General features: G+C 33.4%; 2 protein-coding genes and 1 long non-coding RNA gene across 3 annotated transcripts; 2 read left to right on the forward strand and 1 right to left on the reverse strand.

The window, feature by feature from the left end:
• The first annotated feature begins 1791 nt into the window (after positions 1-1791).
• LOC126886266 (protein FAM200A-like) lies at positions 1792-73011 on the forward strand. Its single transcript, XM_050653135.1, has 2 exons — positions 1792-2110; positions 72785-73011. The coding sequence occupies exons 1-2, from the start codon at positions 1792-1794 to the stop codon at positions 73009-73011; spliced, it is 546 nt and encodes a 181-aa protein (XP_050509092.1).
• Positions 73012-108963: 35952 nt separating this feature from the next.
• LOC126886608 (uncharacterized) lies at positions 108964-110595 on the reverse strand. Its single transcript, XR_007698716.1, has 2 exons — positions 110394-110595; positions 108964-109890 (listed from the first exon to the last, which is right to left on the reverse strand). It is a non-coding gene; the product is annotated as an uncharacterized LOC126886608 (long non-coding RNA).
• Positions 110596-117380: 6785 nt separating this feature from the next.
• LOC126886609 (piggyBac transposable element-derived protein 4-like) lies at positions 117381-120231 on the forward strand. Its single transcript, XM_050653562.1, has 2 exons — positions 117381-117942; positions 118268-120231. Exons 1-2 carry the CDS (start codon positions 117744-117746, stop codon positions 119806-119808), a joined length of 1740 nt encoding a protein of 579 aa, XP_050509519.1. The 5' UTR covers positions 117381-117743; the 3' UTR covers positions 119809-120231.
• The last annotated feature ends 23948 nt before the right edge of the window (positions 120232-144179 follow it).

Genomic DNA, 144179 nt, shown 5'->3' on the forward strand with positions numbered 1-144179 from the left:
ATTGTCACTGAAAATTATACAATTTTATGGACAAAGCTTAACATAGAGTCACAAAAAAGATATACATAACAATAACAAATACAATTTTATAAAATTTGATAAATCGTCAATAAAAAAAATATAAACAAGTTAAAAAAGTGAAGTAAAAAAACAAAAACCAATATATTGCAAAATTACTATAAATTGCGAAATTGAACATACAACATAATAAAATAAAACACAAACAAAGGAACTAATAAGTTTAAGCTGCTGTATGTGACACGCAAATATAGATAAATACACTTTAGTTACTTGTACATTACTGTGACTTCTTAGTTAGTCATTAAGAAACTCTTCTACTGAATAATATGGTCTTTTAGATAAATGAGCTTTTGTCATTTTACGGAACTTGAGAAAGGATGCTGCAGATTTGAGTTGCAAAGGGAGATGGTTGTGTAGTTTTTTTGCGGAATATGGAATATAGTATAGATTTCTTTACTAACTCAGAAGACGGGATCGGTAAATAGACATCAAAAGTTGAATTTCTGGTGAAGTAGTCATGATGAGGCCTTGCTGGAAAGTCATGATGTGTTTACGAATTAAGCAAACAGTTTCTAAAATATACAAAGATGAAAGGGTTAAAATTTCGTGATCTTTAAAGTCACTTCTGCAATGGGTTGTTCTTCTGAGGCCAAACAGATATCTTATTGCTCTTTTTTGTAATTTGAAAATAACTTCAAATTGGGCAGCTGTACTAGACCCCCAAAAAGGAGGACCATATCGAAGATGAGACTCGAATAAAGAAAAATATGTTATTTTAGAAGATGTTAAATTGACAGATCTTATGGCATAGCAGGCTGAGGCGAGTTTCTTACTTAACAAATCGATATGAAGGGACCATTTGAGGTTGCTGTCTAAAAGAATACCAAGAAATTTTACAGAATCAACGGTAGAGATCTGGCTGCTATTCACAAGCAGGGGTTGAAGAGCACCTTTATATGATAGGGCTACCGTTTTATCCACGTTAAAAGAGAGTAAATTAGAGTCAGACCAGGTTTTTATCGTAAGAAGATCAGAAGTTATAGTTGCATGAAGAGTTGCAATAGTTGAGTTGCTCCAAGTGATACTGGTATCATCAGCAAAAAGAAAAATTTTTCCATCGATTTTTAAATTAGTGATGTCATTTATAAAGATAACGAAAAGTGGAGGACCCAATACTGAACCTTGTGGTACTCAACATACAATGTTTTTGAGACTAGAGTCAGTATCATTTGCTCTAACCAGTTGTTTCCTATTATCTAAGTAAGATTTTAACCAATTCAAAGAAATTTGAAGACTTCAAAAATAAAACAGATATTATGTCTGCTAACAAAGAAGTCCAGTTGTCACGCCCAACGGTCACCAGACGTATCGAAATCATGTGCAAATATTTGGAAAGCCAAGTGAAAAGTGATATTAGGAAGTGTGTATACTTTTCTTTGCAATTTGACGAGTCAACCGATATGACTGATACTGCCCAGTTGTGTATTTTCATTCGAATGGTATTTTCTGATATGTCATGTTAAGAAGATTTGTTAACAATGCTGCCTCTGAAAGAGAAAACTCGCGGAGAAGATATATTCAACGTTTTTATAAATTTTGTGGAGCAATACGAGTTACCGATTTACAAATTAGTGTGTATTATAACAGGTGGTGCACCATCCATGACAGGCGTTAACAATGGATTTGTTGCATTATGCCGAGCTAACGAGGACTTTTTTTTCATTTCATTGCATTATTCACCAGCAAGTTTTGTGTTCCAAAATTTTAAATATGGACGACATTATGAAGATTACAACAAAAATTTTGAATTCAATAAGAGCGCGAAGCTTGCAGCGACGATTTTTTAAATCGCAATTGGAAGCTAGCGACTCTGCGGAACACACTGCTTTACTTCTGCATACAGATGTGAGGTGGTTGAGCCGTGGAAAATTTTTAGATAGGTTCCAGGAGTTACTTCCCGAAATAATTTCTTTTCTAGAGGAACTAGGGGACGACACTCATCTACTTCAGAACGAAAAATGGCTCAGTGACCTAGCTTTCTTATCAGATTTAACAAATCATTTGAACGTCCTTAATTTGGAACTACAAGGTAAAAATAAAACAATTATCGATATGATGAGCGCAGTGCATTTTTTGTCAACAAATTGAAATTATTGATTAAACAAATTAACAGAAAGAATTTAAACAACTTTCCATTGCTGAAAAAGGGTAACCGCTCATTTGAATTATGTCTATTACGAGACGGAGCTGCAAATGAGTCACTTCATAGTGAGTTTGAAAGACGCTTCGCTGATTTTAAAAAACTGACAGATATTGGAACATTTATGCCATTTTCTTGCGAAGATGTCGAAAAAATTGCAACTGAAATATCCGTTACTTTCAATATGGAAATCGTTTCCGTCCAAAATGAGGTACTAAAAAGAATTTCGGATATACACCTTAAATCCAGAGCGACTGATACGAAATTTTGGTCTTTCATATCGTCTGAGAAATATCCATCTTTGAGGCACGTAGCTCTGCAGCTCACAGCATTCTTTGGATCAACGTACTTGTGTGAGTCTGTATTTTCCCAAATGAAGGTAGTGAAATCAAAGTATCGTAATCGTCTAACTGACGAACATCTCTCATCATGCTTGCGTATGGCCCTCGGTAATTACGTACCATCATATGAAAAATTTGTGGATGATATGCAGTGCCATGCATCAACATCCAAATAAAATTAAGATTAAAAATATGACTTTAATTCCAACTCTCTATAGTTACAACTTTTTATCACATAGAAATGTGCAATAAAGTTTTATTTCCATAATGGGTTTTTTTACTCGCAGTCGATCGCTGAACGCTTGTAGTTTATGCGGTAGATCCCACGTAGTATAAGTCTGAGCACCACTGCCCAAAAGTGATGATCTTACCGATCTAAAGAAATGTCCCTAGGATCTATCGAGTTTAAAAAAATATCCAAATGACATATTTTACTTAAAAATAAATTCGATAAACCAATTCATCATTTATTGCCATCAAAAAATTTAAGTAGGTAGTATTTTTTAACACGTTTGTATAATACCTTTCACTTCCTAAGAATTATGTATTATTTAAAAATTACATAATGGAGATTCCTAATCGTATTTCGGTAGGTATACACTTTTCATAACAAGAGTCTCAAAGTACTCAAGTATAAACAATTTTTAGATGATTTTGGGAATATCGATTTCAAGCAGATCACTTACCTTTTTATGTAAATCTTATATCATCCCAAACTAATAAAATTTGTTTTATAAATTTTATTGTTTCATAAAAGCTGATGTGACACTTTCGTCCAGTTCTTTATTAGTAAATAAAAGTTGAATTATGGTTGTTTGGGTTAATAATTACTTCGCATATTATTTATAATACATATAGTAGGGGAGCAAAGTATGCTAAATGTGCAGTCACTCGAGCGCTTTGGGGACCTATTGGGTTGTGATTATTAGGTTCTAAAACCAAAAAAGTTAAGTAAAATTTTCCATTTTAGTGGGGACTTTCCATTTTTTAATTTAATTTTCCATTTCCAACACCGGTTTTCTCCGATTATAGCGCCACCTATCCATAATTAGAAAAAATGTTTCGAATAAAAGTTGCTTATTTTTACGCAAAGAATCAAAATTTGCAATAAAAAAATAGGTGTTCCTATTTAAGATTTTAAAGGAACCCCCCACCCCACCTCCGTGGGGGGTCGCATTTGGTACCATTCGATAGATTTTTCAAAAATATTGAATAAGTGTATTTTGCAGTTTATCGATCTGATGCTTATTTTGCGAAATATCACGGGATTTGTATTTAAAATTTTAAATTTACCCCCCACCCCTCTCAGTGAGGGGGGGGGGGTATTATTGTATTGTATTTATTGTATTTATGTATATAATATGCGTAAAAGCACCTAAATTATTTAATTTTGAACTCTTGACAAAACCGCATCCATAGAAATAGTACAGTGTACAACACATGAGAAAATGACATATTTCTCCCTCGCTTGGTTTGCGGCCCTCGCCTCGTTCGTCAGCTCGTGACAATGAACTTTGCGCTCGTAAGAAATATGTCTTTTTTCTCACTTATTGTACAATATACTATTTTCTACGATCGTGCGTACCGTAGCTATGATTTTCTACAACCGTAGCTATGATTTTGACATTAATTAGGTACCTACTTACCTACAGTTGAGTCCGGGAATCTTTACCCGTGCGTCATCATTTAAAGCTTACGAAATAAGTCGATGATAAGTCGGAAATTGAAATTTATTAAACGCAACAGCAAGTCACTTAATGTCACTTGATGTTGCGTTTAGTAAATTTAAATTTCCGACTAATCATCGACTTATTTCGATTTAAATTTCCGACTAATCATCGACTTATTTCGTATGCTTGAAATGATGACGCACGGGTAAAGATTCGTGGACTCCAATGTAAATTACTTCTTGACATTGTCAAAATTAATATTGCATAAGTTTACAGTAAACTACATTGTATTGTCTAAAATATATTTTAAATATGATATTATTGTAGTTTGAGTTCTAAATACTAGATTGGTGTAAAGTAAAGCAAATTAAAAATATTCAGAAACTAGTGTATTACCTATAAGAAGTTACCGTTAAGCCGGGTCCAGACTATGTAACAAAACATGTTAAATAACAAAGTTTTGTAACTTGTTACAAAATTTTAAATAAAAAAGTTTTCAAACACAATGTTGCATAACATTTTTCTGGTTATATAGCATGTTTTATGTTATCCAACAGATGTCGGTAAACATCAAAGAAAGTTATAAAACATTATTGTAAAACCGCACCACGACTGATCTACACCTAAAAACATGTTATTGAAGCATTTCTCTGGCATAGTACGCGAGCAGCAACCGTTGGAGTTATATCACCTTGTTCATTCTTAAGTGATTTTGCTAGATTTTTCTTTGCTCTGTTCACGTAGGGTTATTTACGCGATGAAATTGTCGAAAGAACTAACTACTCATTTAATTGAGCTATTACGTAAGTAACGAGTATTATGGGATTGCTATGGGATGAGCTACATTTATTGATTTAAAAAACTAATCAAAAACACGATGAATTGACTGAAATAGCCGTAGAAGTGAAAATAGATACAGAAACTGTAGCTAAAACTAATGCACATGCGCCTATAACTCAAGCCAACAAAAGAAAAGTAGTACGCGGAACCTTAACAGCAAATCGGTGCAAATCAACTCCAAATTTGACATAAATAATAATCTCTACAGAGCAAAGTGTTCAGACATAAAACCTGTAACATTCACTTCATTCGCTACACAGATGCAGACTGCTTCATCAGGTACTCAAACAGGCACTCAATCATACAATACATCTGAGCCTTTCTATTCCGTCCACTACACCTACATCCGCTACTTCTCCAGCTACACCAATTCAAACAGACAGTGACACTCAATTATGAACAGGTGCAGAAGGTAATAGTGAGGAATTAAATTTTACAGAAATGTTATACTTCCTCTCTGAAACAATGAGTAAAAAGTTTAAAAAGTATACTTTGCTAATAATATAACTGCTAATCTTTCTCTTACTGGAGTTGCATCTCGAAATGTCTTTCCTGACTATTTTATGGCCGATTTCATTTATAAGAAATTCAAAATCAGAACTTTCTATTCTTAAGAAGTTTAAAACTGCCATCACATTTAATGTCTCCTGTCGATGGGTATATGTTATCTCTTTCCAGATCAGCTAAAAGAGCTGTACCACTACCTATATTTTGCTCGAGCTGCTAATAAAGGACACACCCAAAATATTAATTTAACACGCCGGTGTCGCCTCCACAATATTACACAAGCTGCTGCTGCTATGAAGAGATCCTCCATACTTATATGACGCAATTTTATATACTAACTAACCTACCAGCTATCAATCTAAAATGCTGCAAAATTTATGCGCATGTTGTTGTTTTGTTTTTTGTTATATAGTCTGGATACTCATGCTATATTATCACAAGTTACATAACAAAGTTGTACAACAAATTTGTTGTACAACTTTGTTATTAGCATGTTTTGTTAAATAGTCTAGACCCGGCTTTAAAAGTTCCCCGTTTCAGGAAAAAATATTGTCTAAGAGCGATAGCCTAGTGACCTAGTGGGTAGACCTCGGATTCGTAAAGCCCAGGTTTCGATTTCAAATCCGGGGTGTGGATCTCCGATTTTTTTTTATTTATTGTTACTGCATTCATGTCTATAGACAATGTTGCAATCTATTATCAGCACAATACAAAAATATAGTAATAAAATAAAAAATAAATATTAAAAAAAACAAGAAAAAAAAATACAATCACTGGAAGCGAAACTCAACAATACGGGAGAAATATAACCACTGGATTCGGAACTGGATATGGAACTGGATAATATTAGAAAACTGTGCACGAACATTAATAATATTATGTGATTTGCAAGTGTGCCAATTGTAGAATGTAGAAATTTTTTTATCATACTGATATTGTTTAAAAACATTAATAATATTGATATAAAATGTTAATAAATTTTATTTATTGTTATAAGAATCAAAGATAAATATGATTAGGCGAATGAAGCCTATGGTTTCGCAGTCAATATCCCAATCACACACACACACACACACACACACACACACACACACACACACACACACACACACACAAACACACACACACACACACACACACACACACACACACACACACACACACACACACACACACACACACACACACACACACACACACACACACACACACACACACACACACACACACACACACACACACACACACACACACACACACACACACACACACACACACACACACACACACACACACACACACACACACACACACACACACACACACACACACACACACACACACACACACACACACACACACACACACACACACACACACACACACACACACACACACACACACACACACACACACACACACACACACACACACACACACACACACACACACACACACACACACACACACACACACACACACACACACACACACACACACACACACACACACACACACACACACACACACACACACACACACACACACACACACACACACACACACACACACACACACACACACACACACACACACACACACACACACACACACACACACACACACACACACACACACACACACACACACACACACACACACACACACACACACACACACACACACACACACACACACACACACACACACACACACACACACACACACACACACACACACACACACACACACACACACACACACACACACACACACACACACACACACACACACACACACACACACACACACACACACACACACACACACACACACACACACACACACACACACACACACACACACACACACACACACACACACACACACACACACACACACACACACACACACACACACACACACACACACACACACACACACACACACACACACACACACACACACACACACACACACACACACACACACACACACACACACACACACACACACACACACACACACACACACACACACACACACACACACACACACACACACACACACACACACACACACACACACACACACACACACACACACACACACACACACACACACACACACACACACACACACACACACACACACACACACACACACACACACACACACACACACACACACACACACACACACACACACACACACACACACACACACACACACACACACACACACACACACACACACACACACACACACACACACACACACACACACACACACACACACACACACACACACACACACACACACACACACACACACACACACACACACACACACACACACACACACACACACACACACACACACACACACGTTGCAATCTATTTCAATGCGGTTTATAGTACAAACTATACATTTAATATCAAAATAGTGGGATATATTTTTTTAGTTGAGGACACTTGGTCACGTTGCATTGTTTCAGGATAAGGTGAAAATATCTTCAGTAAATGGAAAAAAGCATGTAAGTCATATTATATTATAATACTTTCTATACTCCTAATATGTAGTCTCGTATAAATTTGTAGTGATGTGATTTTAAGTATAAGAACAAGAAGCTTGCAACAATTTTCAGAGAAAATAGAAAATTAAAACTATTTTAAAATGATTATTCGAAATAAAACATATGCACATATTCACTGTATTTGCCATCTATTGGAATAACTGTAAAATTAAGTCAGTAAAAAAGGTGCATTAAGTTTAATTAAATTAAGTAAATCATCTTGTATAAGGTTGCTTAAAATTAAGGTTGGAAAATTGTCGTTTCAAAATGAAAATCGACGGGGGCAACAGTACCTATACTAAAATACACTGTATAGACAATTATGTCAATGTTAATATTACTGGATAGAGAATTGAATATCCTTTCAAATGAGCTAGCACACGCCCCTATTCCCTATTTAAAAATAAGGGGTGCGGGAAATGGAAGGGAGGGGTTGACAAATGACAGATATGTATGTACCGTAAAAATGTGTTCCTCTTAGATCAAAAGTCGGGCTTTTATATTTATATGTTAAGTTTAATATAAATTTCACATAACTGAACTATCACTGTACCCTCCATTTTAATTATTATTGTTCTCAACTAACGCCATTTTCAAAATTCTTGCTTTTCTATCCATCTTTATTGTAAATTATTGAAAAATATAAAACTATTTCTTTATTAACGCTAGTCTCCGATAAGGCTACCGTGATTTAATGCTTAGGTACTAAAATGTTATAAAAGTAACAAACAGTACGATCAAGAACAAAGAGTCCACATCCTTCTTATAACTACAAGTGACTGAAACATAGAAACAATAATAATTATTACTGTGTTATACAGAAAAAGGCGGTAGAAACGACTAATCTCATATTTATCGACAACACTGTATGGTCTTCACTTGATGAGCTGTAAGAAAATATACACGTAAAGTTGTCCTCACTTTGTGCGTATAACGAAAAAGCATATACAGTCTCACTTTGATAGCTACGTATAATGGCCTCACTTGGGTGGCAATATACTTAAACAATACGGGACACATATACGTAATTATTTTTTTTGTGTATACTGGTCATTTTTTAATTGCTATTTACCTATGAAGAGTTGAAACGATTATGTCTACGTTTTCTACCGGTCCTCACTAAGTGCGCGTAATGTCAGGACCTCACTTTGATATCTGTGCATAAATATATATATATATATATATATATATATATATATATATATATATATATATATATATATATATATATATATATATATATATATATATATATATATATATATATATTGTTATATTTCTATTTGATATGAAAATTAAATTTTGATAATTATAAACAGAATTCAATTTAATATAAAATATTTTCAATTTTCTCAACCACGGGCATACAAATTTAGAACAACCTGTATACAACAGATTGTTATATGTAATTTTAAGAAGTGATTAGAAGAAGCTTACGAAACTCGGGACAATGCGCCGAGAATAAACAAAGTGAATGGCGCGTACCATTATCGTTGTTCGCGGAAGGTTCGATCATTAGCCTATGCTAAATAAGACTCAGTTGAAATACATAATAGGTCATTATCGTTGTTCGCGGAAGGTTCGATCATTAGCCTATGCTAAATAAGACTCAGTTGAAATAGATAATAGTTCATTATCGTTGTTCGCGGAAGGTTCGATCATTAGCCTTTGCTAAATAAGACTCAGTTGAAGTAGATAATAGGTCATTAAATTTTGTAAATAGTAGAAAGTAATTTTAGAATGGGAATTAACTATTTTTTTTGGAAATCCATTAAGCATATTTAGAAAGATTAAAAATTGGTTTTGAGGAATACTGCGAATGAGAGTTGGTGGTGGAAGGTTGATTTGTGAATCTGGAAGGGATATTTAGAAAGTAGGGGAATGAATGAAAAAGATAGATCAGAATGTTTTGAGCTATCGAGAAGTGAAGTCCAGTAGTAGACGGTAGTGTACGGAGAGTGAGAAAGCCGGTGTAGTTCCGTGAGTGTGGAGTGTTGAGAGTAAAGAACCTCCTTGAGCCAAGAGTTCCCGGTAGCTGATTGCAGTTTCGAAAAAGGTAGAACACAGCATCACGACAGAAGCAGGAACGAGAGCTATACGAGCTAGTTTCAAAGGAGAACATTACTGGAAGCCAGGACGAGGTTTTGATCGCAGCCAAGGATAGCAGGAAACGGGTCTTGTGTGAAGACATTCTCAGTTCACCAGAAAAAGGTCAGTCTCATTTGTTTGGACATGAATGTATGGGTTTTTCGTATTAAATACCACATTTAAAATTGAAGAACATAATCAATAATATCAGAAAAGCTTCATCAAACTTAAATAGAATTGTTGCTAATAAATCATAATAGTTAAATGTTAATAAAAACTTTCAATTGGAAACCAAAAGGAAATAAGATTCCCATGTGTAAATGTTATGTTTAAGAATAATAAGATATAGCAAATATTAAGCAGTGATTGCCATTTAAATAAAATAAACAATATTTTGATTATAATTGTAACCCATATGTGTGTATTATTTTACTCTTTTCTTTCCTATCCCGATTAGGAACCATTGAGAAATACTTAGAAGCCACGTAAGTAAGTAATTAATTTTATAAAAAGCCCTGAGATTGAAAACATATTGATATGTGATCTGGTAAATTAATTAGATTATTATTAATGCATTGATTAAATTAAATGACATATAAGAATATTATCTCATATCAATAATCAAGATCACATCAACTGTCGTCCAACGTGGAAAGCATGGAAAAGTATTTCTAGTGGCAAATTTGAAGGATAGAAAGAGTAAAGCCGGTATTTGAAAATTTATATGCCTGTGGTAAAAAGTGAGATACTTACATTTGATAACATAAAATTTTAGATCTCTTTAGGTACAAATTTTACATAACTGATTTAATATTTTATTTTTACGATATTTACATTTGATATATTTATTGACAATTTATAATATTTGGGTGAGAAAAAGTCGTCTTGGTAACATACTAGTAAAATTTAATATTTGGCGGGGATAGTACTTCTTGAAAACAAATGTCTGTGACAAGAAGCCAAAGCAAGGACAACAAAAAACAAAAAGAACATACAAATCAAGAGAATAATTCAAACCAAGAAGATATTTTAGACACGACAATCATGGCATCAGAACAGCAAGAATTATCAGGAAAAGATAAATTATTACAAATGATGCAACTCCAGTCACAAAGAATGGAACAAAAACTGGATGACAATCAAAGAGAAACAAAACAAGCAATGGATGAAGCAAAAAGGACGATGGATAAAAATCAGGAGGAAACAAAACTAACAATGGATAAAAATCAAGAAGAAACATCAAAGAAAATGGATAAAGTGGATCAAAAATGGATGAAACACAACAAAAAATGGTTGAAACACAACAAAAATTGGATCAAAAAATGGATGAAACACAACAAAAAATGAAACAAGCAATAGAAGAGAACAACAAGAAAATGGAGGAACGCATAGGAAAGTATGAAAAGGAAGTAAAAGGATGTTTGACAATGATCAAGAACGATATGGGACAACAAGAGACAGAGATTAAAGAAATCAAAAGCAAAATAAAGGAAATAACGAATTGCCAGAAAAAGGAAATAGAAAATTTGGAAAATAAGTTGGAAAATGCTATTCAAGTAGACAGAGAAGAAGTGGAAAAAAGAATCACAGAAATAGAAAAACAAGTCACCGAAAACCGGACGCAACAAAATGTAGGAGAAAGAAGAGAAATGGTTATACATAGCACAGATGACGTGAAGATAAGGTTTGGCGGGGATGTAAGAAGATTACACCCAGTGCCGTTCATAAATAGCCTGAAAAAGAAAATACAACACATCGGAAATTTCGAAACAGCAAAAGAAACTATCAGAAACCATCTCAAATATGAAGCAAGCCTATGGTTCGATAGTAAAGAAGAAGAATTCGGCAATTGGCAACAATTTGAACAAAAATTTTTGAATTATTTCTGGGGAAAAGTCCAACAATTGGAAATTAACAAGGAATTGCAAAATGGGAAATACAATGATAGGATCGGGGTATCAGAAAGGACATATGCTTTACAAATTTACAATAATGCAAAACATTTACAATATAATTACTCATCGGAACAATTAGTCGAACTGATTGCAAGACATTTCGAAGAAACGCTGGAAGACCATATCACATTGCAAAACTACAAAGACATAGATAGTCTATGCCAATTCTTACAAATAAGAGAATCACGTCTAAGAGAAAGAAAATCAAGAAGGTCGCGAGAAGATTACAGGCCCCGAGAAACACAAGATTACAGAGATAGAAATCAAAATAGGAGGGACTATACAAGACGAGATTTTAATCCCAGAAGGGAAAACGAAAATAGAGACAACGGAAGAGGAAATTATGAACAAAGAAATAGGCAATGGAATAAGGACAGAAATCGAGAATACCAGAATAGAAACACCACACGCTCAAATCAAGAAAACAGAAATAATGGTAGACAAAATGAACAGGGATATCGAGAAAACCGAAACAGATCCGACAGACCAAGAGAAAATAGAAGAGAAGTAAATAATACCCAGACAGATGAATATGACGGAGAGAGACATTATGACGAAAATATAAACAACGATGAGCAACCGGCGTCTTTTCACGACGGCGCTCACTAAAAACCAAAAATCAAACAGGAATCTTTTGTCACCCCAAGGAGTTTATTAAATTGGCAGGAAACAACGAAAAGAAAAATGGAGTTAATTTAAAATTTGTGGATGGATTTATCAACGAGAAACCAATTAAAATTATGATAGACACTGGATCTGAAATAACATTGGTCAACAGAAAACTAATAGAAGAAGTTAACTTAACAAATTTAATTAACAAAATACCTAGGGTAAATTTAGTGGGCGCAAACAAACGGACATTGGCAACTATAAATGAAGGCATACGAGTAATGGTACGACTGGGTAAGAATATGTATGCACTACAATGTGTAATAATGCCAAACATGTCACATGACATGATAGTAGGAGTTGACGAATTGGCAGAAAAACATGTAGTGATAGATTTTAAAAATAATACGATGAAACTAACAGAAGAAAAAGAAAAAGAACAGGACAAGGAACATGAGAAACAAAATACGGACGAATCAGGTAAAGAACAAACAGTGGAAATGAATTTGGCAGCGAAGCAAGGACAAAGAAAAAAAGGAGAAAAGGTCAGAAAAAGATAAAAGAAAATGAAACCTGTGGCTCCTCAAAAGAAGAGTTGAGCCCAGAAGAAGAAAATTTGAGAGTATCAGAAACAAAGGAAACCTGGGATTCCTCAAAAGAAGAGACGAGCTCAGGAGAAGAAGAAATAAAGCTAAAAAATGAAAGTGAAAAGAATATGATTGAAACAGTGGTATTTGAAGAGGAGGTATATGCAAACGAGGATGCAGAATGCACGGTAAACATGTGTGAAGAATCTGAGAAAGAAGATAGAAAATTAATATGTGGAGAAGGGAAAGAAAAAGAATTGCGGTTGATGTTAAGAAACTACGAAAATTTGATCAATGAGGAAAACAGAGTGGCTAAAAAGTACGAACATTCATTTGAGGTGAAAAACTTGGGAAATTTTCGATCAAAGACTTACCCGATTCCATACAAGTATCGACAAGAGGTGAAAGAAGAAATAAATAAAATGTTGGAAGATCAAATCATCGAAAGATGTGATTCACCGTATGTTAACCCGATTGTGATAGTAAAGAAAAGCAATGGAGAATTGAGATTATGTTTAGATGCCAGGAATATCAACCAGCACACTGTATCACAATATGAATCACCTCTAAACATCGAGGCCATTTTTGGAAGAATCACCGGGTCACACATATTTTCGAAAATTGACTTAAAACACAGTTTTTGGTTGATACCGTTAGCTGAAAAGTGTAGAAACTACACCGCTTTTTCTATTGATGGTATTGTCTACCGGTTTAAGGTAGTGCCATTTGGATTGCAGAGGGCTTGTGCTGCACTCGTCCGAGCTCTACATACCATTTTGAATCGCCATGAAGATTTCATAGTTCATTATATCGATGATTTATTAATTTTTTCACAAGATACTCAGAGTCATCTGGAACACATAGAAATAATTCTGAAAGAATTGGACACAGCGGGATTGAAATTAAACATTGAAAAATGTCAATTTTTTCAAAAAGAAGTCATTTATTTGGGTTTTCAATTGGACACCAAAACAGTAAGATTAGCCGAAGACAGAGTCAAGCTCATAGATGAATACCCAAGACCAACGAATTTGAAAACATTGAGAGGTTTTCTTGGCACGATAAATTATTTTAAAAAGCTGATTCCCGATTTGAGCCAAAAGGAAATCCAATTTTAACTATTTAGAATGGAAAATAAGCCACAATATTATTAAAAAATGATTTTTATTAACGTTTCGGTAATTTATAATATATCATAATTTATCAAAATTCATATCAGAAACAAAGAAATATACATTTAAATAAATTTAATATTCTTTTAGAACAAAATAGTATACATACTTTTGATAACCTAAATAGAAATAATGACATATTAGCGACAGTTGTCAATCTATCAAATAGACATTTAAATGCGACGGAGAATTTGATATTGTCAAAGGGTTTAAACTATGCTGTTACTCATCCATCTATTCCAAAATTAGACATATAGGTCTGAATCCCGCGTATGAAAAAAAAGTTGATTAATAGCAAGCTGAAAATTTGTTAATAGCTTAAGGGTGTCTAGTCGGATAAACTTTGATATATGGGAACACTGGAACAGGGGCAGTTTTAATTGTGGAACAGGTTAAAAATTTGGAACGGTCAGACCACAAAAACGGCACATTTAATTTGTCCGACAGAATAGACTTAAACTCTCCGAACAGAGATTAAACTCTCATGCAAAAATCAGACTGCTATTTATCACCTGTCATAATTCCTGTCATTTGACATATTCTACATGTTCCACTCATTAAAACGCCCATTTGGTGATAAATAGCAGTCTGATTTTTGCATGAGAGTTTAATCTCTGTTCGGAGAGTTTAAGTCTGTTCTGTCGGACAAAATACATGTGCAGTTTTCGTTGTCTGACGGTTCCAAATTTTTAACCTGTTCCACAATTAAAACCTCCCCTGTTCCAGTGTTCCCATATATCAAAGTTTGTCCGACTAGACACCCTTAAGCTATTAACAAATTTTCAGCTTGCTATTAATCAACTTTTTTTTCATACGCGGGATCCAGACCTAATAATTAGTTCAGTGGAAAAAATATCACAGTGTTTACCAACTCATGAAAAAGAACAGTATAGGGTACTATGTAAACTTGAATTGGAAAAGACAAATCAAATTGAACAGAACATCAGTAAAGAGGAAATTAAAGCTTTAAAAACTTTAAAAAATGATGACTCTATAACGATCCTACCAGCGGATAAAGGAAATGCAACTGTAATAATGGATAAAATACAATACGAGGACAAAATTACAGATCTAATTACAAATGGACCTTATACCAAATTAACAAAGGATCCAACGAAAACACTGGAAAACAAAATCTATAGAACTTTATTCAAATTTAAAAATGATCTAACATACTATCAAAGAAAATTAATTACACCTCATTACAGTAAGTCACCACATTTTTATGGAGTACCGAAAATTCATAAAGCGAACATACCACTTAGACCCATTTGTAGTACCATCAGTTCTCCTTGTAGTGAACTATCAAAATTTTTATTAAACATTATAAAACCATTTGCTAATAATGATGACACATTTATAAAAAATACAAAACATTTTGTAAACAAATTATCAACTATTGAATTTAATCCAAATAATATTTTAGTAAGTTTTGACATAAACAGTTTATTTACAAATGTGCCATTAGATAAAACTTTAAACATAATCAAAACGAAATTAGAGAATGATGATACATTGACAACTAGGACAAAACTAAATGTATCAGCTATAATGGAGTTATTGACATTATGTACTAATAATACCTATTTTCAACTAAATAATGAATTTTATAAACAAAATTTTGGTCTAGCAATGGGCTCCTCTTTATCTCCATTATTGGCTAATATATTTATGGAGGATTTCGAAACTAATATCATTTCTAAACAAAATTTAAAACCCACTGTATGGTGGAGATATGTAGATGATGTGTTTTCAATATGGCCTCATAGATCAGAATTGTTGGATACATTCCTGAATATTATAAACGATCAAGAAGAGACAATAAAATTTACAATGGAAAAGGAATATAATAACACCCTGCCTTTCCTCGATGTTTTAGTCTTAAAGAAGGAGACTGGATATGAGACTCAAGTGTATAGAAAACCAACACATACCAACAGATATCTCAATTACAAATCAAATCACAACATCAACGTTAAAAAGGGAATCATAAAATCCTTATATGATAGAGCCAAAATTACTTGTTCTAACGAAAATTCCTTTTTAGAAGAAAAACAATTCTTAACATCTGTTTTATTAAAAAATGATTATCCTTTATCGTTTATAAATAAGGAATTGTCAAGATTGGATCGAATGGAACAGAACAACATAGAACGGGATCCTACAACATTCACAAGAAATAATACGAGGAAAATATCAATACCATACATAAAAGGACTATCCGAGAAACTTAAAACAATAGGAAATAAATTCAACATTTCAACAACATTCAAAACAACCAACACATTGAGATCTATTCTATCTAAAACTAAACCTAACAATGAACAAGAAAGGACAAAGAATTGTATTTATAAAATACCTTGTGAATGCGAACAGTTTTATATAGGTGAAACATCAAGACCATTAAACGTTAGAATAAGTGAACATCAATCTTATATTAAAAATAGAGAATTTGATAGATCTCAAATATGTCAACACGCATGGGATAATGAACATAGAGTTCAGTGGAGAGATTCAAGTATAGTCCTGAAAGAAACAGATAGTAAAAAGAGAAAAATCAAAGAAGCGGCTCTAATTATGCTAAACGAAACCAATTGTGTCGCAAATTCCTCGGTGGAATGCAGTAGGATGTGGATACCCATACTGAAAGAGGAAGTCAATAGAAAGAAAATACCACAATTAGTAAGTCAATAGTCGAGTTAGTACATATTTTATATTTTAGTATTACTTATATACCCATGTATTATTGACATTATTTATAATTTAAACAAAATTATAGTAAAATCAGAATTTGGTATTAATTTTGAGAGTAAATTAAATGTAAGACCAAATACTTACGATGTCGGGATAGTATCACGAGGTTTTTCCTGGTTTTCCCTCGTGATTTACTATGAGATCTCTAACGCGAGAATTTTAATGTCACCGTTGCATGTGGTTGTCTTTTTAAAGACAGATCACATGCTATGATTTTTTTGTGACGGATATTCTTGAGTTGGGGTTGATTTCATGTAATCGAATGAACTATCTTTCAGTAAAGTCGTCCCTGGAACGCAACTCATAAATATTGGCAATATCATTTTAAAGTCTTCTACTTTAAAATATATCATATGTATCTGAATTGCCGATATAAATGAGTCAAATTAAATAAATTATTAGAAGAATTTTTTTACTAAGCAACAACATTTTTGTTTATATTAATAGTATTTTGTATTTTGACAACGGCACCCGATTTGGGCGTCGAAACGTTAATAAAAATCATTTTTTAATAATATTGTGGCTTATTTCCCATTCTAAATAGTTAAAATTGTAAAAATGCCACAAGAAAATAGCTTCAGAACAACAAAAAGGAAATCCCTCTGATAAAATTGCTTAAAAAAGGAATAAAATGGAATTGGAAAGAAGAACAGGAGGAAGCTTTCGAAACATTAAAACGAGAATTCGCAAAAGGAACGAAAATATACCACCCCATTTACAATTTACCTTTTATACTCCGAACTGATGCCTCCATACAAAAATTTGCAGGAGTTCTGTCTCAAATACAAAACGACCAAGAAGTGCCGATATGTTTTATATCTCGAGTGACTAAAACACATGAGAGAAAATATAGTGTTACAGAATTGGAGTTTGCCAGTGTACTATATTGCGTAAACAAATTGAGGTTTTACTTATTGGGAGCAAAATTCACAATCGAAACAGACCATGCAGCTTTAGTACATATCATGAAGAATAGATTAGTAAATAATAGAATACATAGAGGCATTCTATTATTACAGGAGTATGATTTTGAGTTCCGATATATAAAAGGAAAAGACAACATAATAGCCGACGCTCTAACACGGGATGAGGACACGGGAAAAAAGGAAACAATTACTCTACAGGTGGGACTAAATAGATTAATACAAGAAGAAGGGATATATTCGTTAAATGAGATAAGGACAAACCAAGAAGACAAGTCTGGACACACAATAAAAACAGAGTTGGAGCTAATCAAAAGTTGGTTCTTATTCGTCAAATTCCAAATCGACTAGTTCAACGTAAAATGTCCAAAAAATAACGCACTTTTCGGGGAAAACCCGCCACAAATTTTTTAAAGAGTTTAAAAAAAGTTTTATTTTTGTTATATAAAAAGTATCTATTCTATCACCATCAGCATCAAAAGTAGACCGGGCAGTATCGTCGCCCCCGCTAGCGAAATTATTCCGATTCGATTTTTTTGCACAAACTTACTCAAAAAGAGGTCCTTATAACATATCCAAAGGGTGCCGGGCGGTGCATTGGTCGAAAAATTGTTTAAAAAATTTTTTTGAAACAAATTCACAAAAACAATTTTTTCATTTCGAACAATTTTTTTTAGATAACTTGTGTCATTCTGGGCAAAAAAGGTGTCTTGCCATTTTTGTTTAAAATTGATTGTTGTCGAGTTATATGCGATTAAAAATTTGAAAAATGCGAAAATGGCCATTTTTAAGTCTTAAATAACTCGATTAAAAGTTATTATTATGAAATTAAAAAGTGAGCAGATCAAGTTTCAAACCCTTGCTTCAAGGTCCTTAAGAGATTTTTGTCATTATTTTATTACAAAGCTGTTATTTTTAATTATTAATAATTAGCGCTATAGTCCCGGATTTATCGTCGCCCCTGTTAGTGAAATTATTCCGATTCGATTTTTTTGCACAAACTTACTCAAAAAGAGGTCCTTATAACATATTCACAAGGTGCCGTGGTCGAAAAATTGTTTAAACAATTTTTTAAACAAATCCACAAAAATAATTTTTTCACTTTGAACAATTTTTTTTTAGATAATTTTGGACATTCTGAACAAAAAAGGTCTCTTGTCAATTTTCTCTAAAATTGATTGTTGTCGAGTTATACGCGATTTAAAACCTGAAAAATGCGAAAATGGCCATATAACTCGACAAAAATCAATTTTAGAGAAAAATCTCAAGATACCTTTTTTGCTCAGAATAACCCAACTTATCTAAAAAATCGTTCGTAATGAAAAAATTATTTTTGTGAATTTGTTTAAAAAATTGTTTAAGGTGATACAGTAGCGATCAACAGGTAGCCAAAACGCGTTCCAAGATTGCGGCTGTAATTTTGAATATTTTTTCAAGATATTTGGCACACGTATCCGTAATATAATAAAGAATGGCGGTACAGAGCCCAATTTGAAAAATATATTAGGTAATATTTGAAAATTATTCTGTAATTAAATGCAATATTAAAAAAACGAGCCTGTACCGCCATTAAGAAGAACAAAAAAATACACTTTCTTCAAATAAACTTTTTTATCCGATGCCTAGATTTTGTGTCATTTTGGAACTACTAAAATGTTTTATTTCATTAGTCCAAAACAAAATTTAAATTTTTTAATTCGACAAAATATTTCCACGCACCGGCTGTGGTCTGTATTAATTCGAGAACCAAGAGAGACAGCTCATTAACCGCCTTTCATTTTTTCTTAGAAAATAAACGATCTCTACACAAAGTACTTATAGGATAATACGCCGCCGTTATGAAATGATTGTAGGATGTTAAAATGACGAAGGATGTTTTACCCGGAAATCCGAATTTTATATACTTTTGTTATATTTAATACCCTAATAGCACACGACGTCCTTTGGACGTCCAAAATAGGTCAATTTTTGGTCCTAACGTCCATGGACCATAAACGGACGTCCTTTGGACGTCCGACGCTGGACGTACTTCGGGTGTACTAAATATGTACGTCCTTTGGACGTCCGGCGTTGGACGTCCTTCAGGTGGACTAAATATGTACGTCCTTTGGACGTCCGGCGTTGGACGTCCTTCGGGTGGACTAAATATGTACGTCCTTCGGACGTCCGGTGTTGGACGTCCTTCGGGTGGAATAAATATGAACGTCCTTTGGACGTCCGTACTCGGACGAAATATGGACCTTTTCCAATCGTCCATATTGGACATATTCTACCAATAAGGGGATTAAACAGCAAAATTATTTAATAAAATATTAACTTAATTATGTTAATAAAATAGTTTAAATGGAAAAGATTATAAATCATATTTAATTCAAAACTGTATATGTAGTTTAATATCTAATACATGTTTTTGTTTTTATGTAAAGTGTGAAAATCTGATCGGTAAATTATTCGTTATGTCCACTCTACATCAACAATAAATTGAACAAGAAATTGACTAAGTTATTCAAGGCCAAATTTGACGAGTACAAAATGTATGATTTGTAAAAGAAAATGAAGGAATTTGATGAAATAGAACAATTGGATATGTTTTATTTTGTCAAATTTCTTTATTTTCTGTTTATTCACGGCAAAATTGGAAGTAGAATTGTGTTTTGTATAAGCCAAATTTGACCTTGAATAACTTGTCGTCAATTTCTTGTTCAATTATTGTTGATGTAAAGTGGACTTTATAATGTTTTATTATTCCCGTTACCAAGATGATAGAAGTTTGGTGGTTAATTCTAATAAGCAAAAATATAATTTTTATCAATGTATCCTTACTACAGATGAATATCGAGAGCATCTTTTTGAAGTTGAGCGTACGTGTGCCCAAAATAGGTCCAGTTTTAGTCCTAATGCGGATGGACTATAAATGAACGTCCTTCGGACGTCCGACGTTGGACGTACTTACGTGTTGAATAAATATGAACGTCCTTTGGACGTCCATTGGACGTCCGTGCTCGGACGTCCGTTGGACATTGACATCGATCCGTGAGCGTCATCTGCAAAGAAGAAAATCACAAGCCAGGACAACCAATCCAAATAGTGAGTGTTTCAAACTTTTGTGTTGTGTTGTCAAAAGTTTATTTAATTATTTATGTTTTTCCTTACATACTTACATATTTTTTCAAGCTTTTTGGTATATTTTTCATATTTTTTACTATATTCCGATAAAAAAATTCTTCGCAGTTTTATCCTAATCAACATCATCATCATTCTATCCAAAAAGGCAAATCGCCAAAATCGCAATTTTATCATAATATGATATGTATATTTGCATTTTACCACATTTTTTCGATGTTTTGAAACATTTTTGTATATCTTTTGTGTATCTATCTATATTTTGTATATCACCCCTCCTCAGGGTGAAACTCACCCCCCAAATTCACATACTAATTTGTAAGTACACATACTTTGTAAGTATGGAATAAAGGTTGCTTAATATTAATCAGTTTATCGAAGTCCGGACTTATTTTGAACGTTTTTCACCCCAGAGAAAGAGTGAAACTCACCCCAGGGCAATAGCACACATTGGCACAATATCACTTTTTTTCTTTGGCATGTTAGCTATGCGTATGCCAAATTTCATGTCAATCCTTTAAAATTTACAGCAAAAACCATCAAAGAATGTAGTAATACTTGTTTTCATGAAGTCGGTGATAGAGTTTGACAAATCTTTATGGTTGTTAAATATCTTTTAATTTGTGTATTCGATTTTTAAAGGTAGGTACTATATACGTCCATTTGGCACAATAAAAAATAACCTTCGACCGGTACATATTGCTTGTATCGATGCTCGGTGCATTGTTCAGTCATAAATTTTACCTGTCCCTATAGCGTCGGCCGTCGGGTCCTATTGTAAATTATTATAATAATAGTCCGTCTCGGTATTTTATTATTTCTGTCATAAGTATCTCTGTGGAAATGCAAATGCTGCTTGTAACATCCCAAAAACCAGCTCTACTATTAATTGTACTCGTATAAATAAGTGTATAATATGTACCTACCTACTTATTTATTGTATTCATTTATAGACCTGGATCCCGCGTAATAAAAAAAGTTGATTAACAGCAAGCTGAAAATTTGTTAATAGCTTCACGGTGTCTAGTCGGACAAACTTTGATGTACGGGAATACTGGAACCGGGGAAGTTTTAATTGTGGAACAGGTTAAAAACTTGGAACATCAGACTACCGAAAACGTTCCATGTATTTTGTCGGACAGAACTTCCAATTGATTTGTTACCATTTCATTAAACTCTTATGCAAAAATCAGACTGCGTACCAGTCTACTTTTATTCTCTTAATATTTTTACTTAAAAAAAGTGTACTACAATCATCTCGCTAAACTTAATATAACTGTTTTCGAGATAAACCCATTTTAAATCTGCGATATAACATAATTTTTTGCATAATATTGTAGTTAAATCCGAAAAATCAACTTAAAACCATAATAATAATTGTGCCAATTCTCATTTATGTCATTTATATTTTTGGAGATTTTTATGGTTTATAAGTTATTTTTCGAGTTTAGCGAGACGAATGTAGTATTTATTTTTTAAGTAATAATATTAAGAGAATAAAAGTTTTGATTCGAAAAGTATATATAATGTAGAGTTCCCTCAGCGATGTGATATAATATTATTACAGTATAGCTCCCCGTGCATGACAAGCTTATGGAGGTAGCCCATATAGCCTAGGCTATAATATTATTTAAAAAATCACTTAGATGGGACAATGACTTTAGGAAATTCGAGACATCAAAAATGGCCCATTTTTAAGGTAATGCGTTAATTTCTTGGAGAAATGTAATTATAATTTAATGTAAATAATCTAATATCCAATAATTGTAAATTAATATAAGATGTAATATAAGTTCCTTAAAAAATATATTTTTTATTTCCCACAATACATTCTCCACAGGTATAAATATCGTCTCTAGACGTCCACCGAACGTCCTCCCAGGACGTTAGATGGATGATCGGCAGCAATACATTGGACCAAACTGGGACTTCCTATGAAGGCCCAATTGACGTCCACCGAACGTCCCTTCGGACGTTAGGTGGACCTCCATTGGGCGTTTGGCAACGTGGAATTTGGATCAAAATTGGACGTCCTGTTAAGGTCCAATTCACGTCCCCTAAGACGTCCGATTAAGATCCAATTTACTCCGATTAAGGTCCAATTTACGTCCAATTAAGGTCCCATTTACGTCCAATTAAGGTCCAATTTACGTCCGATTAAAGTCCAATTTACGTCCGATTAAGGTTCAATTTACGTCTCGAAAAAATTAGCTATGAAAATGAGCATAATTTTCTATATCCCTAACTTTTGACGAGCAGTTTAGCTTAAATGGGGAAAAGCGGTAAGCTTAGACCAAACACCAGTAGGAGGCATTCAATTAATTGAGGAAAAAAATTAAATGGATAACAATATTCATTTCAGTTATAGAAAAGGCATTGCCCCGCTAGAATGGTTGAAATCACAAGTAACAATTAATAGTCCTACAAAAAAGACAGGCGCTTGAAAGTGATAAGCCCATTGAACAATAAGCCTGCGAACTGCCTTTTAAACACATTCTTAAAAATAATCCATAACACAATTAAAAAAAGGTTTGTTAAGAAATTCTTTTATAGACTTCAGAAATTCAACAACTTCTCCTGATTATGTTTAAAAAACGTACGGAATGCACTAAATGAAAAAAAGAAGAAAAAGATTTATCATACCGTTATACTCTAATATATTCTTACGTTGAATATTTGATGCTTCCCTGTAGAGTATAAAACGGACAGTTGTGTTTTTCCCGTGAGCTGCCTTGTTTAGTCTTCTTTGTCGTTCTATTCGTTAAATCCTATCCTCTCAAGTCACAGCGTCAGAAAGCAGTGGGTATATGCAGTGAACGGGAGGCCTATGTCGAGCAGTGAACGTTGGGGCCCTTTCGCGTTTATCATATGTAGAGAAGTCGCTTGTCAAAAACTGGACGTATGTAATCGTATTCTATTTGTTAAATACTCTCACCTAATATGTCATACCATGTGTGTTAATCCATTTTATTTCTACAATTTTAAAGTGTTATTACATGCCGTCATTTTCATTTGTCTACACCATCTTATTCTGCCAGTTAAATCCCATCATTTCAGACGCTGTACGTCACGATTGAACCAATAGAACCGTAGATACAAGACTAAGGCCCTTTTGACATGATGCTGTAATTGATTTTCATACGTCATTGTATTATATTAGTCAAATCCAGTTATTTTAGGTGCTGTACGCCACGATTGGACCAATAGGAGCGAAGATACGTAAATAAGGCCCTTTTGACATATTGCTGTATTTGATTTTTCTGTGTCATTGTATTCTGTTCATTAAACCCTACCATTTGAGCTGCTGTACGTCACAATTGGACCAATAGGACTAGATATACATAACTAGGGCCCTTTTGACTTGTTGCTGTATTTGATTTTTCTGTGTCATTGTATTTTATTTGTCAAGTCCTATTATTTGAGATGCCGTACGTCACGATTGGTCTTATAGGACCGAAGATACGCGACTAAGGCCCTTTTGACATGAGGTTGTATTTGATTTTTCTCTCATTGTATTCTGTTTGTCAAATCCTATCATTTGAGGTGCTATACATCACGATTGGACCAACAGGACCGAAGATACATAACTAAGGCCCTTTTGACATATTGCTTGTTTGATTTTTCTGTGTCATTGTCTTCTATGATGTCTAAGGCATATCTCTGATATGCCCTATTTTTAAATTGGACTTCGTAAGTCCTAGGTTTTCACCCACAAGCTTTTATTTGACACCTCATTTGTCATTCTACCCGGTATAATGGCGGAGGAGTTATATTGGCGGTCGTACGGACCGACAGAAAGAGTACCCAGCTCAAATATCTCACCTTTAGTACCATCCTTGGATTATAAGCTTTCATTTGACACCTCATTTATTATTATAGCTGGTATAATGATTGAGGAGTTACATTCGCGGTCGGACGGACCCACCGACAGACCGCCTAGGTCAAATATCTCACCTTTAGTACCATCCTTGTATTACCAGCTTACATTTGACACCTTATTTGTCGTTCTACCTGGTATAATGACGGAGAAGTTATATTCGCGGTCGTACGGACCGACAGAAAGATTGTCTAGGCCAAATATCTCACTTTTAGTACCATCCTTGGATTATAAGCTTTCATTTGACACCTTATTTATCATTCTACTTGGTATAAAGACGCAGAAGTTATAGTCGCGGTCGTACGGACCGGCGGAAAGACAGCTTAGGTCAAATCGCTCACCTGTAGTACCATCATTGGATTATCAGCTTTCATTTGACACCTCATTTGTCATTCTACTTGGTATAAAGACGCAGAAGTTATAGTCGCGGTCGTACGGACCGGCGGAAAGACAGCCTAGGTCAAATCGCTCACCTGTAGTACTATCATTGGATTATCAGCTTTCATTTGACACCTCATTTGTCATTCTACCTGGTATAACGACGGAGGGGTGATATGCGCGGTCGTACGGACCGACGGAAAGACAGCCTGGGTCAAATATCTCACCTTTAGTACCATCCTTGGAATATAAGCTTTCATTTGACACCTCATTTGTCATTCTACCTGGTATAATGACGGAGAAGTTATATTCGCGGTCGTACGGACCGACAGAAAGATTGCCTAGGCCAAATATCTCACCTTTAGTACCATACTTGGATTATAAGCTTTCATTTGACACCTCATTTATCATTCTACCTGGTATAATGATTGAGGAGTTATACTCGCGGTCGGACGGACCGACGGACAGACCATGTAGGTCAAATATCTCACCTTTAGTACCATCCTTGGAATATCAGCCTTCATTTGACACCTCATTTCTCATTCTACATGGTATAATGACGGAGGAGTTATATTCCCGGTCGTACGGACCGTCGGAAAGACAGCCTAGGTCAAATATCTCACCTTTATTACCATCCTTGGAATATAAGCTTTCATTTGACACCTCATTTGTCATTCTACCTGGTATAATGATGGAGGAGTTATATTGGCGGTCGGAGGGACCGACGGAAAGACAGCCTAGGTCAAATATCTCACCTTTAGTACCATCCTAGGATTATCAGCTTTCATTTGACACCTCATTTGTCATTCTACCTGGTATAATGACGGATAAGTTATATTCGCTGTCGGAGGGACCGAGTCACAGACCGCCTAAGTCAAATATCTCACCTTTAGTACCATCCTTGTATTATAAGCTTTCTTTTGACACCTCATTTGTCATTCTACCTGGTATAATGACGGAGGAGTTATATTTGCGGTCGGAGGGACCGACGGAAAGACAGCCTAGGTCAAATATCTCACCGTTAGTACCATCCTTGGATTATATGCTTTCATTTGACACCTCATTTGTCATTCTACCTGGTATAATGATGGAGGAGTTATATTCGCGGTCGTAAAGACCGACGGACAGACCGCCAAGGTCAAATATCTCACCTTTAGTACCATCCTTGGATTATCAGCTTTCATTTGATACCTCATTTGTCATTCTAGCTGGTATATTGACGGAGGAGTTGTGGTTACAGACAGACGGACAGACGGACGTGGATAATACAAAGTTTTCACATTTTTTCAAAATTGGGTGAAAACAATAAAACATGATGCCAGACTGATTTCTTTATGAAAATAATATATACATTCTCAAATTTTTATATTTTTCGTTGTGAATAATATTGTATTCAACAGTGATGCCAAATTTCTGATGCCAAAATGATTGATAATGAAAGTGGGATATACGTTTTCATGTATATAACGGCAGCGACAAAACGGTAAAACACTGAACTAAATGTATATAATATTTTCACTGTACGATCATTTTGGACTCAAACATTTTATGGAATAAACTTATATAACTTAGTAAGAGGTAAACAAGGAAAGCTGATATATTAAAGTAACATCAAGGAATCAAATCTCTAACTACCGAGCTGATTAGACTTCTGGTAGCAAGTACAGGAATAAAGTTATTAAGGTAGTGTAAAGTGGCATCGATATACAGATGCCACTTTGGAAGACGATGCCAAATCGATGGTAAATGCATAATGTATCGATGCCAAATTGATAGTAGGATGTATATATATATATATATATATATATATATATATATATATATATATATATATATATATATATATATATATATATATATATATATGGCTCACAAATGATAGGAAGCCCGCTACAACCTGCCGATGAATGGAAGCCCGCGGTTTACGGGGTAAGGGGATTGTAGCACTGTCTTATTCCTACGGTCTTACGAAGCCCACTCGTATAAACGCGTTCACAGTGTAAATGGATTACGCATTATACGAAGCCCGACGATGTTGCCATGTTTTAATTTACGTTTAAATAATACGACTGTTCTACGAGATCCTTATATGTGTATATAAGTCGTCATATTGCCTGTTATAAGAAGACCAATTCTATTCAGCAATCTATACGAAGCATTTTAGAAGAGTCAAGATAGAACGAAAAGATGCATTGTTTCGGAGCAATTCAAACAAGATTATCTTTTTCTAAAACTTTTTTTGTTAGTTTATATACATGTTAAAGTAAAAAGTTCTACTCACAGATTTTGCCGCTAATTGTTTATTATTTGTTTAAACAATAACAATAATTGTTTTGTACAGTGTGTCCAATTAACACGTTGACGGACACTGCGTCAAATGTATAAGCAAGTGTTGTGACACTATATGTATTTTGCAAAGTAGAATAGGGAAAAATTCAACGTATATAGACGTTGTGTCACATTACATCAATGGAAATTAGACGACTATAGACGTTCTGTTCGTCAACGTGAAAAGTTGTGCATGGTCTAAATTAAAAATAGAACCATCAGTTCAATTTTTTTAAGCCGTATACGAGATATTATGTCAAAAAATATGAATTTTACTCAAGAGTAAAGTAGCTTTATTATTCAAAATATTAAAAATTGTTTTAATGAAAAGTTGTTTGGAATTAAGAACTATATTCTAATATGCCATTTCATCTTTCTAATTAAAAAAAAGTTGAATTTTTTTAAATTATGGATATACAACATTATTTTCAGTTATTTCAATTATGATAACTCTTTTATTATAGACCAGTAAGGATCTGTGAAAAAACGTCTATTTTTGGATGTGAAAGGTGGCATTCGAATTTTTGCAGATAAAGTAAGGTGATAACTTCGTTAATAATAATTTACTTATGCTCCTTCTCAAATATGCCCGGAACATTAATAAAAAAAATAAAATATTTAAAAATTCGAAAAACGTCGATTTTTTTCTGTTTCTTTGCTTATAACTTTAAAACGATTCGTTTTGGAACAAAGTCGTATAGAAATAAAATAAAGATAATTGAATTTTGTATGATATCCGACTGGTCAAAAATGTCTTAACTTATTACCTTTTCTGCAATATAGCAATAAATACAAAATAAGGGGGCAAAATATGCCTGTTGTTATTCAATGTTTTTAACCACTTCGGTGGTACTTAGAACCTTAGTAATTCGCTTAGGAAATTATTTGTAACATACTTAAACCGTGTACCAAATTTCATTAAAATCGACCTAATAGATTTTGCATAATAAATTTGCAATTTAAATGTTTTTAAAAAAGTTCAAATTTTTTAAAATCTTTCTGAACAAAAAGTAGACCATTTAGAAGGTGTCTAATTTGTTTACATATAAAGAGGTGCTTTACCTATCTAATACACTTTACAGAATTAAAATCGGATTATTTAAGGGGCCTCAGCAATGTTTTAAACTTATAAATAATTTTTTGGCTTATAAACAAATAGCTTTGTTTAATAATAAAAAATTAATTTTTAGCAATGCAAATAATTAAAACCGGTATAATTTGATTTAAACTTTCAAATTCTGTCAGCAGAATTGCTATTTTATTTTTTAATCAAAAGTTATTCGCGTTCAAAAATTTCACTTTTTCGATTTTTTGAAAGTTCCACTGCGTTTATCTCGAAAACTATACATCCTACGAAAAAACTTGTAAGAACATTTTTTGCTTAGACTTACCCAAGAAATATAAAAAAATGTTTTATTTTGCGAAAAATCGATGTTATGTAATTCCTCAAGTTCTTTGTTTATAAAAATTTTATTGACACCCGGATCAACTGTTACCCAAAAAAATCGTGTTCCACGGGTCAAAAAATACATATAAATTTTGGGTAAGTCCATCTAAATAAAGGAGCCCGCAGCATCCCCTCCTGGCCACAGGACTAATTTGTTTATAAGCCAAAAAATTGTTTATAACTTTAAAACATTGCTGAAGCTGCTTAAACAATCCGATTTTAATTCTGTAAAGTGCATTAGATAGGTGGAGTGCTTCTTTATATGTAAAAAAATTGACAAATCTTTGTATATACTAGTTTTTGTTGTGCAAGATTTTAAAAAATATTAATTTTTAAAAAAAAGTTTAGATTGCAAAATTATTATTCAAAATCTAGTAAGTCAATTTTAATGAAATTTGGTGTACGGTTTTAGCACATTACAAAAATTTTCTAAGCGAATTAGGAAGGTTCCAAGTGTAACCTAAGTGATGGAAAATAATTGAATAAGAACAGGCTTGTTTTGCCCCCTTATTTTATATTTATTGCTATTTTGCAGCAAGGGTGATTAATTAAGAGATTTTTAACCAATCGCATCTGATAGAAAATTTAATTACCTTTGTTTTATTCCTATACGACTTTGTTCCAAAATGAATCGTTTTAAAGTTATAAGCAAAAAAAGTAGAAAAAAAAAACGAAATTTCTTGAAATTTTTAAATATTTTATTTTTTTTATTAATGTTCCGGGCATATTTGAGACGGAGCATTAATCAATTATTATTAACGAAGTTATCACCTAACTTTATCCGCAAAAATCTGAATGCCACCTCTCACATCCATCTAAAAACAGATCCTTACTGGTCTATTATTAATTATACGAAAAAAAGTTATCCTTTGTAAAAAGTTCTGCATGGCCAAAGACCTTAAATACAACCATCTTATATCAATTTTGATTAATTTTATACGAGGTATGTCAAAAAAGATAAATTTCGATCAAGAATAAAGTACCTTTATAGTTCAGAATATTTCAATGAGAAGGATGGAATATTGGAAGGTGGTTTTTAGTGTTGTTCTGAAGCTATTTCCTTGTGGCATTTTTATAATTATTTTGATTGGGAAATAAGCCACAATTAAATTGAAAAAATAATTTTATTAACGTTTCGACGCCCAAATCGGATGTCCTTGTCAAAATACAAAATATTACCGAGTAAATATTAGTAATATTTTATATTTTGACAACGACATCCGATTTGGGCGTCGAAACGCGAATAAAATTATTTTTTCAATTTAATTGTGGCTCATTTCCCAACCAAAGATAGATTCCCAACCTAGCGACCCGGCATTGGTCGCTAGGTAGATTGTTACGCGAGTGGTCGCGCGTGAGATTTTCTCTCACATATCCAAATTTTACCTTTTTTTACAAAATAAAGTTTTTAAAACAGTTTTTAAACTTTTTTTATTAACTAATAATAAGAAAAAAAGAATGTAACATAATATAGATAATAATATAATAAAATAAAAAGAAATAATCGGAATTAAACCAATATTAATCAATCTCCGTATCTTGATAATTTACGGCACAGCACACAAATATAACAAGAATGCTCTGGAAAAATTGATTGATGACAATTACAATTTTTTTTTACATTATTTTAGGTTTTAAGTGCCAAAATAAAATTAATTTTTATGTACAGTTCGTAACGCGGGTGGTCGCTTGATGAGAGAATATTGGGTGATATTAGGTCAACTGAGTCACTATCTAAGCGGACGATTCTATTAGATTGTCGAGGGAGGATAGTTAGGAGACTAGAAGGAACTACAGATCTTATAATTTCCCAGAAAAAAAATTCTGTGCAATTTTCTGAAACCGTGAGAGAAAATCTCATATAGCGACCACTGGCGGGTTAATTATGGTTTTTAGTTCTAAACAACTTTACATAAGCACAATTTTCAATATTGTGAATAATAAGGGAATATTATTTAAGTACTCTTGGGAAAATTCATATTTTTTTTATATACCTCGTATAAAATTGACAAAATTTGATATTAGACGGTTGTATTTTAGGTTTTAGACCCTGTAGAACATTTTATAAAGAATAACTGTTTTTCGTAAAATGAATAATAAAAGAGTTTTCCACCTACTTCTACCGAAAGTATACTTTTCCGGACCTGATTGTAGGGAGCAAAGTTGTACTTTTCCTCCCTAGGGAAGAAAAGTAAAAGTGACATCATGGTATTTCATTCATAAAAATATAACTTATTGACGCCCTGTACAATATCTATTTTCTATTACGTAAGTTTGTATACATTTTAACGTTTATTTATAAAACACTCTGTATTTCACAGAATGGTAAAAAACTGTAAATTGTTATTTTGATTTAACAATGTTTACATTTTTATTTTGACTTATATTTGACAGTTGACAGTTATATTGTACGTACTTATTAGTTTTAGTTCTAATAAATTTTGTTGGTTAGTTACATAAATAAATTAAGTAAAAATGAAAAAATGACTTGTTATTTGAGGAAGGTGGAAAAACCATATGTATAACATGGGAGTAAAGTGCCGTTTCCTCCCTTGAATGATTACTGCCCTCCGCTACGCGTCGGGCAGTAAACTTCATTCTCGGGAGGAAAAGAAGCACTTTCCTCCCTTGTTATACAAATATCTATATGTATCATAATTGAAATAAACAACTAAAAGTAATGTTGATTAGAAAAATTTTCAATTTTTTTTTCCATTAGAAGGATGAAATTGCATATCAGAATATAGTTCTTAATTCCAAACAATCATGTTAAATTATATAATTTAAAATAATTTTAAAAATATCGTTGAATTTTGTTTCTATTTTGTTTTTGATTATGCTGAATCCGAATATGGCATTACAATTTGAAAATGCTTATAAAGAAGCTCTTCTACACTATGTCTGCGCAGCAAGGAACCATATTTGAAACATTTTTTTACAAATTTTACGAAAAAAAGTTTATTCTTCATAAATTGCTCTGCATAGTCTAAAATCTAAAACCCAATCATCAGATATCAAGTTTTATCAATTTTATATGAGGTATGTCAAAAATACGAATTTTGTTAAAGAGTAAAGTACCTTTATATTCCAGAATATCAAAATATGGGTATTATAAAAAGTTGTTGGGAATTAAAAACTATGTTTTATTATAATTATATCATTATAATTGAAAAAAAAATTCAATGTTTTCTCAAATTACGGATACCCATCATCATTATTTTATTTCAATTATTTCAACTATTTTATTATTAATTTTACGAAAAAAAGTTATTCTTCATAAAATACTCTATTCTGGTCTAAAGTCCAAAAAACAACCATCAGATATCAAACTTTTTCAATTTTATACGAGGTATGTAAAAAATATGACTTTTGCTTAACAGTTCAGTATGGTTTGTTCAACAGTAAATGGTTGAGTTCAATTAGTGCGGTCGTAAATATTATTAAATTTATCTGACCTGGCCCATTGTTAAGACCCACCCGGAGCGATAAGCAACCGAGGTAGACAGAGTTGGTCTTTTGACAATTAACACTGACTAGACGGTAATCCCATAATAAAGCAAAGAAATTGTACCAGAAAACATATTTAAATTTTACCTGAAACCGGACCTTTTATACTATTATCGGTGATTCCAGGATGTTTATAGTGGTAACGAATTGAACTCGACCATTTACTGTTAAACATACCATATCTTTATAGTTCACAATATCTCATTTAGAAGAATGTAATTGAACAGTGAAACATATTTTGTAATTCCAAACAACTTTTTTTAATAACGATTTTCGAAATTGTGAAATCTAAAGGTACTTTACTCTTGAGTGAAATTCATATTTTTTTACATACCTCGTATGTCAAAATGTAAAATCGTATGTAAAACCTCGTATGTAAAATTAATAAAATTTGATATTTGATGGTTGCATCTGAGATCATATACGATGCAGAGTATTTTATAAAGAATAACTTTTTTCGTAAAACTGGTAATAAAAAAGTTATTAATAGGTTCGAAGTTACGCAGACATAATGTTTAAGAGCTAAAAATATTTTTTTGTTGAAAATTTATTATTGTTCAAGCTTATTATTAAATTTATTTTAGGTAAGTTTAGAGAAAACAGTTTTGATCACTTTTTATAAACAATTTTTTAGTTGGTAATTTTCGGTTTTTGTATTAGGTACATTTTTGTTATCTTTCTTAATTTTTGTCAAAAAGGAATAGTTTCATTCATAGTTTCATAGTTTCATTTCTAAAATAAAATTATTGAGTAAATTTTAAAAAATATATCAAATGCTTTAAAAAATCACCTATAAAATTGTAAAAAATCTTTTCAAACTTGAGTAATACCGTTTTAAAGTGCTGGTAATTCTGTAAACTACGTTTTTACTTAAAACTTACGTAAAAGTTTTCAAAAATTGCATTTTTGCGTCATATCATTTGAATTAAATTTTTGGCATTTTTTTGAATGAAACATTGTTTAGTAAGATGTTTGAAAGGTAAGTTGTGCAAATTTGAGAGCTTTATAAGAAAAATTTTATTAGTTACACATTTTTTTAAAGAAACATCTAATTTCGCAGTTCATTTGTTTAATAAAAAATTAAGTGCCCACTTCTAGAGTAGAACTTTTTAATATGTTGTTTATTAAACATTTCTTAGGGCCATCGGTACATAATTCGCAAATATTTTAAGGCTATCCCTACTTTTTCTGTCTTTACACGACAAATTACGTGTAGTAAAATTGTCACTGGTATGGATATGTAAACTTTACTTGACAATTTCATCATTAACTGTAAAGATGGCTTTTGAATGTTCTTGGATAACTTTTACTAGTATAATTAATTGCCTTAATTGTTAATTCAGTTAATTAATATGATTATTTCATATTTCCGACCAATAGAAAGCTACAGAAATACAAATTAAATTGATCATTTTTGATAATATCCCATCGTCAAGTATATTACGTCAGATGCCCTTCGTTGCTGTGAAAAAATACATTCAGTGACATTAATGACAATTACTGTTTTAAAACTTATAAAAGTGATGACTTTCAATCGTCAAATATTTATAACAACTGTGTGTTTAATTGTACTAATTTGTACTTACATAAATAAATTACAATAAAATTTTGGTTTTACACAGTTTTATTCATGAAATAATCGCAGCAAATTGCAGCTCGATCTCTGAAATTATTATCGAATTGTTTCCCTCGTGCCACTTGACGTAATTTCACTCCCCTTCGGGTCGTGAAATTAATACTGTCAAAGTGTCACTCGGGAAAAATGCGATAATTTCAGAGCTCTTGTGCAATTACTACTGATAATTTTTTCACTACCTATGTATTCAGTAATAATTTATCTACTGTACAACAAAAGCTAATAATCAATCGAGAAAAGAGGAAAAGTGTTAAAGTGATTTTTTAATAATATATTGTTACTATGAAACGCTTACAATTTTGAACATCTGTAACAACACAATACTTGGATCACTGAATATATCCTGGTGTATTCTCTGTTTTGGATCTTCCATAAATAATAAACAATAAATAACTTTTTATTAAGTTCACGTCTTAAATCAATTATTTATTAAACACATTATCAATATTATTTAATCAACAACTGAAAATATTCCCAATGCCAGGTCAAATATTTAAAATTGTCACTGTCTGACTGACAATATGCTGGCAATATTCTATTTACTACTGACAAAGATTTGGAAAATATTACCACGGAGATTGTGTTCATTTTTTTTCAAATCCTGAAAAAAAAAACAATAAATATTTTTGAAAAATTTAAACGCAAAATGAAAGACTAAATTATTACCGAGGGCCGAAAGTCTCTTACAATAAATAAAAAGTTTATTTTGAATGAGATATTTTGAAATTAAAAGTCACACTAAATTTTCTTTTAGTTTTTTAGCCCTGTAACTTATTAAAATAAACATTATAGAAGTTCTCAGGGACTTTCGGCCCTCGCTAATAACGTAATCTCTTATTCTGAGTTTAAAAGTTTCAAAAATAATTATTAGTTTTCTCAGAATTCGAAAAAAAAATGAATCCCATTTGAGTAGCATTCCAGCAGAAACTACGTACCCATCGTCCCATCCCCTTAATGAAATTAAAAAACATCTATATTGTTTGATTTTTTCCGAAGGGAAAATCTATATGCATTTATATTAAATATTTTGTATTTGTATTAAATGAGGCGCTCAGAGCAACAGTGACACAGTCCATAAATTGAGCATTTTTAGATTAATACATCAATAAAAGCAGAAAAATTGGATATATGGTTCAACAGTGGTCTACACAATCTAGCTCTATATTTGGCAAGATGGCACTACATAATGTATTGTTGCCTTGACAGATACTAAAAATACGAATGAAACAGTGGCCTAACCCTCAATTGTGTGGCTCAGACCCATCAAACAAGTGTTCATCGTATCAGAATCAGAATAATACGCATAATTCATAAGAATGACTATTTTTAATTTTATAAAGTAATGTTTAATAATAATAACTTTAACCCCGTCCTTGACTGAGTGGTAAGAGCGCCTACCTTTGGATCGAAAAATCCGAATGGCTGTGAGTTCGAATCTCACCAGGGTCAGAAGTGTTTCATTTATTATAAATTAATAAATGAAAATAGTTTCTGTCCTTGTGGGATCGGTACTCACCGGAGGGACCGCAGACGTTCGGATACCGTTAGCGTCTCTTTGCAAAGACAATGACGTCAACTTTGCAAAGTAACAAGACACTTACTCAACACACACACACTACACATTACACTAGGTACCTAACTGTTAAAAATTACTGTACCTACCATGCCAATGGCCATTAGTTGTCGAGGCATTAACCTTTTTTAAATAAAAAAAAAACAATAATTTAATTTGTCATATTAATTTCCTATTTGGTAGCAAATTTTGTGGCTTATTACAAACTAAAATAGTAAATTAGTAATACAAAGTATTAATTTGTATTAATTGTATCAATTAAAATAAATAATTCTTTTGCGATTCAATTTTTAAATCTTTTTTCTGTCGGTATCTTACTCTGTACAGGTAACGCTAAGAATTACTTACCATAATCTGTTCTCGGGAGTCTTAGTACACAAGATTAATGACGATGAACGACCCAAAAATACGAAAAATGTGCATGGCCAGGTAATAATAAAAATGTTTACAAGCTAATAGTACTTTGAGGAATACGCAAAAACGTTGCCAAACTTCAGGGCTTCTTATAATCGGTAGCTCAATGTGGGCTTCCTAACGCTGCTGAACTTCTACAGAGTATATACTTTTTTTCGCAGCACAAACTGGTGGTAGATACCATGAACTACGAGTGTATGTTTTGATAATAATTCCAGGCATAAGCAGCCCGGGCTTCGTATTATTAATCATGGTCTCAGAGCTACCTATGATACATTTCTAAAATTTGTCCGAATATATATGAAGCCCAAGCGTATTCACATGTTCTGAGCTGTGTTAAAATATCGAGAGATGGTGTAAAGTACGTTTTTTGGGGAAATAACATTAAATAATTACGAAGCCCGAATCCGGGCTTCGTAAGGAGGTGTCGGGCTTCGTATGACCGGTGCGATATAGCGTTTTTGGCTTCCTAAAGTCGGAATCCATATTATATATATATATATATATATATATATATATATATATATATATATATATATATATTCTATAACACTATACAACAGTGTTGAAATTATCGGGAATTGCGGTCTGTGGCTTAGATTGAAACTACATTTAATTCTGTTGAATTCGATATTTCGATGAGTATTTATTAATTTTTCATCTTCATCAGGAACAAACTACAAAATTAACTAACAGTTAGGTACAAACATAATATTACAATGATATAACTTACGAATTGTTGTAGGTATGTTATATAAAGCAATTTAACTTAAAGCTATGCATGTCGTTTCACGAGAACGTCGAGGGCGGCACTGAGTCAGGTATCTTTTCTCACATGTGTTAAGGGTCAAAAGTTCCAATATCGAGCCATCTCTTTAATATTCTGCTATTTTTCGAATTTTAAAACATTGCAGTAAATTTCGCTTAATCTACTTGTGTCTGATTTGTAATTAATTGAACGTTTATTACTGTTTATGTGGTACATCTCGAGGAACAACATTTTCTTATAATTGCTTTCTGAATCTAAGATCTTGATATCTGACAAATTAAATTGGTGTCCTGTTGTTATGGAATGGTGTGCTGCTGCACAAGTATTTTTGTGTGTTTTACAATCACTTTTGTGCTGCGTTATTCTTTGTTTCAGCCATTGCAATGTTTGTCCTATATACTCATCACATTCGAGACAAGAAAGTTGTATATATATATATATATATATATATATATATATATATATATATATATATATATATATATATATATATATATATATATATATATATATATATATATATAATATATATATATATATATATATATATATATATATATATGTAAATTTGATACTGTTTTTTATCTTAAACATTCAAAATAATCTTTCACGTTGTGGCTAAAGTAATATTACAACTAGGTTGCATTGACAGTTCTTAATGTCATTTTGGGTTGCTTTTGAATTCAGTTGTCAGTTGGCCATTGAAATCCAATATGTGAGGTTTTCTCCAAAAAAAGTTCCAACCACGTGGGGAGAGTCCTGTGTTGCCCTGGGTAACATCCAGGTTTATCTTTAACATCAGATGATTTTTATATAAATATGTAAAATAACTTTATCATTTACATTTAAAGGGTGGCTCAATACCCAATACATTTTGGTGGCTCAGGCATGCAAATTTTGTAAGTATGGCCTCTTGTTCTTGAAAACCTCTGTCAATTTTAACTTTTATCTCATTTAATTAGGTTATACTTAATTTTAGGGCTTTTAAACACTGATTATGGATTCCTTAATCCGAAAACGTTTTGTATTGTGACCCTTATTTAGGGTATTTTAATATATACCTTTTACAAGAAACTTGGTATTTTTTTTTAGTTATGAAAATAACTATTTCAAGTGAGTGTCGTTAGAGGTCGTTATAACCATACTCCGGTGTAAATATTTGAATACTTATACCGAGCAAACGGTGCGTTTTGGTTCAGATCAGTTTCTTGTAAAGCCTCTTTGATGACGGGTAAACCCAGAAACACGTATCAGGGTCTGGCAAGAGACTCGATTGAATCAAAACGAAACCGTTTATTTTTAAATTCTTTTTCCTCTTAGTATTGTCGAATTTGTTCACCTGTAACCTATATTATAACTTGTACTTTATAACTTCTGGAATCGATAAAATACTAGTAAATAATACAAATGTTTTAAAAACTTTAAAACAGCAGAGCGACAGATATTATTTATTAACTAAACTTTGAACATAGCTATAAACTTGAAAGTAATTCAACTTGTAATTACTTTGCTAGCTGTATTTTTATTTCTAGAGAAATATTTTGTCAATAAATAAAACGAAAATAACAGCAAATTGTGCCAGTGGGAATCTTATTCGAAAGGCCAAAACAGAAGATTCACAGAAAAATGTCTCCTAAAAATGCAAAACTGAAGGGAAAACATAGAAATCTAAACAAAGTGAAACAAAAATCATACCTTCTGCGCCTATTCTTTCGTCTATTTTATCTGCATTATTAAATGTAACAATATATGTATTTTGGTACTCATTATGTGTGACACATATATTTTTGGATTAAGAAACAATTATTGGTCTAATGAGAAAAAAACAATGTTTGACGTTTCGCTTTCCACTTCAGAAATCGCTCTCAATAAATATTATTTTAAAAAAATATGGGAATATGTAGGTATAACCAAGTTATTATTAGGTTATAATATAACCTAAAATATATAATATTTTTAAAATTGACATACTTGGCCTCCATCTTGTAGGCCACAGCTTGTGTGTGATTGAAAAAATCTGCACCGAGAGAACAATTTCTTTTCTCCTAAAATACTTATTTCTTTGAGCCATCTTTCTTAAAATTTAACATATCATATTTTAACCTTATACATACCGGTACACGTATAAAGAAACGAGTTTTTTTAAACAGAACTCAATAATTTCTTACAGATAATTTCTTCAATACTAAAAAATGCGTTAATCGTTACATTTTTATTTTCTTATCCTATAGTTTTTTTCTTAAATTGAAAACTACAAACATTTTTCAGTATAAGAAATATAATATTTTAAGTTATAGACCGGGAGATATTATACAGAAGTTCAGCCACGATTTTCTAAGTCCTGCCCTTTGCAATAGTGGAAGGGTAGACGAGGTACTTACAACTTGTGGAAATATCCACAAATTTCCTGTGACATTTTCCTGTAAAAATTAGATTTTCCCAAAAAATAAAAATAGGGTTTTGCGATGAATTTCTGAGTCCTGCCATATCCGTAGAATGACAGGATACTTTGGATTTTATTAAGAAAATTTTTTGGGCAGGAGGGTTGCAAACGGGCTAACGGAGTATATATGTATACAAACATGTAAGGAAAATAATGAAATTTTCATGATTTTCTGGGTCCTGGCAACTAAATAAATTAAACATTAAAATATTGTTTACTATATTTTTATTTCAATTATTCTAATTGTTTAAAAAGTAGTACACTTTGTATCTAGGCCTTTTCGTTGCTTTCCTCGTAATACGAGAGATGTCGCTAGATTGCGTCTCAAAAGGTGGAATCATTGTATCGCGATGGTTTCCCTTAAATAGGCAGATTGTTGATATTTCTTTCAGAGTTGTGACTGCATAGCTTCACTGAGGATGCATGAGGATGCTGAAATAGCTATATGGAGATGGTGGTCCAACTCTGAATCAAATATAAACAAAAACTGCCTTTATCTTTTTCATTTTTACTCAGTTTTGAGTATTTAGAAACTGTCTTTAGGTCGTTTTCCTAGACGAAGAGAAGGTAAATACGTGGCCTAATTGTCCTCTATTTGCTTTCTCCTATTTTCGTCGTCTCTGTGCTTATATATTTTAAAAGCCGGAGATACAGGATGCAGCCAGAAAGCGGTTTATTAACGAAAAATCTTAGATTTAAAATATTGTTTATTATATTTTTATTTCAATTATTCTAATTGTTTAAAAAGTAGTAAACTTTGTATCTAGGGCTTTTCGTTGTTTTCCTCGTAATACGAGAGATGTCGCTAGATTGCGTCTCAAAAGGTGGAATCATTGTATCGCGACGGTTTCCCTTAAATAGGCAGATTGTTGATATTTCTTTCAGAGTTGTGACTGCATAGCTTCACTGAGGATGCATGAGGATGCTGAAATAACTATATGGAGATGGTGGTCCAATTCTGAATCAAATTTAAACAAAAAGTGCCTTTATCTAAATTAAACATATTTATTTCAAAATGATAAAAAAAATGTTGACATGACGTCTCCTACCGTTCAAGAATAGGTACTTGTCCCTTGGAAAATTATGTGCAAAATTTTTACCCTGATTCTGTGATTTTCTGAGTCCTGCCTTCAAAAAGTTGTAATACTCAAATACAATCAATACTTTTTCGGTACTCGGCAGGAAGGTTAAACGGTTCTTGTAAGACGGCAGGAGTCATAGATTTGTACGAAAATTCGTGAAAAATTCCACGATGTTCTGAGTCATGCCATTTTGCATATGTTTCAAGAATCTTAATATAAATCTATTTACAAAGAGGCAGGATGGTTTTATAGTTATTTCGTATACAGGGTGGGGCATTAGTGTGACAAAGTCCAATTACTCGTTTGTCGTAAGAGATACGAAAAAAGTTATTTAGGTAAAACGTGGGGCAGAGAGAGGATCATAATTTAAAAATATTTTCTAATATACAGGGCTACCCGTATTGACAGGGTGACACAAACTTATGTTTTTTTTAATGGAACACCCTGTATATAATTTTAAGATTCCTAAGATAATTCTAAGACAATTTAAAACAATTCACATAATCCAAAAATGTTTCCCAAAGGTGCTACAGCTCTTTGAATATGGCGCCTTGTAATTATATTTTTTTTATCTCCAGAACGCTTCCATTTCGATAGACAAAAACTGGTCCGTCTTTTTATCTTCCAGATATAAATCGATTCCATCAATTGCGAATCTCTAGTACCGGTCATAGGAGTCCGTTTTGGGTAGGGCAATGGCTATTGTATAGCATAACTTTCTTGTCTTTAACTTTTAAGCATTTTTGACACTATATTATTAAATTCTGAGGTATTCTACTACTAAACGGTACTCTTGCTGTAAGTCGGTAGAATGCACCGTTTTCTGGAAAAATCATTTTCAAAATTTTTCGTATTTTGAATTTAAGAAAAATTTGAAATAAATAAAAACAAAAACGATGTATTTACCTACTTAAAGCAAGAGTAACTTTTAGTACTAGAATACCTCATAATTTAATACTCTACTGTCAAAAATGCTTAAAAATTAAAGCAAGTTATGAGATTTCGTTGATCTACCCAAGACGGACGCCTATGACCGACACTAGAAATTCACAATTGATAAAATATTCATTTCTGGAAGAGAAATAAACGTACGAGTTTTCGTTTTTCTAAATAGTTTTTTTTATTTTTTTTTTTCAAATTCAAAAACCGAAAAAATTTTCAAATCGATTGTTCTAGAACACGGCGTATCCTACCGACTTAAAACAAGAGTACCTTTTAGTACAAGAATACCCCATAATTTAATAATCCAGTGTCAAAAATGCTTAAAAGTTAGACACAGAAAAGTTATGGGATAAATATCCGTTTCCCTGCCCTAAACGGACGCCTATGACCGGTACTAAAAATTGACAAATAATGGAATCGATTTATCTCTGGAAGATAAATAGGTGTACCAGTTTTAGTTTTTCTAAATAGAAGTGTTCTGGAGCTATTAAAAAAAACTAATTAGAATACGCCACCAAAGAGCTTTAGCTTCCTTGGGAAGCATTTTGGGACAAGGTAAATTGAGTTAAATTTTCTTAAAATTATCTGAGGAATCTCCGGGCTTTGATTATTAGAAGAGTTTCTGGACACCCTGTATAATAGGTACAATCCCTACTATAACCAATTAATTGTAAAATTATTGATTTTCTTCCTATTACTTTTATTACGTTTACTTAGATACAAATATGATCTCATCGCTTAAAATAAATATGTTACAGTTTGGTATTAGATTTGAAAGGTGTGTAAAAATCCGAGACATTACTCAGGAAAATAATATTTAATACCGTACGATTCTTTTAACGATATAAAAATTAATTTTTTCTAAGAGCGTGCAAAAATGTCGCGTGTACTTTCGCGCACGCATTTTAGTTTAGAAAGTTTCACTTTTCCACACGCGTGTTACTTTTCCGCACGCGTGTTACTTTTCCGCACGCGGTTTTTACTTTTCCTCACGGGTGTTAATTTAGATATGTTAATATTGCCTTAAAGTAATAATACTACATGCAATAAACTAATATTTAAGTATTATTTACTAATTTATTTCAAATATATCTTATTGTGTTCCTGTTTTAATAATTAACACGACAATTCGATGAAATAAAATTAACAATATTCGAAAGTCAAATCGGTAGACGATAACAGTCGTTTTGAATCATCGTAATGGAAACCAAGATCGTCGTCATGCTAACTAATTATATTGAAAGTTTGGTTTTGACAACCTTGTCAAAGAATTAATTTGTGTATGTATTTCCATGTTAATTAAATTAATTGATTAAGATTTGGTAATTTTTTGAAGATTCTTAGAAAAAATATTGTTCCTAACTCTTGCAGAAAGTCTCTTTTCCGCACTCGACTGCTTGCCGAACTCCCGCTTCGCGTCGTTCGGCAAACTGCAGTCGCGTGCGGAAAAGAATGACTTTTTGCACTTGTTAGGAAAATAACTATTTATGTATTAAATATCTTTGCGATTATCCTGCCACGTTGTAAACGTTTTTAGATTAGTGTTTTTTTAAGCATACTTAACATGGCATGACTCAGAAATTTTGGTGATATGAATATGTTTTTATATCAACCTGCAATAATTTTACTGACTTAAAATTTTATTTTTATATACGAAATAACTACACAACCATCCTGCCTCTTTGTAAATAGCTTTATATTAACATTCTTGAGATATGTCCAAAATGGCATGACTCGTGTAAAGAAAATCGTGTAACTTTCCACGAATTTCCTTACACATTTTTTTTACCTATGTTTAGTAAAAAAGGTGTAACTAAACATCGTGCCATTTTGAATAATGTCTACTTAAATTATTTATTTTATAATAAAATTTATTTTATAACTATAATTTTTCACAGAATTTTCCAAGAGATAAGTACAGTTAAACATTAGGAGACGTCATGCCAACATTTTTTTCGATCATTTTCAAATAAGTATGTTTAATTTATTAAGTTGGCAGGACTCAGAAAATTATGAAAATTTCATTACTTTCATTACATGTTCGTATATCCATATACTCCCTTAGTCATTTTGCAACCCTCCTGCCCAAAAAATTGATAGTATCCTGTGATTCTATGGATATAGCAGGACTCTGAAATTCATCGCAACTCCCCATCTTTTTCCTCATAGAAAATATAATTTTCACAGGAAAATGTCACAGGAAACCCGTGGATTTTTCCATAAATTGTAAGTATCTTTTCTAACCTTTCAGTATTGCAAAGGGCAGGACTTAGAAAATCGTGGTTGAAGTTATGTTAATATCTCCCGGTTTATTATTAATCTATATTTATGTTTGTGAAGAAAACAAGAAATTTTTTGCAATCAAAATAAATATTTTAAACAGCAAGAAATAATTCTTTAGAAATACCCTCTGTAGTAACTGTGGTTATAAAATAAAAACTTTATCATTAAGCCGAAATGTTACTTGCAAATAGATTTTCTTTCACGAAAGAATTCCACAGATTAACTATTTATGATTTAATCGTCAGTGTTTGTCAAGATGGCGTGATATTAGTTCATGTTCATATAAATGGATTTTGGATTTGTTGGTGTTCTTTAAAAATTATCGGATATTTTGAAGGTACGTACATAGATAGGTATTAAATAAAATATAAATTGAGTAATTTGAGATGTAATAATAATATTGTTGCGTATCCGAATGGTTATAAAAGAAACATAATAGTATCTTTATATGCTTTTTAGGTATAATGATGGACAACTCTGAAAGAAAGGAGCTTATTATTCTAACTGGGAAATAAGCCACAATTTAGAGCTGGGACACAATGTAATGATATATCGCACACCTAGTTCAGTAGTGCCACAAATGCAAAACACAATATTCTCGAGAAATGAGCAAAACGTTCTGTAGTAAACGCGTTTTGCCCTGTAAATAATTTATTTTGAGAATGACTGGCTTCAAAATTACAATTTAGGTAGCAAATTATACACTTATTGGCTGGATCTTATTACAATTTATTAAAAATAAAACGTTATTATTATTTTGATAGTTATGGCGATATTGCATTGTGAAGAAAGTCATTTATAAAACGATACCTAGGAGATACGGCGGCAATATAATGAAAAAATCAATTGATTTTTGCAGTTGTGGCCGTATTGAATTATATCGGTTGTATTGTGGCAGTGTATATTATCGCCACATCTCTCTTGATTTTTGCAGTTGTGGCCGTATTGAACGTATTGAATTACATCGGTTGTATTGTGGCAGTGTATATTATCGCCACATCTCCCAGTTATGGCCATATTGCATTTTCAAAACCTCCAAAAACCCTACAGTGAAATACCGAAGTAACTTACTTTATACTTATCCAAAACAATATTTTAGTTCAGGCTGTATTGCATTAGATGGGCCATTATATAGGCAATATTTTACAGCCTTAACCCAAAATTCGAATTTTTTGCAGTTGTGGCACAATTGAACTAGGTGTGCGATATAGCTTCAGAACAATATTAAGAAAGGAGCTATTAACCAACTGCGGAGCCTTCCGGAAATGGTAGACCTTTATACATGTAAGTACCTTTTTAAAAATGTATATATTTATGTACCAACTATAATAGGTTTCTTGAATGTATCATCTTCTATAAAAATGTACAATACAACGCTATATCAAACATGGCGGGTGCAACGCTGATGATGTTTTCTGTTCATCTATTTGTGATAAAGAAATCAGTTAGCCTAAAAGAAATATTTTAATGGTTAAGAAATTTTATTGCCGAAAACTGTGAATTAGTTAATATGTAGATATTAAATGACTTAAGATGTAAACTAATAATACTTTCCCGTAATAAAATGTCTTAATTATTATTAGGTATGCTGTCTCTTTTAGATTATAAAAATAAAGAAAATTGCATATTATGTCTGCCTCAATGTTTTACATTGGTTGTATTTTTCCTTTTGTGTTAGCTAAACAATGTTTATTGTTTGACCTAATATTATACAGATAAATAATTAGTATTTCATTAACAAAAAGAAAAAAATAAACCAAGATGTGTAGGTTAAATAATGACATGTTTGAACTAAATAAGATTGATTTTTATTAGTATTATTAGTTTTTATGTGGGGCCGTTAGGGGAGTGCATATAGATTTTCACTTCGAAAAAAATCAAACAAGATAGAACTTTTTGTAATTTCATTAAGGATTAATAAACAACATCTCAAAAAGTTCTACTCGAGAAGTGGGTGCTTCATTTTTTATTAAACAAATGAACTACGAAATTAGATGTTTTTTAAATAACTCCGAAAATATACATTTTAGAAAAAACTGATTTGACCATTGAAAAATTCAGAAAATTTTACAAAAATACCTTAAAGAATTTTCTAAAATTAAATCTGTATCTTCTATATTTTTTTATTTATAACGCTAAAGTCACCCTTCTCACAAACATTGGCGCACTGTAAACTAACGTACGGCGAGTGCACGGTTGAGTTATTTTAATGTAATCCTTTAACTAATAAATCAAATGAAATTTTACAAATTGAACATGAAAGAAGAATAATTAAGCTATCTTATGGTTATAATAGAAAGATATAAAATGTTTGGGCATAAGTACGGTGTGGGCGGAAAATGAGCCTTACATGAATTTTGTTTAAAAATTCTCAATTTTGCACAACTTACCTTTCAAGCATCTTACTAAATGATGTTTTACTAAAAAAAATCTCAAAAATTTGATTCAAATGATATGACGTCTCAAAAAATGTAATTTTTGAAATCTTCGTAGTTTTATAGAATTACCACCAATTTAAGACGGTATTACTCAAGTTTGAACAGATCTATTACAGTTTTATAAGTACTTTTTTAAAGCTTAGGATCTTTAAAATGCACTAAATTATTTTACTTTAGAAATGAAATAAATTATTTCTTTTTAAGAAAATTAAGAAAGATAACAAAAATGTAATACAAAAACCGAAAATTACCAGCTAAAAAATGTTCATACAAAGTGATCAAAACTTTTTTCTGTAAAACTTACCTAAAATACATTTAATAATAAGCTTCAACAATAATAAATGTTCAGCAAAAATTTTTTTTAGTTCTTATACAGTATGTCTGCATAACTTGGAACCTATTGATAACTTTTTTATTATCAGTTTTACGAAAAAAAAGTTATTCTTTTTAAAATACTCTGCATCGTGTATAATCTAAGATGCAATCATCAAATATCAAATTTAATTAATGGTATACAAGGAATGTCAAAAATATGAATTTCACTCAAGAGTAAAGTACCTTTTCATTTCACAATATCGAAAATTGTTATTAAGAAAAGTTATTTGGAATTAAAAAATTTGTTTTAGTGTTCAATTACATCCTTCCAGTTAAAATATTGTAAATAGTAAAGGCACTTAACTCTTAAGAAAAACTCATATTTCTTACATACCTCGTATAAAATTTAAAAAGTTTGATATCTGATGGTTATATCTTAGATTCACCAGGCAGAGCATTTTATGAAGAATAAATTTTTTTTTCGTAAAAGTGATAATAAAATAGTTATCATAATTGTAATAAAATGATGATGAGTATCCGTAATTTGAGAAAAAATTAGAAAAAAAAATTTTTCGATTCGAATGATGTAATTGAATATTTAGACATAGTTTCTAATTTCAAACAACTTTTCATAATAGCATTTTTTGATATTCTGAAATATAAAGGTACTTTGCTCTTTAACGAAATTCATATTTTTGACATAACTCTTATAAAATTGATAAAATTTGTTATTTGATGGTTGAGTTTTAGATTTTTGACTATCCAGAGTATTTTATTAGGAATAACTTTTTTTCGTAAAATTGATAATAATTGAATAAAGAAGTTTTCCATGTGGTCCCTAGCTACGCAGACACACTGTATAAGAGCTTCTGTATAAGAATTTTCAAATTGCAGTGCCATATTCGGATTCAGCATATAATCAAAAACAAAATAGAAACATATTTGATCAAAGTAAAATGATGAATTTAACGATATTTTTAAAATTATTTATACAAAACAATTGTTATTGATTAAACAATTAATAAACAATTAGCGGCCAAGTCTGCGAGTAGAACTTTTTACTTTAACATGTATATAAACTAACAAAAAAAGTTTTAGAAAAATATAAGCTTGTTTGAATTTTTCCGAAACAATGCATATTTTTGTTCTAATTGCACGTGTATTTGTTTTTTTTTTGTGTTTCCTAAATTTGTCAAAATAAATATCTACATCTTTATAAAAAAAATGTATTAAAATAAGTTTACTTTTTCTACATAACGATTTTGTTTTAGTGAATTGCTGATATACAAAGTGCTATTAACAAAAGAAGGAAAAATTGAGGAAGTTGGATTTGCCTCTCCATCCTTTTATTGTTGTGTAGAAACCAGTGGTTTAAGAGTGGAGAAAATATCCGTATGTAATAATAACGATTTATATCTTGTTTTTATTAATAAATATTGATTTTACCTTAACACAATGATTTATTTCGCCATATGTAATATCACTTTATTTTCAAGAAATCTTAACTTAGTTCTAAATATACGATTATATCTGCGAAATATAATTCTTAACATTAAATACAATAATTATTAATAGTAAGATAATAATATTCCTTAATAAGAAATACCTATTATTGCTCAGAAAGAATAGTTTTGTAATTTCAACAAAATATATTCTTATGACTAATAAAATCAATTACCATCAAGTGTAATGTCTTTCTAATAAATGGGTTTGAAGTTTGCCAGAAAGTGATAGTTCAATCATGTTTAAAGTATATTTCTTTGGCTATAGTAAAATTTATTTGAAATATTTTAGAAAATTATATATTACTTACAAAGATATATTTCTACCTCGGCAATGGTTCGTTAATTACAAATGTTTATTGTGAGATAATTATAAATAAGTAGATATGTTTCAATAAAACAGCTTACAAAGCAAAATCCCTGCAGACATGATTTTCGAAACTTTATTATATGTTATGTATATATTTTTGTACTACGTAAAAATTGTTAGTAAACCTCTCTCTACGTATAGTTAAAGACCTTTAATATTGATAGTGACTCCTGTTTCATTGCATTGACTTTGTAGCTTAAGTCTCAAGTCTCTAATACCATTGATTGTATTACCTATGTGTACTCCAACCTTTATATGCAATAATTCACAAGCGTAATAACCATAATGGACACAAAGCTTCCGAGTTGGAGATATCTATTTACCTGTCTTTCTTCCTCATTAGTAGTAATAGTGGAGATTGTTTTTTCCATAGTGTAGAATATAATAATGGATTATAACCAGGAATAAATAATTACCGTATGTTTATTTCTATATGGCGTTCCAAAATTAAATTTAAAATAATTACACTTTTATACATAAAAACAACTTTTTATAATACCACGTTTTCATTATTTCTAGGACACAATATAAAATTATAAACTATTTTGTTGTTTCAATTCCTATGTCATGAAAGAATTTTGTAATCGATTTGAAACTCATATCCTCCTCCTCAGTCGTTTCCTCATTGCTGAGTGTCGTGATTCCCTATAATACGAGCAACTATCTCTTTCCATCGGCTTCTGTCCTGAGCTTCCCTCATGGATTCAGAGAATGTTTTTCCACTGGCTTTCTGTACTTGATTTGTCCATCGAGTAGGTGAGCGACCTCTACTTCTGCTCCCTTCAACGTTTCCCGAAATTATAAGTCTCTCAAGATTATCATCACTTCTTCTTGCAATATGACCGAAAAATTTTAAGACGGTGGAGAGGCAAATAGAGGAAAGTCCACTTCAAACTGGTCCAAGGCTCCTGTTGTCTGAAGTGAATTTGAATAATCTACTATCATAATTTTTGTTTATTCATCTTGAGACCACATCTATTGCTTTCGGCTTCCACTAGCTGCAGCAGGCTGGACATTTCTTCTTCGGATGCAGTTATTAATGTTGTATCATCCGCATATCTGAGATTTGAGATCTTCTTTCCTGCGATAGAAATACCGCCATTCCATTTGTCGAGTGCTTTTCTCATTATATATAAATATAAAACTCATAAACTCATATACATCAAAGAAAATGTTTAAAGTGGTAAAAAATTAATGAAACATGTTTCAAAAGAATAATTGTGATATACCTTAATATAGCTAATATAATAGGTTTGTTCTAGTAAACAGTCAAACTAGTCAGAAACTGTCAGCAAATAGTTGGTCAGTGAGAGAACATAATACAATCACCAGTGCTATCCCCTCTACTCGCGCTGGTCCACTATTCGCTGATGGTTTCAAACCGTTTGAAACTGATGCTAGAACAAACCTAATATGTATTAACTTAATGAAATATGAATTTTTATCGAATTATATAATTTATTTATATAATAATAAAATTTAATTTTGTTTTGAATTGAATTATATAATTCAAAATAAAACTCAATGCATTCATGTAAAAGCTGTTGAATATTGCAAAACCATCGAGTTCTGAGCTATTCTGAAAATTTCAGATGTCTAGCTAGTCGAAAAGTAGGTATGTATTAAATCGATTACAAGACTTCCTGGACATAGTGATAAAGAGACAGACAAAGAACAAGTGAAGTATGTATATTAAAACATTTTAAAATAAAATCTACTAAATTAAGAGCGTAGGCACAAAATTTCGGGACACGCTTTTTAAATGCATTCAATTTTTTCGAATCCTGAAAAAACTAATAAATATTTTTGAAAAATTTAAACGCATAATGAAAGATTAGATTATTACCGAGGGCCGAAAGTCCTTTAGCATATAATATTCACACTAAATTTTTTCTTCTTTTTCGACCCTGTAACTTAATATTAAAATGAACATTATAGAAGTTTTCAGGGACTTCGGTAATAATGTAATATTTTATTCTGCGTTTAAATTTTTCAAAAATACTTATTAGTTTTCTCAGGAGAAAACTAATACGCTTACGCTTTTAAAGGCAGTAAATACAATCATAGTATATTTCGCAAAGTTCTGCTTATATTTGATTTTACAAATTTTAATCTTGGTTCTGGATCTGTTTTCTTGTGGTATATGTAATTTAAGTATGATGTATATACTGTAACGTTGCGAAGGTCCCTAGTATTTTCTAATTACTGACACTTTCGCTACACCCTGTATTTTGAATTCGTTAAAACCAAGTTTGTGTTTCAGGGACTGTTGAATCTTTTCATGCATGATAGTGATTCTCACGAACGTCGAATGTATAATCTGTTTTTACGAAGAATGTGACGTACTTGTTTTTGAGTGTATCAGTGGTGTTTGCTTGGAAGCTCAGCGCCAAAAGAATCGAAGTCATAAATCTTTCAGTAAATTGTTTTTACCGACAGCGAGACTGGAAAATGTTTATGTTGTAGGATAAGTGGTTCATAGATAAGAGTCCAAGTGTTCAGCAGGGCCAGATGTTGTTTCAGCGGATTCAGCTATTTTCATGGGAAAAGTAGGTGGTACGAACTATTGAGATCTGTTTGTTTATTCTCTTCAGGATTGGACGAGCTGTTTTGGTGTGCGTCAGAGGGTTTAACTCAGAGCGTATTTTGCAATTTTCTATTGGTCAAGATTTTGATAATTGAGTGTCCTAAGTCTGTAATTGGTCATTAAATTGTTGATGGGAAAGATCAAATAATTTTTGGAAGAGGCGTCTGGTTTAAGAATCTGGTCTTGAATTGGGACGAGGACGGAAGTTATGTTTGGACTATGAACGGTGACGTTTGAGCCGTCAAGAAGTCAAGTTGAGCTAGCCTCGAAAGGTCTGCAGGATTGCAGTACCTGAAAGGTGGAAGTTTCAGTTTCTTTGAGTATAGTGAAGTTATTGTGTAATTTTATTGCAGAAGTGTTTGTGTTGGCGTTAAAGTGTTTGTTCCAGTATGGTCTAAACAAGCCGCAGGCCACCGCGTTCCGCTGTTTTTAGGCGAACGCGATATCTTATAGAAATATCGGTATAATAGATTTTTCTTACAAGCAAGCAGGACTTGAAAGTTTTCTTTTGTGTTACTAGTTTTAACACCACAATTAAAGCACGGATTTGCTTTTATTTTAGTATTTTTTTATCCCGTTTAATAAACTAGAAAACAATTTTTTTTAATAATTGTGTTCGAGTAGTACCTATTTATTTTGAGAAATAAATTCAATGCTGAATTTTTCTCTAAACTATGGGAGTAACCTGATGTACGGTTGTTGTATCTATTCATATGTAAAGTGACATTTAGTAGAGTGAATTGTGCCTTGGACTTAAAACTAACAAAAAAGATACAGGACTATGATATACCAGGTATTATTTTTTCTATGTAAAACTTTTCATTTTCTTTTTGGTAATGAGGATCTCTATTTGTAACACCGTAAGGCAAGCCGCACACCAAAGAAACATGAAACGAAAAACATGAAACATGAAACGCCAAACATGTTTCATGAAAATAAAACACTGCTGAATAAATCTCAAAGTCCGCCTACCAATGAAACAAGTGTGATTCATGCTCATGACACATTTTTATTTTCGGAGAGTTTCATAAATGGCCGGACGTATATTTGTTTAGCATTGTTTTATTTCCATGAAACGTAATTTACGTTTCATGTTCCTTTGATGTGCGGCCTGCCTTAGGCAAGCCGCACACCAACGAAACATGAAACGAAAAACATGAAACATGAAACGTAAAACACGTTTTATGAAAATTAAACACGGCTAAACAAATCTTGAAGTCGGCCTACCAATGAAACGAGTGTGAATCATGCTCATAACACATTTTTATTTTCGGAAAGTTTCATAAATGGCCGGACGTCTATTTGTTTAGCAGTGTTTTATTTCAATGAAACGTGATTTACGTTTCATGTTTCTTTGATGTGCGGCCTGCCTAAGAGATCAAAGATTTAATTTAATTTTGTTTCAATAAAAAAATTTTTGATTTGCAAAATACAATTGTACTATTTCTCTTTTCTTTCTCTCTTGCTCGCAAGTACAATAAAGATTTAGCTGAGTAAAGACATGTATAGGGTAAGTCACGCCATAAGTATTTTGCATATTTTGTATTGACTATGGTTTTGTTTTTAATTTTTGAGTTAGTTTTCTTTTACGTTTCTATTTTTGTATTTTTTGGTTCCCATAAGGTAACCAGTGGCGCCCAATATTGTACTTCTTTTCATTTGACATTCTTATTTTGATTTTTCTATTTTTCAACGAAAACTTTTCGTTTATAAATTTGCAAAAGTCTGTGTGTTATTGTTTGTCTTCTGAATCCAAATCTGAAAACGGCATTTCGATATCTCAAACCGTCTTCGAGCTAATCGACCTCAAAATCTAAAATGTGACGTCACAATCCGGTTATCTCCTATCAGGCACTAAACGTCAGCTGAAATCTTTGATTAGGAAGTAGGCTACTTTTTTTTAATCTGAATTTGTTAAGCAATGCAAATGTTATTATTTATATTTGAGTTTGACACTTCGTTAATGTCAAACTAAATTTTAAATTATTTAGCTATTAATAAAATATAAATGACATTTTATAGTGAATTTAATTATTATAATAATATGTGTAATAAATGTATAAAAATACAATTTGAGTATATTTTGAAAGCAATAATACATATTATACTATATTAATAATGAATCAGTACAAACGATTATATTTAAATTTGGTAAATTCTCCACTCGGCCAGCGACCAGCGCACACAACTCAAAACACAAGTACGTAAATACGGTTGCGTGAAGCGTGGCGCAAAGCCGTTGAATTTACGAGACTCGCTAGGTCTGTAGATCCAAGCATGATACTATAAATAACAAGATAATATATTGCACATCCGGAAGTCGTGACGTAACTGGAGACCGACAAGTTCGTAATGGTTCGTAATCATTCGCAATGTCCGATTACTTTGAATTGTTCGCGGTTGTATTTTATATTTTATTTTTGACAGTTATTTTGACTGGAATCTCGACCCTAAATGTTTTTCGCATACATTGAAGTTTAATGGTATTTTGCTAATTGAATAATTTCATCACATAATGCATAAAAATCCCATTTAACTTTAACAAGAATTCAAATTTAACTTCCGGTCTCCAGTTACGTCATGAATGCGCGAACTCGGGCGTACTTGCGCTACGGGAAAATACTATCTCTTTATTTATAGTATCATGGATCCAAGTAAAGTTCATCAGTAAAAAGTATCTTTATCATGTATGTATTATTTATTTTACAATATTGGAAAATTGTTATTTAAAATGTAGTTTGGAATAAAAAAGTATGTTCTGATATATGAAATTACATCCTTCTAATAAAAAAAAAATATTTGACGAATTTTCTCAAATTATGGATACCAACATCATTTTCATTTATAACTCTTGTATTTTTAATTTGACGAAGAAAAGTTATTCTTCATAAAAATCTCTTCTTGGTCTAAGATTTATGATGCAACCATCATGAATCAAATTTTATTAATTTTATACGAGGTATGTAAAAAAATATGAATTTCGAGTAAAGTATCTTTATAGTTCACAACATTTAAATTAGAATGATGTACTTGCACATTAAAACATAATTTTTAATTCTAAACAGTTTTTCGTAATAGCAATTTTCTATATTATGAATTTAAATAGGTATATAAACAAAGTTTTCGTTATGATAATGCTCGCAATTTCAGCTTGTTTATTTCTAAGCTATTAAGAGTATATTAATAACATCTTGTTAAGAACCATCCCATATCTCTTCCGATTCTGAGCAACCGAGGACTTGTTCTCCAAATTGTGTAGCACGTCACATCCTTATATGACATATCAACATCGTGTCAAATTCTATTTTCCAATAATGTTACAAAAATAACGCCCTTTCTTAGGCATGTTACATTACAATGTAGAATTAAGCCACAATTATTGGTGTAATAAAAATTACATTTTTAATTAACCAATGTTTGACGTTTCGATTTCCAATGCGGAAATCATTCTCAAAAAACATTTTTTTTTTAATTCGGAGAATATTATCATATTCATAACCTAGTTTTATTAAGTCATGTATGCCTTTTCAAAATCTGTGTATGAGATTCTAGATGACTTGTTCTCTGACTTTCTTTACTCTGCTGTTCTTGATATGTTTTTATTGTTGAGTTCTTCTTTAAGTAGTGCCAAACAAAGCCTGCTGCGTTCAGCTGATGGGTTTGCTACACATTGTGTTCAACGATCACAAACTTACTTCATTGTATAAGTGACTGGTCTTCATCTTTAAACAATCGACATCCTGTTGATGTAGTCTATTTAGATTTCTCCAAAGCTTTCGATCGTGTTCCCAAACGTCGATTACTAGCTAAATTGGATCACTATGGTATCCGCGGAAAGTTAAACTTTTGGATTCAAAATTTTCTATCAGACAGGTACTTCCGAGTTCGTGTTGGGGAAGCTTATTCACTGGACAAACCAGTCAAGAGTGGAGTTCCACAAGGATCAGTACTTGGACCACTACTATTTTGTATATACACTAGTGATCTTCCTCTTGTTGTATCCAGTAAGATTTCCATTTACGCAGATGATACTAAATTATATGTGAATCCAATTATTGACCAACATGTTCTTCAAACCGACCTTGACGCAATATTCAAATGGTCCTCAGAGTGGTTACTTCCACTGAATATTGAAAAATGCGTCTACATATTGGCAAAAATAACCCATTACTACTATACTTTATTAATGGGCATCCCATAGAGTCAGTAACCTCCCACAAAGATCTTGGAGTGATAGTTAATAGTAACTTAAATTGGTCTGACCATATAGTGTCCGTGTGTAAACGTGCAAATTCCAAACTGTTTCTAATCCGCAAATGTTTTACACGAATATCTCTAACCTCAATGAGTAAACTTTACTCTATATACGTCAGACCTATTCTTGAGTTTGCAGGACCAGTGTGGAGTCCAGATCTTAACCGTGATAAAGTCTTACTTGAAAATGTTCAACGTAAAGCCACAAGACTGGCATTTGGCCGTGTAAGACCTAATTATGAAGACAGATTATCCTTGGCTCATCTAACAACATTTGAACATCGACGTCTTCGAGGTGACCTAATTATATCCTTCCGTATTTTAAAATATAATTTTGGAAACCTTAACACAATATTTACGCTAAATCTAGACGAACGATTAAGAGGTCATCGTTATAAATTAAAGAGAGAACAGACGACAACAAGATCCAGAATGAACTTTTTACCAAACAGAATATTTAACATCTGGAATAACTTAGATGAAGACACCATATCGGCAACTAGTGTTAACATTTTTAAAAATAGACTTGATAATTCTTTATTTTCTTTGCAAGACTGAATAATTTTAGGACGGCATTATTTATTGTTTCAAAATTTTGTTTGAAATTGTAATCTTTAAAATTTTTATTAGTTTTATAACGATATTTTTCTTTGTTTTGAACATTATGGGAGCTTTACAGGATTGAATTGTTTTAGGGCGACATTGTTTTATTGTTTCAATATTTTTATTTGATGTTTGTTGATTTTTAACTTTATTCTTAATTTGTATTAGTTGTAAAATGATATTTCTCTTTGTTTTTGGGCATAATAGGAGCTCGCTCCTCTGCCCTTATTTGATTTATAATAATAAAAATAATAATAACATGTTTCTTCGTTAAGTAGGATGAGACGTGCTTCTTTGACTTTTCTCTTTTTCATGTCTGTTTCTTTCATTATTATTAATGAATCTTTTCATTGTACTATGTGCTCCTTATCCCATGTATGTTTGCATATCTAGGATATCTCGAATTCTCTGTTTATGATGTATACAGTTTCATGTTCGCTTACCCTGACACTTTGTTGTTTTTCAGTTTCTCCTACACAGAAATTGTTGCATTCACAATGTATTTTATAGATGTAGTTTTTATATCTATCTTATGTGTTGTTGGGTTTGGTTTTGGACAGGATTGATATCAGAATATTTGTTGTTTTGAATATTATTGTGATGTTGTACTTGATTCCGATTTTCATCTCATGATAATTTTTTTACGTGCCCTCTACGTATGGTATTGTTGTCATCTTTGAGTCTCTGCTTGTGAATATCTCCGGAATGCTTGTGTGTTTTGTTGTTTCTTTTCTTCAATCCTATGGAATTTCTTATTTATAAGTGGCACCAATTAGTTATTTTTAGTAAAAATGTATATTAGCCGGTTTTTTGCTGCTGAAATGCAATGTCATTAGAGCAGGTGCTCCGGGCTGTGTCATATAGGGATTTGAAAATTGTTGCTGTTTTATGTTTACTTTGTGCTTAGAGTGATAATTTAAATACCTGTTAGTATGGGTTGGTTTTCTATAGACCTTGGTTGCATATCCTGTATCTTCTTTTGTAATTAGCACATCCAGACAGGAAGTGAAATATTGTCTTCTTATTCCATGGTGATTTTGATGGATTCTTCTTTGTTGTTGATGTCTATCAGAAGTCTATTTAATGCCTCTGGTCCGTGAGGCCAAATGGAGAACATATCATCTTCATATCTCCACCACACTGTGGGTTGTTTGACTTGTTTGTGTACTGTTAATATAGTTAATCCAAAATTTTAATTTTAGACGTCATTATCTAGTTAAAATTAATTGTTATTTGAGCAATTTGTGTAAAGTGTTAGTAGACCATGATAGCTGATACATTTAGTTTGGTTTTTGTTGTCGATGTATCATCCCATTGTTTGCTTCTTATTATTTTTAAAGTTTTCTCCAGTGATACATTGGATATGCACTCAAAGTCTACAAAAAACCAACCAATACCAAAACATATCTAGATTTTCTGAAGCATATAGAACAATATTTAGTAATTTAATTTCTAACTAGATTCATAATTTTTCATGTACTCACATATACTGGCCTATTTAATTCTAACAGTGAGCCGTTATAGTTTACTCTTGATTGTCCTTAATATTCGGTGCTATCAAGCGATGTTTAAGACAGAAATTATATGAAATCAATCATAAAGCAGGCTCTAGGGATAACTTGTTACCTGTCGAGTGTCAATTATTGTCATTTCTGGTTTACATTTCATGAGGACAAGTGTTGTCCTATGAATCTCTCTGAGGATTTTCAATCAGAAGCCATCCAGAGAATTAATAAATAAATGTTAAAATTTCTGAAGTTATTGATTATTTTACCCATCAAGGATTTATAACTTCTGGATATTTAGGTCTTCCCGACCTTCTCTTCTTAAGCATATGCCATTTTAAGGACTTTTTCGAAAACTGTGTTTTTAGACACCTTGTTTTTTAAAAGCCCTTTTTGTAATATTTTTAGGACGGAATTTTCATACATGATTGTAGAGGTAATGGATTTTGACAAGAGCTATGAATCATGTCCAATGAACTGTCAAAACGGATGGAATGGCCCCGTCCAATTCAAACAGTGAAGCGAGATTGCGGCCAACATAAAAGAGAGAGGTCCTAGAGGGAGACAGAGAATGCCAGGGAAAATTTGACAGGCCGTGTAATTTGAGTTGCTTATATAAACTTAAATCGGGGAAATGGACCTCATATTTTTTTTAACTTGATATTAGGGCTGATAGGCAGTATTTAAAAATTAAGTTAAGTTAATAAAGTTATTATTATTATTATTAGTATACATAAACAAGGGCAGAGGGACAAGTCCCTATTATGCCCAAAAACAAAGAAATTACATAAGTAACCTACTAGTAAATACAATATAAAAAAAACAACAACAACAAAAAAAAAAGATACAATTTGGGTTTACATAAAAAAAATATTTCAACTATAATAGAAAACTGTCAAGTCTGTTTTTAAATGTGTTGGTAGAGGTGGCTGAGACAATGTTATCATCCAGGTTATTCCAAATATCGAAAATTCTATTTGTTAAAAAATTCTGTCTTGGTCTCGTACAAAAGTTCTCTTTTTTCAGTTTAAATTGGTGACCTCTAAGGCGTTCATCTTGATTGATTGTAAAAATTTCGTCGAGATTTCCGAAATTAAATTTTAATATTTTAAATGTGGTTATTAAGTCGTCACGTTGTCGGCGAAGTCCAAAAGAAGTTAGGTGGGCCATACTGAGCCTTTCTTCATAGGAAGGTCTTCTCAGTCCCAATGGAATTCGAGTGGCTTTTCTTTGGACGTTTTCCAATAAAATTTTGTTTCGAACCAAATCAGGATACCACGTTGGGCCAGCATATTCAAGAATCGGTTAAAAAAATATGAGGTCCATTTCCCCGATGACACAGCTATATTAGCAATAAACAGAAATCCTGAAGTAGCAGCGACAACACTACAAACCAGTGTCAACAATATAGCATCGTGGGCAAGGAAATGGCGAATTACAATAAATAAAAGGAAATCTGCACACATAACATTCACAAAATGCCATGGTGAAACGCCAAGCATCACATTCAACAATGAAAGAATACCTAAACAGATAGCGTAAAATATTTGGGGATACACCTGGACAAACATCTAACCTGGCGTACCCACATATGGAAAAAAAGAAAGCAGCTGGATACTAAATGGAAAAAGCTGTACTCGCTCCTTGGCAAAAAATCACAATTATCATTGTTATGGGGAACAGCATCTAAATCGAACATTGCTATCATCGAGAGATTCCAGTCAAAAGCCCTGCGCAGTATAGTAGATGCTCCTTGGTTCGTAACAAACCGAGATATTTATAATGATCTAGATATGCCAACGGTTACTGCAGTGACTAAACAGCTTAGCACAAACTACCTAAGGTCCTAGTCTAGACGCTTAGAGCAACATCCAAACACACTGGTAATTAATCTGTTTGACAACAGTGAAGAAACCCGAAGGCTGAAAATAAGAACACCCTTGGATCTACCATTCCAACAGCAATAATTGTACATATGAAATTAATTTTAAATTGTGATAGATTTATTTTATTTTTTTAATATCAATGTAATAATGTGAAGTTATAAATTTTTATTGTTTTTAACATAAATGTAAGAATGTAAAAGTGCATACAGAGAGTGGATCATTGGACAAACTCTCTCTCACGACATTGTACCAATCAACATGTATGCTTATTGTTATTATATGTTGTAACAGATTGCAAAATAAACATAAAACAACAAAAAAATTCCCCGATTTAAATTTTTATAGACAACTCCAATTACACGGCTTGTCAAATATTCCCTGGCATTCTCTGTCTCTCTCTTGTATGTTGGCCGCATTAAATTCGCTTCATGCCCATTCCATCCGTTCGTTGATCATGTCGACGTTTACATGAGTTGTTATTTACAAGGTCATAGCTCTTGTCAAAATCCATTACTTCTAGAAGCAAAGAAACCTTTAAGTACCGTTGGAAATACACAAGAGAAACAGAAAGTTATTTTCGTGTTCAATATTTCCATGTAACTAGTGCCTGGTTGCACCAACAGGTCTTAAGCTTAAGACGTTTTCAGCTTAAGGTCAGTATACGAAATATATGCGTTACACCATTGAGTGTAGATCAATTTTCAGATTGTCACAATGGGTTGCCACGTGGATTGGATCGATAAATAATCGAAAATGGTGGTGCAAAGTAAGTGAGACTGAAAGCAGCCCTATCTATAAGCTGAACTGGGCTAAGCTGGAGCTTAAGATTTGTTGGTGCAACCAGGCATAAATAAAATAGCAACAAGTATGAGGTATTATCAAACTACAATTGTGAGCAAAAAAAAATCGACTCAAAATTAAAATAAGTTATATTTTTTTAAATGTTGAATGGGTTGCATGTGAGAGTTCATTTTAAATGAGGTAAAAGACAGACGTACTCTCAATATTTTATTGTAACTTCTGACGACCGGTTTCGCTCTCTAAACTATGCAGAGCATCTTCAGGTCAACGGTTACAAGTCACTAAATGCTACAAATAAAAAACCATCTTTTATTGCCAGATGACATCTTTTATAACCAGACATTGTTCTAACTCTGGTTTTTTATTTGTAGCATTTAGTGACTTGTAACCGTTGACCTGAAGATGCTCTGCATAGTTTAGAGAGCGAAACCGGTCGTCGGAAGTTACAATAAATTATTGAGGGTACTTCTGTCTTTTACTTCATTTATATTTTTTTATTACGCTGTTTGGCAAGTGTCTATCCAAATACATACAATGTAAAATTACCAAGTCAAATATTGTGAACAGAAGTAATTTTTATTGCAATGACAAAAATATTATTTATAAAGTTAGTAACTGAAGAACATGAGAAAGATAACTTAATATTTTATATAAACAAACATAGTCCATTAAAATGTTACATTTAGGTTGCATTTCTTAAAGGAGTCAATTTTATTTTTTTAATTTGTAGGGGGGTTCAGTAGAAGCTTAAGTTCAAGTTTTTGGGGTCGCCACCCTTGTCCCCCGGCCGCCATATTTTAAAAAGGGGCACAAAGGGTTTTCGCGCTGTATCTTCTAAACTAGCAATCCTACAGAAAATTTAATTACACATAAAATGTATCAAATTAAATTTTCTACAATTTTATATCTATTACTTTTTATCGTCAAGTGACCAACAAAAAAGTTATAAATAAAATATGAGAAAATTTTGTAAGAAGTTTCTTTTTGGAGGTTATAACTTTTTTTCCGTTCATTTCACAATAAAATAACATCATAGCGATTTTGTAGAGGATTTTTCAGTGAACAACATTCGCTATAAAGTTGTTTAATTTTATTTATTATCTAGGTTTTACAGCGCTCCAATCTTGGCCAGATTCTCGAATTCTCATAGGAATACAATAAAAAAAAATACTTTTCTATCTTTATATTAGTCGAGCGGCAGCAATCTTTATGCCGACCACGAAAATCAAATTTAAGATGAATGACCAATTTTGATATATATTTATGTTTTCGAGGTCGCTGAATCCGAATATAAAGTTTATTTTTATCTAGATTTGGTAGAACATGTTCAAAAATCAAATTTTATACAAAAATGCCGAAAATCAATTTTGATGATTTTTCAAATTTACCTCGCTGTATCTTTGGTCGCTGTCAATATTTCCTTTTAAAAATGTTACTGTTTAATTTCTGAAGTATGTAGACATGTAGATAACAATGGGATTTGTCCTAAATATTTAACAACATCAAAAAAGGAGTTGTTAGTATTTAAACATTTTGTCATCATATTTCGTTAGTTTCATGTTTACCTAAAAAAGTTCAGTGACAAACTTTTTAGTTTATAATTTAGCCAACACAACAATAAAATATAACTCATGAAGAAGTTTTTTGGAAAAGTTTAAGTCAAAATATACAATAGGAAAAAAATTATGTTACTTCATAAACAAGCGGCACACTCCAAAAAACGCTTATATCTGAGATCCTGACCACGGTGTGGTGAATGGTTAATTTTGATCATACTTTATGATTTTGATAACAAAAATTCGTTTTTTGCTCTTTTTAATACCCCGCTGAATCGGAGTACCGCTGAAACGGGGACCGCTGTATTGAGACCGCTCAATCGGGGACCGCGCTTATGGGGACCGCTGAATAGGGGTGAAACCGCTTCGGGTTATAAGTTTTATAGTGAGGAGAAAGATCAAAAACAGATTAATAATAGCATAGGAATGTTAAAATCATAATAAATTGTGTGAACAAAAAATATATATAGATAGAAAAGTAAGCCTAACTTTTGTTTTTATTATATCACTATGAGCATTCGAGAATCTGGTCAAGTTTGGAGCGCTGTAACACCTATATAAATAAATAGAATTAAACAAATTTATAGTGGAAATTGTTCGCTGAAAAACCCTCTACAAAATTGCTATAATGTTATTTTATTTTAAAATGAACTGAAAAAAAGTTATAACCTCCAAAGGAATCTTGTTAAAAAAATTTTACATATTTTTGTTTATATCTTTTTTGTTGGTCACCTGACGATAAAAAGTAATAGAAATAAAATTGTAGAAAACTTAATTTGCTCCATTTTATGTTTAATTAGATTTTCCGTGGGATTGGTAGTTTACGAGATATAGCGCGAAACCCCTTTGCACACCATTTTCAAGATGGCGGCCGGGGGACCCCAAAGGTGGCGACCCCAAAAACTTGAACTTAAGCTTCGACTGATCCCCCTACACATTAAAGAAATAAAATTAATTCCTCTAACAAATGCAAGGTACGGCTTAAAAAATGTAACATTTTAATGGAGTAACATGTTATGAACGAAAGTTATTATGTAATGAATATAAAAGTAAATTAACATAAAAAATAAAGGTAAATACCTACTGAATATTTTCTCCTCTCCGTTATGTTACACTTTCCATGCTATATCTTAAAAACGTTATTAAGTTTCTTACTGATTCCTGAAGAATCGCTTCCCACTCTTCATCTAATACAGTTTTTAGCTGCGTTTGAGCTTATCCCATAGGTGCTCGATAAGATTTACATCCGTACTGAATTAAGGCCAGTTAATTTCTGTTATATTGGTTATGGCTAGGTATCTAGGTAACCTTTCGTAATCCGCGCTGTGTGGCATCAAGAATTATCATTTAGCATGAAGCCATCGCTCACGTAGCCGAAGGAACAACGTTGTCTTGGAAAATATCCGTAATGTTACGATCAGCTGTGAAACCCGTCAAGCTCTGTTTTTCCTTGTAAAGATATACCACTCGAAAATATACACGAACCATCCCCATAACTGAACTCAATGAACAAGCTGCCACACACCTGCCTCTTGGCAGTTTGAACATTTACTAAGCGAAAAGCAAAGTACAGTGAAAGGAAAAATTGAAGGAAGGAGAGGACTAGGGAGGAAAAGACTATCGTGACTCAGAAACATGCGACAATGGACAGGGCTAAATTTTGAACAGCTAATAAAAAGAGCTGAAGACAGAGAAGAGTTTGTAATTATTGTAGTAGCCAACCTCCATTGAGGAGACGGCACTTTAAGAAGAAGAAAGTTTATTTGTCAAATAAACATTTTATTTCTGTTGTTTGACAGCAGTAAAATCTATTTTGAATTAAATAAAGTACGCACATTCTTCTTTTTGTGTCAATTAATTTAATAAAAAAAAAATTTGCATAATTAATTATGCTAACGTGTATATTAATGAATAGATAATTGAATATCCTTTCAAATATAAGCTAGCACACGACCTCTATTCTCATTTAAAAAAAAAATCATCGATTAGGTCATCACGTCTTAATATTTTCTGTGAATAGATTATTAAAAAGACGAATGTCGCGTCAGTTTCCGCAAAGAAATTTAAAAATCACACTTTTCTATTTCTATTATTTGTTTATCTTTATACTTCTATTATGGTTAAATGTCAAAATTTTTGACATGAGTTACTTAAAACCAAACATGTGGAAAGCGCAAGTATGCCGCACAATATTGAAGCCAAAATTTAATTTAAATCCCTCACAAGTGTTTTTTTACAGTCAAAAATCACCCACACGCAAATGGGAAGGTAACTACAATGACTTTCATCAACCTGAAGGTAACTGGCACCAAAAATATGCTGAAATGCAATCGAAACGCAACAGAACGTTGATAATTGGAATTGGTTTTTTTGTTGGATCTTTTCTTTTTGGAAAATTTACAGGTTTGTGGGAGCATTATGACTATTATCCTGACCGACCAGCCGATTCTAATGATTACTCAGTTGGAGGGAAGAGCAAATAAAAATTATATAGCTTTTCAAAAAGACATTTTAGTTCATATCATTATCCCGTATTTGTGTTTCTTATGTAGTTACCGGATTCAACAATTATAAATATATATTAAATTATCATTATTGATTTCTCTATAATAAGAATATAATCGTGTTAAATATACGAAAATTCTTTAATTTTTTGCATTAAATTTATTCTGCTCATCACTCTTTATGTAGGTACTATTGTTTTAATTTCCATTGATAAAGTACTGATTTCCCCAAGTAGATAGTGGTGCTTTTAACTCTGAATTCCATCAATATTGATCGATTTTCTTCAAATTTTAACGTAAGTAGAGAATACCTTAACAAGCAAAATGTACCTTATGACAAAGTGTGCGTTTACCCTAAGGGTGGAATCTACACAAACTGAGTATTAAAACCTTTATATTGAAAGTAACCTTAGGAATTGGTAGAAAATTATATCCTAAGCAAAAAAATTTTATTGGAAATAAGCCACAAAGTACCCCGCACAAACCTTATGGAAATTAGGTCCCAATGGATTTAGTTCATACTTTGGGAAAATACTCTTTGAAGCATCCTGATACAAAGTTCTCATGGGCACATCTCGATCGTATGGAGAATTTTCAAGATATAGAGGCACAAACTCGGAAAATTATAAGATTTACCGGGTATTTCAATTCAATGAGTTACTGGTTATCTGGCAACATATAGAAGTTTTGATCAAAGAAAAGTACTAGTAGTCTAGGATTTTTTCCTGACTATCCAATGGCCTTTACTTTGGCCATGACCTTCAACGGACGTCATCTTCTAGCTAGAGTTTCGAGGGTTTTCGGCATTAAATTGATATAAACAAATTACCCATGGGTTTTTGGGATCGCTAAACACGAATATTCCATCAGAATTGACCTTCGGAGCACGTGGTGGCCAGGGCCACTGCAAGGGACGTCATCTTCTAAAGTTTCGATGGTTCTCAGCATTTAATTGATGCAAATGAATTACTGGAGGGTTTTTTGAGGTCGCTAAATACGAATATGGCACCAGAACCGACTCCCGAAGCACCTGGTTTAAAACGTCAATGAAAGGAGCTTCTGTAGTTTCGATGGTATTCCATACTACATTGATGCAAACGGATTACTCATAGGTTTTTGGAGTTGCTGAACACGAATACGCCATCAGAACATACACCGGTGTACCCGGTCATGTTCAAGGCAGGTTATCTTCTGGGGTTTCTAGAGTTTTCGGTACTAAATTGATGCAAGCATATTATTCTTGTATTTTGGGGTTGCCTAACACGAATATAACTTAGATAAAAGACTTTGGAGTATCTAGTGATCACGATCATAACCCTATCAAAATAGAAAATAGTAAAGCGGTCTTAAAATTAACGAAGGAAAAACATTGTCAGATATAAATTGAGTTTATAGACCTGGATCCCGCGTAAGAAAAAAAAGTTGATTAATAGCAAGCTGAAAATTTGTTAATAGCTTAACGATGTCTAGTCGGACAAACATTGATGCACGGGAACACTGAAACAGGGGAAGTTTTAACTCTGGAGCATGATAAACGTGTCATCCTGACAAGTTTATGATGGTGAAAAATAGCAAGTTGTTTTTAAGTATATTCAATAGCCAACGTTATATAATATATGAAAAAATGTTTGTGCGACAAAAAGGTTGGGCATTTTAACGAGTCCGACACGTAGAACATGTCACATCACAGGAACTATGTTGGTGATGAATAGCAGTCTGATTTTTGCATGAGAGTTTAATGAAAGGTTAAAAAAGCAATTGGAAGTTCTGTCGGACAAAATGAATGGGAAATTTTCCGAGTCGGACATTCTAAACATGTAAGATATAGACAAAAATGTTGGTGATAAATAGCAAGCTAATTTTGATTTGTTTATGTACAAATTATATTTTGTAACGCAAAAAGTTATATGTCGGACAAAAAGTTTGGGCAAATCGAAGGAAATAAATAAAAAACATTTTTTCAGAATGACTTAGTCACATATTGATAAAGCTATTTTAGTTGTATATTATTATTTATATTCACATATTTGCATGTGCATATATATACATGCACACTCCAAAAACAGTGAGGTAAGTATCAATGATTGTATATATTGCAAAACAATTATTTTTTTGGGTGGAGTTTGTTCTAGATATTCTCAAAATGACAATAAAAATGTCAAAGAACATGTGAAAACAATCTCTTAGGGTTTTCTAATTAGGCGCATCAGAAAGTACGGAAAATTTCCTACAAAAAACGTTGTATACATTTTTTTCCATACTCAAATCTTAACCCTGTAAACGACATTGAAAAATGTGAAGAGTCCAAAACTTCGGTGCTTATACGAATAGACGTAAATATGACACATTATGCTTAGACGTATGTATTAGAAGGCTGCATTTGTCAGTGTGACACTTTGTGCTATACAAAGTAGTATTTGAAAGTATGTACATGGTCTCTGAGTTTCTGTTTGCCACGTGTGTTGGAAATTAAAATTTATATTAACTATGGAGTGTTTTTGTGACTATTTTTGAGTGTCAACAGTTTAAATTTTAAGTCGCGAAATCAAAAGTGAAACCATTCAACGAAACATTTTTGAGTAATTTTCGAACATTTTACAAAGTTAGTAAAATACTTGGTCATCAATTCAATGAGGTTCAGTTGCCAGATAATAGTGAAAGTTCTATTGAATATCATTATTCGTGCTATAATGCTTTGCTTGATTGAAAAAGGGTACCTAAATAAATTATTACTAAAATTGTATAACGTAATTTTTCTCAACTTTCTACAAATGAAATAATAATGTAATTAATATGTCACATGGCAAGAAATAATTTCCTGCCAAAATAAATCGATTAGTTTAAATTTGAAGTTACGATTGCAATTTATTATGAATTATTGTCAAAAGTGACAGTTTTTCTTAAATGGAAATGTATTCATAGACATAAGGGTAAACAGGGAATACAGTGCAAAAAGTCGATAGGTGGTCTATGTATCTCTTTTAACCAAGCGATCCCGCGCATGTGGCAGACAAAGATAGCTAGACCACTCAATCCATAATATAATTTGCCTGATCTACTGGTATCTAAATGATGTTGAGATAAATCGAAAGATATCGATTTTAATTGATTGCAGGTACTTTTGACATAGAATAATCACCCCTTATTGAAATTTCAAAAATTATTTTTTTAAATTGTCCGACTACAAAATCTACCCCTTATTTTTTTCCGACAACAGTCATTCTTGGTAAGGAATAATTTACTTAATTAAATTTCGTCTTTGTCGGAAAGCTATTTATCACCAGCATTTTTGTCTATATCTTACCTGTTTAGAATGTCCGACTACGAAAACTTCCCATTAATTTTGTCGGACAGAACTTCCAGTTGCTTTTTTAACCTTTCATTAAACTCTCATGCAAAAATCAGACTGCTATTCATCACCAACATAATTCCTGTGATGTGACATGTTCTACGTGTCGGACTCGTTAAATTGCCCAACATTTTTGTCGGACAAACATTTTCGCATATATTACATAACGTTGGCTATCGAATAAACTTAAAAACAACTTGCTATTTTTCACAATTATAAACTTGTCAGGACGACACGTTTATCATGCTCCACAGTTAAAACTTCCCCTGTTTCAGTGTTCCCGTGCATCAAAGTTTGTCCGACTAGACACCGTTAAGCTATTAACAAATTTTCAGCTTGCTATTAATCAACTTTTCTTTCTTACGCGGGATCCAGGTCTATTATATTTATAAATAATTAAAACAAGTTAATAGCACGACATAGTTATTTTAATAAAAATCTACAAATAGCAAAAAAAATTCACCAGTTTTTACGCTTTGTTTGAACAGCAACTCAGAAAACCTCCGAGTACTCAGTTTGTACCAATCCGTTTGCATTAATTTAGTACCGAAAACTCTCGAAACTCCAGAAGATGACGTACCTTAGGCGTCAGGTGCTCCAGTGTGTGTTCTAATAGCGTATTCGTGTTCAGCAACTCCAAAAAGCCATAAGTAATCCATTCGTAACAATTTAATGCCGAAAACTCTCTAAACTCGAGAAGATGAATAATCTTAGGCACCAGGTGCTCCGGGGGTGGGATCTGATGGTGTATTACCGTTCAGCGACCACAAAAATCCATGAGTAATCAGTTTTTATCAATTTAATGCCGAAATCCCTCGAAACTCCATAAGATGACGTGCCGTAGGCACAAAGTGATTCGTGGGTCGGATCTGATAGAGTATGCATGTTCAATAACCCCAAAAACCTAAGAGTAATCCATTTGCATCAATTTAGTACCGAAAACTTTCGAAACTCCAGAAGGCAACGTGTTTTAGGCAACAGGTACTCCTGTCTCTGTACTGATCACGTATTCGTGTTCAGCAACCCCAAAAACCTATAACTAATCCGTTTGCATTAATGTAGTACCAAAGGCCCTCTAAACTCCAGGAGCCCCTTTCATTGACCTTGGAAACCAGGTGCTCTGGGAGTCAGTTCTGGTAGCATATTCGTGTTTAGCGACCTCAAAAAACTCTCCAGTAATTCATTTGCATCAATTAAATCCCGAAAACCATTGAAACTCTAGAAGATGACGTCCCCTGCAGTGGCCCTGGCCACCACATGCTCCAGAGGTCAATTCTGATGGCATATTCGTGTCTAGCGATCTCAAAAACCCATGAGTAATCTGTTTATATCAATTTCATGCCAAAAACACTCGAAACTATAGAAGATAACGTCCACAAACCATACATACTCATAGACGTTTCACGTAAATTGTCAAGGTCAAGACAGCAAATTAGTTACCATTCCAATCCAGAGATGTCGCTGTCAGTCAATTTTCTTGTCATATTTAACAACTGACAGTTGACAATTAAATTCATTTGTTATTTACTTTTTATTTTACAGTTTGTGGTTTAATTATTTTATTATAGTGGTGTTACGTTTTTAATTAGATTTAATCACAATATTAATCAATTGTATTAACCATCCGTTTTTATGAGTAGAATTTTTAGTTTACATTGATCATCCCGTGTTGTGTTTCTCCACATTTAAAAAAACAATATAATAGATCCTGAAACAGTTTATTCCAATACACAAGTGTGTCATCAACATTTCTGGCCTATATATTTTTGGAAGTTTGTAAAAGATTATAAGGTAATATTTATCTAAACAATCATCCAACAAGATTTTTTCAAAAATTTTCATTCAACTCAATATTACACATCAGTGCTTTCACGTGACACATGGCAGTAGTGTTTAGCATTTTGAAAACAAATTGGAATATTTGAAGTTTTCAGTAAAATATTGAATAAAACATTGAATTGTCTTTCTGTTGTTTTAATTTCCTGCGAAATGTCATCAAAAATCCCGCAAAATTTATAAGTTGAAATTCCCACGTAACTAAAATTTGTCAATTTAGTTCCCATTCCAATCAAGAGATGGCGTTAATTCGATCCGAAAGATTAACATGGTCGTGAAACGTCTATAAGTATATATGGTCTGTGATAACGTCTGTTGAAGGTCAAGGTCATAGGCGTAACCAGGATGATCCTAAGGGTGGTTACAACTACCTGAAGGGGGGGGTACAACTACTGGAAGGTCTCTGAGGGCTATGGTGTTAAGCGTATAGAGCTCAAAGTACATCCCAATGGGGGGGTTATAACCCCCAAAACCCCCCTGGTTACGCCTATGGTCAAGGTCAAAGTAAAGGTCGCCATTGGATCGCCAGGAAAAAATCCTAAACTACTATGAAAAAAATAGTACTTTTCTTTGATACAAACTTCTACAGGTTGCCAGATGTTTGGGCGGGGTACTTTGCTTTAAAATAAGTTTATTTTTAAGTTTCGATTTCCACTTCGGAAATCATTCAAAATAGCTTTAGAACTATTTTTGAAAAATTTAAACGCAGAATTAACGATTATATTATTTCCGAGAGCTGAAAGTCCCTGAAAACTTTTATAATGTTTATTTTAATAAGTTACAAGGGAGAAAAAGAGGAGAAAATTGAGTGTGATTTTTAACTTCAAATACCTTATTCACAAGAAACTGTTTATTTATAATAAGGGACTTTCGGACCTCGGTAATAATGTAATCTTTCATTCTGCGTTTAAAGTTTTTAAAAATATTTGTTAGTTTTTTCAGGATTTGAAAAGAATGAATGCATTTAAAAAGCATTCGGCCGAAATTAGCACCTACGCTCTTAAAATTATTCGTGAATGAAATTTTCAATTTGATAATGATTTCAATCGATTTTTCACGAATAACTCAAATACTTTCGATTTTGTCGAAAAACTATTAATGGATGAAATGTAGATCATACAAAATCAAAGATATTGCTTTTTTTATTTTTACTGTTTATTAACACTGAAGGTAAAAATTTCGTATTTAACGAAAGGGGGGTAGAAGTGCAGGCCTATGTGAATGATTTAGTAATTATGGTAAGAGGAAAATACAGTAATGTTCTATACAGCAAATTCCAAAGAAAATGAAATATATTTACTAGGTGGAACAGCAGAGAAAAAATTTCTGGCAATCCTACTAAAATAGTAGTAGTAGTAGTCAGTTTTAAGGAGAAGGAACCTAGATAACGTCTTGATAACTGCTCTGTATCAAAGTAACGGAGAAATATGTATCTGGAGAAACTATCAAAATAACAGATGAGGTAAAATATCTAGTAGTGCAGCCGATATGTGAAACAATTGTGCATTTAATGATGGAAGTATATAATTTGGACCATAAATACTGCACATATAAAGGTTCAAATTTAGATATGAGGCCAGCTCAGATTTTGCCTTTTACAAAAATGAAGGGGATTCAAAATGGCGACTATACATATGTGACTAATAGCACGATAACTTTTGAGCGATACCTCAGATTTCAACCAAATTTGGTATATAGGTTCTTATTTTTGATCTATAAGGTCGAGGTCTTGAACAGGAAGAATCGGTTTACCAGAAGTTGTGTTCTTCTTGGTTTATATGAAAAAATATGCAGTTTTTTTTTCAATTTTTTCACCCTGTATGTATTAATTTTTCAAAAAGTTAATACCGCCATTGAAAATAGCGTAAAAATATTTTTTAGGAAATATTTTTATCTTTTTAGTTTTGTTAATTACCATTTAATAAATGCAAAACGTATCTTCACATGTACCTATACGCGGCAGATTCCTGCAAATATTATAAGAATTATTGTGCATTTAATGGTAGAAGCATATAATTTGGACCACATATACTACACATATAAAGGTTCAAATAAAGGCCATCTCAGTTTTTGTTCCTTTAACAAAAATGGCGTGCATTCAAAATGGCGACTATACATATGTGACTAATAGCACGATAACTGATAACTTTTGAACGAGACGTCAGATTTCAACCAAATTTGGTATATAGGTTCTTTTCTTGATGAATAATACCGAGGTCTTGAACCGGAAGAATCGATTAACCAGAATTTGTGTTTTTACTGTTTTTTTATGTAAAAATTGTTGTTTCCTTTTCAATTATTTCACCCTATATATATATATATATATATATATATATATATATATATATATATATATATATACAGGGTGATCAATTTATGTGACAAAGTCCAATATATCTGTTATTATACAATATATGAAAAAAAGTTGTTAATAAAAGTTATAGGCACCTTCAATGTACACATTTTAAAATTAGTGAGAAATATACAGGGTCCTCCATAACAGGGTACCAAACCAAAGTTATGTTTTTTTAAATAGAATACCCTATATTTTATTCAAAATTTGGTTTCTCTATATTTTTCTGATTAAAAAGATATAACACTTGTCTAAGGTTACACCGAGCGTTTGAAAGTTATGAGCATTTTTATTAAAAAATCATACTGATTTGATCGCCCTGTATGTTTCTAACGGTGTAATATAACCTAATGCTTTTACTGCTTTTGACTGTCAATATTGAAGTAGTTTTGCAAAAATATACAGTTTTTTTATAACTACACAAATTGTATACAGGGTAAATCAAAATGTAAATACAAGATTTTCTTCATATTTTTAAATGGAACACCCTGTATTTTATATTACCATCGAAAAGTTCTATCAGTATACTTGCATATCTTTTAAATATTCCCTATACCTAAAGTTATTAGGTTTCGAGATATTTTAGTTTAATTGTTGATAACAACATGTATTACTTAGTCATTAATAACAATACTTTAATTTATCAAGAAAACTAAATTAAATAGAAATATGTTCAACGTACTTCTTATATTTCTTATAAAAGCTGTTCAAAGTGACCTCCCATAACGTCTACACAGCCTGAAGACGAGTTTTGAAAGACCTACTCGCGTTTATAAGCATTTTTGTTATGTGACAATTTGAAAGGCGTTTTTAATCCTTATTTTTATATCGTCAACTGTTGTTGGAGGTATCCTATACACTACGTCTTTAATACCCTGCAGCCCCTGCTCACTACAACGCACTTGTCAACGGTGAACTCGATGAATTATTTCCTGAAAGATGGATAGGAAGAGATGGGCCAGTTCATTGGCCACCTAGATCACCAGAATTGAACAAAGTTGACTTCTTTTTCTGGTGTTACATTAAAGACGTAGTGTATAGGACATCTCCAACAACAGCTGACGATGTGAAAATAAGGATTAAAGACGCCTTTCAAAGTGTCACATAACATATGCTTACAAACGTCAGTAGGTCTTTCGAAACCCGTCTCCAGGCTGTGTAGACGTTATGGGAGGTCACTTTGAACCACTTTTATAAGAAATATAAGAAGTACGTTGAATATTTTTTTATTTAATTTAGTTTCCTTGATAAATTAATGTATTGTTATTAATGACTAAGTAATACATGTTTTTATCAACAATAAAACTAAAATATCTCGAAAACTAATAACTTTAGGTATAGGGAATATTTAAAAGATATGTAAGTATATTGATAGAGCTTTTCGGTGATAATATAAAATACAGGGTGTTCCATTTAAAAAAATGAAGAAAATCTTTAATTACATTTTGACTTACCCTGTATACAATTTGTGTCATTATAAAAAAATGTACATTTCTGCAAAACTACTTTAATATTGACAGTCAAAAGTAGTCACAACACCAGTTTATATTACACCGTTAGAAACATACAGGGCGATCAAATCAGTATGATTTTTTAATAAAAGTGCTCATAACTTTCAAACGCTCGGTATAACCCTAGACAAGTGGCATATCTTTTTAATCAGAAAAATGTAGAGACATCAGATTTTGAATAAAATATAGGGTGTTCTATTTAAAAAAACATAACTTTGGTTTGGCACCGTGTTATGGATGACCCTGTATATTTCTGACTAATTTTAAAATGTGTACATTAAAGGTGTCTATAACGTTTATTAACAACTTTTTTTCATATATTGTATAATAACAGATATATTGGACTTTGTCACAGAAGTTGATCACCCTGTATATATATATTTTTCAAAAAGGTAACACCGCCATTGAAAAGAATGTAAATATATTTTTTAGGAAATATTTTGAACTTTTTATTTGTGTTAATTGCCATTTAATAAATGCATAACGTATGTTCACATGTACCTATGGGCGGCAGATTAAATTTGACTTGTGAATCTGATTAAAAAGACTAAATCTGAGATGGCCTCATATCTAAATTTTAATCTTTTTACGTGTAGTATGTGTGGTCCAAATTATATGCTTCTACCATTAAATGCACAATAATTCTTATATTATTATTTGCACGAATCTGCCGCACACAGGTACCTACTACATGTGAAGATACGTTATGCATTTATTAAATGGTTATTAATATAACTAAAAAGTTCAAAATATTTCCTAAAAAATATTTTTACGCTCTTTTCAACGCCGGTAAAACCTTTTTGAAGAATTAATATATACAGGGTGAAAGAATTGAAAAAAAAAACATATTTTTACATAAAAAAAAAACAGTAAAAATACAAATTCTGGTAAACCTATTCTTCCGGTTCAAGACCTCGATATTACTCATCAAAAAAAGAACCTGTATACCAAATTTGGTTGAAATCTGACGTCTCGTTCAAAAGTTATCAGTTATCGTGCTATTAGTCACATATGTATAGTCGCCATTTTGAATGCCCGCCATTTTTGTAAAAGGAACAAAAACTGAGATGGCCTCGTATCTAAATTTGAACCTCTATATGTGTAGTATATGTGGTCCAAGTTATAAGCTTCTACCATTAAATGCACAATAATTCTTATAATATTTGCACGAATCTGCCGCGTATAGGTACATGTGAAGATACGTTTTGCATTTATTAAATGGTAATTAACATAACTAAAAAGTTAAAAATATTTCCTTAAAAATATTTCTACGCTCTTTTTAATGGTCGTATTAGCTTTTTGAAAAATTAATATATACAGGGTGAAATAATTGAAAAAAAAAACAACATATTTTTACATAAACACCAGCAAAAACACAACTTCTGGTAAACCTATTCTTCCGGTTCAAGACCTCGATCTTAAACATCAAAAAAAGAACCTATATACCAAATTTGGTTGAAATCTGAAGTCTTGTTCAAAAGTTATCGTGCTATTAGTCACATATGTATAGTCGCCATTTTGAATGCCCGCCATTTTTGTAAAAGGCAAAATCTGAGACGGCCTCCTATCTAAATGTGAACCTTTATATGTGTAGTATATCTGGTCCAAATTATATGCTTCTATCATTAAATGCACAATTCTTATAATATTTGCACGAATCTGCCGCACTATAGCAGTAATGCTAGATAAGTGGTTACATGGAAAGAGTTTGGTATCTGGAAAGAACAATCAACAAAACAAAGCTTGAAGGATATGTGGGAAAACATAGGGAATGATATACAAACAGATGTACTGGCCATATAATTATGCTTATATTTAGACCTATGATGGCGTACTAATATGTTGATCTAAATGTGAACAAAAGACCACTAGAGAGAATATGAATAAGCTTTAATCACAAGCACGTTAAGGCCATTCCTTCTAAAACATAACGGTGAATATCCTCTCTCTCAAAAATTTCTTTCTACACGTAAACGTTTACGTGCAGAAAGCCCAGATCAAAAATTCTGTTCACCTGTTATCGAGCCGATAGACAAACCGGACACCCCCTGGGTGGCAGTTAAGAAGCTAAACAATAAAACGATTAACTTGTGGTCATTCTTGTCTTCAGTGGGATTATGGGTAGGTAATTAGAATGTACATTGTAAATTATTGTAGAAACGTGCAAAGTTATATTTTCGAGAACAATATTAATTTAGATTTCAAATTTTTAAATAAAACAAAATTAGATAGGTACAGCGTACAGCATGATATTTTTAGGTCACGGTATTGCTGAGTTGGGTTTTTTAAATATAATGTCTTATATTTTCTTTTGTTGTTAGGTTATTTTTTTAAGGACAAATTGGCTGTCTTAATTTAAACGTTGATTAAGGCTTGGAAATGTAATACATTTTTGTGAAATGTTGAGAATGTGGCGACACGATACTCTTGCCTCTTGACATATCCTAGACATATAAGTCTTTGTGACTTTATTATTTTAACTATATAGGATCTGGTTGGTTATATAATTCTTTCAATTCCTGGTTGGTTCTCACTGTCTAAAGTTCTCTGGTGCCATCCTTAACTGCTACATATATTCCTCTAAGAATTCTTTTTTTTGCGATTTTTAAGTTTTGTTATTGTCCATGTTTCACAGCATTTAGGTCTTATTACAGAATGGTAGATGCTTATTTTCGTACAACTGGATACATAATCTAATTTCAATATTTTTTTGTAACGCAAACCAACAACTATTGGAATTTTGTATTTTGTTTTTAATCATTGTTTATGAGTAATGTTATTATCAGATGTGATCGTAGCTCCCAAATGTTTAAACTGATGAACCCTTTTCTTTCAAAGTTGTTCTGGTGCATTGTAACGTTTTGCCCTATTCTGTCTCGCTGCCCCGTTCATGTTGTAGCTATATATTTTGTTTTATCCTCATTTATTCCTCGGATTGTTTTGCGGAATTTCTCAGTCTAATAAACTCTTCCTTGACACTGATCGTTGTATTTCCTACTACTATATCTATATCATCGCCTAATCGGTGAAAGCTAGTATAATGCGAAGCACTTTTGTTATAGGTATATAATGTGAGGATAATGTAATATAATGCGAGGAGTGTTTCTGTGCTCGTTTTCCTCACAATACGCTCCAAAGCGATACTGAAGGGAAGTGAGGATAAGGTATCTCCCTGTTTGAGACTACCGTTGATTGTAAAGAATGTCGACTATTTTCCTTCAATTCTTACAGCACTCATAACTCCGTCTACATATATATGCTTTTGTGATATTTATCAGTTTCTTTGGTATTCCTAGTTCTACCATGGCATTCCACAGTTCCACTCGTATACTACTATCATATGCCTGCTTAAAATCTATAAAAAGCTGGTGTAGTGTCTTGATGCATTCCCAGTATTTATCCATTAACTGCCTAGAGGTATAGCACAAACTATACCTCTATAGTTTGTGCAATCCATCTCATCATTTATCACCTTTTTGTGTATCGGAATGATAACACTCTCCTTCCAGGAGGTTGGTAATTGATCTTCTTTCCAGTTTGGCAAATCAGCTTACGAAAGGCATGTGTGTCTCCTCTATTTTTCAAACATTCTGCAGATACAATGTTGGTTCCTGCGCTTTGTGGTTTTTATGTTTATGGATAGCTCTAGAGTCTTCTTCGACTGTAGATTCTTCTACTATGGGTTCTGCCGTAGAATACACACATTCCTTTCAGGTTCCAGCTGACATGCTCCCAAAATTATGTCTATGAAGCATAGCCTATAATAATTATGATTAAAATTAATTTGAAATACATAACTGCTGGGCGAATTGAAACGGATAATGAATTTAGGAACATGAAATATACATGAAATCAATAACAAACATGAACTGATAGTTAAAGATATGGAAAATGTAAAATTGAATATAATATATTAAATATATGTTAAAGACTAAGTTTTCACTCTAATCTAATGGCATATAAAACAACATAATGTTACTCTACATCCTACCAGAATGAAAACATATGAAAAATATGTTCTCACGGAAACAGAAAACTGCTAAGCAAGGTGATTACATTCAGGCCCGGTCTGGCTCCATTGGAGGCCCTCGGCTAGATGGTGATTTGAGCCCCCCCCCCCCCGGAAATAGAACGAGGACCATGGGGTCCTCTCACGGCAACAATAGTTAGCCTATGTTTGCTGCATGCGGCTAACGTGGTTTTAAATGCTTTTAAATTTTTAATAATTTGGTTGAAATTGAATAATTGCTAAATATTTTACAATGCAATTTGAAGATCTTACCGATTCTATTTGGTTAGGTAATACTGTACCTCTAAATGACATTGACATTGTATATCAACAATCCAGAGGCTAAAATGATTAAAATATTTTACCTTTACATCAGCACCAAATTTTAATTTATTAATAAATGTAACTACTTCAAAAATCAATTTTAAATGCAGTACTGTTTAAGAATGGTTGACTAAAACAGAACGATAGTTAAATGAAAGGTCAACTACTAACATGACAATAAAAACACAATGAAAAAAACGCTGCATTTTACATTAAACAAAACTTTATTGCAACACTCTAGTGTACATTGATACTAAAATATGGCCTAGTGTCGATAAAAACACAAGGCAAAAAAACGCTGCATTATATTAAACAAAACTTTAATGCAACGCCCTAGTGTACGTTGATACTAAAATATGGCCTAGTGTAATAGAAGTATAAGTATAACATAAATAATTATTACATAAAGAAGTTAAAAAAAAAATGTGTTAACCGTATAAACACGACAAAAATTCCTACCATAGTGATAGTAGCCTTATCAACGATTGCCTAGCCTATCCCATCAGTTTTCTTTTAAGTTCGTCACTACTACTGGCCACGACATTAACGATTTCTTCTTTGTCGATGTCAGAAAACAAGTCTCTCTCTATGTTCATAAAAATAAGGCTAGACATAAGGTCTTGGCCTAAACTAGCCCTAAGACGATTCTTTATTATTTTTAGCTTAGAAAAAACCCGTTCACATGTAACCTGTGTACAGGGTATCGTTAGGATAAATTTATAAACTACATATAAGTTAGTGAACAATCCTGATCCAGAGAGTTCAAAAAGAACTGAGAAGGCACATGACAAACACTTGAAACATTTTTTGCTGTCATTGCAGAAACCACGAAAACTGTCTTGTTCTGATTCAGGTTCCGAATCGAATTCACGGTCTTTTAAAATTTCTTCTGCTTTGTTTGATTCTTCGTCTGAGATCTGTTCATTTTGAGTGTTTACAACTTTTATGAAACTTTTGTACTGATCTGCAAATTGTTTAAGTTCTATTAATAATATACTTCTTTCAACATTGCAAAGTTTTGAGATACAAGAGAGGACTCCAGCCGGAAAGTCTTTAATCGTCATTATCATTAAATTTTCTTGGATTTAACCAAGAAAGGTCCTCTAAAATTTCTCTGTTTAGGCAAAATCTTTCTTCTATGCTTGTTCTAGCACAGTCTAACATATTGAAAAATACATGCTTGAAATGTTGAGCTGCTGATATTTCAGGAGCATCATCACTTGATTGTTCCCCAGGCATTCGTTTTTTCTTTGAAATTCTTCTTTCCGTAAGTCCAATTGTAATTCCAAATCAATATTGCTATCTTCCAATTTACTGTTAACAGCAGTCGCATACTCTTTTGTTTTCGTGTACAAAAATTCAAAATATTTGTCATTTCTTTTTTCATTGATCTGTTTAAGTAGTGTTTGAACCAAATCCCAAGCAATAGCGTAGTCCAATGTTTTAGTTTGCAACTATTTCGAAACAGGCGTTATAACAAGAAACATATTTAGTAAAACGAATGAAATAAATAACGGTGCGGCGCGGTGGGATCGGTGACTACCTCGAGCACCGAGCGACTTACAAAACTTTTTTATTATACCTAGGTAACCTAGGGGTTACCCTTAGCTGTAATTTAATAAAAAGTAGGTTATTGTTTATTTAAAATTGTTTTTGCTGTATTACGTCGCTGTGAAACAGTAAAACAAAATAATTTTTTATAATAAAAAAACTTTTGTTTACTTGAATTTTTTGGCTTTTGGAGGCCCCCCTTGAGCCGGAGGCCCTCGGCGATCGCCGACCAGCCGCCCTGGCCAGACCGGGCCTGATTACATTGAATCAATAAACGACGAACTGAACTCCTTATATGTGGCACCAAAAAACTAATTCGACTGATTACAAAGATTGTTAATATGTGCATAAATGGAGTTCCCAGCTAATGGAAAGCGGCATAAATTTCCTCATTGTACAAAACAAAGAAAAGCAAAAAAAAGCTATAGGATGCCTTTCTCTGGAACAAGAAAATAACAGAAAATACAGGGTGTCCCGGAAAATAGTGCGTTCCTTTAAGGTATGGAGAGAATACACAATTTGGAACAAAAAAGTCCTATACCATTTTTTTCTAAAGTTAACCGTTTCCAAAAAAAAAGTTAACATTGTTTTCCATATACCTGTATTTTAATGTTTGGAAATTTTAATAAACTGGCAACATCGTACGCACTACGGAATAATAACATAATAAGAACTCGTTTGTGATTGTAATTAACAGTATTTAAAATAATCCAACCTAATAGTAGGTAATACTTATGTATTTACTATTTGTTTACTAAAATTATTTTCTTTTGAAATGTATTGAAATACCTATTGCATAATTTTAAACGAATTACACATCTTTTAACATAAAAACACATCTTTTAACTGAACTAGTATTATGTATTTAGTAAGGTTTAAATGGGTTGAATGCTGAGTATTGCTGAGGGCTTTAACTGAATTACATAGTTTTAATAGTTTACAGTGGAACTTAAATACACCAGATAATGTCTCAGTAATTTGTTTACTTGTGAACTGAAATAACTAAGTTGTACTTACTTGAAAATAATTATTATACCGAATAGATGTTTCAAGTAACCTTTCACAAACATCATTCATAGGTAATAACATAATAGGTAATACACTCACTATTCGAAAACATTTTCGGCATTGACACTAAACAGGATTCTTTAAAACTATCTGTTTACTATCTATCTTCTATCTATTTATTTACATGGGACTGTCTATGCTTAAATTTGCGTACCGCACATAGTTGTCAGATTTAAATTTGCCTACCAAAATACATTTTAATTTTTTGGTCAAACGGTTGCATTTAGAAAAAAATGTTATAAGAGTTTTTTGTTCTACATGGTGCCTTCTACCTATACCTTTAAGGAACGCACTATTTTCCGGGACACCCTGTATATAATTTAATATCTACGAAACTGGTAAAAAGCATGCTTTTATACGATTGTGAAATGAGGCGATTAACAGAGAGAAATATAAGAAAGACAGAAGCCGCGGAAATGGATGTAATAAGACGAACGCTAAGTACTTCGCTAACGTCTGGAAATTAACACAGAAAAAACAAAAATAATGACTCAGATGAGAAGAAATTTAATCCCACAAAACATTATACATGAAGATGACATTCAAACGGTTGAAAAGTTTACATACCTGGGAGTAGAAATTGAATATATGCCGACGGATCAGAAGATGGAGAAATACGGAAGAGAATAACGCAGGCAAACAGAGCTTATTTTGCCCTCTCCCATATATTTCGGTCTAAAAGTGTCCACCGAAATACAAGGATGAGAATCTTTAAAACCTTAATTCGACCAATAACATGCTATGGAAGTGAAACCTGGGTTCTGAAAGAAACATCCAAAAACAAGCTCGACACATTCGAAAGGAAAGTACTGAGGAGGACACTAGGACCTGTGAGGGAAAATGAAATCTTCAGAAGTAGATACAACAACGAGCTTTCTCAACTTTATAAGGAAACACCCCTGTCAGACTTCATTAGAATACAAAGATTGCAATGGGCCGGACATGTGATAAGAATGGGAGAGGATAGGCGACCAAAAAGAGCACAGAATGCTAGAATGCTGGGAAAGAGACCAGTTGGAAAGCCAAGAACGCGCTGGGAAGACATAGTAAACAGCGACGCACAAGTCCTTTTAGGAGTCCGTGTATGGAGAAGAGCAGCCACAGACAGGCAAGGGTGGAGGCAAAAAATAAAGGAGCCCAGGGCTCAATTTGGGCTGTAGTGCCGTAATTTCGAAATGGGAGAGGATAAGAAATGAAGAAATTAGAGCACGCATGAGAATACAAGGTAGTCATGGATGACAGACAACGAAAGCAGCTCAAATGGTTCGGAACTGTCCAACGAATGAAAAACAGTAGACTCCCGAAACAAGTAATTGCGTTGTCACCTACAGGAATACAGAAGAGAGAAATACCTAAGAGAACATGGATGAAAAGAATAAGAAACTCAATGAGCTTCAAATCCAAAGAACTTAGAGAAGATCAATGGAACAGCCGAATTGAATGAAAAATGGGATCGGATAACGTCGAAAGACGTTCTAAACGGATTATGCATATCATATTATACATGATAATACATATAATGAAAAAGTTTATACAAGTAACACGTATTATAAGAATTTGAGTAGCATCAGGAGCAAGATCGATAAAATGAAATTACATTTATAAATATAGAATTGTGTAATGTTTCTTTAGAGGGTGTTTTGAAATAAAAATTATAATAAAAATTTTGTCAAAAGTCTAAATAATCTTTGTCCATTCATAAGCACTAATTCGTTTTTGTACCTGTAATAACATTATTGATAATCCTACCGACAGGGTTCCTTTACCTGCTGGCTGGCCGCGGGCTGGATATCGACAACAAGGACAGAATGACGGCCGAGAGAGATACCTTTTAGCAAAACTTTGAGATTTTTAAAACAGTTTAAACAAAATAGCTGCTTTGTGTTACCCTTTATGTTAAAAACAAAAACAGATTCGGAAAGTGGGAAAAATTCTCTAGTGCCGTATTTAAATTTAAATTTTTTTACGTTAATTTTAAGCAAAAAAGTTAAAAAAAAACATATTGTTTAAACAATTTAATAATTGATAAGCAAATAGTGCACTAGGACTTTTTAATACCTTTCATATAAAAAAAGAATTATCTTAATATCTGCCATAGTTTTTGCGTTATTTTGTTTAAACTTTTACATTGGAATTTAGCTATGCTCAGAATCGTGAGGAACAGCCTTAAGTCATAACGAGATCTATTTCCTTAAATACCTCCATGTAGGTCAAAGTTGAACTCCTTCTAAATAGTTCGAAAAGGTGGCGGTGAAGGTAGGAGAATACAGAAGTCGAATAAGACGCCAGAAATAAGAGCCAAAGGATACCGGAATTAAAGCTGAGGAGATAATTGAAAATCACTCAAAGTTGAGAATGATACCAGAAGCAATTCAACCTAAATATAATTTGCATATGCCACTTACCGTTCTTGTTTCTGTAGAGGAATGGGAGTCGAACAAAACAAACCTAATAATGTCAAATCAATTCTAGCATGTAGGCGTATGGCTCTAAGAAATAAGAATGGCAGGGACATATCTACAAAAGTTATATGATAGCTAAGAGGCGTCCTGGAGGATGGTAGAGTGATTACCTAGACTTCATTAAGGCTTAGTGTTGGTTTATCTCTGTACACTCCAGACCCAACACCTTCATCGGTTATAGAGGCATCTGTATACCAGCATTGATCTGTTACTAAGTACATAACCTAGTACTATGGTAGATCTATAGATATTTGTGGACAATAAGATGTTCAAATAGGACAAGCAGTATTATATCCTCCACTAGAGATTTAAAAGAAAAGTGCTTAATGGCCCACTTTACATTCTTGAGTTTAATGTTTATTATGGATAAATCCCAGTGTTTTTTCTAGGATGTTCAGGTCGTTTGAGTCTTCTTGTAGATCCTAGAGCTAACAGGTACACCTGAAATACTGTGGCAAAACCTTCTCCAAATTCCTTTCCTTGGAAGGCTTTTTTTATCTCTTTTGCTGTTATTTGTCTTGATTTTGATTGAGCAGTTCTCCTGATATGATGTGAGGATTGCTTCCCTGATTCAATAATTTGATTAAATAACTAAACATGTTTTGAGATTACCAATTGTGTTGTATTGTCTTCTAATGTGTTCAGTCCTCTTTCGATCCCTCAGCGTATTTCCTGTAATTCTTCTCAGTACTCTCATCTCTGCCGTTTCCAGTTTCGGGTCTTATTTCTGATGCATATTTATGTCATTATTGGTCTTCACTGGCTTTATAAATTCTTGACTTCATCTCACTGTTAATATGCGAGTTTCTCCATATCGTGTTATTAAGACACACTCTCATCATATAAAACAAGCAAATAGAGAGAGTCTATTTGCTTTTTGTACCTGATTTCTCACTTCTTTGTCCAGGTCTCCGTAGCTTGACAATGTAATTCCAAGGTATTTTATTTCCATTATAGCCCAGTCGGGATAGCATTTGACCTTGCATTAGGAGCTGCCCCAAATTTTATTTTTCTAATCTTTAGGGAAGGTCAATATTAGTATAAATTTAAAATCTCGAGTGAATTCCACCGTTGCGTTAGCCGCCATCTTGATTTTAAACGAGAACTGTTTTGCTCAATATTTCCGCCATTTTAAATTTTTTGACAAAAAGTGTAGAAACTGAAATTGTTGAAAATATGATTTTCTATAATTTCATTTATTATAATTTTTTTCGTGCGGTCGATATTTTCCGAGTTATGAGGGGAAAATAGTGACAGATGTAGCATAATTATTGAATTATTGAATTATCTCGTTTATTATTAGTTTTACAACAAATATTTACCTATACAAAAATAAAGAGAATTAAATTTTGTACAATTTTTATGGCGTTCATTTTTTGATCAAATCAATATTTAAGGTATTACGTATGTGGTAAAGGTGCGAGCGTAAGACCTGATTGATTTTGTAGCAATTGTTCTTTTTTTTTTTTCAATATCTCCGCCATTTTCAACTTTTCGACAAAAAGTGTAAGAACTGAAATTGTTGCAATTACGATTTACTACAATTTTTCGAGAGAACCAGTGGCGGGTCTACAAAGGGAGAAATGGGAAAATTCCCCCAACAGGGTCCAAAATTAAAAAAAAATTTTTGGAACATCACGATATATTAGGTGACATAAAACTTAAAATATCGACAGATAAATGTAACCAATAAAACCCGCTAGTTAATAAAATTAAGTGAACTTAATGTATATAATGTCTTTTTATGTCTTTTATATACTTAGTGTGATTGATGTTTCATTGGAAGTTTCAAAAATTGTATAAAATACAATTTTCTTTATTTTGTTTATGTACAATTATGTCGTAAAGTTAATAATAAATGAGTCAATTCAATAATTATGCTTCCCCTCCGCTTCCATTATTTTCCCCCTTAACTCGAAAAATATTGATCGTATAAAAAAATTGTGCCAAAGAAATTGTAGGAAATTGCATTTCCAACAATTTTCTTTCCCACCATTTATGTCGAAAAGTTGAAAATGGCGGAGATATTAAGCAACAACAGTTCTCATTTAAAATCAATATGGCGGCTAATGCAACCGCGGAATTCAGTCGAGATTTTAAATGTACACTACTATTGATCTCTCCTAAAGGATATAATTATAAAATTTGGGGCAGCTCGGATACAAAATTCAATTCAATAATTATGCTCCCCCCACCACTTTTTACTATTTTCCCATGTAACTCGGAAAATATCAACCGCATGAAAAAAACTGTTAAAAAGAAATTGTAGGAAATTATATTTTGAACAATTTTAGTTGAAAATGGCGTAGATATTGAACAAAAACAATTGCTATAAAATCAATCCAGTCTTACGCTCGCGCCATTACCGCATACGTACTACCTTAAATATTACCTAAGCAAAAAAATTAAAGAGATCAAAATTGTGTAGAATTTACTTGTCTTCATTTTTGTACAGATACATATTTGTTGTAAAACTAATAATAAACGAGATAATTCAATAATTCAATAATTATGCTCCAACTGTCACTATTTTCCCCTCATAACTCGGAAAATATCGACCGCACGAAAAAAATTATAATAAACGAAATTATAGAAAATCGTATTTTCAACAATTTCAGTTTCTACACTTTTTGTCAAAAAATTGAAAATGGCGGAGATATTGAGCAAAAACGGTTCTTGTTTAAAATTAAGATGGCAGCTAACGCAACGGTGGAATTCAGTCGAAATTTTAAATTTATACTAATACTGACCCTCCCTAAAGATTAGAAAAATAAAATTTGGGGCAGCTGCTAATGCAAGGTTAGGCCTGTTATTCGTCTAACCCGACTGGACTATTAATCATTCAGTACTGATACCATCAATTGTCATATTGAATTTTTAGTTGATTGAATTGTCATATTGAATTGACGTAAGATGCCTCAACTCAGCAGATGTAGGTAGTGACCACAGCCTAGTATTATGTAAAATTAGAATCACCATGAAATAGGGATGGCGGTTTTTGACAAAACACCGGTTTTCGGTTATACCGGTTTTTTTTTTGCTTATGGTTTAACCTGGCGGTTATAACCGGCCAAAAAAAACGGTTTTTGGAAAAACCAGTTTTCGGTTTAATCGTAAAAACAATAACAAATACAATTTTATAAAATTAGATAAATCGTCAATAAAAAAAATATAAACAAGTTAAAAAAGTGAAGTAAAAAAACAAAAACCAATATATTGCAAAATTACTATAAATTGCAAAATTGAACATACAACATAATATAATAAAACACAAACAAAGGAACTAATAAGTTTAATACTTCCTGTATGGGTGTATCGTTTTGAAAATGTAGGGAAATTCTTGGAGATTCGTATTCGTAATCAGTAATACGATATTCACAGTCAGAGCATTATTTTTGGTAATCAGAAAAAGTCATTCACCCACTTTTAATGTCAAGAGTTAAGTGTGAAAAATAGATGATGTTTGCGTCTAATTCAACCAGGTCACTTCTTATGTAAATATTATGATTACAAATACCTTTTCAAGGAAATATTATAATAGAACTTAATAATTGTTTCTGGCTGATGTGATATTGCACTTTCAGTTTGCTTCTGTATTTATAAAATAAAATAAAATTTGAATTATGGTTTTGTTTGGAATAATTACTTGAGAATAATAATTATGATTGGGATTCAAAATAATACCTACTAACCTAATCCTAATCACCGTAAAAACCTAATAACCGGTTATTACTTTAAAAAGAAAAAACCGGTTATAACCAGGACAAAAAACAACCGGTAAATCCGGTTATTGCGAAGTAAAAAAACCGGTTTTAGGTTTAAACCGGTAGGTTTTTGCCATCCCTACCATGAAATGCTTCACACCTAAGAGAGTGGCACCAACACAAACAAAAATCAAAGTCGAAGGACTAAGTACGGGATCCACGGAGTACTTTTATAGAAAAGAATATCAGAGAAGATTGCTGATAATGAAATACTAGAAAACGATAACATCGAGGAAAGATGGAAAAACTCAAAAGTAACATAATTAACGCAGCAAAAGAATCACTTCGGGACAGGAAAGTAACGAATACCAATATATCAAAAAAGAAAACCCCATGGTTTCGGGAGGAAGTGAAGATAAAATGCCAAGAAAAGAATAAAGCCTTTTTACAATACAGAACACAACAAACACAACAGGCATACAACCACTATAAAAGAATTAGAAACGAAACAAACACTTTAGTCAGACAAATAAAAAGAGAACACTGGGAGAGTTTCTCAAAACAGATGGAACACGACTTCTACGGAATACAAAAGGAAATATGGAGAATGATCAGAGGACAAAGAAAAGAGATGAACGAACTAATAAAAACGAAACACATTCAGAAGGAAACTTGGGCAGACTATTTTCGATCTCTGTTTGCTAAAGATAACGATAACGAACCACCAACACCTGAAGTGACAACAAACGAAGAAATAAATATTGAAGAAGCAGAGGTAACGGAAGCATTAAGGAATTTAAAAAATAGAAAATCACCAGGAGAGGACAGAATATCGAATGAACTCCTAAAGTATGGAGGACAAGACCTGACCAAACAATTATTAAAACTAATCCAAAAAATAATAGAACAAAAAGAATACCACAAGAATGGAGATTAAGCATCCTAATACCTCTCTTCAAAAAGGGAGAAAAATCGGACCCGGAGAATTACAGAGGAATTAATTTATTAAACACAACACTAAAATTAACGACCAAAATGATAAAAAACACACTGAATAAAATTATAATAATAGCAGAAGAACAACAAGGTTTTAGGTCGGGAAGATCATGCACTGACGCTATATTTATAATGAGGCAGATTCAAGAAAAATCTTTAGAATACAACAAACCGGCGTATTTATGTTTCGTGGACCTTAAGAAGACATTTGACAGGTCAAATTAAAGGACGTTATTCATTTATTGTACGCAAGAGAGGTACCTCTAGGAATAATTAAAACGATCGAAAATATCTACCAGAACAACACAATAAAAGTAAAAGTAGATGAAGAACTAACTGACCCAATTGAAGCTGGCAATGGGATAAGACAGGGAGATTCCCTCAGTCCTCAGTTGTGCGACCTGATCATGGACGAAATAATAAAAAAGTAAGAACAAAAAAAGGATACCAAATGGGAGAAAAGCAACTTAAAATAATCTGCTATGCAGACGACGAAATTCTAATCTCTCAAAGTGAAGATGATTTACAACGTATGCTGCACGAATTTAATATAACCGCTAGATAATTTAACATGTTAATTTCCCCAAAAAAAGACTAAATGCATGGCTACAACAGCAGATCTAATAAGGTGTAAATTAGAGCTGGAGGGTCAAATAATAGAACAAGTCATGCAGTTTAAATATCTAGGCATCACACTATGCAGCTATGGAAAGCTCGAAACAGAAGTGGAAGATCATGTGAATAAAGCAAACAAAGCCGCAGGTTGCCTGAATGAAACAATATGGAGAAATAAAAACATCGGAAAAGAAGTGAAAGGCAGAATTTACAAAACAGTCATCAGACCAATAATGACATACGCGGCAGAAACGCGACCTGATACAGAAAGGACAAAAAGAATGCTAGAAGCAGCAGAGATGAAAACATTGCGAAAAATCGATGGTAAGACGCTGTGGGATAGAGCTAGAAATGCAGTTATACGAAGGAGATGCAAGCTGGACAACATTAATAACTGGGTGAAAAGTAAAAGAGTAGAATGGAACGATTACATAAGCCGGATGACAACAAATAGAGTAGTAAGGACGGCGAGAAACGGTTCCCCAATAGGAACGTCTATTACGCCAGATCATCCATTTCATAAGTCCATATTTGGAATAGTTTCATATTTTTTTGCTAATTTTTTGCTAATTTATTACCACAAAAACAAATTTTTTGCTCCACCCCTAACCGAGAAACAATGGTTGATGTAGCGTAATATTACGTCACATCAACGATAGCCATATCTCGCGAACCTAAAGAGCTAGAAAATCGTACTACGCGGCATATTTTTTTGCTAATTTATTGCTGTCGATCTGCATATGCAACATACCCCAACACCACCCCTGCTTCCCTTACAGCTAAACAACACCCCCAAAAAACAACGAAAAATCTTGAAAAATGATTTTTGTGATATAGTTGACGGTTGATATTTAATTGCTAATTTTTTGCTGTCATTAGCCGCAAAAAACAATTTTTTTGCTCCACCCCTAACCGAGAAACAATGGTTGATGTAGCGTAATATTACGTCACATCAACGATAGCCATATCTCGCGAACCTAAAGAGCTAGAAAATCGTACGACGCGGCATATTTTTTTGCTAATTTATTGCTGTCGATCTGAATATGCAACATACCCCAAAACCACCCCTGCTTCCCTTACAGCTAAACAACACCCCCAAAAAACAACGAAAAATCTTGAAAAATGATTTTTGTGATATAGTTGACGATTGATATTTAATTGCTTATTTTTTGCTGTCATTAGCCGTAAAAAACAATTTTTTTGCTCCACCCCTAACTGAGAAACAATGGTTGATGTAGCTTAATATTATGTCACATCATCGATAGCCATATCTCGCGAAACTAAATAGCTAGAAAATCGTACGACACGGCATATTTTTTTGCTAATTTATTGCTATCTGAATATGCAACATACCCCAAAACCACCCCTGCTTCCCTTACAGCTAAACAACACCCCCAAAAAACAACGAAAAATCTTGAAAAATGATTTTTGTGATATAGTTGACGGTTGAGATTTATTTGCTAATTTTTTACTGTCATTAGCCGTAAAAAACAATTTTTTTGCTCCACCCCTAACTGACAAACAATGGTTGATGTAGCTTAATATTATGTCACATCATCGATAGCCATATCTCGCGAACCTAAAGAGCTAGAAAATCGTACGACGCGGCATATTTTTTTGCTAATTTATTGCTGTCGATCTGAATATGCAACATACACCAAAACCACCCCTGCTTCCCTCGAACATTGATAAATGCTCAAAAATTTTTTAACAACTTTCTCAAGTTTGTTGCTTAAGCAACAAGCTTTCGAAATCTGTTATAAAATTTTTTCGAACAATAGGGAACTTGCACAATTTTTTTTTATTACATAATAATGTTCAGTTTTGTTTAAAAATGAGATTTCCAAAATTTCACGCTTCAAAAACTCGTAATAACTTAGAAATACATATTTAAAGTCTTCAGCGGTATAAAATAGTTCAAACGGCACGTGACGTCACATAGTTTTGCATTAGTTTTTATTATGGTTATATTTCGCTGTGTCTAGGTACACGCTAACGTGTACGCCAATAAAAAAAGTTAGGTATGAAAAAAATACACGCGAATTAAACTTCATCAAGCCAGTGACGTCATTATTTAGCGTGCGCAGTGACTGTATATTTTGGTACAAGATATTTTGATATGTTTAGTGTTTGTTTGATAGAAAAATATTTGTTAAAGGAAGGGAAGCAGAACTATTCAGATAGCCAGTGACGTCATTATTTAGCGTGCGCAGTGACTGTATATTTTGGTACAAGATATTTTGATATGTTTAGTGTTTGTTTGATATAAAAATATTTGTTAAAGGAAGGGAAGCAGAACTATTCAGATGTTTTAAACTTAATTGTAATAAATCAATGTATATATAAAAGTATATATTTAGGTTAGCAAAATAAATATATTATGTATTCAGTTGACATAACACGTACAAAATATTGTTAAAATAATTTTTATACGTAAGTTAATTATTATAATCAACTATTCTAAATGGGAAATAATTTGGGAAATACGTTTTGGGGTATGTTGCATATTCAGATCGACAGCAATAAATTAGCAAAAAAATATGCCGCGTCGTACGATTTTCTAGCTCTTTAGGTTCGCGAGATATGTCTATCGATGATGTGACATAATATTAAGCTACATCAACCATTGTTTCTCAGTTAGGGGTGGAGCAAAAAATTTGTTTTTTACGGCTAATGACAGCAAAAAATTAGCAATTAAATATCAACCGTCAACTATATCACAAAAGTCATTTTTCAAGATTTTTCGTTGTTTTTTGGGGGTGTTGTTTAGCTGTAAGGGAAGCAGGGGTGGTTTTGGGGTATGTTGCATATTCAGATCGACAGCAATAAATTAGCAAAAAAATATGCCGCGTCGTACGATTTTCTAGCTCTTTAGGTTCGCGAGATATGGCTATCGATGATGTGACATAATATTAAGATACTTCAACCATTGTTTCTCAGTTAGGGGTGGAGCAAAAAAATTGTTTTTTGCGGCTAATGACAGCAAAAAATTAGCAATTAAATATCAACCGTCAACTATATCACAAAAATCATTTTTCAAGATTTTTCGTTGTTTTTTGGGGTGTTGTTTAGCTGTAAGGGAAGCAGGGGTGGTGTTGGGGTATGTTGCATATGCAGATCGACAGAAATATATTAGCAAAAAAATATGCCGCGTAGTACGATTTTCTAGCTCTTTGGGTTCGCGAGATATGGCTATCGTTGATGTGACGTAATATTAACCTACATCAACCATTGTTTCTCGGTTAGGGGTGGAGCAAAAAAATTGTTTTTTGCGGCTAATGACAGCAAAAAATTAGCAATTAAATATCAACCGTCAACTATATCACAAAAATCATTTTTCAAGATTTTTCGTTGTTTTTTGGGGGTGTTGTTTAGCTGTAAGGGAAGCAGGGGTGGTTTTGGGGTAGGTTGCATATTCAGATAGCAATAAATTAGCAAAAAAATATGCCGCGTCGTACGATTTTCTAGCTATTTAGGTTCGCGTGATATGGCTATCGATGATGTGACATTATATTAAGCTACATCAACCATTGTTTCTCAGTTAGGGGTGGAGCAAAAAAATTGTTTTTTACGGCTAATGACAGCAAAAAATAAGCAATTAAATATCAATCGTCAACTATATCACAAAAATCATTTTTCAAGATTTTTCGTTGTTTTTTTGGGGTGTTGTTTAGCTGTAAGGGAAGCAGGGGTGGTTTTGGGGTATGTTGCATATTCAGATCGACAGCAATAAATTAGCAAAAAAATATGCCGCGTCGTACGATTTTCGAGCTCTTTAGGTTCGCGAGATATGGCTATCGTTGATGTGACGTAATATTACGCTACATCAACCATTGTTTCTCGGTTAGGGGTGGAGCAAAAAAATTGTTTTTTGCGGCTAATGGCAGCAAAAAATTAGCAATTAAATATCAACCGTCAACTATATCACAAAAATCATTTTTCAAGATTTTTCTTTGTTTTTTGGGGGTGTTGTTTAGCTGTAAGGGAAGCAGGGGTGGTGTTGGGGTATGTTGCATATGCAGATCGACAGCAATAAATTAGCAAAAAAATATGCCGCGTAGTACGATTTTCTAGCTCTTTAGGTTCGCGAGATATGGCTATCGTTGATGTGACGTAATATTACGCTACATCAACCATTGTTTCTCGGTTAGGGGTGGAGCAAAAAATTTGTTTTTGTGGTAATAAATTAGCAAAAAATTAGCAAAAAAATATGAAACTATTCCAAATATGGACTTATGAAATGGATGATCTGGCGTAATAGACGTCCAATACGAAGACGATCAGTGGGAAAACCACGAAAAAGGTGGAATGACAACTTACTGTAGGCACATTGAAAAACAGACAAAGTAATGTCTATATAAAAAGAAGAAAAAGAAGACTTTTTAGTTCTTTGTTTCCCATTCTGTATCCTCTTTCTTTGTTGACGTTTTTGATGATTTCTAATCCGTGATTATATTAACGAGAATAGGGCTCAACGAGTCTCCCAGTCTTATTCTGCTGCCTATATAATCCGGTCTATATAGACATTTCAAATAATAAAAATTGCCGGAGAGCCAAATTTTGGTGGAGAGCTAGGGTATACCATAACAAATAAAGTTTAAAAAGTCCCCATCGATCCCATGTGTGCGTCAAAAGTTATTCGGGGTCAAAAGTCAAAATTTAAGATTTTTTGGATTTTTTTCGAAAACGATAAGTTTTATCAAAAAAAAACATTAAGCCAATGTTTTAGATCTTAAAATTCTCTACAAAAATAGTCCTAACTATTTTTTTCCTAAGAGTTGCCATTCCTGAGATATCGCGATTCAAAAGTCACATTATACATGATATGCACACGTTTCCACACCACCTGTAGTGTACTCGGCGCGTTTTTTTTTACTGTGGTTTCCCCTGTAGGCCTACTCCAACTAACTGTTTTGACAATTTTAGGATAATTTAAGGAAACAATACCGGTCAAGTTCTAGATATTACCTTATTATTAATATTGATTATTGATATTGCTATTGATTATTAGGTTAACTATTGTTTTGATTTCTTTAGATATTTTAATCAGATTCATCTTCTTCCTCTTCCTCTTGCTGGATGTTCAAAAATTGTTCAAATGTGACTGAGTTAATTTTCCAGGCTTTTCTGTAATAATAATTCTACTACCATACTTCAATTTCAATCGTATTTTTATAGTTCTGTCATCTAAAACTACATCTTGACTAACATTCCTTAATTCATCCAACGAAAACTGGCAATTATCACTCGTTTCTATGTTGAAACATTTTCTCCATCGCAGAGTTTACAGTTTCATCTTGTGGACGGCCAATTTTACGACCAGTATTAGGTTTTAAGAAAGATTTGTAACAACTGTCATGGTATTTTGCATCAGCAGCGACTAAATCATACTCAAAATTAATACGTTCAAGGACAGTCTTCGAGACATCATCAGAACGATCTTTAGCTAATTTCAACAGGGATTCTTTGAATTTTAGTGTAGTCACGTTACGAATTATTTTTCGAAGATGATGTGCTTTCTTTATCTCAGATTCTTTATTGGCTTCATTGCCACAAAATAAACAGTATTTTTAAAACAAAAATGTGATTTACTTACTCGCGTTCTAGTATGAGGTGGACTTACTTTTGAAGTACTAGCCTGTTCCTCCTCACGTTGTCTTTTCACTGCAGCGATTGAAGTTTTCCGAATGTATGATTTTCTGCAATTCACGTGTATTGTAACGGATTTTTGAGTTCTTAAATACTCAATAAACTCATCACCTCTCTCGACACTAGCCTCGATTAAATTTGGCATTCCACGATCAACCACAACTGTTTTAGTTTCACTTAAAAGTTTATTGCAAATAAAGCAAAACTGCATTTTTAAAACTATAAAATTGTACAAATAACGGTAACGGTACTAAATGGTAGATGCTTGTAATAAGTACTTATATTCACTTGAACTGAACCTTTAGCACTAAAAGAAACAGATAATATTATGAACCAGACCTACCGACAATACTGTAGCCATTGCCTATAATAGACAATCTGTACCTTTTTAAACAATGGTACAGTAGAACCTCGATAACTCGGATTAATCGGGACCGCGGCCGATCCGGGTTATCGAAAATCCAGGTTAGCCGGAGAATATGGTAAAAATTAATAAAACACGGTATACTTACAGATAAACTCCGTTATAATTGAAATAACATGAAATATATATATGCACAGTATTCTACACATCTGAATACAAGACTGTACTACACACAATGCAGTCAAAATCGGAAAGATGTTATGTTATTTAGGAACAGTGAAAACTAAGACCATTGTTTAAAAAATAATTTTTTAAATAGTCTTTTAGTCTTTTTTAAACAATGCTAAGACAGTTTGAAATAAATAAAGGAATACTACAACAGGTGCCTGTTGTTTCCGATAAACCGAGACAATGAACGTCGCTCTGCTCTGCCGCCGTGTGCCATGAGTCATTTTTACTATCGTATAGTTCAAATTACACAAATACACATTATCTCTCAAATATTATATTACATACATTTTTATAGTTGAAATGTTTGTCTGATGAAAATCGGTCCGGGTTAGCCGGACTTCCGGGTTATCGGGGGCCGACTTATCGGGGTTCCACTGTATAGCCAAATGTTTTTCAAGGCCACGTGGATAGAGGAAATTCAGTTTGGGACTGATTACCTTTTGAAGAAATATTTTCAGAATAGTATAATATACTATATAAAAGAGACACAAATAGGCATTTATACTTGTCTTAAGGGCCACATCTGTATTATATACGTGGCTTATATGTGCATATAATGTATAAAGTAACTTTTAAAATCGCGATATCTCAGGAATGGTAACTCCTAGGAAAAAATTGTAAGGACAAATTTTGTAGAGAATGTTAAGATCTACAATTTTGGTTTGAGGTTTTTTTTTGATAAAACTTACCGTTTTCGAAAAAAATCCAAAAAATCTCAAATTTTGACCTTTGACCCCGAATAACCTTTGACGCACACATGGGATCGATGGGGACTTTTTAAACTTTATTTGTTATGGTATACCCTAGCTCTCCACCAAAATTTGGCTCTCCGGCAATTTTTGTTATTTGCCAAGCATTTTGATGTCTAAGTTGACCGGATAAATAGCTATAGGTTCTGTATGTTGTGGATCTACTCTGACTTCCATTTTGTTGTTTTGGTAGATGTTTTCATTATTTTTTATGATATTTAGGCGGACTTCTCTATTAAATACTCTCAGTGACAATAGAGCCAAAAATAACCACATGTTTGTAAATATTTACTACCATACACAAATATAAGCTACATATCAATTTTGTTTTTGATTTACCCTCCTACTTATTATCCAATTCTGTAATGTATCTTCCTCTACGTGGGAACAAAAGCAATCGTCATATTTCTCTGCAAAGTCTCATGACTTATTTTTAAATGAAAGTATTTGTTTCGAAAAACAATAATTAAGGTAAAATTTGTCTCTAAACTTCTTTCTAAAATACTTATTTCTTTTGCCTCTTGACTTTCATCGCTGCATGTCAGAGATCCACTTGGCTTATGAATTTATTTATTATGGACTGACAGTTTCCTCTTAAGAGCCATAGGTTTTAGAAAATTTATTCCGGTTTATTTGTTTTTAAAAAGATTATTATTTGAAAGGGATATGTAAATATATTTAACAGAATAATAAGACCTATACATAAAATCCTTTATAAAAGGTATATGTGTTAAAATCCCTATACAGGGCTACATCAAAGACAGAACTAGTTTTCGATCGGTTGACCGATCATCATCAGTGCAATCCTAAAATGTGTACAACCAGATAAAATGATGCAAAGTATTTAAAATGTTGACTAAGGTTATAAAAAGTTATAGGTTATACTCACTTAGAATCTACATGCTAACCACCAAGGTAAAAATATCTGGGTAAAAACCCTTTACAATTGATCCGTCATCGGAACATATGAAAAAGATGTGAATTATAACATGGATGAATAAAATATCCAATGTTTTTCGCCCGAGGTACCAATAAGCTCTATCTGACAAGTTCACATCATGGCTGTACGGAAGCAAGTGATTTTGATCACGGAAATTCTGAATGGTGACATGACAGGAATGACAGTTCCACAGGAAGTTATAATTTCCCTGTTGTTTTGTGATATTTATTGTAAAATTTGTTAAATTAATAACAATAAAAACAGTCGTTCCCACTGTGGTAAATAGTCTGTAAAAATGGAAATAGACTTGATGTAAATGTTAAAATATTGTAATGGAGGAAGTAGGCAAACCACATTACACATAATACAGAAAACTTAATAAACATTATCAAACCCTTTATATGTGATATCTAGGGCTTAGAAAAGCAGTTGTGTGTTTATTTAAAGTTATCAAATATATTAGAATAATTGGAAGTTGTTATAGTGTGTGGAAGTACCATAAAAAATCACTGTGTGGGTGACAAAGGTGTAGAACTGTTTTCTGATCTGGGAGGGATATATAATACAAGCGAAGATACATGCCACCATTTCTCAAGATCCCTGCATATCGCCTGGAACTCTAAGGGTTCGACAAAACAGACCAATATATGAGATAGCTAACATAGGGGAGAGGGGTGGTGTTATAAATTTATGAGAATATAATTAAAATGTAACATGAACGGGACCCAGAAAGAGTAGTGAGACTATTAAATTTAGTTACAGTATGATTATATGGGGTGGATATAATTAAATTATTGATGAAAATTTAGAGATGAAACAATAATAATAATAATAATAATAATAATAATAATAATAATACATTAAAACAAAAGCTCTCCGTTTATTCAGGACGACTAAGGAGGTACAAAGTTAGTAACAACCGCAAAAGCGACAATGTTCTTTTTGAAAGTTCTGAAAAGGCGTTCTATCGAAAACTCAATTCCACTGTAGAACGTGTCGATAAGACTTACCCAAGCCAAGAAGAAATTCATGAGTTTTGGGGAAATCAACTTTCCACGCCAGCTGCTCTTAACAGCAATGCTGGATGGATAGAAGATACGACACAGAACTGCCAACACTACATTACCACCCTTTACGAACCCTTCACCATTGAAGAAGTCTCAAATACCATCAAAGAGCTTCATAACTGGAAATCTCCTGGACCAGACGGAGTCCAAAACTTTTGGCTCAAGAAGTTTTGGAGTGTTCATGAATGCTTATCAACACTAATTAATCATGTAATTTCTAATCCGCAGGATATACCATCATTCCTAACTCAGGGAACCACTTATTTAATTCCGAAGGATCAAAATAACACCCAAGATCCAGCCAAATACCGCCCAATTACTTGTCTTCCAACTTTGTATAAATTGGTCACATCCTGTGTAGCCCGGCGTATCTACCAACATTGTGCTCTGAACAATATCATAGAGCCTCAACAGAAAGGATGCGCTAAGGGTTCCATGGGTTGCAAAGAACAACTCATCATCGACTCAGTGATTTCTAACCAGGCATATTCCAAAAAGAGGAATCTTTTTACTGCCTTCATTGATTACAAGAAGGCCTTTGATTCAGTGCCGCATGAATGGCTTATAAATATATTGAGAATATATAAAGTCGATGATAATATAGTGACATTTTTAGAGCATATAATGACGGAGTGGAAGACTAGAATTCACCTTCAAATACCTGGTGAAAATAACATCGAAACTGAAAATATCGCAATCAGCCGGGGCCTGTTTCAAGGAGATTCGTTGAGTCCACTGTGGTTCTGTCTAGCTATGAACCCACTATCTCAGCTATTGAACTCCACAGACGCAGGTTTTAGCATCAAAAATAACAACAATGTGGTGGCGAAGCTTAATCATTTATTGTATATGGATGATTTGAAATTAATGGCTTCCACTCGAAACCAACTCGATGAGATGCTAAAAACTGTAGAAACCTTTTCTAATGATATTAGCATGCACTTCGGACTAGACAAGTGCCGTATTTTAAATATAGTCAAAGGAAAAGTACAGCCCGGAGGATTCGATATGCAAAATGGCCAGAACATCGAGGCCATGGGTGAAAACGATATGTATAAATATCTTGGAGTAAAGCAAGCGCGGAGAATTGACCATAAACAAATAAAAACAGAGATAACTACTGAGTTTATACGAAGGGTAAAACAGCTGCTTCGCTCACACCTTAATAGTAGAAATTTGTTTAAGGCACTAAACACCTACGCATGTTCCGCGCTTAGCTATTCATTTGGCATTGTTAAGTGGACAAAAACGGACATAGAAAATCTTCAGCGAAAAGTAAGAACGCACCTCACAAAGGCACAAAAACACCATCCAAAAAGTGCAGTAGAAAGAACGACATTACCGCGGAATTTAGGAGGAAGAGGACTTATGGATATAGGTGAGCAATTAGACAAACAAATTGCTAATTTAAGATCTTATTTTCAGATGCAGGCTGAAACATCTACTCTACATCGCGCTATCTGCGCAGTAGATGACACAACACCGATAAAACTGAGGGAAGCAGAACTGCGCATAAACCACCTTACTAAGGACGAAAAAGTGCGCGCCTGGATGGGTAAACCTCTGCACGGGCGACATCCCAATGAGGTCAGCCAAGATTATGTCGACAATATAGCGTCGAACTACTGGTTGACATCAGGAAAGATGTTCCCTGAAACGGAGGGTTCATTACTGGCCATTCAGGATCAGGTTATACCAACCAGAAATTACCTGAAATATATCATCAAAGACCCTCATGTTCAAAACGACAGATGCCGATATGGATGTCAAGCCCAAGAAACCATCCAACATCTTACAGGGGGCTGCCAGGCATTTGCTGCAACTGAGTACAAGGAACGGCATGACGCAGTGGGAAAAATCCTTCATCAGGAGATAGCTATCAAGCTGGGACTTCTTCAAACCGACCATCTCCCATATTATCAATACGTCCCTGAGAGTATGCTTGAGGATGGCAACTACAAGCTATACTGGGACCGCACTGTTCTCACAGACCAAACAGTGGCGCATAATAGACCAGATCTCGTATTAGTCAATAAATTAACGAGGCAAACAACCCTCATTGATGTGGCGATTCCTAACAACAATAATTTACGAACTAAATTTACTGAAAAGATCGCCAAGTACAGAGATCTGGAAATTCAAATACGGAGACAATGGAGAATGCAAAGTACCCAGACGATACCGATTATTATGTCTACTACTGGAGTCATTCCCAAGACCCTCCTCGAAAGCATAAAAAAGCTGGGTCTTAATGAACATCTTTATAAGACCATGCAGAAAGCAGTACTACTCGCAACGGCCAGGTGTGTACGAAAATTTTTGGGAGATACACCTGCATACCAAGTCACCTAGGGCTCGATAACACGGAAAGAGTCCCACCAGAGCTCAATCCTTTTGATACCGTAGGTATCTGGGATGAGTCAATTTTCCCCTTAGAGGGAGTGTGAGCCGTATGGCTAAATATGTAAGTATAATAATAATAATAATAATAATAGCATTTATTGTCCAACAGAATCCATTTACAGGACAAAATATTACACAAATAAAAAAATTAAATAAAATATTAGTAATTCATAGGTATCGATAATAACAAAAATTTTACAAAACTAAATTTGAACCTAAAGAAATAAATTATTAATCACCTAGGTAGATCTTGGCCATAGAAATCAGTTGCTTTAAACTGCAGTTAAATATATCGCAGTAAATACTTAAGGCATTATAATAGCTGCGCATGACGAATAGAGGAGAATTTAACATAAGGTTAGTTCTAGCTTGTGTATTTCTGAACGTAATCGAATTTCTTACTGGATAAGACGGAACGTTAAAATTTATTTGTCGAAGGATATCAGGGCTGTCAATGAGATTATGTAGTAGCTTGTACAGGAATACCAGGGAGGCATTAATTCGTCTAGATTCTAATGAAACTACGTCCAAACCGCTACATAACTCATTATTGCTGATACCCCTCGTAGGATATATACCATTAATTTTATAAGACAAAAATTTTAAAAATTTACGCTGAACCCGTTCTATAATTTGGATGTGTACATCATAAAACGGTGACCAAATGATAGAGGCATATTCCAGTTTACAGCGTACAAAAGTGTAAAACAGTAATTTAATGGCCTTAGTATTAGTGAGATTTCGACTATTTCTAATTATAAATCCATAAGATTTAAGTGCTTCTCTAACCTTTACATTAACATGTTCAACAAAAGTGAGTTTGTGATCAAATATAACTCCAAGGTCTTTAATTTTAGTCAAACGTTCCAGTTCATTGCCATCAATAATATAAGGATGGTATATAGTAGACTGTTTCCTGGAATAACTAACCACCTTGCACTTATTGGCATTAAGATTCAGATGATTTTCTTTACACCATTCATGTACGAGATTCAGTTCACTCTGCAGAAAATGACAATCGTTAAGGTCGCTTATCAATGAATAAATCTTTAAGTCACCAGCATAACATAAACATGGTGCAGAAATAGATTCACACAGATCGTTAATAAATAACAAGAACAATAATGGACCTAGATTAGAACCTTGTGGAACCCCTGAAGAAGCAAGGTACTTTGCCGATGTGTAATCATTGTAAGAAACAAACTGCGTTCTATTTGATAAGTAAGACCTCATAAAAGTAACAGCATCCTCAGAAAGACCAAAGTGGTATAATTTAGAAAGCAATACTCCAGAAACGGTATGTATGTGGGTGATGATAGCAGCTGTTGGTTTGTGTGTGTATAATTGGATAGATGATAGTGGTTGATGGATAGAACTGAATAAGGAAAGAAAATCATTATGAATTGTGTCAAATCAACTGTAAATGTGGCTATGTGAAAGCGATAGAAGTAATAAAGAGGTGAAAAGTACTATTGTAATTAAAAAGAAGTTAAGAAAAAAGTGGTCGATGAAGTGGATGGAAGTCCCGGTTAAACGAAACATGGCGGTTGACACAATTTGCGCTTTTTTGTTTTTCTCTGACTATTTCCAGGTCCTCGTACAAGTCCAACTTCAGAAAGTCTCTTTGTGGGATATTGTGTAGAAGACAAACATCATCTGGGATGTTCAGAGTATGATTTTTCTCTTTGAGATGTTGTGAGAAGGTAGAGGTATTCTCTCTTCTGATGTGTTCAAGAGAGCGAGAAGCAAGTTATCTACAAGTTCTTCCTATATAGGTGGCATCACAGTCAGAACATTGTAGTTTGTAAAGACCACTACGATTCATATAATTGATAATATCTTTGGTGTTAGATAGAGACTGTCCTATGTTGTTGGATACCTTAAAAGAAATTTGAACGTTATCTACTGATCTTTTTATAATATTTGAAATATCCCCAGATAGTCGATCTTCGTGAAAAGGTATGGAAGCATAAGTAGGTTTGGTTGTCAAATCCCTAGGGAACGCGGCATGTCGTAAGACCCTGAGCTGTCTTTTATGTATGAGCTTGCTTATGATGTGTGGATCGTATCCGTTGTTGAAAGCAATTTGACGTATTATATTTAATTCTTTATTGTAGTTGGATTGTGATAAGGGGATGGTTTCAAGACGGTGTATGTAACTATGAAAAGCAGCAAGTTTGTGTGACATTGGGTGGTTGGAAGATGATGGAATAACATGGTCGGTCTGTGTTGGTTTCCTGTAGATACTGAATTCGAAGTGGTCATTTAATCTGGTAATAGTAAGGTCAAAAAATTGATTGATTGAGAAAACTCTAATTCCATGGTAAATTTAATGTTGGGGTGGATTTGGTTGATTCTAGAAAGTAATGAGTCAGCTGTATTTGAGTTACCTGAGATGATCAGAAAACAATCATCGACATAGCGAAACCAATGGAGAATTTCAGGATTTTTCATGATATGTACGGATTCTAAATGATCCATAAAAATGTCAGCTAGGAGAGGAGATAGGCAACTACCCATGGCTAAGCCATCAGGTTGTCTGTAATATTTATTGTTGAATACAAAGGAGTCTTGAGCTAGACAAAATTGTAGTAATTGAATAATTGAATTGGTGGTAGACATGGTAATGGAATTTGCTCTTAGAAGAGAATGTACCAGATTAATAGTTTCTTGTTTTGGGACTGAAGTAAAAAGATTGCTAACATCAAAAGATAGCATGGTAATGTTTGGACGAAGCTGAATTTGTTGGAGATTGTTGACAAGGTGACTTGTGTTTTTGACTGAGAATCGAGGGGTGAAGTTCGTCAAGTTGTGAATGAGATTAAGAATAAATTTTGAAAGAATGGAAACAGGAGTGTTTATGAAGCTAACAACTGGACGAAAGGGAATTCCCTCTTTATGTATCTTAGGTAAACCGTACAGTCTGGGAGTTAAAGGATTACTGGGAATTTTGTAGTAAGGTGCAAATTGTTCAGAAAAAAATTCTGTAAAAGGTTTAAGGTTATCTTTGAGTTTGTCAATGAATTTTTTGGAAGGATCTTCTGGAAGTGACCAGAAATTATTATTAGAAAGAAAGGTAGTGACTTTATCATTATAAATAGTTTGGTCTAGAATTACCAGACAATTGCCTTTGTCTGCCTTGCTCAGGGCCGCGCCAAGGCTTTCAAGCGCCCCGGGGCGAGTCATTTTAGGCGCCCTTTTTGCCCTCCCTTTGTCAGTAGTTTTTTGCTACTTAGTGAATCGGTATACGGTATTCGCTTCGTGCGTGAGCATATGGTGGGAGTTTCTCTTGAAACGATGCCAGCGTGAGTAGTGGCGAAATATGACAATTGTGGAGCTGTCTTTGTATTGTCATTGTTTTTATAACAAATTTGATCAAAAATGGTAAATAATTGTTACCTATTTATTATATGCGTAACGTCAAACAGGTCTTCTTTGGTCTTCTTCGCTCTTCCTCTCCTATTCCTTCCAGGGTTTACTCGACGTTAAACATGACTAAATCATTTTAACCTATGCTCCTCATTATGGCATCAATTATTGGTATCACCCCTAGACTTCCCTTAATATACTCATTCCTAATTTTATTCTTTTTTGTTACTCCACTCATCCATATAAGCATTCTCATTTCCGCCACATGCATTCAATGAGCTTCTTTCTTTTTAACTGTCATTCAGTTACGTACATCATAGATGGCTGTTTTATAGAATTTTCCCTTAGCTTCATTGGAATTGTTTTGTCACGCAGCACACCACTCGCTTCCTTCCACTTCATCCATCCAACTCTAGTTCTACTACGTGCATCTCCATCTATTTCCCCATTACTCTATAATGCCGATCATAGATACTTAATACTATTATACTTCTCACAATCATTGCACCAGTCAAAGATATCATTTTATTTCTAGTAACTCCATTTGAATAAACATTCCAAATAATCTGTTTTTGTTCTACAAACTTTTAAACCTTTTTCCTCGAGAGCTTGTCTCCACTGTTCCAGTTTTTGTTCTAAGTCGCTTTCACTATTTCCTACTAACACTACGTCATCAGCATACATTAAGCACCACGGAATGTTACACTCTATAGTTTCGCTGTTTTCTAATCTAAAACTCATGAGAATACATAAGGACTAAGCACTTAGCCTTGGTGCAATTCTACTTTCACATAAAACTTATCAGTCTCTCCCACACCTGTCCTAACACTAGTTGTTGCTCCTTCATACATATCCCTCACAATATTTAAATATTCACCGAGGACTTCATTTTTATTGAGTGCCCACCACAGAATCCCTCGAGGAACTCTATCATATGCTTTCTTAAGATCAATGAATACGATTTATGAGCGTTGGTATCTTTATTTCTGTATTTTTCTGTTGTTGATCTGCCCTACATAAAGCTAAATTGAACTTATCCCTCTATCAATTACTCTCTCCCATATTTTCATGGTGTAGTTAAGTAGTGGCCCTGTAGTTTGTATATTGTTGTATATTTCCCTTGTTTTTGTAGACAGGTACTAGTATACTGCTTCTCCATTCGTCTGGCATTTGTCCAACTTCCATAATTCTATTAAATAAACCTGTTAGCCTACTTGTTCCTGTCTCTCCTAACGCTTTCCACATTTCCCCAGGAATATCATCTGGTCCAACTGCTTGTTGTTGAATTCTTCATTTAACAAACTGTCAAATGGTAGTCAAACTGTGTCGCGTCAGTCATGCACGGAGCGAATACCTACAAACTATTTTTTATGTGTTAGGGAAGTAATATCGGTACTGATAAATTATTATGAATATACTATAAATATTTACAAAAAACAACGATTACATATAAGAGAACAAAATTTGTTCTCTAAAATGTATATTTAATATATAGTTCAGTTTAATGAGAGAAGTAAGGGTTCGTACACTTATGGGATCAAAATAATACTAACTGCTATTTTTATATTTACCTGCGATTGGTAAGTTTTCAATTTTACAAATTAATAAAATATTGCTAATATTTCTGGTAATTTCGGTATTTTCAAAAAAATTTTTTTGGCACCTACCGGCGCCTTTTCGAATACGGCGCCCGGGGGCACTGCCCCTGTTCGTCCTTATGGACGGCGCGGCCCTGGCCTTGCTAATTATAATAAGAGCCATATCATTTATATCCGTATATCATTTATTTTTATTATTTCTTTATGTTCATTATTACCGGTTTAATATATTTAATATTTGACAGCAGTGTAAGATACCTGGGAGAAAGATCGAAGATCATTTTCATGGCGCCCATGATTTGTTAGTTTTATTTAGTTTGTTCGTCTTTAGAATTTATTCATCTTCATTCATTTCAGTACATTATTCGTATTTTATTATTTCACCTTTTATTCATCATTACTATCCACTTAGAGCTACTGTTCTTCGACAGGCATGCAAACGAGCCGTATCCATCCTTGAGTGTCAAGTTGTTCTCTTGCATCTCTTGCTAGCCAACTCTATTCCGTTTGCCTCTGTCTCTTCATACTTCTCTGTCTCCCACTTCTACGTCTATCCCTTTTAATACCCCTTTCTTCACTTCTACATCCTTCCACTTTCATCCTCTTCAGTACTACTGCAAAATAGTATTTTTTTCTACTGCGGCTTCTCAACCTAGAAGCCACTTCACTCTCTTCTTTACATCCAATCTCTCTTCATTCTTGTCCCATTAGCTGACAGTTAGTTTCTTTTTCTGGTTCCTTACTTCTATTGGAGTATGTCTTTCTTTTTACTTTCACTCCAACAGAAGTTTTCTTTTTGTTACATTGGCATGATATATTTGATGATTTTGTTATATTGGTATGATATACAGATAATATAATAATAAGAGCCAAACCAGACGGGCCACTCTGCAGCGCTATTCTGTGGATCCACAAAGCAGCTTCCGATGATTGGCCGTGGGTTCTTATGCGAAGTGGACGTTACACCCCAGACGAGCGACGGTGGCCAGCCACAGTCGCCGAGCCTCACTGCTAGTGGCGTCCACTAGTGGCAAACACCATTCAGACGGATCACTTTTGTAGCTGCCGCAAATATTGACGAGAGTTTACATGTTGAGCACTTAAAATGAATTTTGATTCCGAAAGATCCGGCTATATGGGATATAAGAATAAAAGGGTATAGTTATAGGGCATTGAAAGGAAAAGCGTGGACGAGATCTTTGAATTATTTGTTCCTGATTTTAGAGAAGGTAGCCCTATCGAAAAGAATAAATCCGGTAAACAATATTTTCTCTATTTATATATACATTTACCATTTACTGTCCCGATTTGGACTTTCATAAATATGGTAAGCCTACCTATAATATGTTATAGTGTATTTAACACAATAAGTATAACTTTATAAAATAAACACAAGACACAATATATTAAGTTATAAATAAATTCCAATAAACACAGCAAATACGCTAATGTCACTGTCATTAAAAATGATAAACGTCAAAATTCATAATAAACATGGTATAAAAGTAAAAAATATACTGACGCATTGTTACACCTAAAAATCCTTTAAAAAATTATCGAAGTTAATCATTGATATAAATTACAATAATTATCTGTATAAAATAAACAAGTTTAACTAATTTTACTTATTAAATAGGCCATTCATCACATGAACCTAACTTCAGCCCGTGAGTAAATTCAGCCTGTGAGTAATGAACTATTACTCACGGGTAAAGTAATGGGTGCTATTATCGATTCAAAAATAGTGAATAATGAGCATGTTATTAAACGGTCGTAGAAAAATGATATTAAAAATAAAATTTTGTAAAAGCCTAACTTTAAATTTTAAACACACGTATACATTATACAAAACTGATATGGCAACAATGTTACGCTAGGTTATTAGTATGATACAACTGATCCCAAAGATGGCATAACCCAGACATACAAAGTGAAAGTTATCCTCCAACACCAAATTGTTCTATATGGAGGGTGAAAAGTAAAGGTTTTCGACACTTTTTACATTTTTTGGGCAATTGATGATGATTTTGGGTGGTGAGGTTGGCGGTTCTTCAAGGGCTTATCACTAACATACCATCGGCCACTGAAATAGCAAATTTTATTTACAAAATAAAATCCTGTTGAAGAAAATTTCTTTTATCAGTAATAATATTATAAATTGCCGAGAAAATATAGAAAGTATCGAAAACCTCCAATTTTCACCCTCCGTAATTCTGAAACCGTTGATTTTATAACAATTATGTATAGGACCTTTTTTGTTTTAAATGTTATGTAGAACATTTGTATATAGAACAGTGTTTACGCTAAAGTATAGTTTTAGAAATATTGACGAAAAACTTATAAAAACTACTAATTTACAGACTTCTCCCCCATTTCTCCCCCAAACCGGACGCTCAAAATGGGTGTAACTTTTTACTGAACAATATGTGGACTATATAGAACAATTTGGTGTTGGAGGAAAACTTTTACTTTAGATGTTTGGGTTAGGCCTTTTTTTGGACCAATTTTACCTCCGTAACTTTGGAACCGTTCATTTTAGAAGGATTATTCATAGAGCCTTTATTATTTCAAATTTAATGTAGAACATTTTTGTATAGAAGATTGTTCATGCTAAACCGCATAGTTTTAGAAATATTGACGAAAAACGTAAAAAACTACGAATTTACATATTTCTCCCCCCTCTCTCCCCCAAATACGATGCTCAAAACTTTTTCTGAACACTCTGTGGACCATATAGAACAATTTAGTGTTGGAGGATAACTTTCACTTTGGATGTCTGGGTTTGGGTCTAGTTATACCATACTATATTTTCATTGCCCCAAAATAATCATTGACCTCAGATTTTGTCAATTTGAAATATTATATTTATTTATGAAAGTAAACAAAATTGACCAACGTTCAACGTGATTTAAAAAATTATTAAATTTTTCAATTGTTATACATTAATTTTTAATAAAATATGTCACAAAACAGATCGAACGAAAACGACACATATTTTAAATATTACTAAATGATTCAATATTCGCAAAGTGTATTCTATCTATAAGGCGCATTTTAGAATTTCATAATATTACAAGCTCTCCATTAAAAAGCAACAGTTGAAAACTGAGAATGTGAGTTTACATGAGTAACCTGGATTCGCTTTTCTCCGGTCCTCCCTAGCTCCATCACAGCCTAATTACCTCCAAATACAATCGACGATTTAAGTTAAGAACCTCCAACTAAAACAGTATACGGGAGTATTGGTTTGCGCGCATGTTACCTGTATATTGATTTACGGAAAGGTACATTTTGGATCTACGCCACACGATTTCCCAGTCTGTCTCAGTTTCCTACACTATGTTGTTGTCTCTACACAATTAGCGAGACTCTAAATTTAGATCGGACCTCCCCTCTCTAAAAGAGAGTATTCCAAAAAGATAGGGAAATTATGATATCCTTTTTTGGGCTTAGGAACTTTTTAAACTATTTATAATTTTTAAAAGTTCATTTGTGTATGTTTTTTTAATATATTTTTTTTCTTCTTCTTCTACCGCACAACAGCCCAAATTGAGCCTTGGCCTCCTTTATTTTTTGCCTCCACCCTTGTTTGTCTTTGGTTGCTCTTCTCCATACACGGACTCCTAAAAGTGCTTGTGCGTCGCTGCTTACTGTGCCTTCCCAGCACTTTCTTGGCTTTCCAACCGGTATCTTTTCCTGCATTCTAGCGTTCAGTGCTCTTTTTGGTAGCCTATCCTCTCCCATTCTTATCACATGTGCGGCCCATTGCAATCTTTGCTTTCTAATAAAGTCTGAGAAGGATGTTTCCTTATACAGTTGATAAAGCTCGTTGTTGTATCTAATTATGAAGACTCCGTGTAACAAAAAGAAGAAAACTTCTGTTGGAGTGAAAGTAAAAAGATATACTCCAACAGAAGTAAGAAAAAAAAAAGACTAAGTAACTAAATAGTTGTGGCTGAAAAGAAGATGTAGTGGGTGAGTGTAAAGAAAAGGATGAAGTGACTTCTACGTTGAGAAGCCGCAATAGGAAAAATAAAAAAAAAATACTACTAAAGTGCAGTAGTACTGAAGAAAGGGGAATTAGAAGGGATAGAAGTAGAAGTGGGAAGAGACAGAGGCAAACTGAATAGAGTTGGCTAGCTATAGATGCAAGAGAGCAACTTGACACTCAAGGATGGATACGGCTCGTTTGCATGCCTGTCGAAGAACAGTAGCTCTATATAGATAGTAATGATGACTAAAAGATGAAATAATAAAATAAGAATAATGTACTGAAAATGAATGGAGATGACTAATGACTAAAAACGAACAAAATAAATAAAACTAACTAATCATGGGCGCCATGAAAATGATCTTCGATCATTCTCCCAGGTATCTTACACTGCTGTCAAATATTAAATATATTAAACCTGTAATAATGAACATAAAGGAGTAATAAAAATAAATGATATACAAAATAAATAAACATTTATTAAAATGAACTACCAGATTTTTAACAATCTCTGAGTTAAACAAGTTCATATTATGTGACTCTAACATGACAAAAGTTTGCAAAAGTTATGTTCAACCTAAGATAACAACAATGTTACCTGTTACAAAATTACAGGTATAAGTACCTTTCACTAACATATAGGGTACAAAATTACATAAGTCTTCTACCAAATGGTTATAGTACGCCTGCTACGTACAACTAAAGGAAACTGACAAAGATGAAAATACTACAAATAAATAGGCCCAAGCCTCACTAAGGGAAAATACAATAATGAATAAATAAAGTTAAATATACAATTGACTAAAGTAGAAATGAAGTTGAGATAAATACCGACGATGACCTAAATTAACCGAGCAAATGGAATAAAGCGAATAACAGTAAAATATTTGGGAAACAAGCTAGTAATATTAAAAAATAAATTTACCCGAATTACATAAACCAATATCAAAGCAATAATAAAGTATTAAAAACCTAATTTTCTCTAGGCTTATTCCTGTGCACAAGAAGTTACCGTAGATACAAAGTTTGGGAACCAAATAATCTAATATACAAATATGTCAAAAAAAAACCAGAGGTAACCTAAATCTGGAAAAAACATAGTGTATTTAACAGATAGTCTGAAATATAAAAAAACCAATAGTTACTAAAACACCTCACTAAATGTTCCCAAACGAGGTTGCGGTTGCATCCTAGAAAATGATGCACCAGGATGGTGCGACCCCATGACTCCTGTAGGTCCAGGTGCCAAGACGAAAATTGAGCTGGAACGCTCCCATAGCTTGCTCCCAAATAGACATACTCCCAATGGTGACTTGGCCGTGGCTGCAGTGGTTTCCCTAGGTGGTCAAAGGGCTACGGTTTCATGTTAGGGTTTCTTCCAAATGGCTAAAAACATTCCCAGTTTTATTTCCCATTTTAAACATGAGCAAAAAGTAAAGGGAAGAAGAAATACTTTTTAGAAGCAATAGTATAGAAAAACCGGCCATTAAAAATGGAACAAAAAACCAATCTCAGGTAACCTTGAACTATTTTAAGTGTGAAGACATGAATAAATGACACTGAAATGATTTATTTGAGGAAATATCTGTAAAAATATCTTGAATTTATAAAATATTGGATGTTCAATAAATTTAAAACCTACAGAGAAATGGTAATTATTTCCAATATTAATTTGAGGACTTCAAAAATGTTTGGTTATGTAAAACCAAAAACCCCATTAATATAAAGATCGATATAAAGATAATATAAAGATCGAAATCATCTACACCCTTCCCTTAATAGATTGACTAAGAAAGTTTAACAATGGGACTAATATTTTAAATATTCCACAACAAAAAACACATGACAATGGCTAATTAAAAAATTATTACAAAAAAAATAAATCTCACCGAATGATTCCTATTAGGCTCCAACAGGAGTTGTCACACACATGTCTCCCTAACTCCAGACAACCCTTGCTGGTAACTTTTTACTTAAAAAAACTGGATTGATGTTATAAAATAAGGTGTATGGAACTCATTCGCCATTTCATGGTACCAGTACCAAGTACCAAACCAACCCACTTAATTAGCAGCCACAAACCAAGTGACGAACGAGCGACGTTTCTCCGCCAAGGTGAACGTCAAATTCTCTCAGAAAACGAAATCATTCTCGATAGGTGGAGTACGTTCCATCACCGAGGTATGACGTCACCCCAGTAGTCCTATACGAGAAATTAGAGAATTTAAATGGAGACCGAGGGAAAATAATTATAATAATAATTAAAGAGCTAATTTTGTAACGTGACCGTTACATCCGTTTTTCCTCACAGGTTCTAGTATTATCGTCAGTACTTTCCTTTTGAATGTGTCGAGTTTGTTTTTGGATGTTTCTTTCAGGGCCCATGATTCATTGCCATAGCCATGTTATTGGTCGAATTAAGTTTTTATAGATTCTCATCTTTGTATGTCGGTGGACACTTTTAAACCGAAATATATGTGAGAGAGCAAAATGAGCTCTGTTTGCCTGCGTTATTTTCTTCCGTATTTCTCCATCTTCTGATCTGTCGGCATATTTTTCTACTACCAGGGATGTAAACTTTTTGATGTTCTACTCATAATATTAATATCATCGGCATAAGCGTCCAGTTGATCCGTTCTGTTGGTCAGTAGGTTTCCTCGTCCACTTTGCATTTGTGTAACCGCATACTCCAGGTCAGGTTAAACAATGTTGAGGCCAGCCTATCTCCGTGCTTAAATCTCTGCGAGATTTTGAAAAAGTCTGTCCGGTGGTTTTGTACTCCTACACATGCCTAAGTGTTATCCATTGTGGCTTTAATGCGTCTAATTAGCTAGTGTGGTATTGCCAATTCAGCCAATATATAGTATAGTCTGTTCCTTTTTACTGAGTCGTATGCCTGTTTGAAGGCTACAAACACGTTGTGAACACCAATTTCGTATTCCCATGATTTGCTCAAGACCTCCTTGGCTGTAAATATTTGATCCATTATTGATCTTCCCCATCTGAAACCCGTCTAACACTCTCCAATAAAATTTTCTGCTAGTGGTTGGAGCCGCTGGTTTATAGTATACGTGAGGACTTTATATGTTGTACAGTAAAGAAATTCCACGGTAGTTTTTGCATTGGAGTTGCTCTATTTTTTTATAGATCTGGCATACTATACTTTTCTTCCAGTCATCGAGTATTTTCTCTTCTTGCCATATGTCTTTGATGAGCGCGTGGATTGCCATATGACTTGCTAGGTGGTCGCCACCTACTTTATACTGTTCTTCTGGAATTTCGTCAACTCCCAGGGCTTTATTTTCTTCCATAAATTTTTAATTGTGTTCCACTAATTATCTTAGATATCTCTCATAATCATAGCTCTGTTAACACCGCAATACGAAGATTTCTTGAACTTTTTTTCCTTCGTATCTTCGTTTTCTTCTTAGTTTTCTATCGTCCACTGTTGGAAATAGGCCTCTCCCAACTCTTTCCATCGATCTTTATCCTGAGCAATCTGCTTCCTATTTGATTCGGCTGTCTTTTTAATTTCATCTACCCATATCATCTATGATCTTCCTTTTGGTCATCTACCTTTGTAGGGTCTACAATGTTGTATTGTGGCATTCCAACGTTGATCTTTTGTCTAGCCGTATGGCCTGTACAATTCGTTATTTGACTTGCCATATTTATTGGTGGTCTTTTGGATTCTAGTCTTGGTTTTTCTGTCACTTAGTAGGTCTGTAATGTCGGTGTTAATGGTAGCATTGAATTGTTTTGACACCTTCTATGTTGTACTTTTATTCCCACAAGCCGTCTTGATTCTTGTCGAGCAATTTACAAGACCTGAAGCCAAGCTCTTGATGTTGATCTAATAGTACCAGATATTTGCCGCATAGTTTGGTTCAACTGCGAGTTTAACATTGATGTATCTCTGTGCCACACTGGTGGGTAGTATTCTACGTTTGAGTAAACCATGGCGCTGATTCTGATGAACTTCTGCTAATTCTCCTCATGGGGAGTTTGAAAGTTTTATAATATTGTTTTGAGTTCTGATTTTGGACAATAATTTTTACATGTACAGTTTTAAATGTCAAATTTCGATCAAGGGTGGCGCCCGGGGATCTTTGTGTTGGGCTGTGGTGGTGGAATCCAACTCCTTCACATTCCACGTGGATTTTTTGGTTAACTTGTCGGTTATTTAGATGGAAGACGCTCACTTCTGTTTTTGTCAGTTTCAGCCCGTCACCATTTTTTAAAATAAATTGCTAACTAAGTATTTCCAGATATGTTGTTCCACTATGTTGTTTTCTCTACACAATGGACATCCTAAGTCTTGACGTCACAAAATTGGGAGGAGCTTATATTTGGCTAAAAACAATTTTGTTTATAATGTTAAACACTCATAAGGAATTTTTAATTTATGGTTTACGTGGTTTGTGTGACAAAATAAGACTTTTCATTTAGGTATTTATTTAAAGAAACGTACCAATTAAGAGATTTTTATTCGCTTTTGCCCAGGTGAGTTAATTTAATGCAATGATTAGTACGTACACAGTTTTGAGGTTATGTTTATTTTCAATCACTAAGGAATAAAAACCACCTGAGCAAAAACGAATAAAAATCTCTTAATTAACACGTTTCTTTAACGAAATACCTAAATGAAGTCTTATTTTGCCACACAAAGCACATAAATGAAAAATTCCTTATGACCATTTAACGTTGCAAACAAAATTGTTTGGAGCCAATGTAAGCTCCTCCCAATTTCGTGACATTTGTGACGTCAGACTTAGGCTGTCCATTAGCGAGACTCTAAATTTAGATCGGACGTCCCCTCTCTAAAAGAGAGTATTCCAAAAAGATTGGGAAATTATTATGATATCCTTTTTTGAGTTTTTAAACTTTTTGTTTTGAGTTTTCCTGTTTAAACTATTTATAATTTTTAAATGTTCATTTGTGTATGTTGTTTTAATCTTCTTCTTCTTCTTCGGATGCACATCCACTAATGGATTTTAGCGATAACATTTTCCGTTAACTCTCTGTTTCTTGCAATGCGTATCAGAGATTGTATATGGTTAATCCCTGTCCATTGCCTAAGTTGAAGGAACTGGTAAAAGAGCCGTAACAGAGGCCCTGCAGCATGAAGCTTGCGGGGGGCCCCAATATATCAGGGGCCCCATTTTGTCGTCTAATATAACATAAAATGTAAAAATGTGTTATTGATAAATTATTTTAAGCTTGAATATGCAACGTTTTTAAGCAGTGCCTGGAAATCTTCAAAAGCTTCCCTCGATTCCATTTAGCAAACAATGCAGAAAAAAGTCCAACCAAAATCGCTTACTCTAAAAACGTTATCGGTGACTAGGTGATCGTCCAGATCTCAATTTGTGCTTGGTGTAAAGCAGAACTACATGACAATTTTAAAAATACTGTCTAAAATAATATTAACTACCACAGATTGTGAGTAGAGAATGACAGCTAATAATTTACTTACTTAATCCAGAACTCTTCTACTCTTCCGTGTGAGTTAAGCTAATAATTTAAAAAAAAAAAAAGTAAAATGAAACAGTTTGAATTTGTGTTCCCGTCTATTTTACAAAATAAATTAGTACTTTTACATAACTGTAAAGAATTTTTATCAAATCTTTAGGCAAAACTATACGCCATTTCTACAAGGATCCAAAGATTTTTGCTACTAATTGTAGCTTTCCCTGTACTTTTAAAATCAAAAGGTTTGGTAGAGTTAAGAAGCATTTTGATTAATTTATTATTATATGATCAACGCATCTCAAACCCTGAAGAAATATAATATAATATTATAGAGTATGCGTGTTTTTCGGAAATCTCGATGTAGTCATTAATAAAATTCAAGCTGGATTTATAAGTAAGTAAAAAGTGAACAACGAGTTTAAAATCTTATATCCTAGAAGTTCAAATCGAATCCAGAAGTTTTTGCAGAAGCCAGTAAATCAGTTGCTGCGTACCCGTCACATTTAAGTGAGTTTTTGGAGCGACTGCAATTTTTTAGAAAATTATTAAGGGCACAGTTGGAATCGGCCAAGTTATGATGCAGCGAAAATTATTCTTATAGCTTTTCATTGCACTAGTACTTGCATACAACAGAAGTGTGTCATGCATGCATCTTGTTTTTAACTTCACCCAACTTCAACCCATCACGACCGCTAGTTTAGAGAGATTTTTTTTCCTAAACTTAAATTAATAAAACCATCTCTTCGTACTACAATGTCAGAAGCACGGTTATCTTGTCTAGCGCTGATAATTATTGAAAACGAAGTAGCCCATCAGATAGATATTAATAAAATTGTATATACAAAAGAAAGTTGTTCATCTCATAGAATAATACTATGTAATAATGTAATCATTTAAAGAGTCTAGGCGCAAAATTTCGGACTAATGCTTTTTCGAATCCTTAGAAAACTAATATTTTTTTTGAAAAGTTTAAACGCAGAATGAACGATTACATTATTGCCGAGGGCTGAAAGTCCCTTGGAATAAAAAAAAAGGTTTTTTTGAATGAGATATTTGAAATTAAAAATCATACTATATTTTCTCTTTTTTCACCCCTGTAACTTATTAAATTAAACGTTATAGAAGTTTTCAGGGAATTTTGGCCCTTCGGTCCTCGGTTGTTATAAACAGTGCATGAGTACACTAACACATATTGTATACGTTTCTGTTACACAAGTAGCCTTTAGTAATTTTTTAAAGGGGGTCCCATTTCCAATTCTGCGGGAGGGCCCCGACGTAGTTTTTTACACCACTGCTGGGCGCAACATTCATTCGCATGATGTGGCTTAGATACGCCGTCTTCCTTTTCTTGATGGTTTCGAAAAGTTGGCGTTCTTGGTTGATTCTTTTAAGGACATCTACATTTGTGACTTTCGCCGTCCATGCTATCTTTAGGATACGGCAATAGAGCCACATTTCGAAACCTTCTAATCTGTTTATATCCCTTGTTTTGAATGTCCAGCCCTCTACGCCATATAGCAGCACCGACCTTACGTAGAACTGAGTTAACCTTAGTCTCGGGTGAAGTTCGAAATTTGAGCAGGTCAGTACCTAAATTTTACGAAAGATTGTCGAGCTTGCTCAATTCGACATTTTACTTTTCTGGCCGATGCCCAGTCTTCAAAATGTCACGTTCTCAGTTATTTAAATTTGCTCACTCTTTCAGTGGACTTGGTATTCAATTTTTGGTGGAATTTTCAAGTGCATCCAAGTTTCTGGATATGATCATGAATTTGCATCATTTGAATCAATTCTGCCTGAGGTAAGGTGAGGAATGGGTGAACTGAGTAGCTCGGAAATCACTTTGCTGCAGCCGGTCCCAAGTATGGGTAAAAGAGGAGGGTTTAGCAGATGGTTAACTACCCACCCTCGGAAAAAGAAGCTAGTTATGAAAACTGCAACTTTGCCTTGGAACCGGACGGATAAACACAAAAAACGACAAATGCAATGTAAAAGGACTATGAATATCGGAACTTGGAACGTCCAGAGTTGGTACAGACCTGGAGCTGCCATGCCACATATGCTGTGGACCAACTGGAAAACATAGGAATGGATATACCTAACAGCAGTCCAAGAAATAAGATGGCCAGACGATAGAAATATAAAAATAAGTAAATCCACCATCTTCTTCAACGGTAACAAAAACGGAAGACATGAATTTGGAACGGGCTTTGTGATTAGAGACGACCTGGTACAGAATATACTAAATTTCAAACCTATAAACGAAAGAATATGCTATATCGGAATGAAGGGAGAACGATACAACATTTCGATCATCTCAGCTCATGCGCCAACGGAAGAGAAGGATGAAGATATCAAGGATGACTTCTACGACGCCCTAGAAAGAGTGATAGATACGATGCTCAAACAAGATATGCGCATACTCTGCGGAGATTTTAATGCTAAAATAGGCAAAGAGCCTAGTCTACACCCCACAATCGGTAAACAGAGTCTTCACAATATATCCAACGACAATGGCTTAAGACTCACAGAAACAGTTAATATGTTAATAAAGTCAACTATGTTTCTGTATAAAGACATTCATAAGCTAACCTGGATCTCAAACGACCATATTACGCGAAACCAAATTGACCACATCATTGTAGATGCCCGACATGGGAACAATATCATAGACGTAAGAGCCTCAGAGGAATAGACGGAGACAGAGATCGTTACAGAGCAAAAGTCAAATCCAGAATATCTAGCCACAAATACAACAAAACAACAATAAACCCACAATGGAACATGGACGAAATGCAGAACACAGAGAAACATCAAAAATATAAAGAACAACTTGAACAAACCTTGAACTCTAAAACAGTTTACACTGAAATAGAAAAGCTGTGGGAAACGGCTGCCGAAATAATAACCAAGACAGCTGACAAGATGTTTGGAAGGAGTAGGCAGAAGAGGGCAAAAACATGGTATGACGACGAATGTCGGAAAACCTGGAAAAAATACAAACAATAAGGAAGACATGGATACAACTACAAACAGACAAGAGTAAAAAGGAATACGACGACTGCCGAAAAGAAACAAGAAAAATGATACGCACAAAGAAAAGAAACTATGAACAACAAAAATATGAAGCTATCGAGAGAGACCGACCCAAATCAGGCTCCAGAGAATTCTATAAAGCAATCTCCACTGAGAAAAGATGACATAGAACCAATTCTATCCATACACTGAGAGACAATTAAGGCCATATGATAATCGACGATAAAGAACTAACAGAAGAATGGAAAGGATATTTCAGGGACCTTCTAAACATCATACAGGAAGAACAGTACAAAGAAGAGACCTATATAACAGCAGACATGCCCGTCGAAACTCCCTCTTTTGAAAAAACCCGAAAGGCCTTAACACTTTGGCCGCCACGCCAAACTAGTGGAGGGTTCCGTTGGGCCACGACTTTTTTTTTCTTTAAACTATCTCTAAATTACTTAATTAACATAGTAAACAACATTTTTGACAAAAAATATTAGTGCGCATGTGTGTTTGGTGTGTGTGCCAAAAATATACACGCGGCCTAGAGAATGGAAAATGTCTCTGTGCGCCACGTGTATACTTTTGTATACACATTTAGGAAGGGACTTCCCACGTAGGAAGGGACTTCCCACGTGTAACCTTGACGAAAACGTTGATGACCAGTAATTCTGGAACACGAGAGAGATCGTCAGTTGTAAAGAAACATTCGCAACGTGCTTTTACATTAATTATTGTGCATAATGTCTTACGAGAAAGAACAACGGAGATTGCAGAGTTTATGGGATGACAATATGAGCGATGATACCGAGGATCCATATTACAACGACTCAGATAATGACCCTGTGTACCAACAAGAGAGTTCGAGTACTGGCAGTAGTGTACTGACTTTCAACGAACCCAGAAAAAAAAGACGTAGGATTGAGAAGCTGGAACTTGAAGGTTAGTAATTTTTTTCTTTTGTATATATATTGTATAAAATTTGACATTTTATTTACCGATTGTTTCAAATCATCACTCGGGGAATTTTATTATTTACCAAAGTTAGAACATCAAAACGAAACTCAAGATTGTTTCTCAATAGGTAATAAAAATTTAGTATCAAATATTAAAAAACTCATAATAATAGTTATTATGAGTTTTTTATTATTATTGCGGTATGAATGAATCGTCAAAGATATCTGCAATTTTTTTCCGACTAACAATAACACAAGGAATATGAACTACCTAGCGTAAAACTTTCCTAACCATGTTTTTTTTGTTTCAGAATCTGAGGATTCTGAAATAAATGAGTCGTCAAATGAGGAAGAGCAAGATGTTGTGTCGGATTGGGGCGTAGTTGTTGGAGATCCCAAAGACTTTGATTTTGATGGGGACATTGGTCTGGTGAAAGAAGTACAAGATATGAAAGGTGAAGATATATTTGCTTACTATAAATTATTTCTTGATGACGAGCTAATAAATACCTTAGTAACCGAAACCAATTTATACGCGGAACAAGCCATAATAAAAGCCATTACGGAAGAGACTCTCATGCCGTCCTCTAGACTAAGTAAATGGACCAACGTGACGTGCGAAGAAATGTATTGTTTCTTGGGTTTTCTGCTATGGATGGGTTTAGACAAAAAACCGAAAATCACAGATTATTGGAAACGTTCTGAAATTTATTGGTCTGAAGCGGCAAACCGAATGTCTCGAAACCGCTTTGAAAATATTCTAAGAATGTGGCATTTCGCTAACAATGAACACTGCGAAGAAGGAGACCGACTGGGCAAAATTCGATTCCTGGTTGACTCCCTAAATAAGAAGTTCAAGCAAGTTATCTTTCCTGACGAAAATGTCTGTATAGACGAAACAATGGTACCCTTCCGAGGGCGCTTAATTTTTCGACAATATGTCAAAGGAAAAAGGCATAAATTTGGAATTAAGCTTTTCAAACTATGTCTCCCTGGAGGGTATACTTACCATTGTAAAATATATTGCGGAACAGAAAAATCAAATGACATGCTGGTAGCCACGAAGATTGTTTTTGAACTTATGGGTAAGTGTCTTGATAAAGGCATGACTCTGTATACCGATAACTGGTATACCAGCACCGAGTTAGCCCAAAAATTACTTGAAAGAAAAACCCATCTTGTCGGGACACTCAGAAAAAATAGGAAAGGGATTCCAAAAGAAATTTTGTCAACAAAATTGAAAAAAGGCGAAATTATAGGCAGAGAGAAAGATGGCATAGTTTTATTCAAATGGAAAGATAAACGGGACGTGTTGATGCTCACAACAAAACATGATGAAACGCTAGTTGAAGTTCCGGGCAGAATAAATAAATTTAAACCCAAGGCAGTTGTTGATTATAACAAAGCAAAAACGTTTATTGATTTATCTGACCAGATGTCGTCATATTCAACTTCTGTAAGACGAAGTCTTAAATGGTACCGTAAAGTTGCAGTAGAATTAATTACTGGAACTTGTGTCGTAAATGCTTGTTATTTATTCAATAAAAACAATAACAAAGTAGATAAAAAACAAATAACAGAATTACGAGAAAGTTTATGTTTGAAAATGCTTGCTTTCGGAAAAAAAGAAAATCCTTTAGATTTTCAACTGCAAGATCAACTAAAACACAGATTGATCCCAACCGAAAAAAAAGGACGTTGTGCTATATGCTACAAAAAATATAAGGATGCCAATGGGCGAGTATACGCAACAAAAAATTCAAGACAAGTTAAAACCAAATGTGAAACTTGTGAGGAACATTTTATGTGTCTGGAATGCTTTTTTGACAATCATATTTCTAATAGAAAATAATGTTTTTTTATTTTTTTCTTTCTTTTATTATGTAAAATTTTTTGTTAACTTTTTTTAATTGTTCGTAAAACTTTTGTAATAAATAGCTTATTTTTAGTTATTATTTGCCATTTGAATAATCAAGGTTGCCGCGTTACTTCTTCTTCTTCTTCTTCTATACTATATGTGATAAATAGTATAAAACGGTAACAGGTAAACAAATCGTAATAAAAAAAGTAAACTTTTTAATTTCCTGCTGCTAAGTATATTTTTAGGTAGCCTGCAGCCACGTCAGTTAACTACCCATTAGAAATACATATATATTGAGCTCTTTGAATATACACATGGCTCCAACCAAAACTTTGCATGTGTATCTAAAAGTATACACGCAGCGATTTTGACCCTCGCGTGTGTATACTTTTGGATACACACGGCGGCCAAAGTGTTAAATAAGGTGAAAAATGTGAAAAAATCACAAAGTGAAATGTGAAATGTGTAAATGTGAAAAATCACAATGCGCCGGGTACGGACGAGATACCAGCAGAATTTCTGAAATATGGTGGAGAAACACTACATCGCCAAATCCACCAATTAATAACACGGGACGGCGTTATCCATAACTCGACCAAGCCCCAAAACATAGTTTTGAGATAAATGGCTTCAAAGTTTTTCGTCTCTTGGTTGCTTAATGGTCGCTTAATGGTAGGTGGATTAATGTCGCTTGGTTTAATTTTGTTTTTCTTAGTAACCATTAACGTGACAATAACAGGGATTTTTTCCAAGATAGTTTTAGCTATGTGTCACAAGAATCCGCTGTTATCTCGATATTAAAGAAATGGCGCTTGGTCGAGTTATGCATAACGCCGTCCGCTAAAAGAAATGATACCAGCAAGATGGAAGGAAAACATCATAGTACCCATCCACAAAAAAGGAAACAAAACAAAATGCGCGAATTACAGAGGAATTTCAATCTTAAACACGGCATATAAAATCCTCTCAAACATCATTATTAGTAGACTAACCCCTGTAATAATAATGCTTAAGTATTTATTAAATATTATATTTAATAAAAATAAGATTTACAATCTTAACGTTACGACATGTTATATGTTGTAGTTCTAACCTTCTAAACTATATCTAACTTCATTGTGCCAAGTCACGCCTCTTCTTCTTTACCATGGCCTATTACTACATCTCCCCTTTTTCTCTTTTTTTTTTACAAAACTTTAATCAAACAAAAAACTATGCTAATACAAAATACAATCAGAGTAAACTATACTAATATAAAATATAATCAGAATACTTGGCAGGCTGTATGATAGTACGTGATGGTCTCAGGCTCACATCAGTATCACACTCTGAACTGCCAGAACTCTGAGCTTTACTGCAACTAGGTTGATCATTATTGTCATCACTTAAATTCTGAGTTTGCCTAATATCAGGATCAATTTTTGACTTACGCAAGTGATAGCTGTTTCTTCTTAAGATGTTTTTACCATTATCAATTAAATACGACCTTGGAGCCTCATGTTTACAATAACAGCCGGACTCCATTGATTATTGTCCTTGTACACCACATTTTCACCTTGCTTATATTCGGGCCTATTTCTTGTCTGCCTATCATAATATTCCTTATAAATATTATTTCTTTCTTCTAATTTTGACCTAACTTCTTTGATATTATCATTTTGCTTTTCAACAAATGGTAATTTAGTTTTAAGTTTTCTGCCAAATAAAAGTTGAGCTGGTGACCTCTTGAGATCAGTAATAGGAGTATTGCGATAGTTCATTAGAGCAACCCACATGTCATCTGATTTTTTAATAATATTTTTAGATATCTGTACAAACCTCTCAGCGAAACCATTCGATCGAGGGTAATGGGGGCTACTAGTTTGAAATTTAAACTCAAATTTATCTGCAAACTTTTCGTCGTATGATCCAAAAGGCATATTATCAGCTATAATTACATCTGGTATACCATGTGTTGCAAATATCTGCTTGAGTGCATTTATAACATCAGACGATTGTTTACTTCTTATAGGGATTATTTCTAGCCACTTCGTTAAATAATCAGCAACAACCAAATAAGCTTTGCCACCATGTTCCATAATATCAGCACCCAATTTTTAAAATGGCAATTCCGGGACGTCATGAGATATTAATGGCTCTTTACTATTTGCATATCTATACTTTTCACAAATTTTGCAACTCTGTATCTCATTCGCAATATCCACACTCATCCCTGGCCAAAATAAGACATCTTTTGCTCGATCTCTTGAACGATTTATACCAAAATGACCTTCGTGTACAATTTGAAGCATCTCTTTTCGCAAAACTTTAGGTACAACAATTCTATCATTGAAAAATAAAAGATTATCATTAACAAACAACTCAGTTCTTAACTTGTGAAAAACTTTCATCTCTCCTTCATACTTTGTATTTTTCCACCCTCTCAGACAACACTCAATGACTTTACTCAGTACATTATCTTTTACTGTTTCTGCTTTAAACTGAATCTTTTTAGTATCACTCATTCTTAAATGCTTTTCTAATGAATGCACCATTTCATTCATATCGGCATCATTCTCTGCACTTTCATCACTTACGTTTCTAGACAAATAATCAGCAATATGTAAATATGTACCAGGTACATACTGAATTTGTATATTATACTTCAATAGCTTCAGCTTTAGTTGCAACCTAGGAGAACTAATTTGACTTATTTGCTTACTCATGATACTTACATTAGATTTGTGATCTGTTATGAATTTTACAGAGCGACCATAAATATAATTGTGAAATTTTTGACATGCAAATACTACAGCTAATAACTCTTTCTCTATAACAGCATAATTTTCCTCAGTACCTGTTAAACCTCTAGAAGCATAAGCAACAGGCCTTCCATCTTGCATTAGAAAACATCCCAAACCAAACTGGGACGCATCTGTTTGAATTACAATATCTTTACTAGAATCAAAATTCTTTAGAGATATATTTTTAGCAAGTTCCTGTTTTATCACTTCCAGTGCTTTACTGTGAACTCCAAGCCACTGAAAAATAACATTATTTTTCAGTAACTGATACAGTGGGCTTGCAATCTCACCCAATTTCGGAACAAATTTTCGTACATAATTTACCACACCCAGCAGTTTTTGAAGCTCTTTCTTGTTAGACGGATTTTTTAGCTCTTATAGCCCTCAATCTTTCATTTTCTATTTTCATACCATCTTTGCTAAAAATGTGTCCCATATACTTCACTGTCAGTTGTCTAAACTGAAATTTTGATTTCTTGAACTTTACACCCTTTTCCCCAGCTCTATCAAATACTTTTTTAAGTGTTTTGTCATGCTCCTCCATGGAATCAGATGCAATTAATAGATCATCAAAATATATAATAACATTTTCAATGTCACCAAAATTTGTACAATTTAATTTTTGAAAATATTCTGGGGCCAGATTTAGACCGAATGTTAATCTAAGAAATTTGTAACACCCAAATGGAGTTGCAAATGTTGTCAAGGAACTAGATTTTTCATCTAACTTAACTTGATAAAAGCCATCTTTAAAGTCTAATACTGAAAAATATTTTTTTCCTGACAGTTTTGAACTTATTTCCTCTAAACTAGGTATTTCAAAATATTCCCTAACAATACATTTATTAAGCTCTTGAGGGTCTAGGCACGGACGCAGTGAACCATCTGGCTTCTCAACTATAACTATATTATTAACCCATTCACATGCTTCTGTTACTTTGGATATAATATTTCTACTTTCTAATTCACTTAATTTCTCTATTAGCTTATTTTTTATGGTAAATCTAGCTGGTCCAGCTACTGGAATACTATCATTTTTTAATTGTATTTTACAAAAATCTGTGAATGTTCCCATTCCCTCAAATACATCTTTATATTCTAGTAATAATTGTTCCTTATTAGTATGTTCCTCATCAACATTCACACTCTGTGTTTCTTTAATTAAATCAAAAGAATAACATGTTTTTAAACCCAAAATTGGCTGGACTTTTAAATCTATAACTACAAATTCTAAATTATAATTCCTATCTAACCTCTTACAATTTAGAGTAATTTTCCCTAAAGGTTTCAAACGTGTACCTCCATAAGCTTCTAACATAGTATTACACTTTTCAATTTTGTACTTACTGTTTCTGAATAAGACATTTAAGATATCCCTAGGTAATATATTTACTTCTGATCCAGTGTCCATTTTGAACTCAATGTCTTTGTTGTTTATGTTGACCACTTCGACCCATTGATTACGATTTCTACTGTTGATTGCTCCAACTCCTTTCACTGTATGCACATATATGTCATCATCTGTTGAATAGCCATCAATTTTCTCATCATGTCTTCTAATTTCTTTAACTTTTTTAACATTTTGCCTTTTATGTCTTTGCTGATTGGACGTTTCAGCAAAACAGGCATTACTAAAGTGATTTGCTCCACCACATTTAAAGCAATTTTTTCCAAACGCTGGGCACTGGGCAGCTACATGTTTACGTTTGCACTTTTTACACAAAAACTTTAACTCACTTTGTGTATTTCCACTGTCTTGTCTACTTTTTACTGCATTTACTTCCAAACTGTCATTGTTTCTTACAGATTCTAACTGCCTTTTTGTTATTTCAGAGTTTGTGCATATCTCTATTGCTGTTTCAAGCGTTAACTTTTGAGCATTTAATAATTTTTCTTGAACTGATGGACTATTTGTTCCTAAAACTAACCTATCTGTCAATATGCTGTCTTCCTGAGTATCATATTCACAGCTTTGTATCAACTTTTTTAGATCACTAAGATAACTATCAAAAGGTTCATCTGCAGCTTGAATTCTTTTGTTAAATACAAAACGTTCATATGTTTTATTTCTTCTGGGAGCACAATACTTCTTAAAGTCTGATATTACACTATCAAATTTATTAGGTTCTGGTATTTTGAGAATGTTATATATATATCAACTCCTTCCGGTCCAATCATATTTAAAAACAAAGCAATTTTTACTCTATCGGCTTTGTCATCTTTCTCAGTTGCAATAAGGTACATTTCAAAATTTTGGTAAAACCGTCTAAAATTTTCATGAAGGTTTCCCTCGAATTTCATGGATTCTGCCACTTTTCCTTCCATTCTGGATAACTGTACTTTTGGCTCTTTTACTGATTGCGCCATGTAATAATAATGCTCAAGTATTTATTAAATATTATATTTAATAAAAATAAGATTTACAATCTTAACGTTACGACATGTTATATGTTCTAGTTCTAACCTTCTAACCTATATATAACTTCATTGTGCCAAGTCACGCCTCTTCTTCTTTACCATGGCCTATTACTACAACCCCTTATGCTGAAAATGTCCTAGGAGAATTTCAAGCCGCTTTTAGGGCAAACAGATCCGCAATAGATCAACTATTCACGCGGAGACCGCATCTAGAAAAATGATGGGTGTATAACAGACCCATACACAATCTCTTCATAGACTTTCGACAGGCATGTACCAGCGTAGAAAGAAGCCAAGTATGGAATGCCATGGCGGAGTTCTCAATACCAAAGAAACTCATTCGGATGACTAACGTCTGTATGGAGGGTGGAATATCAAAAGTATGTGTAAATAATAAACTGTCTGACAGCTTCGAAATCAACAGTGGGCTCAAACAGGGTGATGCGTTATCTCCGCTACTTTTTAACCTTGTATTAGAGAAAGCCATGAGGTCGGCCGAAATAAAAACAAAACTACTATCGGTTCAAGGTCCCAAGCTTAACTAGCATACGCAGATGACATTGATCTCGTTGGAGACTCCATCCTATCCACAAAAGCCATTTCAACAAGGTGGAAGGAGCAACAAGCGAAGTAGGGCTGAGGATTAATGAAGAGAAGACGAAATATATGTGTATAAATAGAACGACACGAAGAGACAGGATAAATAAAAATGTGACGGTCAACACCTTCAATTTCGAAAGAGTACAACGTTTTAAGTATCTGGGGGCCGTAATTACAGCTGACAACGATGTTATTAAAGAAATAAAAGACAGAATCCAATCAGCAAATCGCTATCTATTCGCACTGGATAAGCTTATAAAATCAAAAAATCTTACAAGAAGTTCCAAGATCAAAATCTATAAATCCATCGTCAGACCTGTACTAACATATGGTTGCGAAACGTGGACCATGACCAAATCAAACGAAGAAAAGCTCAGACGTTTTGAACGAAAAATACTTAGAAAAATTTTTGTACCTCACCACGACATTAACACAAACCAGTATAGGATCAGAACCAACTTCGAATTAAAAGAACTCTACAATGACACCGATATTGTCCAAGAAATTAAATCACAGCGACTAAGATGGGCAGGCCACGTGCACAGACTTCATAACGAGAGACTTGAAAGACTGGTATGGGAGGAGATTCCTACAGGCAAAAGACCACTCGGACGTCCCAGAATACGATGGAAAGATAACATCCAAGCAGATCTCCGAAAAATGAACATCCCATTTGACCCTAGGTTGATGGAAGACCGAACAAATTGGAAGAAAGTTGTACAGTCAGCTAGGACCCACCCAGGGTTGTAGCGCTACGTGATGATGATGATCATGAATTTGGTCTTTTTGGTATTAATCTTTAATCCCATACGCTTCCTGTACTCTTCGATTATAGTGACAAGTTCTGAATTGTTTTGACACCTTACAACGCCTGAAGCCAAGCTGTTGATGTTGATATATTAGTACCAGATATTTACCGCATAGTTTGTTTCAACTGCGAGTTTATCATTGATACGGCTGTGCCACACTGGTGCGAAGTATTTTACGGTTTAGTAAACCAATTATGTGGCGCTGATTCCGATGAATTTCTTCTAATGCTCCCCATGATGAATTTGAAAGTTTTTCTATAATATTGTTTCGAGTTCTGATTTTTGATGATAATTTCTACATGTGCAGTTTTAAATGTCAAATTTTGATCAAGTGTGACTCCCAGGCAGTGCTGTTTTTGTGACGGTACGCGCCAGTAAAAATCCTGCACAAGCGGGGGACGTATGCATATCTGAAATATCTTATGGTGACTCCTAATATATTTGCACCATCTGGTATTTTATTGAATATTTTGTTACCACTACCACCAATAAAAATAGTGTTTAACAGGACACAAGTTGAAGGAGCAAGGAACTACAACAGAAGAAGCGAGAACATCATCAGGAAAAAAGTTTAACAAATTGACAAAACTCTAAAACAAACAACTTAAAACGCCTTAAAACACCTTAAAAATATTGACAATATCGTTCTAAAGCCATTTACTTTAAAATACATAATATATGCCTGGATTGTCAATATGAACAAGCAGACAAAAGTAAATTATTAGATTTTTTCTGTTTTCAAGAAGCAAAATAATTTTTAACTTGTGTTTTGATAACTAAAATTGTCGTAAATTCCCATTAAATATATGGCTTACGCCCGATTTCATAATAAAGTTAAAGTGGACTTTTTTAAAGTTGGCTTTAACTATAAACTTAATAATAATTGTTAAAGTCAACTTTAAATTTAAAGTCCACTTTAACTTTATTATGAAATCGGGAGTTGTACTAATTTATTATAGTTGTTGATAATATTATGTTGATACTTATCGATATCCTTAATAACATATAAATTGCACTTATTGAAATTATATAAAAATATAAAAGTTATCTCTATTCCAAAGATCGATCCGAAAGCTTTCCCATCAACACTGCTACGGGTTTGATTTATGGGCTTATAATAAGATAGCTAAAGGCAAAGAAGAGTGAATAATCGAATATCCCCGACCCCAGTATAATCCCAAGCCAAAATCAAACCCTCCCTACCTAAGTAGAGGGTCTAGCCTTTAGCGGATTTTATCTAAAAGGTCGACAACTATACCGTTTCAAAAATATAGAAAAGCTATGGAGTGTTTCGGGTCATTTGTTTACATCCTTCTCTTTCATTTATAGAGAAGTAGGATGATTGAGAACCTTTTCAATCGGTCCTGTGACGTTTTACATGGTTGTGTGTTTTTGTTTACAGAACTTGTTGACTTCCAAAACGAAAAGGGCGAAAGGGTTACTTTATAAAAAGTGCTAAATTGTTTAACAAGCCGTTTAAGATCCACGTCGATCGGTCGTTGAATGGACAATGGACAGCATAGTAAATGTTCATATATTAGAGTAATATATAAAAAAATAAACGAGTTGAATGGACAAACACAAAATAATTCCAGAACATTAATTCTAATTCCGTGACACACATGGAACCATAGAACAAGCACATAGATTGGTCAACCAAATAAACAAGAATTTTAACGCCAAAAGTTACTGCTCTGCTGCATTCCTTGACATATCTCAAGCTTTCGACAAGGTATGGCACATAGGACTACAAATAAAACTAAAAAGGCTCCTACCCTATCCTCATTTCCAGCTCTTAAAATCCTTCATAGGAACGAGACACTTCTTTGTAAAGCACGGTACCGAGCAGACTAAAATATATCCTATTCACTCGGGCATACCGCAAGGCAGCGTCTTCGGCTCAATTCAATATCTCTTATTCACAGCGGGCATTCCCACATCAAGAACAACTTCAGTTGCAATGTATGAAGACGACACTGTTATTCTGGACCTCGATTTTTAACCCTTCGCTTCGTTATCGATCATTCGCTATCTGCAGTGGCGGCTCGTCAGAGGAGGCAACGGAGGCTTAGCCTCCCCATAAATTTTTTACACATTTTATGTCATCTCTGGGACATAATATTTCTATAATTATTGATGAAATGTCACTGTTTTGTTTATTTTGAATCACGAGAAACAACAAGCGCTCGTACTAACACAAAGTGTAAATTATTGCACACTTGTAAATGACGCATCTGGAACGCATCTATATGCCCACCTATCAGGGTTGCCGATTTGCACATAATTATCAGATTTTAACATAATTTTTATGGCATTCTGATAATAAATATTTTTTTAACATAATTGATAATTTTAACATAATTTTATACGGATAGATTTGGCAATAGAGTTTCGTAGATTTTCAAGAATTCTTCAATTTGTTTGCATTTGCATTTACTAGCTTGCGACTTGCGACACATGTTCAGCAGATACAGATATCAATTTTATGACCACCTTTGTCCTTTTATATTTGATTTTGGGACTAATGTACCTACCTGAATAGTGAATACTATTGAGGATTGTGCTTTTCACATAAAAAATATCATTAATATCAAACTAAGTAACTTATGGATTAAAAAAAATGAAGACAATTATTGCTTTATAAAAAGCCGAGAAAATACATTTTTTAACGTAAACCGATTTTGAACTTTGAGTGATTTTTATGATGAATGATGATTATTGATCACCATATTATGACGAAAGTAGTTTATTTTTGAATACTTGTACCTATAATAGAAGTATAATAAAGTATCATTTTTTGCAATGTGATAGCAAAAGAAGTAAAAAATAAAATCAACCGAAATTTGACGATTTTTACCGAACAATTAGGAGCAATTCTACTGAAATTTTGTCCAAGTTCTGTGGCTTACGGCAGGGGTTGGCGATAAAAAATTTTAACATAATTTTTGGCAAAATCTGATAATTTTAGCAACCGCTTAACATAATTTCATATCGTGACATCGGCAACACTGCCACCTATACGCTGTGAGCAGCTCCTCATCACTACCACACTAGCAAGGGAGGCAGAAACCAGACTCGACTCCGTTGTGTTATAAGTTACGACAAACTTCTCGAAACCAGCAATATAGTTTCCTATGCGTACAATAATACTCGATAGAGAAACGTAATATTATATCGCTTCACGTCATACTACCCAGAAATATAAGGCAAGGGAGGCTAAACCAGAATTAGGCTCACTTGTGTTGTTACTTATATTCTATAAGAAAGTTAATAGTCAGAGTATTTCTTGGTGTGATTTTATCATTTTTTTTTTTTTATTAGTGTTTGGTGAATTTTTGTATTTCATATATTTTTATTTGTGTTGTTATTGGCTTGGTAAGGTTATTTTTACAATTTATGTACCGTTGTTTGTTTATATGAAATGGATAAGTTAAAGGAAATCAAAATATCTGAAGATATAATTGACTGACTGCTCAGGAATAATGTTAATACTTTAAGTATATATAATAAAGCTTATACTATTAAAACCTTAGGAAGACCACAGCCAAATTTAACTATTATTAAACCCTCAGGTAATCGTCAAAATCGTGCATTTAATATTAATTGGTATAATAAATTGGACTGGTTAACCGGGTCTATTAAGAGGGAAACAGTTTTTTGCTATCCTTGTATTTTATTTTCAACACAAACCGAACATACAACGTGGTCTAAAATAAAAAAATTACCTCGTTCAACTGAAAGACATTCCAAATCTAAAGATCACATATTTTCGTCGTGTAAATTAAAACTTTTTGCTAAACAAAATATAGTAACTGCTTTAGATACAGCTCAAAAAGAGGCCATAATTACTTACAATAATCAGATTTGGAGAATAGGATGAATTTAAAAAGGCTTATCGATATAACAATATATTGGGCTTCGCAAGAATTAGCTTTTCGCGGACACGATGAAAGTGATGATTACATTAATCGCGGCAATTACAAGGAACTTCTGTCGTTGCCGGGTAAATATGACTCAAAATTCGAAAAATTTCGTTAATTTTAGATTTAATCCTGTTTTTATAAAGTTCTTTTAGTATCAATAATTCTAAGAATATTATTATTATTAATTACAAAAGCTATTCTACATCTCAGTTATCAATGCAAGCATGCGGTAAGCGGGAGGGTCCCCGTAAGGTGAAATGTAAATAAAAATGGTCAAAAACAAATGGAGCCTTAAATTACATTTTTCGGTGCATTTTTTTGCTAGTGCAATTTTGTCTAGATTTTTTATAGTTAGAGCCTCCCCTATTGTAAAACTCACGAGCCGCCACTGGCTATCTGTATTGTATCTGTAGAGTGTACAGATAGCGAATGATCGACAACGAAGCGAAGGGTCAAAAATCGGGGTCCTTGTATTCTACACAGATCCATCAACGGCATCAAGAAACCTACAATCGAACCTAAATAGAATTCAGCAATGGATGAAAGTATGGCGCATCAAATCTAATGAAACTAAATTACTACATGTAACATTCACGTTACGTTGAGAGTTGAGAAACATGCTCCCTGTGTATATTGATAATTTTATAATTTCTCAATGCGAGGATGCCAAATATATCGGTATGCACTTGGAACGCCGCGCGCCGCCTAAGAGAAATTAGACGAAGCAACGAAGCGCTAAAAAGCCCAAAACCTAGGAATTTTGTGCAGTAAGATGAATCATCATGGAACTTTTTGCATTCGATTAGAGAGAGTGTCAGGCAACTTTGTGAACTAAATTCATCTAGGGCAAAAATTTTTGTGCATAAGAAAATGCATTTTAAAAGTGCATCTCGAAGAGGTGAAAGTGAAAAATTTAGAACTTGGGAAATATTGACGGAAATGAGTTGAATTTTTATACTCGGGGGTTTTTGGGATCGCTGAGCACGAATTTCATATCGGCGATGGTCTCCAAGGTACCTGGTGCCCACGGAGGAACTCGTCGCCTAGAGTTTTATGTTATAATCATTAAAAATCAGCAATATCCATTAGTCGGGGGGTTTTTGGGGTCGTTGGCCACGAATTTAATGTTGGCGATGGCATCCAAGATACCTGGTGGGCAGGGTTTAACTCGTCGCCAAGAGTTTTTAATTAGTATTATCCAAAATCAGCCAAAAACTATTACCCTGGGAGTTTTGGGGGTCGCTGAGTACGAATTTCATGTCGGCGATGGTCTCCAAGGTACCTGGTACCAGCCCAGTCGCCTGGAGTTTAATGTTATAATAATTAAAAATCAGTCAATATCCATTACACGGCGGGTCGCTGACCACGAATTTAATGTCGGCGATGGTCTCCAAGATACCTGGTGCCTAAAGTGGAACTCGTCGCCAGGAGTTTTTAGTTTTAATTATTCAAAATTATTCAAAAACTCATACCCTGGCGGTTTTGAGGGTTACTGAGTACGAATTTCATGTCGGCGATGGTGCCCAAGGTACCTGGTGCCAAGGGTTGGAACTCGTTGCCTAGCGTTTTATGTTATAACCATTCAAAATCAGTCAATAACCATTACTCGGGTGGTTTTTGGAGTCGCTTAACACAAATTAATGTTGGAGGTGGTCTCCAAGGTACCTGGTTTCCAGGGTGCAACTCGTCGCCTGCAGTTTTATGTCACAATTATTCAAAAACAGTGAAAAACCATTAATCTGGGGGTTTGGTGGTCGCTTCAACATTCAAAACCAGTCAATAACCATTACTCGGGGGTTTTTGGGGTCTCTGAGTACGAATTTCATGTCGGCGATGGTCTCCAAAGTACCTGGTGCCTAGGGTGGAACTCGTCGCCTGCAGTTTTATGTTATATTCATTCAAAATCAGTCAATATGCATTACTTCGGTGTTTTGGGGTCCCTAAATATATTTATCATTAATAATTTTTCTTAAAACACTTTTATATTATATCCTAAAAAATTACCTACCTATTTAAAAATTATTTTAAAATGTTGTCGCTTATAAAACGGTTGTCGTTAAATTTTGACACTAATGACATTTATGAAATTTTGACATAATTGGCATTTCAAGGGTAATTAAGTTATATCAACGATTTTTTGTGTTTTCTGCAGTATTATTTTAATTTTTAGATTTCTAGTCTGCTTTTATATAAAAAAACAGTGGTTTTTAGAACTCTTTAGCGACGTATTAGTATAATATAATGTTGATGGATTACCGTCAAAGGCCGATATGATCAACCAAAAAAGAAGATGTATATGGTGATTTTTCTATTGACTTTCTTGGGTGTGAATCTGTCTTTTTATTTTACTGCTCCTGGTTTAAAAACAAAGCATAGTATATATGTGAATACCTCCAAGCTACACTTTTATGTAGTTCTGTTCTTTTAAAAATTTTTAATTGATTATAAAAAAACATCTAAAAAGTGATACCGTATTTAAAACAAAGTAAGTTTTTAATGTTGGTGTTTTGAAAAAGTCATTTATTTTATACTTATTAGTTTTGTTAATTACAGAATAAATAATAATATTATAATATCAAGCCGTTTAAGATTGGTATTAAAGGAATTTTAATTATCTATAGTCTATAGCTGCACTGTTTTATAATTTTAGTTTTCGAAATTGCGGAAGAGAGAAATTTGTATAACTTCAAGTAAGTAAATATATTTTTTTATTTTATTTTACTTTTTATTAATTTTTTCATTATATTATACAAATAATTTGATTATGAATACGTGCACTAACATTTAATTTAACACGTATTTTTTAGATTATTGTATACCTACCTTGAAGGCCATCGCCAACATGAAATTGGTGCCCAGCGACCCCTAAAACCTTCATAGTAATGGTTATTGACTGATTTTGTATGATTATACCATAAAACTCCAGGCGACGAGTTCTACCCTGGGCACCAGGTACCTTGGAGACCATCACCGTCATGAAATTCATGTTCAGCGACCCCCAAAACTCCCCGAGTAATGGTTTTAAATGATTTGTAATAATTATAACATAAAACTCCAGACGACGAGTTCCACTTTGGGCATCAGGTACCTTGGAGACCATCGAACACATGAAATTATTGTTCAGCGTCCCCAAAATCCTCAGAGTAATGGTTATTGACTGATTTTGAATGATTATAACCTAAAACTCCAGGCGACGAGTTCCACCCTGGGCACCACGTGCACAGGAGACCATCGCAGTCATGAAATTCGTGCTCGGCGACCGCCAAAAGCCCCCGCGTAATGGTTTTAAATGATTTGAGTAATGGTTATTGACTGATTTTGAATAATTATAACATAAAACTCCAGGCGACGAGTTCCACCCTGGGCATCAGGTATCTTGGAGACCATCGCCAACACTAAATTCGTGGCCGGCGACCCCAAAAACCCCCCGAGTAATGGATATTGACTGATTTTTAATGATTATAACGTAAAACTCTAGGCGACGAGTTCCACCGTGGGCACCAGGTAGCTTGGAGACCATCGCCGATACGAAATTCGTGCTCAGCGATCCCCAAAACCCCCGATTATAAAAATTCAACTCATTTCCATCAATATTGCCTGAGTTCTAAATTTTTCATTTTCACCTCTTCGAGATGCACTTTTAAAATGCATTTTCTCATGCACAAAAATTTTTGCCCTAGATGAATTTAGTTCACAAAATTGCCTGACACTCTCACGAATCCAATGCAAAAAGTTGCATGACGATTCTTACTGCACAAAATTCCTAGGTTTAATGCTTCGTTGCTTCGTCTAAATAGGATGATTGGAACCTTTTCAATTGGTCCTGTGATGTTTTACATGGTCGTGTGTTTTTGATTACAGAACTTTTTGACTTCCAAAACGGAAAGGGCAAATAAAATGTGCTAAAATGTTTAACAAGCAGTTTAGGATCCAAATATATCGGTCGATGAATGGACAGCAGCGTAAGTGTTCATTTATCACTATCAGATTAATATATAAAAAAAGGAGATAAAAGCGTTTAATAGACAAACACAAAATTATTCACGAACATCAATTCGGTTTTCGTGACAAACACGGAACTATAGAACAAGTGCATATACTGAGCAACCAAATAAATAAGGATTTTAACGCCAAAGGATACTGCTCTGCTGCTTTTATTGATATATCTCAAGCTTTTGACAAGGTATGGCACATAGAACTACAAATAAAACTAAAGAATCTCCTACTCTATCCTCATTTCCAGCTCTTAAAATCATGCTCTTAAAAACATACCCCTTGCATATATTGATAATTGTTTAATTCCTCAATCCGAGTATGCCAAATATCTCGGCATGCACATGGACTGCCGCATAACTTATTTTCAACAAACGCAAACAACTTAGACTTAAATTGACAAATATGTATTGGCTCAATAGATGCAATCAAAAACTACCTTTAGAAAACATTTTAGTGTACAAATCCATCCTCAAGCCCATATGGACTTATTGGATTCAGTTATGAGGCACTGCCAGTACAGTCAAACCCGCTTATTAGAATACCTCTTAAAGGAATATCCCGGTTTTAGGAATAGAAATTTGAGGTCCCAAACCGTTTCTACTAGCGACCAATGATCAGTTATTAGAATATCTCGGTTATAGGAATACTTTTGATTGGCACGAAGTCTATTCCAATGAGCGGGTTCGACTGTATCTCCAATACAAACATCTTACAGAGATTCCAAAATAAGGTGTTGCGTGCCATAGTCAATGCGCCATACTATGTATCTGACAAGGTGATTCAGCACGATATCCCCCAAGAATCCGTGAAATAATCCATACAACGTTTTAGTGTAAATTACTGTGAACGAGTGCTACTGCATCTTAATGCGTTGGTCAGACAATTAAATGTGCATGACGTCTTTGAACCGCGTGAACTAAAACGGCAACTGCCGTCCGACTTGACTAATTAAACCTAATGAAGTGTATTCAGCGTGTTCTCCTGCGTCTTTTAGAACATGCTGCCAAATTAAAATGGAGCTTCGCAGAACACAATGCCCGGCTGAAAGATAAAAGATGCAATCACGAAATACAACAATGGAGACCGTGGTTAGGAAGAAGAAGCAGAGGAAGGCCACAAATGAGATGGGCTGATGACATAAAGAAGTTTGGAGGGCACAACTGGGAACAAGTGGCGCAAAATAGAAAACACTGGATTAAATTGGGGGAGGCCTATGTCCAAAATTGGATTACTGAAGGCTGAAGAAGAATAAGAAGAAGAAGTGTATTCAGTCCAATAAACTTTTAATTTCAGAATATTGTAAAGAGATTACTCACTGGAGTAACTTTCTACAAACTTTCTTTCTTTTCTTTGTGTTAATTAACAAAACAAATGCTTAATGCCCAATGGGCAGGTTGCTGTACTCAATGGAGTTAAAAAATGTAGAATAGCTCTGGAGTGTTTTGGGTGATTTGTTTACATCCTTTTCTTTCATTTATAGAGAAATAGGATGACTGAAACCTTTTTAATCGATCCTGCGGCGTTTTACATGGTTGTGTGTTTTTGTTTACAGAACTTGTTGACTTTTAAAACAAAAAGGGCGAAAGGGTTAATTTATAAAAAGTGCTCAAATGTTTATCAAGCAGTTTAAGATCCAAAACGGATCCTATCCGGTGGATAAGATCGCCATATGAATGAACAGCATGGTAAGAGTTCATATTATTATCTGTATTAGTTTAATATATTAAAAGAGTATAAACACGTGTGCACTAAAGTGTAAACACGGGTAATAGTCCAGAAAGCCACTGCGCATCCGCTAGGAAAAATATTCTAATTCGGATTTTTTGCAAAATCTTACTCAAAAAGGACTCCTTTTAACAAATATGCATGTTGCCAGGACCAAAAGGTGGTCAAAAAGTTTTTAAAAGTTTTTTTTGTTTTTTCCTAAAATTATTTTTTTTGAATGGAAAAAAGTTTTTTTAGGTTTTTTGGATCATTCCAAACAGAAAAGGTCTTTAGTGACTTGTCTCTAAAAATGATAGTTTTTCACATATAAGCGATTAAAAATTTAAAAATTTCGAAATCGGCCATTTTTAACCCTCAAAAACTATGTGAAAAACTAAAAATTTGAATGTTGCCAAGGTAGGTAGATATTCTTTAAATATCGATTGATGAAATCCCGAAGAGTTTTTGCAATAGAGTATTCAAAACTCCTTTGTTTTTTAATTGCTAATCAAGCGTGCGCGACACTATTTTCCACCGACAGTATGGTGCAAATGAAAGGAATACATTCGTTATTTCGTAAACCGGCGACTTTAAGGAAAAATCCCGAAACAGGTCGATTTTTATTTTTAAGTAGTAATATTGTGGCATATAATATGGTATATTAGTGACGTCATCCATCTGGACGTGATGACGTAATCGATAATTTTTTTAAATGAGAATAGGGGTCGTGTGCTAGCTCATTTGAAAGTTTCTTCAATTCTCTATTCAGTAATATAAACATTTACATAATTATTTATACAGGGTGTCCAAAAAAAATTTATTAAATTAAATTATTTGACAAAAAAGGAAGTAGAAGGACAACCTGTATAAATAATTATGTAAATGTTTACATTACTGAGTAGATAATTGAAGAACCTTTTAAATGAGCTACCACACGACCCCTAGTCTCATATAAAAAAATTATCGATTACGTCATCACGCCCAGACGGATGACGTCACTAGTATACCATATATGCTACAATATGCTTACTTAAAAATAAAAATCGACCTGTTTCGGGATTTTTCCTTAAAGTCGCCGGTTTACGAAATAACGAATTTATTCCTTTCATTTGCACCATACTGTCGGTGGAAAATAGTGTCGCGCACGCTTGATTAGCAATTAAAAAACAAAGGAGTTTTGAATATTGTATTGCAAAAAACTCTTCGGGATTTCATCAATCGATGTTTAAAGAATATCTACCTACCTTGGCAACATTCAAATTTTCAGTTTTTCACATAGTTTTTGAGGGTTAAAAATGGCCGATTTCGCAATTTTTCAATTTTTAATCGCTTATATGTCAAAAACTATCATTTTTAGAGAAAAGTCACCAAAGACCTTTTCTGTTTGGAATGATCCAAAAAACCTAAAAAAAACTATTTTTCATGCAACAAAAATAATTTTAGGAAAAAAACAAAAAAAAACGTTGAAAAAATTTTTGACCACCTTTTGGTCCTGGCAACATGCAAATTTGTTAAAAGGAGTCCTTTTTGAGTAAGATTGTGCAAAAAATCCGAATTAGAATATTTTTCCTAGCGGATGCGCAGTGGCTTTCTGGACTAATAATTTTAAGCCATAAGTCAATAATTTTAAGCTGTTTTATGTATTTTTTCTCCAATGGTTTTCTATTTATCTTTACTATTTTCGCTTGTAACCAGACGTAATAAAATAATTATTATATTGCAGAATAATTAATATTTAATTAATAATATCAGAGATATCATAATATCTCGGATCATTACCAGATTAAAATCATAAAATCAAAAGTGTGTTGTTTAAATTGATTATATTTGAAATTTTCTTATTAGATAACATTGTTTGCAAAAAAATATGGAGAGATGAGTATACCTATATATTTTAAATTTACTTATAAATAGTCTAAGTCTAAAGAGATAATAAGTTAAATGTACTTAGTCTTTGAGGGTTAAAAATGGCCGATTTCGCAATTTTTCAATTTTTAATCGCTTATATGTCAAAAACTATCATCTTTAGAGAAAATTCACTAAAGACCTTTTCTGTTTGGAATGATCCAAAAAATCTAAAAAAAACTTTTTTCCCTGAAAAAAAATAATTTTAGGAAAAAAACAAAAAGAAAACCTTTAAAAATTTTTGACCACCTTTTGGTCCTGGCAACATGCAAATTTGTTAAAAGGAGTCCTTTTGAGTAAGATTGTGCAAAAAATCCGAATCAGAATATTTTTCCTAGCGGATGCGCAGTGGCTTTCTGGACTATAAAGTGTATACAGTGTATAAGTATACAGTTTAGCAGCGTATCTTGAGATATGTTGTCTTCTTAAAAATACAGGTGGTTTATTTAGTGCAGCTTGAAGACTTGCCACTGGACTAGAGTTGTCAAAGATGTGGGTTAGATACCATCCACGATTTTAAGAATTTAAATTAAATAATCTAATTTACTTCGGATGAGTGACCGATATAAATGTAACTGAGTATTGGTTTCAGTACCCCAATATCTAGAAACCGTTTTAAGGAGATTTATTTATGGCTGGCAGGATAAACCAATATTTTTAATATGATTAGTCCATGTCACATGACTGTCAAATCTCAATCCCAGAAAGTCTGTTGAATCTACTTGTTTTATGTTAATACCATTTTGAGTTAGAGTAGGCTTGCTATTGGTTTTATTCTTACCATAAAATATGTCTTTCCATTAGAAAAAGCAACACTACTTTTTTGAGTCCGCATTTGCAGTTTATAAAGAATACTGCAGGATATTTGTGACAAGAGATATATTACAGTTTCTAGTGTAAACAATGAGATCGTCTGCATAATATAGATGTGTTTGTAACTCTATTGTTTTTTCTTCATAATCTACAAGGCCTAAACATAAATCTAGGCTGTAGACTGTAGACTATGAAAAATCATTTAAAAAGCGATAGCGTCGAGATATGGACGATAGAAAAATCTCTAAATAACAGCAGAATAGACTCCAAGTACAGGCAACTCTTACAGAACATCTATAAAACAGTCACTATGACGGTCGAAGGGGAAAATCTTCTTCTTCTTCTTTAGGTGCCGTGTCTGTATTCAGACGTTGGCCGTCATCATGTTTACAATTTCCTGAAATCTCTCTTTATCGGCTGCTGCGCGGAATAATTCTTCTACTGTGCAGCCACGCCATTGTCTAATATTACGCAGCCATGAAAGTTTCTTTCGACCAATCCATCTCTTTCCCTCCACTTTTCCTTGTATTATAAGGCGAAGCAGATGGTATTTAGGTCCTCTAATTATATGGCCGAAGTATTCTGTTTTTCTCCGCTTTATGATGCTTATTAGTAGACGTTCTGAATTCAGCATTTGAAGAACATCTTCATTGGGAGTTCTTCATTTGAAGAATATCTTTAGGATTCGTCGATAGCACCACAATTCGAATGCTTCTATTTTGTTTAGCATTGTGGTTTTTAACGTCCATGTCTCACAACAATACAATAGGATAGACCACACATTACATTTCAGCACATGGGAAAATAATACAAACAAAACTAATTCCATAGCAATCCGTAGAGGCGTAAGACAAGGAGATGTAATATCCACAAAACTCTTCACGCTAGCTCTGAAAGACGTCTTTAAAGAACTGGAATGGAAAGACATGGGTATCAACATAAACGGAAAGAAACTCAATCACCTCGGATATTGTGATGATGTTCTAATTACAACCAACCAAGAAGAACTAGTCACAAGTTGACTTCACTCGCTCAAGCATCAGAGAATATAGGATTAAAAAAGAACATTAGTAAAACAAAAATCATGACAAATACAAATGACAAAATAAATGTAAATAATATACCTGGGTCAAATAATCAAAGCTAATAAAGAGAACCAAAGAATTGAAGTACAAAGAAGAATCAGATTGGCGTGGGCAGCGTTTGGAAAGTTAAGACGGATACTAAAAAGCACAAAGATACAACAGTACCCAAAAACCCGTGTATCCTTCGTGGCCAGTGCATCCTTCCTGTTCTGACGTATGGCTCAGAAACATGGACATTAATAAAGGCCAACATAAACAAAATAGAAATAACTCAGAGAAAGAGTTGGAAACAAAACTTCAAGGCAGAAAATCAAACAAATGGATAAGAGAGAAAACAAAAGTAAAAAATGTAACTGAACATATAACAGGGTTAAAGTGGAGATTTGTGGGCAAAAATGCGAGACAGGAAGATAGAAGATGGAATGCCGAAATACAAAACTGGAGACCGTGGACAGGAGGAAGAAGAAGAGGAAGACCTCCGATGCGATGGAAGGACGATATTGTATAAGCTGCAGGAACTCAATGGAAAAGCGCAGCCAAGGACAGACAGATATGGAAAATTTTGAGGAAGGCCTATGTCCAAAGTTCGATAGAAATAGGCTAAAGAAGAAAAACTCTAGTTTTAATAGCTAACAAGAAGTTGTTGAGCTTAAAGTGGAACCTTGTGGAATACCGTTTTTTTAATCAGTCTTTGAATGTTAATACCATTTACGCGTACTTGAAATTTCCTGTTATTTATGAAATTTTTAGTGAAGGCTAGAATGTTACCTTGTATGTGTTTATTAATAATATTGTAACTCTTTTATTGTTGAAGGCTATCATGTTACCTTATTGTGTTTATTAATAATATTTAACTCTTTTATTTTGCTGCTGGCAAATATATTTAACAATTTGTATTTTAATTATGTACTATGTTTTATTAGTCGAAGCAATAAAGCACTGAACCTCCGAAAAAAAAACGACAAGACGGATCTTAATATGTAATTCTTTTTGCATTCGATTCGTGAATGCGCCAGGAAAGTTTGTGAACCAAAGCCATGATACAATATTGAAAAATCGCATACAAAAAATGCATTCTAAAAGTGCATCACAAACAGACAATAAAAAAAAATCAGAACTCGTCAATTATCGGCGGAAATGAGTAATTTTATTACTCGGGGGTTTTTGGGGTCGCTGAAAACGAATATGGCGTCAAAAGTGATCTCCGGAGTACCTGGTGCCCAGGGTTCCTACTGTGTACCTCCTCTTGTGGAGTTTTCGGCAAATTCATTAAAAACTAGTCAAAAATCATTACTCGGGGGTTTTTGGGGCCGCTAACGACGAATATGACATCGGCAGTAATTTCCGGAGTACCTGGTGCACAGGGTACCTACTGTTTACCTCGTCTTGTGGAGTTTTCAACAAAAAAATTATTAAAAAATTAGTCAAAAATAATTACTCGGGTGTTTTTGGGGTCTCTAACGACTAATATGACATCGGAAGCGATCTACGGAATACCTGGTGCCCAGGCTACCTACTTCTTAGGGAGTTTTCGGTAATTTCATTAAAAAATTAGCCAAAAATCATTACTTGGGGCTTTTTGGGTCGCTGGCGACGAATATGACATCGAAAGTGCTCTACGGAATACTTGGTACCCAGGGTACCTACTTTTTATCTCGCAACTAATAATGTTTGATTAATTTTTTAATGAATTTGCCGAAAACTACAGAAAACGAGGTAAACTCTGGGTACCAGGTACTCCGTAGATCACTTCCGATTTCATATTCGTCGTCAGCGACTCAAAAACTCCCCGAGTAATGATTTTTGGCTAATTTTTTAATGAATTTGCCGAAAACTCCATAAGAAGTAGGTACCCTGGGCACCAGGTGTTCCGGAGATCGCTTCCGATGTCATATTCGTCGTTAGCGACCCCAAAAATCCCCGAGTAATTATTTTTGTCTAATTTTTTAATAAATTTTTTGCCGAAAACTCCACAAGAGAGCTAAACAGTAGGTACCTTGGGCACCAAGTACCCCGAAAATCCCTTCCAATATCATATTCGTCGTTAGCGGCCCCAAAAACCCCCGAGTAATGATTTTTGACTAATTTTTAATGAATTTTAATGACGAGGTAAAGAGTAGGGGAACAAGGGGCTTGTTGTAACAGGGGTAAGTAGTAACACGGCTTTTTCGTAGGTTATTTGACCGTTTTTAACTAATTTAGCTGACTCAATTTTATTCTCTTATCGCCCTGCAAATGACACCGTCTAGCCAGCCATCCTCCGATAGTTGCAAATAGTAGTTTTGTGCACGTGCTCAGGGTTGCCAGATGATTTTTTTTAATTCCCTAGAATTTTTGCCAAAATTTCCCTAGATTTCCCTAACAACTTGACGACCATTTTTACCCTAGAATTCCCTATATATTTTCAATAGATCTATTCGCGGAGCACATCCTGCGCATGTGCATTACAAAACTGGGCGTTGGATAGGTCGAATTTTTCCCTGCGAACAGCAAATGCGCAGGAGTGCTCCCTCTGGGTAAGTTCAGGATGTGCTCTGCGAATAGACCCAGTATTTTTGTATATATGTTACGAGCAAACCCCGAAATTTGGCAATCCTGGCATTGTACGGAAAATATTGTACATTTCTAGCTTGTAGGCCTACTTCCTTGTGGCCTACTTTCAAACTGTACAATAATCGAAATGGTCAAAATTAAAAATGATCGATTCGAATCGATTATTATTGACAAGCGACACACCAAATCAAAAATCGAACATTAATTTATGGTTATCTAATATTTTTATATTTTCTATTTATTTAGTTATTAGAGTTGTTCTTTTTCGACTTAACAATGTGATAAAATGTTGTGTCCAACTAAATTATAAATAATAATAGTCCAACGATAGAAATTGATTCCAGCATCTCGAAGTTTTACGCCAACATCATTATTTATACCATACTAATGATAGAACCCAATCCCAGATAAATTTCTTCGTGGATTTTATATATGGACAATAATTTAATCCTACAACCCAGAAACGAGAAACCCTGATAAATTATGGATTTATAACATAACCTTATTGATGTTTGTTCGCCTTTAATAACAAATGGCGAGTAATCGTAAAAATCGATCTGAATCGATATTAATCTGTCATATTCTCTCCACTTCTAAACTTTAACGCATCGCTGTGATTCCCCGAATTACCGAATTGCAATTATCGTAAAAATCGATCTTAATCGATATCTATGTAATATTCTCTTCACTTCTAAACTTTGACGTATCGCTGTGATTCCCAGAATTTCCGAATAATACGATTTAACGATTTCCATGTGGATAATATATTATGCAATTTTGTAAAGTTTATAAAATCCAACAATTTTTTTAAAATCGTCTTACGAATATTAAGTATTCCCTAGATTTGTCATAGAATTGAATAAAATTCCCTTTTTCCCTAAGATGACCCAAAATTCCCTAGGTTTAGGGAAAATTCCCTAGGTCTGGTAACCCTGCACGTGCTTCATTTGGATGAGGTAATTTAAAATTTGACTCTCATAAAATGTTGGTTATCGCTATTGTTTTAAACATAGATATATAATACTCTAGATTGCGCCCTGCGATCTTAAAGTGGGTGACGGTTGCGACAGAGATAAATGAGCCTATTTGGTCGGTAGTCTCTTTTTAATTTAAGGGGAATATCGACGACGTGACTATCCCACTTTATCGAGTAATATGTGTTGACAGTTGGAGCTGGTGGTGACGAGAAATGGTCTTTGGTCTTCGGACGTGGATAATCGTGGTTCGAATCCCATACCAACTTTACCTTTTTTATTTTTATTTAATCAATATTGCGTTTATTAGATATTTTTACATCTGAAAAATGGACCTAAGTAAATCTAGCAGATAATAAATGTACCTATGTATAGTAAGTTAATATTGGAATACAAAATTTGTGAACTGCATAGTAAAATAAAAGTCATTCGTTATTAATATAAATTCGTCCTTATTCGAATGATGTGAATAATATTTGTTTTGCTTCTACTTTTTTTAAAAATTGTAACAATAGTTTCATAAATAAAAATAATGTGTAATTACTTATAATTGAATCGGTCATTTCAAAAACAGCATAGTCCACAATTTTGAGAAACTAACTTTTTGAGAATAATAGACTCCTTTAAGATAAACGTTGTGTGGAAAAACGACACCAGTCCAGTAAAAACATTAGGAACAAAACTACAATATATAACTCTGAATTTTGATGTCATCCATTTCATCCATCTTTCGACTATATAGTTAAGTTCTTTGCTTTTCTGTAAAATTAGGAATATGTGACTCGTGTTGTTTTTGAAA

Source organism: Diabrotica virgifera, chromosome 6 (genome assembly GCF_917563875.1).
Source record: "Diabrotica virgifera virgifera chromosome 6, PGI_DIABVI_V3a".
In the NCBI taxonomy this organism is placed as follows: Eukaryota; Metazoa; Arthropoda; class Insecta; order Coleoptera; family Chrysomelidae; genus Diabrotica; species Diabrotica virgifera.

Excerpts from the sequence above, each read along its gene's own strand:
- LOC126886266 (XM_050653135.1), top strand. The coding sequence starts at position 1,792 with ATGGACGACATTATGAAGATTACAACAAAAATTTTGAATTCAATAAGA. Across the intron at positions 2,111-72,784 it reads CCTTAATTTGGAACTACAAG|CCCCTGCTCACTACAACGCA; the intron begins GTAAAAATAAAA and ends AATACCCTGCAG.
- LOC126886609 (XM_050653562.1), top strand. The coding sequence starts at position 117,744 with ATGTCTTACGAGAAAGAACAACGGAGATTGCAGAGTTTATGGGATGAC. Across the intron at positions 117,943-118,267 it reads TGAGAAGCTGGAACTTGAAG|AATCTGAGGATTCTGAAATA; the intron begins GTTAGTAATTTT and ends TTTTTGTTTCAG.